Consider the following 114,107-nt stretch of genomic DNA (forward strand, 5'->3'; position numbering starts at 1 on the left):
GATTAATTTCTAGGGAAACTGAACTTATTTTATCTCTCAAAATTGGCCTTTACAATCTCACATGCCCACCTCCTCCATGATAGTCCCTGGGTCTTGAGGAGTTCAATGGCTTTAATTTCTGGCCCTGTGTCTCAGGAATGCAGTTTATTTTGACTGGCATCTTCTGTCAGGCCTGAAGATGAGGCTTTAATTGATGTCAGTGTTCAACATTTAGCAAGACTTGGTGTCCTTCTTAGATCCAGTAGTCAAAGCCCTTTAACTCAGTGTCACAAGAATTTTAAAAGCCCGTACAGAAAGACACGTGAATGTAATAACCTTAAAGTTAAAAAATTTCTTTTTTTTTTTTTTTTTTTTTTAGACAGAGTCTCGCTCTGTCACCCAGGCTGGAGTGCAGTGGCATGATCTCAGCTCACTGCAACCTCCACCTTTCCAGGTTTGAGAGATTCTCCTGTCTCAGCCTCTCAAGTAGCTGGGACTACAGGCACGTGTCACCATGCCGACTAATTTTTGTAATATTAGTAGAGACGTGTATGTACCATATTGGTCAGGCTGGTCTCAAACTCCTGACCTCAGGTGATCCGTGCGCGTCAGCCTCTGAAAACGCTGGGATTACAGGCATGAACCACCACACCCAGCAAAAAAATTCTTTTAATCTCACTTTTTTTCTAAGCAAACTCAAACTTCATAATAATGGCATAGGAATTGTTTCAGTAAACCATAAAATTTGTTAGGCTAGTTACCAAAAGGCAAAAGAAAAGACCTTCAGCACTGCAGTGAATATTATGTTGGAAGAAAACATTTCCTTTACACCTTTAAGAAAACATTGTTAGCATCAGTCCACAACAAATAGAACTCAAGGAAAAAAACTTATATGAGCTGAAAAATAAGTTGGAGAGCATTACTGTCTTGCCCTTTAAAAGAGGAGAGAAAACCAAAAATGGCAAGATGTAATAGAAGTTGAACTTTGGGTTATAATATTTAAATCTCTTATAGTTTATTAACAATAAATCAATCCCTTAAGAAAGTTCCATTGCTCATACCAATTATTTACTACATTTTTCATTTACATCAAGCCCAGTCTCTAGAAGGACCATTACAATTTCCCTTTAATTAACAGACAACTTGATCATATAAAAGTTTATTTTTTTTAATTATATCCTCTTCTTATGACTCACACAAACTGTTCATGCCATGCTTGGACTTTCTGGTTTGTCCTGAACATCCCTCCCTCCCTCCCTCGCTTCCTTCCTTCCTCCCTCCCTCCCTTCCTTCCTTCCTCCCTCCCTCCCCCCCTCTCTCTCTCTTTTTCTTTCTTTCTTGACAGAGTCTCACTGTGTCACTCAGGCTGGAGTGCAGTGGAACGATCTCAGCTCACTACAACCTCCACCTCCCGGGTTCAAGTGATTCTCGTGCCTCAGCCTCCTGAGTAGCTAGACTTTCAGGCACATGCCACCACACCCAACTCATTTTTTATAATTTTAGTAGAGACGGAGTTTCACCATGTTGGCCAGGCTGGTCTTGAACTCCTGACCTCAGGTGATCCACCCACCTCGGCCTCCCAAAGTGCTGGGATTACAGGTGTGAGCCACTGCGCCCAGCCAAACACCCCCTCTTTCTTAAACAGGTCATTTTATTCTAGGACTAAACTTACAATACAAGGTTCTTGCTCATATAAAATCGTTTCTCATGGCTGGGCACAGTGGCTTATGTCTGTATTTGGGAGGCCAAGGCAGGAGGATCACCTGAGGTCAGGAGTTCAAGACCAGCCTAGCCAACATAGTGAAACCCTGTCTCTACTAAAAATACAAAAATTAGCCAGGCGTGGTAGCAGGCGCCTGTAATCCCAGCTACTTGGGAGGCTGAAACAGGAGAATCGCTTGAACCTGGGAGGTGGACATTGCAGTGAGCTGAGATCACATCAATGCACTCCAGCCTGGGTGACAGGAGCAAAACTCCATTTCAAAAAAAAAAAAAAAATTCTCTTTAAGCCTTCTTACCAAAAAAAACCCAGCCAAACAAACAAAATAAAACTCTTTATTTTTGTAACTTTCTTTACATCTCTCTTATTTCCTGGTTTCTTTTACCTTTTTAATATATAGCCATATAACCTTTAAATAAGCTTTGAATTAGACAAAAATTGTTCTCCTTTTTAAAAAAGACATCTTTTTTTTTTTTTTTTAGAAACAATGTTTTCTGGCCAGACGCAGTGGTTCACGCCTGTAATCCCAGCACTGTGAGAGGCCGAGGTGGGCAGATCACTTGAGGTCAGGAGTTCGAGAACAGCCTGGGCAACATGGTGAAACCCGGTCTCTACTAAAAATACAAAAATTAGCTGGGCATGGTGGCTGGCGCCTGTAATCCCATTTACTTGGGAGGCTGAGACAGGAGAATTGCTTGAACCCAGGAGGCAGAGGTCGCAGTGAGCCAAGATCACGTCACTGCACTCCAGCCTGAGTGACACAGCAAGGCTGTCTCAAAAAAAAAAGAAGTACATCTTATAGATTCATAAAAATCTTTTTATTTTCCTATCTTAGACCTTCAAATTCTTGATAACCTGTTTCACTTCCCTAGGCAATTGTCAGCTAAATTGCCTTAAAGTTATGTATTAAAGGAAACAACTCAGGTTAAAATCAAATAGCAAAATTTACATCATAAGGTACGGAGAAAAAAGTATAGTGTGCTAGAGGGAAATTAAAACAGATTTAATTGCCAATTGAACATAAAATTATAGACATTATAAAGGCCTTTTAAATATATACACACACACATACACAAAGATCCTTCAGCTTTTACTTCAGAACTTTAGCCATGAGATAAATACAAATTCACCAGCTTGCGAAAAGAACCTGTTGGATCCAAACAATGGTTTTTATTTTAATAGAAAAATAACAGTAGACTTAAAGCAGGCAGCAAATAAAATAGAGAAAAAGAGGACCTTGGAACTCTATAGTTTGCAGGTTGACCTTAGGGCTCTTTTTCCTTAATGTAACTGTGCATAAAGACCATATTATTTTCATTTTACATAAATTCTGGCAAGTAGAGGTGCCATAAAACCTATGCAGTGCTCTCAAGGGGGTCACTTTCCTCGTTTTCTTCTCATTCTTAGATTATTTGTTTCCCACTTTTTTTTTTTTTCCTTAAAAGGAGGCGCTGCGCTGTGGCCTAGGGTTTTTGTGTGGTGGATGGATGCGTACTGCTTGTGAGCAGGACTCCACAGTGTGTTACCACTGAGTTGTTTCCACCCTCTGTTTCTCTCTCCAGAGGTCTATGACCTCTGAAAGGGCTCAGAAGGCTGAGTGTCAGCTCTTATATGTGTTTCTTAGACAAGCCTTTTTTTTAAATTAATTTTTGTTGGGGATTTCCCTGTGGGACCACTGCACATCACAGGGGCTGAATCCCCCCAGACACTCCCACGAGGCCCCCAGTCACCCAGGGGTCCCTTTCGGCGGGGGGGAGCAAATGCCCTTTCTCTTAGGTGCTGAGAAAACTTAGTCTCTCATTTACCTATGAAAACAACAGTTCAGTTCCTCACACAAATATGCACAGAGAAGCCAAGTTTGGATTAATTTTGAGAGCATCTCTGAACTAGAATTAGGATCCTTAAACAACTTCCTAGGAGAGCCAAAAAAAACCAACAGCCAAGACCACTTCCTGTAAACTGTGCTCAGCCACCCCTACTTTGTAGCTCTCATCCGCCATTACACACACCAAGGTCAAATCCTCTCACAGTATAAGGTAATCTCTGGTACCCACAAAGCCCAAGAGGTCAGGTCATACAATACAGGAAAACAGAGCTTTAGACCTAAGAAAAATCTGCTCATGACTCTTAAAACTCCACAGAGAAAATAGAACACCTCAAAAAGGGTGAGTGGTGCCTTTGTTTGAATTATTTAAAGAGGATTAAGTCATTGGAAGCCTTTTCTAGATTTTTTGGTAGTGCGGATGGCAAAGAGGGAAGCAGGTATAAGGTGGAAGAAAGGTAAATAAAAAAATTATTTTTGGTTGGGTGCAGTGGTTCATCCCTGTAATCCCAGCACTTTGGGAGGCCAAGGCGGATGGATCATTTGAGGTCAGGAGTTTGAGACCATCCTGGCCAACGTGGTAAAACCCCGTCTCTACTAAAAATAGAAAAATTAACCGGGTGTGGTGGCACACGCCTGTAGTCCCAGCTACTCAGGAGGTTGAGGCAGAAGAATCGCTTGAATCTGGGAGGCAGAGGTTGCAGTGAGCCGAGATCGCACCACTGCACTCCGGCCTGGGTGACAGAGTGAGACTCCATCTAAAAAATAAAAATACAAATACAAAAATTAGCCGGGCCTTAGTGGTGTGCGCCTGTAATCGCAGCTACTCGGGAGGCTGAGGCAGGAGAATCGCTTGAACCCGGGAGGCAGAGGTTGCACTGAGCCGAGATCACGCCACTGCACTCCAGTCTGGGTGACAGAATGAAAGACCCTGTCCCCCCTGCCAAAAAAAAAAAAGAGTTTTTTTTTTTAAGACAGAAAGCAAACACAGAAACCAAGCACATGATTTTTGGGGTTTTTTTGTTTTTTTGTTTTCCCTCTTTTGCAGCTGCAAGAAATTTTAGCCAAATTAGAGAGGCTTTGTTACCCATAATTTGGAATTTGCACTTGGATTCGACAAAGTCACACAGAGTTGGTCAAATCTAATGGGAGAAAGACTAGAACATACAACAATAACAACAAACCCAACACTATGGTCACTGAGCACTCTAATGGTAAAGAGAAATTAAGATCAGCTGGTTGTTAAACTTTAGCCAAGACAAAACCCCAATTCAGCTACTTACCTAGGGATGGGTCTCAGGCTGAAGACTACTCTCTACCATCCTAGAAGCAGGAAAAAACTCAAACTCATCTTCCCTGCTGGGAGCGAGCTCAAACTCCATAAAGGAATTATCTGCCTTTAAATCATCATGGAAGCAGGAAATCTTGCCTTCTTGTTGGAAGCAAGCAAAACTACAAACAAGGGAGTTGCACAGCAAAATAAACTTTAGATCTCCACCAAATTTTGGGAAATCAGGGATTCTCTGGAGGGGGTGCATCCAGACCTCAGCAAGCTGTCCTATTGGTTTGAGCCATAAAGGTAGCTCATGCTGGTCCCAAGCACTGATAGGAGATTTGCCAAAGGTCAGGGGCATCTCCACTCAGAATCCTTCCACGGTTACCAAAACGTGAACCCCGAATATCTGAGACAGGTCTTAGTTAATATAGAAAGTTTATGTTGCCAATGTTGAGGACACGCGCCCGTGACACAGCCTCAGGAGGTCCTGACGACATATGCCCAAGGTGGTCAGGGCAGAGTTTAGTTTTATACATTTTAGGGAGACATGAGACATCAATCAACACATTTACATATGAACATTGGTTCAGTTCAGAAAGGTGGGACAACTTGAAGCAAAGGTGGGACAACTCCATGGGGAGGGGGCTTCCAGGTCATAGGTAGATAAGAGACAAATGGTTGCATTCTTTTGAGTTTCTGAGTAGCCTCTTCAAAGCAGGCAATCGGATATGCGTGTATGTCAGTGAGCAGAGGGGTGACTGAATAGAATGGGAAGCAAGTTTCTCCCAAGCAATTCCCAGCTTGACCTTTTCCCTTTAGCTTAGCGATCTGGGGGCCCCAAGATTTATTTTCCTTTCACAGCCCCTGAACTATGAAACACACGTCTATGAAGATGGAGATGTTCTGAGGCTCCTGGGACCCTTGGTACATCCTAGCTGGTGCTGGATGGGGTGCAGCTGGAGAATCGCTTGAACCCGGGAGGTGGAGGTTGCAGTGAGCCAAGAGTGCACTCCAGCCTGGGCGACAGAGTGAGACTCCGTCTCAAAAAAAGAAAGAACTACAAAATGTTGTTGAGAGAAGTTAAATAAGGTCTAAGTAAATAGAGAGATATACCTTATTTATGGATTAGAAGAGTCAATATTAAGATGTAAATTCTTGGAAGGAAACTGGGGGTAAAAAAAGATGCAATAAAACTCCCAGCAGTCTTTAAAAAATAAAAGAAAGAAATTGACAAACTGATTCTAAAATTTGTTCAGAAATGTAAAGGACCTAAAATAGCCAAAACAATTTTAGAAAAGAGCAAAGCTGGATAACTAACAACCTGATTTCAAGATTTTTTTTGTGCGTGTTTTGTTTTTTGTTTTTGAGATGGAGTTTCACTCTATTGCCAGGCTGGAGTGCAGTGGCGCGATCTCAGCTCACTGCAACTCCCAACTCCCTGGTTCAAGCCATTCTCCTGCCTCAGCCTCCCGAGTAGCTGGGACTACAGGCACGCACCACCACACCCAGCTAATTTTTGTATTTTTAGTAGAGACAGGGTTTCACCATTTTGGCCAGGACAGTCTCGATCTCCTGACCTCGTGATCTACCCACCTCAGCCTCCTGAAGTGTTGGGATTACAGGCATGAGCCACTGTGCCCAATGTCAAGATGTTCTATATAGCTATGGTAATCAAGACAGAATGGTATTGGCATCAAGATAAATAGATAAATAACGAGAATAGAGTCTAGAAGTCTTACACATGTACAGACCACTGCAACAAAGTTACAAAGGCAATTCAGTGGAGAAGGGATAGTCATCATCATTATCATTATTAATATTTTAGAGACAGGGTCCCACTCTGTTGCCCAGGTTGGAGTGCAGTGGTGCGATCCTAGCTCACTGCAGCCTCCACCTCCTGGGCTCAAGTGATTCCCTCACCTCAGCCTCCTGAGTAGCTGGGACTACTGGCACACGCCACCACACCCAGCTAACAGTATACTTTTTGATGCTTAAATTTCCCAGTCTTTGGCCAGTGGAAGCCTCTTCAAACTTGTTCCAATGTCATTAACATTCTGATGTTTTGATGTTTCAGGTAACAATTTTATTGCTTTCTGGTACAGCAAGGTGTTCGTGGCTCATCCTCTACATGTTCTGCCCCAGACTGGAATTAATCATTTCTTCAAAGGGTTTTGTAACCTTTGAGTGGGAAATGATATTTAGAAAACACTAGGTGGGCACCTCAGGCATTAATTTTTTTTTTTTTTTTGAGACGGGGTCTTGCTCAGTAGCCCAGGCTGGAGTACAGTGGTGCGATGTTGGCCCATTGCAACCTCTGCCTCCCAGGTTCAGGTAATTTTCCCACCTCAGCCTCCTGAGTAGCTGGGATTATAGGCACACATCACCATGCCCTGCTAATTTTTGCATTTTTTTGAGTAGAGACGGGGTTTCACCATGTTGGCCAGGCTGGTCTCGAACTCCTGACCTCAGGTGATCCACCCTCCTTGTCCTCTCAAAGTGCTGGGATTATAGGCGTGAGCCACTGCACCTAGCCTGATTATTTCTTATAAACCTCTTTAGTCAAGAAAACTAGGAAATACAGTTTCTGTTTGAAAAACAAAACGCAGTGTAGTCTTACTGTCTTACTGATATTTCTTTTTTTTTTTTTTTTTTTTTTTGACACAGAGTCTTGCTCTGTCGCCCAGGCTGGAGTGCAGTGGTGCGATCTCAGCTCACTGCAAGCTCCGCCTCCCAGGTTCACGCCATTCTCGTGCCTTAGCCTCCCGAGTAGCTGGGACTACAGGCACCCACCACCTCGCCCGGCTAATTTTTTGTATTTTTATTAGAGATGGGGTTTCACCGTGTTAGCCAGGATGGTCTCCATCTCCTGACCTCGTGATTTGCCCACCTCAGCCTCCCAGAGTGCTGGGATTACAGGCTTGAGCCACGGCGCCTGGCCTCTTACTGAAATTTCTAATTTAAATTTAAAATAATGTTTTTACTTAATCTCTTTGATTTTAGATCTATGTATTTTTCCTTTCACCGAAAATCTTGGTTCTAATGCATAACATATTTACTCTTTTTTGCTGTCTCCATATATACACAGTAGTCCCTTATAATTCTTGGTTTCACTTTCCATGGTTACAGTTACTTGTGGTCAACCACAGTCTGAAAATATTAAATGGAAAATTCCAGAAATAAACAATTCATAAGTTTTGAATTGAGGAGCGTGATGAAATCTTGCATCCTCCCGTTCCATCCTGTATGGGATGTGAGTCGCCCCTTTGTCCAGAGTCTCCATGCTGTATACACTCCCCACCCATCAGTCACTTTGCAGTTGATCTGATAACTCTGCAGTTAACAGATCAATTGTAGCGGTTCTCAGCGCTTTTGTTCAGGTTCCCCTTATTTTACTTAATATTGGTCTCAAAGCTTAGAGTAGTGATGGTGGCAGGTCAGATACGCCAAAGAGAAGCCATACATTCCTTTCTTTAAGTGTAAAGGTGAACGTTCTTGATTTAATAAGGAAAGAAAAAAATTGTATGCCGAGGTTGCTAAGATCTATGATAGAAACAAATCTATCCATGAAACTGTAAAGAAGGAAAAAGAAATTTGTGCCAGTTTTGCTGTCACACCCCAAACTGCAAAAGTTACACCGCAGTATGTGTTAAGTGCTTAGTTCAGATGGAAAAGGCATTACATTTGTGGGTGGGAGAGATGAACAGAAACAAGCTTCAACTGACAGCATTCAGATTTGGTACTATTCGTGGTTTCAGGACCCACTGGGAGTATATATTTAAGTGCATGCCTGTGTGTGTGTGTGTGTGTGTGTGTGTGTGTGTATAGCAATATCAGGCTGGGCGCAGTGGCTCACGCCTGTAAATCCCAGCACTCTGGGAGGCTGAGGCAGGCAGATCACTTGAGGTCAGGAGTTCGAGACCAGCCTGGCCAACATGGTGAAACGCTGTCTCTACTAAAAACTAGCCGGGCATGGTGGCGTGCGCCTGTAGTCCTAGCTACCTGGGAGGCTGAGGTGGGAGAATCACTTGAACCCGGGAGGTGGAGGTTGCAGTAAGCTGAGATCACACCATTGCACTCCAGCCTGGGCAACAGAGCAAGACCCTGTCTCAAAAAAGAAACAAAAAACAAAACAAAACAAAAATAAATAAAATTGCAATATCAATATTATTACTGACACTAGGATTATTTAAAACCATTTCAGATTTCTTTGCTTTTCTTTTTGTTCTCAGGATATAACCTATAAGGAATATATAGGTCAGACGTGGTGCCTCATGCCTGTAACCCCAGCACTTTGAGAGGCCGAGGCAGGCAGATCACCTGAAGTCAAGAGTTCAAGACCAGCCTGGCCAACATGGTGAAACCCTGTCCCTACAAAAATACTAAAGTTAGCTGGGCATGATGACAGGCACCTGTAATCCCAGCTACTCGGGAGGCTGAGGTGGGAGAATCGCTTGAACCTGGGAGACAGAGGTTGCAGTGAGCCAAGATCGCACCATTGCACTCCAGCCTGGGTGACAGCACGAGACTCCGTCTCAAAAAAAAAAGGAATACATAGACATTACCGTATGGCTTTTTGTTTTTGTTTTTTATTTTTTGAGATGGAGTCTCATTCTGTTGCCCAGGCTGGAGTGCAATGGCGCAATCTTGGCTCACTGCAACCTCCGCTTCCCGGGTTCAAGTGATTCTCTTGCCTCAGCCTCCCGAGTAGCTGGGATTACAGGCATGTGCCACCACGCCTGGCTAATTTTCTCATTTTAGTAGAGACGGGGTTTCACCATGTTGGCCAGGCTGGTCTCAAACTCCTGACCTCAGGTGATTTGCCTGCCTTGGCCTCCCAAAGTGCTGGGGTTACAGCCGTGAGCCACCGCGCCCGGCCACATTACTGTGTTTTAAGTTCACTTGAATTTGTTATTTTTGGCTGGGCTCGGTGGCTCACGCTTGTAATCCCAGTACTTTGGCACTTGGAAAGGCTGAGGCAGGCAGATCACCTGAGGTCAGGAGTTCGAAACCAGCCTGGCCAACATGGTGAAACCCTGTCTCTACTAAAAATACAAAAATTAGCCAGGCATGGTGGTGGTGCGCACCTGTAATCCCAGCTACTTGGGAGGCTGAGGCAGGAGAATCTCTTGAACCCAGGAGGCAGATTGCAGTGAGCTGAGATCATGCCACTGCACTCTAGCCTGGGTGACAGAATGAGTAAGACTCCATCCAAAAAAAAAAAATTTCTTATTTTCTCTGTGGTTGGGTCACTAATTTGATATTTAAGATCATAGAGAATATAGCCTGACTGAAAGCTCACATGCTTATACTTTACTGGGGAGAGTGATTTCAGGGAATCAGGCCTGAGGGAACAGGAAAGTGAGGCAAGGAAAATGAGAGGGCTAATTCGAGGGGCTGCCTACTGCTTGGTGCTAAGTGTGTTGGTCAATCCCATGGTCTATTCCCAGAGAGCCAACATGAACGACTGCAACACGAGACAGCTCACCACACAGCAGGAGATGACAAGATGTTATCCGGTGGCTCCTGTCAACAAATCAACTCAAATAAATGAGTCAGGCATGGTGGTATTTGCTTGTGGTCTCAGCTACTTGTGAGGCTGAGGTCGGAGGATTACTTGAGCCCACGAGTTTAAGACCAACACTGGCAACTTAGGGAGACCCTGCCTGTGTACAAAATACAAATAAAAAAAATTAAGAGGGCATGGTGGCACACACCTGTGGTCCCAACTATTTGGGAGGCTGAAGTGGGAGGACTGCTTGAGTCCCTGAGGTCAGGACTACAGTAAGCCGTGATCACACCATGCACTCCAGCCTAAGAGACAGAATGAGACCCTCTCTCTTTCTCTCTTTTTTTTTTTTTTTTGTGAGACAGAGTTTTATTCCTGTCACCCAGGCTGGAGTGCAGTGGCGCAATCACGGCTCACTGCAGCCTTGACCTCTGGGGCTCAAGCGAATCCTCCTGCCTTGGCCTCCTGAGTAGCTGAGACTGTTAATGGTGGAGGAGTTCCAGGTTTTTGGCATCTTGAACAAAGAATTGGACAAAATACACAAAGAAACAAGGAAAGAATGAAGGGATTTACTGAAAATGAAAGTACACTCCACAGTGTGGGAGCGGGCCCAAGCACAGAGGCTCAAGGACCCCATTACAGAATTTTTGGGAGTTTAACTATCCCCTAGAGGATTCCATTGGTTACTTCGGGTACACCCTATGAAAATGGAGAGAATGAAGTAAAGTTACAAAGTTATTTACAGCATATGCCCTATGGAGAGGATATTTCCTGTTATAGCTGAAGTGTAAATCGGCCTTATGTTCCCTGCCTCCAGACCCTATTTTCCTGCCCCAGGACTATCAGCATGTGCCACTGTGCCCAGCTAATGTTTGTATTTTTTGTAGAGAGGAGGTTTCACCATGTTGCCCAGGCTGGTCTTGAACTCCCAGCCTCAAGGAATCCACCCTCCTCAGCCTCCCAAAGTGTTGGGATTATAGGCATGAGCCACCGTGCCCGGCTGAGATACTATCTAAAATAAATAAATAAATATATAAATTCCACTGACAAAGATTGTCTTTTTTTTTTTTTTTTTGAAACGGAATCTCTCTCTGTTGCCCAGGCTGGAGTGCAGTGGCGTGATCTTGGCTCACTGCAACCTCCACCTCCTGCATTCAAGCGATTCTCCTGCCTCAGCCTCCCGAGTATTTGGGACTACAGGCACCCACCACCACACCCGGCTGATTTTTGTGTTTTTATTAGAGATGGAGTTTCATCATGTTGGCCAGAATGGTCTCAAACTCCTGCCCGCCTCGGCCTGCCAAAGTGCTGGGATTACAGGCGTGAGCCACCACGCCCGGCCAAGGATTGTCTTTTTTAAAAAAGAGAGACTTCATTCCAGTGAACAGTTTGCAAACCAGAGAGATGCATCCTTCAGTGAAAACAAAGGTGCCTTCTGAGAGAACAAAGAGAGGGGTCGTCTTTTACAAAGAAAGCTCTGCCCACGTTCTCACTATGGTCCACTTATGCAAATGAGGGATGCAATCTTTGACTGATGCTTGTTGTATTCTGATTTGTCGATACAGGTCATAGTCTACTGATTAGGTCTGTGTCTTGGTCTGTTTGTGTTGCTCTAAAGGAATGCCTAAGACTGCATAATTTATAAAGAACAGAGGGTTATTAGGCTCACGGTTCTGCAGGCTGTACAAGAAGCATGGCACCAGCATCTGCCTCTGATGAGGGCCTCAGGAAGTTTCCACTTATGACAAAAGGTGAAGGGGAACAGGCTTGTGCAGATAACATGGAGAGAGAAGAGGCAAGAGAGAGGGGAGGAGGTGCCATGCTGTTTTCAACAATCAGTTATCTTGAGAGCTAAGAGTGAGACCTCCCTCCCTCCCACAAGAACAGCATCAGGTTATTCATGAGGGACCCACCCCCATCGCCCAAGCACCTCCTACACGGCCCCACCTCCAACATAGGGGATCAAACTTCAACATGAGGCTTGGCGGAGCCAAACAAACCATATTCCAACAATAGTAGTTCAGGAGGTGAAATGGGATTTTCCAACAGCAGTTATTTCTGGCAGGATGAACAAGAACAGACAGCTATGAAAGTCCCAACATTACATGAGCATGTGGGTTTCTGGGAATGCAGGATACGTGGGTGACCTAGAGTCAGTGAATGGCCGCTTGGCTGTATTTTGAATTCAGGCCCACTTAGCCACTCAGGATCCATCTTGAAGGACTGGCTCTTTCAGGGTTCACACTCCCATCTCTTAATGGCCAAAAATTTGCCCCACGGGCCATTACTTCCCCTGCACTTCTGGGTCACACGTGGGTAGGCGCTGCGCTGGTCCATGGTGTCTCCTGCTCCAGTAGCAATAGAAAAGCTCCAGGGCGGGAGTCAAAGCCTGTAGTGCACATGCAAGTGACATGCTGTTGCACTGGGTCTGTGCAAGCTGGTCACCACGGAGGTGGCCAGACAGAATCCATCCAAGTAGAACTGATCAGCACAGAAGTGGCTGGGGGTGCAACAAGTGACCAAGGGCCTTGGAGATAGGTAAGACTGCAAAGATCTCAAGTGAAATGTAACAGATGTTGGATGCAGTCCCTCCCTTGCACTGCTCACTCCCTCTCGTTATATCCAGTCCCATAGTTCTCCACGACTGTAGGAACAAAACGTCCTCATTCCTTCCAAGAGGGACGGTAGGAGTCCAAACATTCATAAAAATCCCTTTTCATGTAGTAGCCAGCAACAATCTCTACAAAGACTTAAGGTGAGCTAGCTGGTGAAACAAACTAAGCTCTCTGCAGCTGCAACTGGTCCCAAGGCTGTAAGTGATAATCGTCATCTCCTTCCTCCATTACTCATTCGGCATTTCCCTCACCCTTGGCTAGTACTTTGGTTGGCCTGATGCTTTTCCAGCCTGGGCAATCCAGACTTTTATTTTGGAAGGGTCTCAGCCTTTAATTACCTTCCCTTGTCAGGCTGTGGTTGTGGCAATTGCTTGTTTTCCGTTATCACTGGGTGTGGAAGTGACAAAAGATGTCCCAGTAAGTCCCCCGAGCTCCAGACACACTCCTGACTCTGTGGTGTATAACAGCAACCCTGGCCCCTCATTGTAAACAGGGGGATTACCCTGCTGGTCTGACAAGTCCTCCACTCGCAGGTTTACGGCATGAGGTGTCCAAAGTGTCCAGGTGGTCATTGCAGCAAGCAGTTCAATGGAAACTACACTGTGTCTCCTGGGAAACATGCCCTCCCAACCAGGCAGAGGCTAAGATTGTAGGGACAATTTAAATGCAAATGGGTTATTTAAACCATCTGTAAGTAGGTCTGTTGCTTTTCCTCCCTTTCCCATTCTGCCAGCTCAGGTGTTGTTTAAACTTGTTCACAGTTCACAAATCACGCAATTTTTTACAAACAGATTTTTTTTTTTTTTTAGAATCTCGCTCTGTTGCCCAGGCTGGAGTGCAGTGGCGCGATCTTGGCTCACTGCAAGCTCCACCTCTGATTTACTTTGCTTATTATTTTTTATAGACACAGAGGTCTCACTGTGTTGCCAAGGCTGGTCTTCTGGGCTTAAGCAATCCTCTTGCCCTGGTTGGAATTTTTAAATGCACTTTGGATTAAAATATAAACTGGGTTTGGTGGTGCAGGCCTGTTAGACCAAGCTACTTCAAAGGCTGAGGCACAAAGATCGCTTGAGTTCTGGAGTGTGAGACCAGCCTGGGCAACATGGTGAAACCCCATCTCTACAAAAAATATAAGAATTAGCCTGCTGTGAGCAATCCCATTACTGGGTGTATACCCAAAGGAATATATATCATTCTGCTATAAAGACATATGCACACGTATGTTCATTGCAGCACTATTTATAATAGCAAAGACATGGATGCCCATCAATGATCGAATAAAGAAAATGTGGAACATATACACCGTGGAATACTATGCAGCTATAAAAAAGGATGAGATCATGTCCTTTGCAGGGACATGGATGAAGCTGGAAGCCATCATCCTCAGCAAACTAACAGAGGAACAGAAAACCAAACACCACATGTTCTTACTCGTAAGTGGGAGTTAAACAATGAGAACATGTAAACACAGGGAGGGGAAAAACACACACGGGGCTTGTCTGGAGGTGGGGGGAAAGGGGAGTGATAGCATTAGGACAAATACCTAATGTATGCAGGGCTTAAACCTAGAGGATGGGTGGATAGGTGCAGCAAACCACCATGGCACATATATACCTATGTAACAAACCTGCACGTTCTGCACATGTATCCTGGAACATAAAGTAAAATAAAATAAAATAATAAAATAAAAGAATTAGCCTGGTGTGGTGGTGTGTGCCTGTAGTCTCAGCTACTTGGGAGGCTGAGGTGAGAGGATCGCTTGCGCCCTGGAGGTCGAGGCTGCGGTGAGCCATGATCATGCCACTATACTCTGGCCTGAGCAACAGAGGGAGGCCCTGTCTCAAAAAAAAAAAGAAAAGAGAAAAGAGAAAAGAAAATAAAAGAGAAAAAAAAAAAAAAGAAAGAAAAGAAGGCCAGGCATGGTGGCTCATGCCTGTAATACCAGCACTTTGGGAGGCCAAGGCGGGTGGATCACCTGAGGTCAGGAGTTTAAGAGCAGCCTGGCCAACCTGGAGAAGCCCATCTCTACTTAAAAATACAAAAATTAGCCGGGCTTGTTGGCATGTGCCTTTAATCCCAGCTACTTGGGAGGCTGAGGTAGGAGAATCGCTTTAACCTAGGAGGCAGAGGTTGCAGTGGGCCGAGATAGTGCCACTGCACTCCAGCCTGGGTGACAGAGCAAGAATCTGTCTCAAAAAAAAAAAAAAAAAAAAAGTAGGCTGGGTGTGGTGGCTCACGCCCGTAATCCCAGCACTTTGGGAGGCCGAGGCAGGCAGATAACGAGGTCAGGAGATGGAGACCATCCTGGCTAATATGGTGAAACCCCGTCTCTACTAAAAATACAAAAAAATTAGCCGGGCGTGGTGGCGGGCGCCTGTAGTCCCAGCTACTTGGGAGGCTGAGGCAGGAGAATGGCGTGAACCCAGGAAGCGGAGCTTGCAGTGAGCCAAGATTGCACCACAGCACTCCAGCCTGGGCTACAAGAGCAAGACTCTGTCTCAAAAAATAAAATAAAATAAAATAAAATATAAATAAAAAAAGAAAAGGCAAGCCAATAACTGGTAACACTTTTCACACTCTTCATCTTGAACTTATCAAAAAAAAGTTTGAGTTTCTTCCCAGGTCTGCTTCTTCCATGGCAAACAGAGGCTATGAGGCTTTTTCCAATTCTGGTTGACTTGCAGAGTAATTTTCTTGAAACTGACACCTTTTTTTTGAATTGAATTAGTTCACACCTTTTTCTTTTTTTCTTTTTGTGACGGAGTTTCACTCTTGTCTTCCAGGCTGGAGTGCAATGGCGTGATCTCGGCTCACTGCAACCGCCGCCTCCCGGGTTCAAGTGATTCTCCTGCCTCAGCCTCCCAAGTAGCTGGGATTACAGGTGCGGGCCACCATCCCTGGCTAATTTTTGTATTTTTCATAGAGACGGGGTTTTACCATCTTGTCCAGGCTGGTCTTGAACTCCTGACCTCAGATAATCCACCCACCTCGGCCTTCCAAAGTGCTGAGATGACAGGCATGAGCCACCGCGCCTGGCCAACACCATTTTTAAATGGCGGGATTTCACATGGAAATCCAAATGTGTAGAGTTTTTCTTTTCAAATTAGCATATTTTACTTTTTAAGGTGTACAATGTGATGTTTTTCAAATAGAATGTATCATGTATGACATGATGTTTTGAAATATGTGTACTTTGTGGAATGGCTAAATCAAGCTGATGAACATATGCATCACCTCACATTTTTTTGGGGGGGTGAGAATGTCTGTGCTCTTAAAAAAATGGGCAGTTCTGGCAATACATGGAAGCCATACTCCACAGCTAAAAGGCAGAAACCATCTGTTTTTTGTTTTGTTTTTTGTTTGTTTTTTTGAGACAGGGTCTTGCTCTGTTACCCAGGCTGGAGTGCAGTCATGACTATGGCTCACCGCAACCTCTGCCTCCCGGGTTTAAGTGATCACCCCTGCCTCAGCATCCTAACTAGCTAGAACTGCAGATGCGTACTAACACACTCAGCTAATTTTTTTTTTTTTTTTTTGAGACAGAGTCTCGCTCTGTTGCCCAGGCTGGAGTGCAGTGGCACGATCTCGGCTCACCGCAACCTCTGCCTCCCAGGTTCAAGCGATTCTCCTGCCTCAGCCTCCCGAGTAGCTGGGACTACAGGCATCTGCCACCATGCCTGGCTAATTTTTTTTTATTTTTAGTAGAGACAGGGTTTCACTGTGTTAGCCAGGATGGTCTGGATCTCCTGACCTCAAGATCTGCCCGCCTCAGCCTCCCAAAGTGCTGGGATTACAGGTGTGAGCCACCGTGCCTGGCCCACACTTGGCTAATTAAAAAAAATAAACAATTGGTAGAGACAGTCTCACTATATTGCCTAGGCTGGTCCCCAACTCCTAGGCTCAAACAATCCTCCCACCTTGGCCTCCCAGAATGCTGGGATTACAGGCATGAACCACCGCGTCTGGCCAAAAACCACCTTTGGACAGGGAATGGACACTCCAGCTTTTCATATTTTGTCCCCACATGGAGGCACATTAAAGTAGAGTTTTAAACAAATGAATTATTTCTTGTAACCTAATCTTTATTGAAAGAAGAAAACAGGGCCAGGCGCGATGGCTCACGTCTGTAATCCCAGCACTTTGGGAGGCCGAGGCGGGCAGATCCCGAGGTCAGGAGATCGTAGACCATCCTGGCTAAGACGGTGATACCCCATCTCTACTAAAAATACAAAAAAAATTAGCCGGGCATGGTGGCAGGCACCTGTAAGCCTCAGCTACTCAGGAGGCTCAGGCAGGAGAATGGCATGAACCCAGGAGGCAGAGCTTGCAGTGAGCCAAGATCGGGCCACTGCACTACAGCCTGGGCGATAGAGCAAGACTCCGTCTCAAAGAAAAGAAAGAAAGAAAGAAGAAAACAGAAAGATAGACAAAGAAAGTGTAACTTTCTTTGAGGAAGTGAAGAAATATTCAGTGGTGTTTCATGTAACTACAAATTAGGTCTGTTGAAAGAATATGTTACCCAGGCTGGAATGCAGTGGTGTGATCACAGCATACAACAGCCTTGAACTCATGGCCTCAAGTGGTCCTCTCACCTCAGCCTCCCGAGTAGCGGGGACTACAGGCATTTACCACCATGCCTGCTGGCAAGTATATATCTTAAGTGAGAATTACACAATTCCTGAGGACATCTGACTTTGCCACCCCTCATTTAGTTTATCTGAACCTAACGTTATTGGTGAGATTGAACAACACTGAGTTTCCTTTGAGCTTTGAGCTGCTGTAATAAATTCTCTAGAGTAGCAGCTATCTGCTTCCGATTTTACCTTCGGGGGTTTTTACTTAATTGACATATTATTTATTTATTTATTTATTTATTTATTTATTTTTGAGACGGAGTCTCACTCCGTCGCCCAGGCTGGAGTACAGTGGGGCAATCTCAGTTCACTGCAACCTCCGCCTCCCAGATTCAAGCGATTCTCCTGCCTCAGCCTCCCGAGTAGCTAGGACTACAGGCGTGCGCCACCAACCCTGGCTAATTTTTGTATTTTTAGTAGAGACAGGGTTTCGCCATGTTGACCAGGCCAGTTTCGAACTCCTGAGCTCAAGTGATCCGCCCGCCTCGGCCACCCAAAGCGCTGGGATTACAGGCGTGAGCCACAGAGCCCGGCCGACACCATTTTTAAACGGAAAGATTTCATATGCAGATCCAAATTTGCAGGGTTTTTGTTTTGTTTTGTTTTTCCAATTAGCACTTTTTTGGGGTTGTGTTTTAGGGCGCACCATGTGCTGTTTTTCCAGGACGTCGTGGTTTGTGCAGACCTGGTAAGACCTGATAAAGTCCTGAAAGAAGTAGCAAAAATTTCATGTACTCTTCACAGAACCAGCTCTCAAAGCCTTTTCTGTCTCACCGGATCAACCCTGCAAGGGGACGAGGGTGGGGCGCAGGCGGCCGAGAGCCTTGCTGGGAATCACACAGGTGGTCAGTGGAAAAGCGTGTACCAGACCCAGGCCTCTCTGGAAGGTGGGCAGAGGAGGCGTTCGGCGGGAGAAGTGGAAATGAAAACGGGAAATCTAAAGAGAGGTGGCGGACTAGAAGGGGCAAGGGACGTGCAGAGGAAGATAGAGATTGAGGGGTGGTGATAGGGTAGTGTAAGCAGCAGAAGGGAAGGGCAGGGGACTGCCTCGAGCAGAAGGGGCAGCGGCAGCACGTCAGGGGCTTTTGGGGAATCTCATTCAACAAATGGCAAAATGGAGCCCAAGTGGTTTGCCCAAGGATATCCAGCAGTTGGCAAGGTGGCAACTAGAACCCGCGTCTCCTAATCCCGGTCCAGGGATCTTTCCTCGCCTGTCACAGAGACAAGGGGCCAGTGCAGCGCTAGTGCGGAGAGACAAGGCTCCAGGCACGGAAAAGCAGATGCCAGGCCGGGGCTCCAGCGCCGCAGTCACGGCGGTGGACGGCAAGCTGTGCGGACGACTGGGGGCGCCATGAATCGTCGAGGATCCGGGGAGCCGAGTCCAGACCTTCCTAGCAAGTGACCCCGAAGCGGCAATGGAACGGTGGCCGAAGTCTGCCCACAGCTTCCGCTTCGAAGGCGGCGTCGGAAATGCCGCGCCAGTATCCAGAGCCCTTCGGAACCTCCCGAGAGATGGTCAGGAGCTTTTGGAAACTTTAGGTCAGGGGCCAGCGATCAAAAGGCTGGTATATCGGAACGGCTGCATCTCCCGAGAAACCTCCAAGAGTATCTGAGGTTGCCGGAAAATGGTTAGAGAGCAGCCGAAATCAGCCGAATGCCATTCGGGATGCTCCGGAGCTTCTCGAGGCACATTCGGGCCCTCTCGGCTCTGCAAGACTGCACTGGAATCTTAGGTCTCCTTTCGTCGCCTAATCTTAGCAGATCCTTTCGTCGCCTAAATGGTAAGAGCGACTTGTACCGACAGTCCCTCGGTAATTTCCGGAGGTGTTCGGGATAGGCCCGAGCGTGGCGCCCTCTGGCGGCGGCCAGAGGTTGGGGGGGGGGCGGCGGGAGGTTAGTGGGCCAGCGCGCGCAGACGCAGTTGCGCGCCGGCGGCCGTTCAGACCGGATGTGGTTGTGGCTGAGGTCAGTTCCGGCGGGTGACGGTGCGGACGGGTCAGGAGCGTAGAGGCGGCGGCAAAATGGCGGCGCCTGAGGAGCGGGATCTAACCCAGGAGCAGACAGAGAAGCTGCTGCAGTTTCAGGTAGCAGCGAGTACTCGGTGCAGCAAATGCCTCCGTGGGATGGGGAGTAGGCCCCTAGAGGAGTTCAGAACCCTCCTCAGATTGGGTTCAGATCCTTCTCAGACCAGCAGGCCGGCCCCCTCCCCCCAGACTCCAACTGCCCTGATTCCCCCGGCCCCCAAGCCTCTGTTGGACCCTAGCCTTCCAGCCATCGCTGCGGCCAGACCCGCCTCGTCTGTGCCTCTGTGCCCTCAGCGTGTCAGCTTCCCTGGTTTGCCTTAGCGGCGTCAGTCCTCAGCCATCCTTCCCAGCCCGGTTATCGGTCGGACCCTCACCGCCCAACGAGTCTATATCTGCCGGAGAAGCTTAGTCCCCACCGCGGAGTTGGCGTCATTTCGGGTCTCTGACAGGAAAACCTCCTGCCAGCATCCCATGCCATTTCCACATACACTCCCACAAACTGGGGCCTCTTGGATACCAGGTTTCGTGTTGGGGGTTCCGGTCGGGGAGGGGGCACCTACACACAGATCTGGTCCCCGCCCTAGAGGTGTGGGAGGACACCAAGTGAGGAAACAATGCAAGATGATACGTGTCATCAGTGGTCTGTCGGGATTTATTACTTTTGGCTTATTCCTGGATTCCTGTGCTTGACTATGCTTGAGGAGGGTGGTAACTTGCAGAAATGTTATGTTAATACAAGATGTTGTATTAAGAACATTTGCCACTAATCACTTACCCCTGAGCTGGAGAATGGTTGGAGGATACCACTAGGGTGGGTAACCTTGGCACTTTGTTACCAGTTTCCTTATCTCTGAAAGGACTGTCTTAAAAATGTCTACCCCCAGGCCAGGCGCGGTGGCTCACGCCTGTAATCCCAGCACTTTGGGAGGCCAAGGCCGGCAGATCACGAGGTCAGGAGTTCGAGACCAGTCTGGCCAATATGGCGAAACCCCATCTCTACTAAAAATACAAATATTAGCCGGGCGTGGTGGTGCACGCCTGTGGTCCCAGCTACACGGGAGGCTAAGGCAGGAGACTCGCTTGAACCTGGGAGGCGGAGGTTGCAGTGAGCCGAGATCGTGCCACTGCACTCCAGCCTGGGCAACAAGAGTGAAACTCCGTCTCAAAAAAAAAAAAAAAAATCTACCTCCTGAGGATGTTCTGGAGATCAAATGGACATATGGATGTTAGAAGGGCCTTGTAGACTGCAAAATGCCCCCAAATAGTATTTTCTGCTATTAATTTGACTTAGGATAGACCTAAAGTTATTGATACACTTATTTCCTTATATAAAATGTGTAAATATTCATTTATTCAACTATATTTATGAAGAACCTTAGTGCGCAGCGCTGCTAGGTAGAATCCCACTTACTATTTCAGATGTAAGTACTTTATAAACACTTAGCATACTTAACCTCATTTAATACAGCAACCCTATGAGGTTCATACTGTTACAGTCCCTGATTTACAGATGAAGGGTATCAGGACTAAGAAATAAAATGCTTAGGTTACACAGCTAGAAAATGATGGTGTCAGATTTAAAGCTATGTCCATCTTCCAGAACCCTTCCCAGGCTTCTGACTTCTGTCTTGTGCAACTTATATTTCAGTGTACAGTTGAGTGTGGAATGCAAATGCTGAGAAAATAATTATTTTTTTGGCGAGTTCTCACTCTTTTGCAATTTCCTTCAATAGACTTCACTATAATAAATTTTGAAGTGGTTATTTTTTCCCCTCTTAAATTGAGCAGTGTGTTGGAAGTGTATAAATGGAAAAATGCTGTCATAGATGTAATTGACATTTGATTGGAATTTTTGGTAGAGAAATTGAATTGATGACCCAGCAAATTACTATTAGAGAATGAGTTAAACAGACAACCAGCTTACACTTCCAGGTAGACGACCAATTTCACAGTGTTGTTTAACTTTGGCAGACCATTTTACCCCTTAGAACTCTTCAGGGGTAAGCTAACATGTGGTTTAAGTGCAATGAAATAATGTGAGTTATAAATTATGGTATATTTAGTCTCATACTGGAAGAGCATGAATATAAATCTATGATAGCATTTCTGAAGTAAAGTGCATAGGAACCTCCATTTTATCTTCTGTGGAGATTTTTTTTTTTTTTTTTTTTTTTTTTTTGAGATGGAGTTTCGCTCTTGTTGCCCAGGCTGGAGTGCAGTGGCACGATCTCGGCTCACTGCAACCTCCGCCTTCCAGTTTCAAGCGATTCTCCTGCCTCAGCCTCTCAAGTAGCTGGGACTACAGGCACGCGCCACCACATCCAGCGAATTTTTTGTATTTTTAGTAGAGACGGGGTTTCACTATGTTGGCCAGGATGGTCTCGATTTCTTGACCTCGTGATCCGCCCTCCTCGGCTGGGATTACAGGCGTGAGCCGCCGCGCCCGGCCAAAACTGTGGAGATCTTTATTAGAAGAGAGGTGGGTAGCAGGTTCGAGCTGTATTAAGATTGCCTTATGAAATTGGATTTATTGAGGGAAATGCATCTTTCATTTTTCTATTCTATAAGCAATCGCTGGAATAGATTGATTATCCAGACTGCCATTAAACAAACATTTGTTGAAACTTACTAGATGCCAAGCATTATACCAAGCAGCAGTTGATGTACATTAACTCTTTTTTTAAGAAAAATATTTTAGACCATGTGTGGTGGCTCATGCTTGTAATCCCAGCACTTTGGTAGGCCGAGGCAGGTGGATCACCTGAGATCAGGAGTTTGAGACCAGCCTGGCCAACATGGCAAAACCTCGTCTCTACTAAAAATACAAAAATTAGCCAGGCATGGTGGCATGTGCCTGTAATCCCAGCTACTGGGGGGCTGAGGCAGGAGGCTTGCTTGAACCCGGGAGGTGGAGGTTGCAGTGAGCCAAGATCGTGCCACTGCACTCCAGCCTGGGCAACAGAGCGGGACTCTGTCTCAAAAAAAAAAATTTTTTTAAAGTAGAGACGGGAGTCTTGCTATGTTGTCCAGGCTGCTCTCAAACTCCTGCCTCAGAGGCTGAGATTACAGTGTTGAGATGAGTTGCCTCAGTGTTGAGATTACAGATGTGAGCCACCACACCTGGCCCCTTAACTCTTTTAAACCTTTTAATATAACAGTGTAAAGGGTTAATCTTGTTCATTTTAATAATGAAGAAACAGGTTCTGAGAGGTCAAATAGCTTTCACAAGTAGTAAGTGGTAGAGATTTAGAAATTTATATCCACAACCATCTTCTGTGTAACTTAATGGAGAAGTCAAGTACACACATGAATAATGGGTATGCGATATATATAGATATATATATATACACGTGTATATATGTATATCGTATATATACATATATATACGTGTGTGTGTGTGTACATATATATATATATATATTTTTTTTTTTTTTTTTTTTTTTTTTTTTGAGACAACATATCTCTGTCGCCCAGGCTGAAGTGCAGTGGCGTGATCATAGTTCATTGCAACCTCAAACTCCTGGGCTCAAGTGATCCTCCCACCTCAGCCTCCTAAGTGGCTAGGACTAGAAGTGCATGGCTAATTTTTGTCTGTTTGTTTTTGAGATGGAGGCTTGCTCTATTGCCCAGGCTGGGGTGCAGTGGTGCGATCTCAGCTCACTGTAGCCTCTGCCTCCCAGGTTTAAGCTATTCTCTTGCCTCAGCCTCCTGAGTAGCTGGGATTACAACTGCCTGCCACCATGCCTGGCTAATTTTTGTATTTTTAGTACAGACAAGGTTTCCCCGTGTTGGCCAGGCTGGTCTCGAACTCCTGACCTCAGGTGATCCACCTGCCTCGGCCTCCCAAAGTGCTCGGATTACAGGCGTGAGCCACCGGACCTGGCCAGCAGGTAACATTTATTAAGTCTCTACTATGCCTTAGGCATGGTGTTAATGTATAATTATTATGTTTAATCCTTACAGCAGTTTATAAAGTACCGTAGGTGGTATGCATAAGGAAACAGATCTATTGATGTATTTACTCAAGGTGATTAAGCTACTAGGTAGTGGAATTCTAGTGGGTCTAGATCTGGACTTGATGGCTGAGTTATTACTAATATACCTTGCTACTTTGGAAGAGGAATAGAATTTCAACAGGTGTTGGGCAGAATATTCAAAGCTAAAGAAATAGCTTGCACAAGGTAGGGAGATGGGAAAGTGAAGTGTCTGTGGTGATGAACTGAAGAGTATTGAAAGTGGACAATAAGACTAGAAAGGTAAATTAAAGCCAGATTTTGGAGGCCTTTCAAAGCTGTTCACAATGTTTAAACTTTAATCTGTGGATGAGGGGAGCCATCAAAGGATTTTTCAACTAGGGAGTGACACTAGGTTTCAGGTTTGCTTCATTAGCAGTATGGAGTATGTGTTTGGAATCTCCACAGGGGTCAGGACAGAACAGGATGACACTGCTAGGAGTTGGTTCTCAATATGTTTCTTCATTTGGTATATTGAAATCAGTAAAAGTAAAATATTTTGGAAATCTCAGGTTTCCTGTATTTCAATTTTTTTATGACGTTATTTGGTTAGAACTCCCCAAGGCATTTTATTTAATATCATGTTTCTCAGCCCATTTGATGTCTTCCAGGATTTTTCTACAGTTCTCCACTTCTGTTTATTTTGGAACCAGTTGAATATGAATAACTATTGCAGACAATTGTTTTCAGCTATTTCAGATGGGAAAGAATAAGGACATAGGTTTTAAGGAGAGCTAATGCAGGTATGTGGAAGGTTACTTTTATTGGCGTTCATTTTCCCAAATTTCCAAATATAGCAGACTCTCCTAGTGTCTTGGTTTACTGCCTCTAGGTTGCTGTTTGAACAGCTGGAGAAGGATGACATGGACAGAGAGAAGGGGGAATTAAAGGAGTTATGCAGGCCAGCAGAGGAAGAAATGATCCCTTTTCTGCTTGCACAGGAGGAAGAAATTTATGACCCTCATCCTTTTAAATGATAGCCTGAACGCTGGGCTGTAGAATCAAATTTATAAGTCATTTTGAAAATCTTTCTTTTGGCTTCACCTGACTCTATTACCTAAAGGAAAAAAAAAACACATGGTGCTTTTTGTTCATGTATTTAAAACAGAACATACAGTGATCCATTTAAGGGTTTTTTGCCAGAGAATTTGGCACTGTTGAGAAAACAAGAGCTTTGAAAATCCAGGCAAACATGACTTAATTTTTCAACAGCTTCTGGTGAGTTCTATGATCTTGAACAGGTTCTCACTTCTTTGAACCTCTTTGATTTTCTATAAAATGGAGATACTGGCCGGGCGCAGTGGCTCACACCTGTAATCCAAGCACTTTGGGAGGCCGAGGCTGGCGGATCACGAGGTCAGGAGTTCGAGACCAGCCTAGACAACATGGTGAAACCCCGTCTCTACTAAAAATACAAAAAAATTAGCTGGGCGTGGTGGCAGGTGCCCATAATCCCAGCTACTTGGAAGGCTAAGGCAGGAGAATTGCTTGAACCTGGGAGGCGAAGGTTGCAGTGATCCGAGACCGCACCGCTGCACTCCAGCCTGGGCAAGAGCAAGACTCTAAAAAAAAAAAATTGGAGATACTATTATCTAGTTCACAGCATTCTTTTTATTTTTTACTTTAAAAAATCTAGTAGGCTGGGTGCCATAATCTCAGCACTTTGGGAGGCCGAGGCAGGCAGATCACTTGAGGCCAGGAGTTCGAGACCAGCCTGACAAACATGGTGAAACCCCGTATCTACTGAAAATATAAAAATTAGCCAGACATAGTGGCATGCACCTGTAATCCCAGCTACTTGGGAGGGTGAGGCAGGAGAATCACTTGAATTCTGGAGGCGGAGGTTGCAGTGAGCCGAGATCGTGCCACTGCACTCCAAGCCAGGGCAACAGAGTGCGACTCCGTCTCAAAATAAATAAATAAAAATAAAAATAGAAAAAAAGTTAGCCAAGTGTGGTGGCACAGGCCTGTAATCCCAGCTACTCAGGAGGCTGAGGCATGGGAATCACTTGAACTCGGGAGGTGGAGGTACCAGTGAGCCAAGATCGTGCCACTGCACTCTAACCTGGGCAACAGAGCCAGATTCTGTCTGAAAAAAAAAAAAAAAAAAAAAATCTAATAATACATGCTTGTTGGAAGTTAGCAGCATACAATTGTATTTTAAAAAGTAATCAAATCTTATTTCCCCATTCTAATTCCAGGTTTGTTGTTTATCTTTGTGTATTTTTGTCTTCTGCATACACAGCTTAATGTGGAAGCTCTCTTAACCTTAACCTTCACTTGACTGATTAATTGGAGCAGATATCCTCCTTTTCCTAAACTCTATTCTGTAATATGTTCAAGCATTTCTGCAAACTCTACTCTGTAATGCACTCAAGTGTCTCACCAGTCGAGTTGTATTCCTGACAAGAGGCAGTTATATTTGCTCCCAAACTAGTGTGTGCTGGTTATGTTTGTCACGTGCGTTTAATTAAACACTACATAAACCTGTAAAATACCAGTGCAAAAAGAGTTTTCATTGATACGAAAACTAAATTAAAAGCTTTAAACAGGCTCTGTCTGGGGAAATTGCTAAAAAAAAAAAAATTGTTGTTTAGTTAGGTGTGGGCAAGTTAACTGTAAATGACTTAGGGAGAAATCATTGAGATACAACATTGTACACTTACTGCTTGGCAAGTGTTTAAGGTTGCACTCCACTTAAGGAAATCAAATCAGTATGGGTTATGCTAAAAAGATCCCAGCCTGGGCAACATGGTGAAACCTCATCTCTACTAAAACTACAACAAAAAAATTAGCTGGTCGTAGTGGCGCATGCCTGTGGGCCTGTGATCCCAGCTACTTGGGAGACTGAGGTGGGAGCATCACCTTAGCCCAGGAGGTGAAGGCTGCAGCGGGCTGTGATTGCACCACTACACTCCAGCCTGGGTGACAGAGTGAGACCCTGTCTCAAAAAAAAAAAACTAAAAAATAGCCGGGCACAGTGGTGCACGCCTGTAATCCCAGCACTTTGGGAGGCTGAGGTGGGCAGATCACCTGAGGCCAGGAGTTTGAGACCAGCCTGGCCAACATGGTGAAACCCCATCTCTACTAAAATACAAAAATTAGCCAGATTTGGTGGCGGGTGCCTGTAATCCTAGCTACTCAGGAGGCTGAGGCAGGAGAATTGCTTGAACCTGGGAGGCAGAGGTTGCAGTGAGCCGAGGTTGCACCAGTGCACTCTAGCCTGGGTGACAGAGTGAGACTCCCTCTCAAAAAACTAAAAATAAAAACTAAAGAAGTTCCAAGGAGTGCTAGTGGATTCATTCCCTAAAGAAAAGGATAGGCTTTTATCAGAAACTTATGTTCATGTGAGTACTTTATGTTAAAATGAAATATTTACATAAATATTCATTTATGTAAAAATGAAAACATGTAAAATGTTAAAATGAATATTTTTATTACTTTGACTTCAGTTAATTGATTAGTTATGGGTCTCATTCTCATTGGGTAAGAGAACTTCTGTCTTTGTCTTATAGAGATATGATTATATTATACTTAACTCTGCATAGCATAGGTAAGTAGTCATGAAGACTGACTGGGTTTGTTTGATTGAGACAGAGTTTTGCTCTTGTTGCCCAGGCTGCAGTGCAGTGGTGTGATCTCAGCTCACTGCAACCTCCACCTCCTGGGTTCAAGCAATTCTCCTGCCTCAGCCTCCCGAGTAGCTGGGATTACAGGTGTGTGCCACCACACCCGGCTAATTTTTGTATTTTTAGTAGAGATGGGGCTTTGCCATGCTGGCCAGGCTGGTCTTGAATTCCTGACCTGAGGTGATCCGCCTACCTCGGCCTCTCAAAGTGCTGGGATTACAGGCGTGAGCCACTGTGCCCGGCCCAAAATATATTTTTAAAACTTAAAATGAACAACTCAATCAAAAGGTAGGGAAAAGATCAGAACAGACAACTCACCAAAAAAGATATACAGATGGCATGTAAGCATATGAAAAGATGCTCAAATCTTTAAGGATTTGAGGTCCTTAAGGAATTGCAAATTAAAACAGCAATGAAACAGGAACTCTCCTGAGCTCAAGCAGTCCGCCCACCTTGGCCTCCCAAAGTGCTGGAATTACAGGTGTGAGCCACTGCACCCAGCCTCAACTGGAATTTCTGTTCCACTGGTCTTCCCCTATATATGCCAATATTATGCTTAATTATAGAGGCTTATGATATATTTTGATCTGGAGGAACACCCCTGCCTCCACTCCGTTGCTCTTTTTCAGAGTTTTCCTGTTTATTTGCTTCTCTAAAAGAAATTTGTAATCAACTTTTTAAAGTTGAAATTTTATGAAATTTGTAAATGAACTTCAGGGGTTGTAATTGACATCTTTATGTTGCTGAATCTATTCAAGAACATAGTTATATCTTGGAAAGGTTTTGACATACTCAGTAGTGTTTGCTGGCCTCCCTTTTTTGGGGTACTTCTTTATTTGACAAGTACAGACACTTATTATCAAGTTGGTTCAAAATGCGTTATTTTTTCAGAGTGGGCTGGGCATCGATATTTATGAACTCCTCTAAGTATTTAAGAGGAATATTTCTGAACCTTGCAAAGTAGTATAGATTCTGATTACTCTGAGTAACAGATTACCTTTACAGCAGATATTCTTTTAGAAGTAGGTCTTTGAGATGGGTATTGATAAAGATTAGTATTTTTTGTTTTGTTTTTTTGAGACTGAGTTTCGCTGTTGTCCCCAGGCTGGAGTGCAATGGCTCAACCTTGGCTCACTACAACCTTTGTCTCCCAGGTTCAAGTGATTCTTCTGCCTCAGCTTCCAGAGTTGCTGGGATTATAGGCGCCCACCACCACTTCTGGCTTATTTTTTTGTATTTTTAGTAGAGACAAGGTTTCACCATGTTGGGCAGGCTGGTCTCGAACTCTTGACCTCAGGTGATCCACCTGCCACAGCCTCCCAAAGTGCTGTGATTACAGGCGTGAGCCACTGTGCCTGGCCATAAAGGTTAATTTTGTCATTTTAATTTTGGATCATCTGAGGATTATTTCACATATTCAAGGATTCTAGTTGTCATTTCTCCAACATTGTATTTTTGCTTAAAATTAGTATCAAAAATGAAATAGTATCAAAAATAAAACTGATTATTTGATTTGAACTGTTTTCAGGGGTGTGTGTGTGTGTGTGTGTTTAATACTACTGTTAGTGAGAGTGCCAGAAGTGATGAATAGCAGAAATCACCGTGAACACTTGGGGGGCCTGTGTGTGGGCCTTGGACTTTTCCACCAAGGAAATTATGAAAACTTTCTCACAGTCCTTGAATAAATTTGAAAGAGAACAATTTTTCATACTAAATACTGGGGAATATTTTTAAATGTGTGTTTGTAAATTCTTATTGGAGTTAAAGTCACAAAAAGTCACAGTCCTTAGTTAACCCTCTTGTCATATGCATTGCCACTGCCTTAGTTTATATTTCATTTCTCCTCTGGACTAAACTTATATAACTGGTAGCCCACATTTAAAGTCTTCTCAATTCAGCCTTCCTACTTTTTCCAGAATAATATTTCTATTCTCTTTCTCTTCTCTTTTCACTCCTCTTCTCTCTTCTCTTCTCTTCCTTGACAGAGTATCTGTTGCCCAGGCTGGAGTGCAATTGTACAGTCTTGGCTCACTGCAGCCTCCGCCTGCTGGGCTCAAGCCATCTTTCCAGCTCCCCTTCTTGCCTAGCTGGGACCACAGGCACGTGCCACCACGCCCAGCTAATTTTTGTATTTTTAGTAGAGATGGGGTTTCGCCATGTTGGCCAGGCTGGTATTGAACTCCTGGCCTTAAGTGATCCACTTGCCTTGGCCTTACAAAGTACTGGGATTACAGGTGTGAGCCACCACGTCTGGCCTCAGAATAATATTTTTCTTTTTCTTTCTTTTTTTTTTTTTTTTTTTTTTTTTGAGACGGAGTCTCACTCTCTCACCCACACTGGAGTGCGGTGGCTCGATCTCGGCTCACTGCAACCTCCCAAGTTCAAGCGATTGTCCTGCCTCAGCTTCCCTAGTAGCTGGGATTACAGGCATGTGCCACCACGCCCAGCTAATTTTTGTATTTTTTAAGTAGAGATGGGGTTTCACCATGTTGGCCAGGCTGGTCTCAAACTCCTGACCTCGTGATCTGCCCACCTCAGCCTTCCAAAGTGCTGGGATTACAGGCATGAGCCACCGTGCCTGGCCCAGAACAGTATTTCTAACAAAAATAATTGGAGTGGTATTGATTAGAGCAGCATAAAATTTTTCTTTGTACCTCATGGTCTGACTTCACTGTCAAACCTTATATTTTTACCCTTTCTATTTCTATTCCAGTGATACTTTTTAATTTCCCTAACATGTTATTCCTTCTCATGCCTCCCTTGCTCTTCCCTTGTCCTGAAATTTCTCCTTCCACTAGTTTTCAGCTCAGAACCTTGATTTCTTTCTTGATAAGTTCCCTGAAGGACTTAAGGATTTGTTTACTGGTGTGTAGTAATTGTCATAATAATAATTTACATGTCTTTTAACTCCACAGAGTTTTGGGGGGTTCAAACTGATTTCTTTGTTTTGTGCTTGCTGCATGATAGATGCTCAATTAATATTTGCTCAATGAATAATTCACCAGAAATCTCAATCCCAAAGAGTTTTTTGTTGGATTCTTTTTTTTCTCTTTCTCTTTGTTAAAGCAATTCCAACAGCATTAAGTATCCTATTTTTAGAAGAAAGCCAAAATTCCAGTTAACCTTTTTTTTTTTTTTTTTTTTTTTCTTTTTGAGATAGGGTCTCACTCTGTCACCCAGGCTGGAGTGCAGTGGCTCATTCATGGTTCACTGCAGCTCCAACCTCCTGGGCTCAGGCACTCCTCCCACCTCAGCCTCCCAAGTAGCTCGAACTACAGGCCCACGCCACCACACCCAGCTAATTTTTTTATTTTTATTTTTTGTAGAGACATGGTCTCATTATGTTGTCCAGGCTGGTCTCAAACTCCTGGGCTCAAGCGATCTGCCTGCCTCCGCTTCTTTTTTGTTTGTTTGTTTTTTGAGCATTGAAAGTTAACCATATTCTCATCTTTGCAGCAGTGTAGGGGAAGGAGGTCTATATTAGGAACTTGGCAATTTGAGATCTCTGACAGTTACTTAATCCTTCCAGGCCTCAGTTTCTGTATCTGCAAAATGACATAGATATTTGTGTGGGTGCGGGTGTGGTTGTTTTGTTTTTTCTTTCAACTTTCATTTTAGATGAGGGGGTACGTGTGTGGGTTTGATACATGAGTAAATTATTTGTTGCTGGGATTTGTTGTATGAATGATCCCATAGCCCAGATTGTAAGCATAGTATCCAACAGTTAGTTTAATTTTTCAACACTTGCCCCCCTCCCACTCTACCCCATCTAGTAGTCCTCAGTGTCTATTGTTCTCCTCTTTGTGTCCATGTGTACTCAGTGTTTAGCTCCTACTTACAAGTAAGAATGTGGTATTTGGTTTTTTGGTTCTGCATTAATTTGCTTAGGATGACGGCCTCCGGCTACATCCATGTTGCTGCAAAGGATGTGATTTTGTTCTTTTTTATGAGTGCGTGGTATTCTATAGTGTATATGTACCACATTTTCTTTATTCAGATCACTGTTGATGGGCATCTAGGTTGATTCCATGTCTTTGCTATCATGAATAATGCTGTGATCAACATATGAGTGTGTGTCTTTTTGGTAGAACGGGTTATTTTCCTTTGGGTGTATACCCATTAATGGGATTGTTGGGTCAATTGATAGTTCTGGTTTTTTTCTTAAGTTCTTTGAGAAATCCCCAGACTGCTTTCCACAGTGGCTAAACTAACTTACATTCCCACCAGTGTTATATAAGCATTCGTTTTTCTCTGTGGCCTTGCCAATATCTAGTTATTTTTTGACTTTTTAGTAAGCCATTCTGACTGGTACAAAATGGTAACTCATTGTGATTTTGATTTGCATTTCTCTAATGAGCGGTGATGTTGACTATTTTTGCCCGTGTGTGTGTGTGTGTGTGTGTGTGTGTGTGTGTGTGTGTATATATATATATATATTTTTTTTTTTTTTTTTTTCCTTAGGGTCTCACTTTGTTGCCCGGGCTAGAGTGTAGTGGCATGATCTCAGCTCACTGCAGCCTCTGCCTCCTGGCCCTGTAAATGTCTTCTTTTGAGAAGTGTCTGAGGTGGGTGTGATGGCTCACGCCTGTAATCCCAGCACTTTGGGAGGCTGAGGCAGTGGATCACTTGAGCTTAGGAGTTTGAGACCAGCCTGGGCAACATTGCAAGACCCCAACTGTACCAAAAATCCAAAAGATTCACCAGGCATGGCGGTGTGGGCCTGTGGTCCCAGCTACTTGGGAGGCTGAGGTGGGAGGATCACTTGAACCTGGGAGATGGAGGTTGCAATGAGCCAAGCAAGATGGTGCCACTGCACTCCAACCTGGGTGACAGAGTAAGACCCTTTGACTCAAAAAAAGAAAGAAGTGTCTGTTCATGTACTTTTGCACCCACCTCCCCTTTTTTTCTTCTCTCTTTTTTTTTTTTTCAGACAATGTTTTACTCTGTCGCCTAGGCTGGAGTGCAGTAGTGCCATCTTGGCTCACTGCAACCTCTGCCTCCCGGGTTCAAGCGATGTCTCTTGCCTCAGCTTCCTGAGTAGCTGGGATTACAGGTGCATACTAACATGCCCAGCTAATTTTTGTATTTTTAGTAGAGACAGGGTTTCACTGTGTTGTCCAGGCTGGTCTCGAACTCCTGACCTCAAGCAGTCCACCCACCTCGGCCTCCCAAGGTGCTGGGATTACAGGTGTGAGCCACTGTGCCCAGCTTTTTTTTTTTTTTTTTTGAGACAGGTTCTTGCTCTATCTCTCAAGCTAAAGTATAGTAATGTGATGATAGTTCACTGTGGCCTCAGAGTCCCAGCTCAAGTGATCCTACCACTTCAGCCTCCAGAGGGGCTGGGACTACAGGTGTACACCACCACACTGGGCTAATTTTTTAATTTTTTTTAGAGATAGGGTCTTGCTGTGTTGCCCAGCCTGGTCTTGAACTTCTGATTTCAAGTGATCCTCCCACCTTGGCCTCCCCTAGTGATGGGGTTACTGGTATAAGCCACTCTGCCTGGCTTTTGCCAGTTTTTTTAAATGGGGTTATTATTATTATTATTTGCTTGTTGAATTGTTTCTCATATATTCTGGATATTAGGCCTTTGTCAGATTCATAGTTTGCGAAGATTTTCTCCCATTTTGTCTGTTTACTCTGTTGATAGTTTCTTTTGCTGTGTAGAAGCTCTTCAGTTTAATTAGGTCCCACTTTCCAATTTTTGTTTTTGTTGCAAATGTTTTTGGGGACTTAGTCATAAATTCTTTGCCAAGACCAATGTCCAGAATGATACTACTAGGTTTTCTTGTAGGATTTTTATAGTTTTAGGTCTTACATTTAATGATTAATATTTTTAAACTTTACAGGGGTGTTATAAGAAAGCATCAGAAAAGCTAGGTGCAGTGTCTCATGCCTGTAGTCCCAACACTTTATGAGACTGAGGTGGGAGGATCACCCGAGGTCAGGAATTCGAGACCAGCCTGGCCAACATGGTGAAACCCCATCTCTACTAAAAATACAAAATCAGCCAGGCGTGGTGGCAAGCGCCTGTAGTCCCAGCTACTTGAGAGGCTGAGGCAGGAGAATCGCTTGAACCGAAGAGACAGAGGTTGCAGTGAGGCGAGATCGCACCATTGCACTCCAGCCTGGGTGACAGAGTGAGATTCTGTCTCCAAACAAAACAAGAAAAAAGAGTGGATCAGAAAACACATACTATAGTGCTTGGTTAATTGATATTTAATAGACTGCGCGGTGGCTCATGCCTGTAATCTCAGCACTTTGGGAGGCCGAGGCAGGCAGATCATGAGGTCAAGAGATCGAGACCATCCTGGCCAACATGGTGAAACCCCATCTCTACTAAAAATACAAAAATTAGCCGGGCGTGGTGGCGCATGTCTGTAGTCCCAGCTACTTGGGAGGCTGAGGCAGGAGAATCACTCAAACCTGGGAGGTGGAGATTGCCGTGAGCCGAGATCGCGCCACTGCATTCCAGCCTAACGACAGAGCAAGACTCCGTCTCAAAAAAATAAAATAAAATAGATGTTTAATAAATAGTTGAGTCTAAATCCTAGAGCATCCTCTCATGTCAAGTTTTAAGATTGAAAAGTGGTAAATTTTTAACATTTTGTGACTTGACATTAAATTTTGCTAATATATACACATCTTATGCATGTGAAATTCTAGGGGTGTGATTTCAAGCTATTTTGAAACATAATGGCAGAATTTGTCAGCCCAGAAGGGGTGAGGGATGGGCAGGGAACAGACAAGGTCAAATTATTAGATTATTTTTGGAGGACCAATAAAGTTTGCTTCCCTATAGTGTTTTTCACAAAGAGGATAACAGAAATACCTTCATTTCTCTTGAAACAAAGTTTCTGCTTGAATCTGAGCAGTAAAGTCACATTTAGGAAAGGTTGAATATAGCCAACATACTTTTTGTTTGTGTTTGTTTTAGTGGAATTAAGTCTGTTAAGTGAAAGAATCAATACTAGAATAGGAATTAATGGGGGCCGGGCCTGGTGGTTCATGCCTGTAATCCCAGCACTTTGGGAGGCTGAGGCGGGTGGATCACCTGAGGTCAGGAATTTGAGACCTGCCTGGCCAACATGGCAAAACCCCATCTCTACTAAGAATACAAAAAAAATTAGCCAGGCATGGTGGCAGACTCCTGTAATCGGGAGGGTGAAGCAGGAGAATCGCTTGGCCCGGGAGGCAGAGGTTGCAGTGAGTCAAGAGGTATCACTGCACTCCAGCCTGGGCAACAGAGTGAGACTCCATCTCAAAAAAAAAAAAAAGGAATTAATGAAAGATAATTTATTTGGTTCCCCCAAAATCTAATTGTATTACTTCAGAACCTTTTAAGCTAGTTCAGACTCATCTCACAGTGCTTTACAAATGTCTCCTTAATGTGTCCTTCATGTTTCTTTTTTTTCCTCACTCAGATTCTGGAAGACCTCATGTTTCTCAATAGTAATATTAGCTAACCTGTTTTAATCTGCACAACCCAAGGAACTAAGCACTATTTTTATTTACATTTTACCAGTGAGGAAGCTAAACCTAAGAAAGATGCCTGAGGTTACGAAGCTAGTGTGTGGTAGAATTAGAATAAAGGGATATTGCATGGTTTTTTTTTTTTTTTTCTTCCTTGAGACAGAGTCTTGCTGTGTTTCCCAGGCTGGAGTGCAGTGGCGTGATCTTGGCTCACTGCAACCTCCGCCTCCCGGGTTTGAGTGATTCTTCTGCCTCAGCCTCCTGTGTAGCTAGGATTACAGGTGCTCACCACCACACCTGGCTAATTTTTGTAGTTTTAGTAGAGACGGGGTTTCACCATGTTGGCCAGGCTGGTCTCAAACTCCTGACCTCAAGTGATCTGCCTGCCTCAGCCTCCCATAGTGCTGAGATTACAGGAGTGAGCCACTGCGCCAGGCCTTAAATTTTTCTATTGCTGCTGCACAAATTAAAAGTGCTTGTGTCTCTAACTTTCCAACAAAGCTCAGCCACTTCTTCCACTTATTCTTTTTTTTCTGTTTCTTTTTTTTGTAGAGACAGGGTCTCACCATGTTTCCCAGGCTGTCCTTAAGGCCTCCTGCCTTGGCCTCCCAAAGTGTTGGGATTACAGGTGTGAGATGCCACGCCCAGCCCCCACCTATTTTAATTGCTTGGATAAAGAATATTGTGGGGGGTTTTTTTGGAAATGTTTATTCATGTGGTATTTATGTATATTCGAATATTTATACAGTAAACATCCACACTTGTGTAATGCCATTTGGGTCTAATCAGTTATCAAATATTTGAGAATCTGTTATTTAAGATTAAGATATGGTTATATCTTGATTTGCACAGACCATTTGGTTCCACTTCTGGTGTTTCCAAGCTGATTCTTTTTTTTTTTTTTTTTTTTGAGACAGGGTCTTGCTCTGTCACCTGGGCTGGAGTACAGTGGCACTACCATAGCTAACTGTAGCCTGGACCTCCCGGACTCAAGTGACCCTCCAGCATCAGCCTCCCAAGTGGCTGGGACTACATGCATGTACCACCATGCCCAGCTAACGTTTTTATTTTCTGTAGAGATGGGTCTCACTGTGTTGCCAGGCTGCCAAACTGATTCTAAGTGAAAATTCTTCAAGGGATATTAGTATTTTTTTTTTAAAGACCTTCCCTTATGTGAAGTTGTGAGGTTAAATTTTCTTTTTTTCTAGAAGCAGAACCTTTCAAAGCCTTTACAAGATATATTGCAGATTTCTAAAAGGGGTATTTGAAAAGAGGTATTTGATAGGCACTTTCTTTTTTTTTTGAGACAGAGTCTTGCTGTATCGCCCCGGCTAGAGTGCAGTGGTATGATCTCAGCTCACTGCAACCTCCGCCTTCCAGGTTCAAGTGATTCTCTTGCCTCAGCCTCCTGAATACCTGGGATTACAGGCATGCGCCACCAGCATGCCCAGCTAATTTTTGTATGTTTAGTAGAGACAGGGTTTCACCATGTTGGCCAGGCTGGTCTTGAACTTCAGACCTCAAGTGATCTGGCCGCTTCAGCCTCCCAAAGTGCTGGGATTACAGGCGTGAGCCACGGAGCCTGGCCAGATATGTACCATTTTCTAGATAGTCTTATTTGACCCCAAACCCTTTGTACATAGAGAAAAACTGTATCAACATGTTTGTTGATCTTGTGCCTAAAGGAGAACAGTTTTATATACGTCTGTGGGCTGATATTCAGCTACTAGTATATACAATAAAGAAACTGAAATTTTCTTTTTCTTTCTTTTTTTTTTTTTTTGAGTTGGAGTTTGGCCCTTGTCATCCAGGCTGGAGTGCAATGACACAATCTTGGCTCACTGCAGCCTCCACCTCCTGGATTCAAGCAATTCTCCTGCTTCAACCTCTTGAGTAGCCGAGATTGCAGGCACCTGCCACCATGCCTGCCTAATTTTTGTATTTTAGTAGAGACAGGGTTTCACCATGTTGGCCAGGCTGGTCTCAAACTCCTGACCTCAGGTGATCTGCCCTCCTTGGCCTCCCAAAGTGCTGAAGTTACAGTTATGAGCCACCATGCCCAGCCCAGAAATTGAAATTTTCTGAATTAAGGATTTACTGAAAGCTATTTTAGCTGGGCACAGTGGCTCATGCCTGTAATGGGTACCTGGGAGGCTGAAGCAAGAGAATCACTTGAACCCAGGAGGCAGGGATTGCAGTGAACCGAGATCGTGCCACTGCACTCCAGCCTGGGCAACAGAGCGAGACTTCATCTCAAAAAAGAAAAGAAAAGAAAACGATTTCAAGTAATAATGGGAGGCATTTTGGCATGAGAGAGAATCTGGACTTTGGAAGTAATTAATCTAGATTTCAGTCTTCGCTCCACCATTTACCATTATCTAGATATTCCTAGACAAGGCATGTAACTTTTTGAATCTTTGGCTTTCTCAGTGATGAAAATAAGGGTTTCAATACTTACAGTATCTATTTTATTACACGGTAATAGATGTTTAGTAAATGGGAGCTGCTGGTACTTAATTTGGAGTATCAGTAATTAAATGTGAATAATAAAGATCTGAGTGTGTGTAAGAGTTTAAATTACTTTGGATCAGAGCCTAGCCATGATCACTTAATTTCCTGAACAGATTTCAGATTTCATTTCTCCTGCTACTATCAGAGAAGGCATACTGCCTATTACATAAAGCAAAGCAAAGCTGTCTGTGTGGTCGGAAGGAGAGAACAAAGATTCCTAGTTTTTGCCAAGTTTCTCTCTGGGAATAACTGAAAACAAGACCTAAAATATGCATTCTTAGCAAGCTAAAACCAACAAGCCAATTGGAATTTAGAGAGTACTTAAATCTCAGCTGAGATTTCACACCAACCCCGTGCAGCGTTTGTTAGTATAAACAGATGAGATATGGAAAGATAAACTCCACTTAGGAAAATGAGGAGATTACACCCTGGTTACCCAATCCCTATCCAAATAGCTGTTTGAGCCATCTGGTTAAAATACTACACACCATCTATTATTGTTTGTGATACCTTCTTTGAGTCGTGCTTTAGCAAGAGATAGATCGGGATCACAGTATTTCAAAAGCTAGTCTGCAAGTGACTGACACCTTCTTGTCTTCTGACTTGGGAGAGGAGGAAGTTTGACCAAAGCTGCAGTAGGAAAGTAGTTCACACACTTCTGCAATCTCCCGTATACATTTTACTAGATGTTTGACCAAAGCTGAAGTAGGAAAGTAGTATAGAATAGATCACACACTTCCCCAATCTCCCCTGTGCATTTTACTAGAGATTGATTGGGGTTCAGTCTCTAGTAAGATGCCCCAAAAGTAAATAATGCCTTTCTCCCACTGATACTATCAGGCAATTACATTTTTAACTTCTGTAATTAAATGCAGTGCTCTCCAAAATCCTTGGGAGGTCAGTTTATGGAAGGGGAGTCATCTCTGAAGGGAGGAGGAAGGAGGGAAAGATCACGGAGCAAGGGATTTTTCTCAGTAAGACAGACTGGGATGGGCCTGCCCAATGGCTGGTTTTTTTCCTTTTTTTTTTTTTTTTGGTCACCTGTCTGTCCCAGACCAGTGGGGGATTTATGGTAGCAATTGATGACATTAGACACTCGGCCCTGAAAGATTAGAGAGAGAAGGGGGTGCCATAGTTAACCTTTGTATCCATTGCAGCTAATTTGTACAATGCTATCTCAAGCCACCTTAGATGTCAGTAGACTTTTTTTTTGAGTCAGTGTCGCTCTTTTTGCCCAGCCTAGAGTGCAGTGGTGCCATCTCAGCTCGCAGCAACCTTCATCTCCCAAGTTTAAGCGATTCTTGTGCCTCAGCCACCTGAGTAGCTAGAGATTACAGGCATGCACAACCACACCTGGCTAACTTTTTTGTATTTATACAGAACCGGGTTTTGCCATGTTGGCCAGGCTGGTCTCAAATTCCTGGCCTCCCAAAGTTCTGGCATTATGGGCGTGAGCCACCACACCCAGCCAGATGTCAGTAGATCTTAATGTAAACCAGAGTTCTAAAGAGCATGCCAGTTTTAGCTGACCTTTATTAAGCACTTACTGTATACCCAAATTGGTTTGGGATACTTTCACATAATTCTTTTCAAAGATTCAGTATTCTCAATTGATAATGGGCAAGATAGCAATATCTGTCTTACAGGATTGTTGAGGAAAATGTGAAGATAGCTATGTTAGTTCCTGACACAGAGTAGGAATAAATGTGTAATAATGAGAAGATCAGTGTTTAAGAAACTAGAAGGCTGGGTGTGGTGGCTCACACCTGTCATCCCAGCACTTTGGGAGGCTGAGGGTGGCAGATCACCTGAGGTCAGGAGTTCAAGACTAGCCTGGCCAACATGGTGAAACCCTGTCTCTATTAAAAATACAAAAATTAATCGGGTGTGTTGGTGGGCACTTACAATCCCAGCTACTTGAGAGGCTGAGGCAGGAGAATCACTTGAACCCTGGAAGCGGAGATTGTGGTGAGCTGAAATCTTGCCACTACACTCCAGCCTGGACGACAAGAGTGAGAATCTGTCTCAAGAAGAGAAAAGAAACTAGAGAGATATAAACAAAAGTTGATTGTTAGACTGAGGAAGGATTCATTCATTTATTCAGACATTTCCTATTTTATGCCAAGGCATTGCACTGGGTCTTGGGAATATAGAAGTAAATAGAGGCTGGGCGCAGTGGCTCATGCCTATAATCCCAGCACTTTGGGAGGCCAAGGCAGGTGGATCACTAGGTCAGGAGATCAAGACCATCCTGGCTAACACGGTGAAACCCCGTCTCTACTAAAAATACAAAAAATTAGGCGGGCGTGGTGGTGGGCGCCTGCAGTCCCAGCTACTCGAGAGGCTGAGGCAGGAGAATGGCATGAACCTGGGAGGTGCAGCTTGCAGTGAGCCGAGATCATGCCACTGCACCCCAACCTGGGCGACAGAGCAAGACTCCGTCTCAAAAAGAAAAAAAAAATAGAAGTAAATAGATTCCCTCCTCAAAAGAAAGTTCCTTTTAAAAGAGAATTATGGAGCTGGGCACATTGGTTCACACCTGTAATCTCAGCACTTTGGGAGGCTGAAGTGGGAGGATCACCTGACGCAAGGAGTTCAAGACCAGGCTGAGCAACATAGTGGGACCCCACCAATCTAGCCCCCAAAAAGACAAAAAAAAAAAAAGGTGGGTATGGTGGTACGTGCCTGTAGTCCTAGCTACTTGGGAGGCTGAGGCAGAAGGAGTACTTGAGCCCAGGAGCAGATGGTTACAGTGAGCTATGATCATGCTACTGTACTCCAGAGTGAGTGACAGAGAGACCCTGTCTGTAAAAAATATAAAAAATTTTAGGCTGGGCGTGGTGCCTCATACCTATAGTCCCAGCACTTTGGGATGCCAAGGTGGATGCATCACCTGAGGTCAGGAGTTCGAGACCAGCCTGGCCAACATGGTGAAACCCTGTCGGTACTAAAAATACAAAAATTAGCTGGGCGTGGTGGCATGTGCCTGTAATCTCAGCTACTCGGGAGGCTGAGGTAGGAGAATCGCTTGAACCCAGGAGGCAGAGGTTGCAGTGGGCCGAGATCGCACCATTGTACTCCAGCCTGGGCGACAGAGCGAGACTCCATCTCTAAAAATAAAAATAAAAAATTGTAGAAAAAGAATTATAATTGGAGTTCTGAAGAAATTACTTTAGTAGGAAGTTGAAGCCTGTGACTGATGTTAAGTCTAACATTCCTCTGCTTCTCTGTTTTACCTCTCTTCCAGAAATGCTGATAGCCAAACATTATTTTATTGCTGAGCAGAGAATTGGTAGCAAAGCTAATGGAATGTCTCCAGCCAAAACTGCAATATTCTTTCTCTCTGAACAAAGCTGGCATTGCAAAACTTAGGTTGGCACTGAAATGGCAATGAATATTGGCTTGAGACATACTTAGCATTTGACTTATGTTGAATCCAGCCCTTCCAGTGTAAATTGGAATAGTCCTTTCGAAATGCATTTTGGCACTGTGGGTCAAGAACTTTAAAAATAATGTATATTCTTTGGCTCCAAGTTTTACCTAGATCCAGAAGAAATCCTAAATAGAGGCAAACTTTATAAATAGTAGTGTTCATCATAGTGCTATTTTAATAGTGAAAATTGGAAGCAGCCATAACATCTAAATGTAAATTGTTGTAGCCAGTTAGAGTATTGTATAACCATGGTTATGAAGAGTGTACTAAGTTTATGAAGAGTTAGAAGGGAGTATTTTGTAAAATAATGTGCAAAATTATAAATATCTGAAAGAGAGGAGTCTCACACAGGTAAGAGAAAATAGAGAAGGCTCCTCAAACCTTGACTTGTATGTAGTGATATGAGAGGGTGGGGTGGAAAAGTTGGTTTTCCAGCCAGGAGAGAAAACACCAGAAGATTCCTGTAAAGATCAAAGGCAGAGATGAATGGATTTTCCTCAGCATGCATACAGTCTAGAATGGAGAAGAAAAGACCATTAGACAGTTTCCCCTATAATAATTTTATTTAATTGTAAAAGAGGTTGAATCAAGCCCTAAACCTTTCCTTGGAGTGTGGGGAACTGGAAGGAAATTTGTAAATGTAAACCAGTTGTATTACTAATGGTTGGAACCACCACAGGGTAGCCTCTCACCCTACCCCATTTCTAATCTTTCTCTAATATTTAAACTTTACCAGCCGGGTGCGGTGGCTCACGCCTATAATCCCAGCACTTTGGGAGGCCAAGGCGGGCGGATCACCTGAGGTCGGGAGTTCCAGACCAGCCTGACCAACATGGAGAAACCCCATCTGCACTAAAAATACAAAATTAGCGGGGCATGGTGGCGCATGCCTGTAATCCCAGCTACTCGGGAGGCTGAGGCAGGAGAATCACTTGAACCCGGGAGGTGGAGGTTGTGGTGAGCCAAGATCGCGCCATCGCGCTCCAGCCTGGGCAACAAAGAGTGAAACTCTGTCTCCAAACATATAAATGAATAAATAAACTTTACCTAACTTATACTAGGTTTAAAAACACACTCACACACACACAAAAACTGATAGAAAACCCAGGTAACCAACCCTGTCTGAGTTATGAATGCGACTGTTTCCAGACAGTGAATGCCAAATGAGTTCAGCACACTAGCTTACTTTGGCTTTTTTAAGAGATCACTAGAAAACGATCCTCCTGACTAGCAGTGAGGTCAGGTAGTTCTCACACAACGCATTTAATGTGATGAAATAGTGTTTTTACCTTCATCTGGCAGTCTATTTCCACTTTTTCCCATTCTTTTTACTTTTTTAAAGCCACTCAAATTTAGCAATGAGGGATTATATATCTCTTGTTCTTTTTAGATAGATTTACTTTACCATACATAAAAATTTCTCACAAAGGCAAATAGCTTACCTCGTTCTTTGTAAATAACACCATAATTCCATTTGCGTAAGCCTATGAGTACACCTTAATATTTCTCTTCCACCCCCACATGTTTAATCTATCACCTGATCCTTTTGGCCCTACCTCTAAAATAAACCCCAAATATGTCCATTTTCTGTTTCACTGCTGTCATTCTATTCTATGCCATCATTCTCTTTTCCCTGGACTTCATCTATATAATCTTGCTGGTGTCTTGCTGTCTTTCATGCCTTCTACAATTACTTCATATGCAAACAGGAATGACTTATTTTAAAATGTGCATATGATCATGTCACATGTCACTGGCACTAAATTTAGAATGAAGGGTCTGGGTTAGTGATTCTCATCCCTCTCTGTACATTCTTTTTTTTTTTTTTTTTTTTTTTTTGAGACAGAGTTTTGCTCTTGTTGCCCAGGCTGGAGTGCAATGGTACGATCTCAGCTCACTGCAACCTCTGCCTCCCGGGTTCAAGCGATTCTCCTGCCTCAGCCTCCCGAGTAGCTGGGATTACAGGTGCCCACCACCACGCCTGGCTAATTTTTGTATTTTTAGTAGAGACGGGGTTTCACCATGTTGGCCAGGCTGGTCTCGAACTCCTGACCTCAGGTGATCTGCCCACCTCGGCCTCCCAAAGTGCTGGGATTACAGGCATGAGCCACCACGCCCGGCCTCTTTTTTTTTTTTTTTGAGATGGAGTCTCACTCTGTCACCCGGGCTGGAGTGCAGTGGTGCGATCTTGGCTCACCGCAACCACCTCCGCCCCCCGGGTTCAAGCAGTTCTCCTGCCTCAGCCTCCCCAGTAGCTGGGATTACAGGCACCTGCCACTATGCCCAGCTAATTTTTTGTATTTTTAGTAGAGACGGGGTTTCACCAGGCTGGTCACAAATTCCTAACCTCGTGATTCACCCCCCTCGGTCTCCCAAAGTGCTGGGATTACAGGTGTGAGCCACCATGCCCAGCCCCTATCTGTACATTCTAATCACCCGTGTTAAGTTCCCTTTCCCTATAGGAAATAAACATGACCTTTTCCTAGGCACTACCTTCAGAGAATCTGGTTAAATTGTTTGGATTGGAGGGTCCAGACATCTGTAGGGTTTTAATTTGTTTTGAGTTTTTTATTTTTTTATTTTTTTGAAACAGAGTCTCACTCCGTCTCCCAGGCTAGAGCACAGTGGTGCTTTCTCAGCTCACTGCTTTCTCAGCTCACTGCAACCTCCGTCTCCCGGGTTCAAGCGATTCTCCTGCCTCAGCCTCCTGAGTAGCTGGGATCACAGGCACACACCACCGTGCCCAGCTAATTTTTGTATTTTTAGTAGAGATGGGGTTTCACCATGTTGGTCAGGCTGGTCTCGAACTCCTGACCTCATGATCTGCCCGCCTCAGCCTCCCAAAGTGCTGGGATTACAGGCGTGATCCACCATGCCCAGCCTGTTTTTGTTTTTTTTTAAGCAGAGAACAGGGTCTTGCTATGTTGTTCAGGATGGTCTTGAACTTCTGGGCCCAAGTGATCCTCTTACCTTGGCCTCCCAGAATGCTGGGATTACAGGTAATGAGCCACTGCACCCGGCTTGTAGCATTTTTTAAAAAGTTCCTTTATACAGGCCCACCATGGTGGCTCACGCTTTGGGAGGCTGAGGTGGGAGGATTGCTTGAGGCCAGGAGTTTGAGACCAGCCTGTTCAACATAGTGAAATCTTCATCTCTACCAAAAAAAAAAAAAAAGAAAGAAAAATAGGGCTCATATGGTTCTTACACAGGTAAAATGGAAAAATATTGCCTGAAATGAATGATCTTTCCCCTGCCTACTTCTCAGACCTTATCCGTCAACTTGCCAAGCTGGTTCTGTCTCCAATGTTTCCTCCCTCCTTGTTTCCTCCCTCCTTCAAGTTTTGTTTTACTTTTTAAATAAACTTGTCATTAGGAGAGATTTAGATTAACAGGAAATTGTGAAGATAATATAGAAAATTCCTAAAAATCTCATGCTGAATGTTTCTTATTAACACCTTGCATTATTAGTATGGTACACTTGTCAAAATTGATGAACCAATATTGATACACTATTATTAACAAAAGTCCATTCTTTATTCTGATTCTCTTAGTTTTTACCTGATACTCTTTTTGTGTTCCAGGATCCCATTTAGGGTACTACATACCATTTAGTAGTCACATCTTAGGTTCCTCTGGGCTGTGACAGTTTCTTGAGCTTTTATTGTTTTTGGTGACCTTGACAGTTTTCAGGAGTACCAGTCAGGTATTTTGTAGAATATTTCTCAATTGATATTTGCCTAATGTTTCTCTCATAATTGGGGCTGGGATTATGGGTTTTTGGCAGGAAGATTACAGAGGTAAAGCGCGATTTTCACTACATCAAATCAAAGGTACTCTCAGCATGCTTTATCATTGTCGATGTTTTGGCCTTGATCACCTAGCTGCAGTAGCGTTGGTCAGGTTTCTCCACTGTTAATCCCCCCGCCCTGTTTCCGTTCTGTACTCTTTGGAAGGAAGTCATCATGCCTAGCCCATCCTGGGAAGGAATGAAAAGTTATATTCTACTTCCTTGAAGGTAAAGGTAAAATATCTACATAAGTTACTTGTAATTCTTCTGCACAGGATATTTTTCTATTCTCCCCAGTTTATTTATTCAGCCGTGTATTTATATCATGCGTATTTATTTTATTGCTAAAATTGTTCGAGCTTTAGTCACTGGGATCTTTTTCAGTTGACTTCTCTATCCTTTGTTTTTCTTGGTAGAGATGAGATCTTGCTGTGTTGCCCAGGCTAGTATTGAACTCCTGGCCTCAAGCAGTCCTCCCACCTTGGCTTCCCAAAGTGTTAGGATTACAGGCATGAGCCACCACTCCCAGCCTTCTTTATCCTTTTGACCACAAGATTCTCTAGGCACATCTTATATATTTCCGGCCCCAGTCCTAGAATCAGCCACTTCTCCAAGGAGCCCTGATTCTTTTTATTAGAGAATGGTATTAGAAACCAAGATCTAGGCATTAGGTGTGCTTGCTACTGGGATGTTGTGGCTTGTAGGACCTTTCAGCTGACTGAGCAAGGGATGTACATGTATGTATACTAAACTAAGTTTTTCTGTATGCAGTCATCTGTATCTATATTAAGCTAAACATGAGTTGATGTTTCCAATTCTATCCATTACCACTCTATCCATTCTAGCCTTCTTCCTTTGGTTATCTGTCACCTCTCACTTCTACAGTCAGAAAACTGGCTTTCATCATTCACCATCTTTTTACTTAATTGTTCAAATCTGGGATACATATGCAGATATAGTGGCTTCAGAATTAATACGTATTCCCATGGAGAAAAACCTTATCAAGTAGAGGACAGTGCTTATGTGTAGTTCCTGTTGCCTTTAGTCTTATAGACTTCATTTCCAAAGTTTCTTAGCACCCCCATCCCCCTTTGGTGAGGTTGTTTCACGTATTTTCTAGACAATTAGATTCTTTTGTCAAAGTCTGTGTTCCATCCGGAGATCCTCTGATCTCTTAAATGATTTTTTAAATTTACATACATTAAGGTTCACTCTGCTGTAAAGGTCTGTGGGTTTTTATCTGTCTCACAGTTTTTGCATATGTTGGCCTTCTGCCTGGAATACTCTTCCCAGATATTTCCCCATGACTGGCCCCTTATCTTTCATTCAGATCTCTGCTCAAATATTATCTGCTTGAGGAAGCTTTCCTTGAGCACCCAATCTAAAGGAATCTTCTAGAACAAAATGAAAATTTTGTTAGTGTATTTTCTTCAGTATGTGTGGTTTGTTTTGACCAGTCTCCATTTACTAGGATGAAAATTTAAAGAGGGCAGGGACTGTATCTGTATCCTGGATATATAGTGAATGTATGTTGATATATGAATGAATAATCCTGTCCCAGGTGTGTCCAGCATCACTTATTTCTAGGGCATAGTTTTAGTACTGATCAGTAGTAATTGAAAGCAGGCCTGTTCAGTTGGGTTTCCAGCTCACCCTGCTTCACTACTTAAAAAGTGTTTTGGTTATAAATTAGGTTAAGTGTTTCAGTATATTAAAGATGGCAGTCACTCTGTTCTCTCCTGCAATGTTTATAACCATTTATTTAAGGTTATTATTATTATTATTATTGAGATGAGGTCTCTCTGTTGCCCAAGTTGGAGTGCAGTGGCGCAGTTTACTGCAGTCTTGACCTCCTCAGGCTCAGGTGATCCTGAATAGATGATCCTTCTTGAGTAGCTGGGACTACAGGCGCACCACCACACCCGGCTAATTTTTTTTGTATTTTTTATAGAGATGGAGTTTCTCTATATTGGCCAGGCTGGTCTTAACTCCTGGGCTGAAGTGATCCACCCACCTTGGCTTCCCACAGTGCTAGGACTGCAGGTGTGAGCCACTGTGCGCAGCCTAAAAGTTACTTTAGTGAAGGATTTATAATCTCTATTCCTACTTAGAATTACATATCAATACCGGCCGGGCACGGTGGCTCACGCCTGTAATCCCAACACTTTGGGAGGCCGAGGCGGGTGGATCACCTGAGGTGAGGAGTTCGAGACCAGCCTGGTGAAACCCCGTCTCTACTAAAAATACAAAAACTAGCCAGGCGTGGTGGCAGCCACCTGTAATCCCAGCTACTTGGGGAGCCAAGGCAGGAGAATCACTTGAACCCAGGAGGCGCAGGTTGCAGTGAGCCGAGACCGCACCATTGCACGCCAGCCTGGGGGACAAGAGCGAGACTTCGTCTAAAAAAAAAAAAAAAGAATTACTATCAATACCACGGATTTCCCAGCTCGGCTGTACATTAGAATCAGCTGAGGAGCTTTAAGAACAAACACTGCTTCCTGAGCTCTTTCCTGACTTACTGATTTTCAGGAAAATTCTACAAATTTGTAATGTTTTAACAACCAGCTTGGCATCTAGTCAGAACATTTGAAGTTAAAAAACCCCAGTAGCCAGGTATGGTGGCTCACGTGTATAATCCCAACACATTGGGAGGCCAAGGCGGGAGGATCGCTTGAGCCCAGGAGTTCAAGGCCAGCCTGGGCAACATGGTGAAATCCTGTCTCTACCCAAGAAAAATAGAAAAATTAGCCAAGTGTGGTGGCGCACACCTGTGGTTCCAGCTGCTCGGAGGCTGAGATGGGAGGATCATTTGAGAGTGGGAGACAGAGGTTGCAAGTGAGCCAAGATCGTTCCACTGCACTCCAGCCTGGACAACAGAGCCAGACAGAACCTGTTTTAAAAAACAAAACAAAACAAAACAAAACAAAAAAACCAGTGTATTAATGTAAAGTGAGATTTTGTGATAATATCTAGAGGATTTCAGCATATAGCTATGATGACTGAAGCTTATACAAAAAGGTCCTTTTAACTTGGACTGATTCTTCTACGATTTAAGCCCATAGTGTGTGCCTGGTACTAGTGAATATTACAGTGAATTGTTCCCTGCTCTCAGAGAACTTACATTACACCCTCTGAGAAGGCAATAGAATGAATGTAAATAATCATAAGATAGGAAACAACAGGCACATAAGAGACGTAGAAAACAATTTTGGTATTTAGAGGAGGGAGCAGTCATTTGCACACTGGGAAGATGGTAAGATTAGAGTCCAATTCTTTTTTTTTTTTTTTTTTTTTTTGAGATGGAGTCTCGCTCTGTCACCTAGGCTGGAGGGCATTGGCATGATCTCAGCTCACCACAACCTCTGCCTCCTGGGTTCAAGCGATTCCCCCACCACAGCCTCCCGAGAGTATCTGGGACTATAGGCACGCAGCACCACCATGCCGAACTAATTTTTTTTTTTTTTTTTTTTTTTTTTTTTGAGATGGAGTCTTGCTCTGTCACCCAGGCTGGAGTGCAGTGGTGCTATCTCAGCTCACTGCAAGCTCCACCTCCCTTGTTCACGCCATTCTCCTGCCTCAGCCTCCCGAGTAGCTGGGACTACAGGCACCCGCCACCATGCCCGGCTAATTTTTTGTATTTTTAGTGAGACGGGGTTTCACCATGTTAGCCAGGATGGTCTCGATCTCCTGACTTCATGATCCGCCCGCCTCGGCCTCCCAAAGTGCTGAGATTACAGGCGTGAGCCACCGCGCCCGGCCTTTTTTTTTTTTTTTTTTTTTAAGTTGAGGCGGGGTTTCACTGTGTTAGCCAGGATGGTCTGGATCTCCTGACCTCATGATCTGCCCGCCTCGGCCTCCCAAAGTGCTGAGATTACAGGCATGAGCCACCGCGCCCGGCCTTTTTTTTTTTTTTTTTAAGTAGCGGTGGGGTTTTAACCATGTTGGCCAGGCTGGTCTCGAACTCCTGACCTCAAGTGATCCGCCCACCTCAGCCTCCCAAAGTGCTGGGATTACAGGCGTGAGCCACCATGCCTGGCCTAGAGTCCAATTCTTAAAGAGAATCCACAGCGAGAAGGAGGAACCCTGGACATCCCAGTCCTTTAGTGGGTTGTAATGTAGGACACTGAAAGTTAAGGGGGTCCTATTAGAAGCCAGAAGGGAATAGGCAAATGTGAAGAGTCCTGTAATGGTCAGGACCTAAAATCCAGACTCAGAACTGTCAAAGACAGTGGTTCTTAAAGGAACTTTTCTATTTCAGCATTTTAAACATTAACATTTTTTATTGCAAGTTTTTGTACTACATGTGTAATTATAAAAAATGAAAACTTGTATACCTAAAAATCCAAATTTCGGTTTTTGAATTTTGTTTCATTTTTTTAAGCTCTGGAAAAGAAATGCATTCCACATTAAACCCTTCACATTGCACATAAAGGAAACTAAATTCAGAGTTAAAATGTGCCTGTCCGTGGCCATGGGGTGCAGAATTAGGCAAGAACTTCAGTTTTCAGACTCATCAGTCCATACTACTACATTCTTGTCAGGTTGAGATCAGTCTCTTTGCCCTGAAGCTTACTGGTTGTTTAGAGGAGTTTCTTGAGGATAGAGACTACATCTTATTCATTTTCTGTCCCTCCAACATAGTAAGTTAGTGCTGTACAGAATAGGCATGTAGCACACATTTGTCAAATGAAAGGATGGATGGATTAGATGGATGGTTTTGGCTTTTATATTAGACTTTGAAGGAATGCTAGAGTTTAGCTCTGTGGAAATTCTGGGCATGAGATGTATACATGAACTGTTAGATTTGCTGAATATTGGACATCTGAACGGAAATAGTGAGAAAATACTGTAACTGCAGTGGCTCACACCTATAATCCCAGCACTTTGGGAGGCCAAGGCAAGAGGATTGCTTGAGCCCAGGAGTTGGAGACCAGCCTGGGGAATATAGAGAGACCCCGTCTTTACAAAAAACATCCAAAATTCAGCTGGGTGTGGTGGTGCACACCGGCAGTGCCAGCTACTCAGGAGGCTGAGGCGGGAGGATTGCTTCAGCCTGGGAAGTTGAGACTGCAGTGAGCAGTCATTGCGCTATTGCACTCCAAACTGGATGACAGAGCAAGACCCTGTCTCGAAAAAAAAGTGGCGGGGGGTAGGGGGGTCAGTATGTTAGGTTTTACACAGTTCATATTATAAACTAGGTTAATACCAGTATATAAAATGAAATAAGTTAATGAAAGGCATGACGTTTTACAGGAAAGGTGCATTACATCATTATGTAGAGGTTGAGTATTCCTTATCTAAAATGCTTGGAACCACAAGTGTTTCAGATTTGGATTGTTTTGAGAATTTGGAATATTTACGTTTTACTGAATGAGCATCTCAAATCTGAAATGTTCCACTATGCATTTCCTTTGAGACATGTCAGCACTCAAAATGTTTCAAAAAATGTTGGAGCATTTTAGGTTTCAGATTTGGGATGCTCAACCTGTACTATCAACAGAATAGCTGTTTAGCATTAAATAATATTTTGCTTAGCCCACAGGTTGAAAAATCTTTAATTTTTTAAACTTGAATTTGAGAGGAGAATGTTGATCTTAGTCAGTACTCCTCTTAATTGAAAGCCTTGAAGTTTTAAAAGGAATTATCATTTTTTCAGTTCTTTACGCATCTAGAACAGTCAGCTGACTGTATAAATTCTGAATCAGTGAAGTTTTACCATACTTTAACACTCACTTTTAACATTTTTTAGTGTATTTTCCTAGCAGTATATGGTGTAATAATACTCACATGTATACTGTTGGTTTTTCTCTAAGTAACTTGTTTTCATCCTTCTTTTCAGGATCTCACTGGCATCGAATCTATGGATCAGTGTCGCCATACCTTGGAACAGCATAACTGGAACATAGAGGTATAATAGGATGTGTTCTGAGCTTATTTCTTTTTCTCTGGTCTGATTAAGAGTCAAAACCATATGTTTTTCCATAGCAGGAATCTTTTCAGTAGATTTTTTTCAGAATTATGACTCTAAAAATAAAAGTGCAGGAAGGTAAAGAATGTGAGAAAGTTTATAAAATCATAGAAAAATTTGTGACTAAATCCCTCAATATAGTGCCCCACCCCCTACTGTTTGTTAGTATCTTGTTGGGAAAACAATTGGTTTTTGTATATTTAGTTTTTAACCAGATGTCTTGATGTGAACCTTCTTCTTACATATTTTATAGTTTATTCTTTGGGATTGTCTAGGTAGTCATGTTCTCTGCAACTCTTCTCCTTGACCATTGAATTAGCAAGAACTTTAAAACACTGTCAGTTGATAATGGTAATAGCATTTTGTCCTCACTATAATGCCTCTGATTTTTTTTTTTTTTTGAGACAGAGTCAGTCTCGCTCCGTCTCCCAGGCTAGAGTGCAGTGGCGTGCTCTCAGCTCACTGCAACCTCTGCCTCCCAAGTTCAAGCGATTCTCCTACCTCAGCCCCCTGAGTAGCTGGGATTACAGGCACACACCACTGCACCCGGCTAATTTGTATTTTTAGTAGAGACGGGGTTTCACCACGTTGCCTAGGCTGGTCTTGAACTCCTGACCTCAGATGACCCGCCCCGCTCAGCCTTCCAAAGTGCTGGGATTACAGGCGTGAGCCACCGCGCCCGGCCATGCCTCTGATTTTTTATTAGCAAGTGTGATGTTAGTTGTTACTTTGAGATAGATCTCCAAGGATGTAAGCTCCCTAAGAGCAGAGATTTTTTTGTTTTGTTTTAACTGCTGTATTCCCAGCATATAACATGGAAATAAATATCTGTTGGTTTTTCCCTTCCATTCTTAGTATATTAATAGTTTATACTGAGTGGATGTTGAATTTTGTCAAAACACCCTCTTGATCCCAAATTACTGTTTTAATTATTATATGCTATTTTAAAAGGGTGCTGGATTCCTAAAAACGTGTTCCCTTTTTTTTTCCAGTTTTTTTTTTAATAAAATGTATTCCTAATATGATTTCGTTATTCAACACATTTTTGAGCAATTAAACTCTAGGCTCTGGCATTATATTAGTGAACAAAAGTAAGTCCTTACTCTTTTTTAATTTTTTTAAGACAGGGTCTTGCTCTGTCACCTGGGCTGGAATGCATTGGCACAAGCATACCTCACTACAGCCTTTGACTTCTGGGCTCAAGCAATTTTCCTGCCCTAGCCTCCCAAATAGCTGGGACTACAAACATGTAACACCATGCCCAGCTGATTTTTAATTTTTTTGTGGAGACGAGGTCTTGCTGTGTTGCCCAAGCTGGTCTTGAATTCCTGGGCTCAAGCAATCCTCCTGCCTCAGCTTCCCAAAGTACTGGGATTACATGTGTGAGCCACCACATCCAGCCAAGTCCCTACTCTTATGGAACTTAATTCTAGAGAATTTCAGTTTGTAATAAATGACCGGAGGGGAACATCACACATGGGGCCTCTCGGGGGGTGGGGGGCTGGGGAGCTAGGGGAGGGATAGCATTAGGAGAAATACCTAATGTAGATGACGGGTTGATGGGTGCAGCAAACCACCATGGCATGTGTATACCTATGTAACAAACCTGCACATTCCGTACATGTATCCCAGAACTTAAAGTATAATTAAAAAAAATAAATAAATGACAAATGAGATGAGCATAGGAAATGGAACAGAGGATCTGGAGAGTTTTGCTTTTTGTTTTTTTATCTTTATTTATTTTTATTTTTTTGAGATGGAATTTTGCTCTTGTTGCCCAGGCTGGAGTGCAGTGGTGTGATCTTGGCTCACTGCAACCTCCGGCTCCCGGGTTCAAGCAATTCTCCTGCCTCAGTCTCCTGAGTAGCTGGGATTATAGGTGTGCACCACCATGCCCGGCTAATTTTTTGTATTTTTAGTAGAGACGAGGTTTCACCATATTGGCCAGGCTGGTCTTGATCTCCTGACCTTGTGATCCACCCACCTCCGCCTCCCAAGGTGCTAGGATTACAGGCATGAGCCACCACACCTGGCCTTGTTTTTTTCTTTCTAAGAGACAGGGTTGGGCCGGGCGCGGTGGCTCACGCCTGTAATCCCAGCACTTTGGGAGGCCGAGGTGGGCAGATCAGGAGGTCAGGAGATCGAGATCATCCTGGCTAACACAATGAAACCCTGTCTCTACTAAAAATATAAAAAATTAGCCAGGTGTGGTCGTGGGCGCCTGTAGTCCCAGCTACTCGGGAGGCTGAGGCAGGAGAATGACGTGAACTCGGGAGGCAGAGCTTGCAGTGAGCTGAGAGCATGCCACTGCACTCCAGCCTGGGGGACAGAGTGAGACTCTGTCTCAAAAAAAAAAAAGGGAGAGAGAGAGACAGGGTCTTACTGTGTTACCCAAGCTGGAGTGCAGGTTTGATCATAGCTCACTGCAGTTGAACTCCTGGGCTCAAGCATTCCTCTGACCTCAGCTTCAAGTAAATGGGACTACAGGCCCACGCTACCACACCGGGCCCTAGTGTTCAAGTTCTTGTGTGAATATGTGTTTTCATTTCCTTTGGGTCTATACCTAGGAATGGACTTTGCTGAGTCATATGGTGACACTATGTTTAACCTTTTGAAGAGCTCCCAGACTGTTTTCAAAGTGGTTATACCATTTTAAATTCCCAACAGCGTTGTAGGAAGGTCTGAATTTCTCCACACCCTCACCAACACTTGTTAATATTTGTCTTCTAGATCATACTCACCCTAGTGATCTAGGGTGGTTTTGATTTGCATTTCCCTAGTGGCTAAAATGATGTTGAATATTTTTTCATATTCTTATTGAACATTTGCATATCTTCTTTGCAAAAATGTCTATTCAAGTCCTTTGCCAGTTCTTAAATTTGGTTATCTTTTTCATGTTGAGCTGTGAAAGTTGTTTTTTTTTTCTTGAGATGAAGTTTCACTCTGTGGCACAGGCTAGAGTGCAGAGGCGTGATCACGGCTCACTGCAACCTCCATGTCCCAGGTTCAAATAATTTTCCTGCCTCAGCCTCCTGAGTAGCTGGGACTACAGGTGCCCCATGCCCGGCTAATTTTTGTATTTTTAGTAGAGGCGAGGTTTCTCCATGTTGGCCAGGCTGGTGTTGAACTCCTGGCCTCAAGTGATCCACCCGCCTCGGCCTCCCAAATTCCTGGAATTACAGGCGTAAGCACTGCATCTGGCCAGTTTATGTTTTTTTGAGACAGAAATTTCTCTCTGTTGCCCAAACTGGAGTACAGTGGTACTATTACGGCTAACTGCAGCCTTGACCTCCCAGACTCAAGTGATCCTTTCACTTCAGCCTCCTGAGTAGCTAGGACTACAAGCACACACCACCACATCCAGCTAATATTTTATTTTTTTATTTTTTGTACAGATGGGGTCTCGCTGTATTGACCAGGCTGGTCTTAAACTCTTGGGCTCCAGTGATTCTCCCACCTTGTCTTCCCAAAGTGTTGGGATTACAGACGTGAGCCACCATGCCTGGTGCTTATCTGATATTTAATTTGCAAATGTTTTCTCCCTTTCTGCGAGTTATCTTTTTACTCTCTTGATAGTGGTTTGTGGTTTTGTTGTTGTTGTTGTTGTTTGTATTTTTAGTAGTGTTGGCCAGGATGGTCTTGGTCTCTTGACCTTGTGATCCGCCCGCCTCGGCCTCCCAAAGTGCTGGGATTACAGGTGTGAGCCACTGTGCCCGGCCTGTTTTTTTTATTATTATTATTTTTTATTATTTTTTTATTTTTGAGAGATGGAGTCTTGGTTTGTTGCCCAGGCTGGAGTGCAGTGGCCTGATCATAGCTCACTGTAACCTTGAAGTCCTGGGCTCAAGAAGCCTGCCTGCCTCAGCCTCCCTGACACCTCGGACTACAGGTACATGCTATCTTCCCGCATTCATGATAGTGTAATTTGATGCAGAAAAGTTTTTCGTTTTGATGAAGTCCAATTTATCTACTTTTTTCTTTTGTCGCGTGTGCTTTTGTTGTCGTATCTAAGATACTTTTGCTTAATCTGAGGTTGGGAAGATTTATACCCTTGTTTTAAGAGTTTTATAATTTCAGCTTTTACATTTAGGTTTTTGATGTATTTGATGTATTTGTAGTTAATTTTTATGTATAGTGTGATCTAGGGGTTAATCCACTTTCTTTTGCATGTGGATATCCAATTATCCCAGCATCATTTGTTGAAAGATTATTCTTTCCTCGTTGAATTGTAAAACTAGGGGACTACCTGATATTAGCCAAATTTCAAAGTTTGAAGCCAGTAATTGAGTTCAGAGGGCACACTGCCCTCCTAAAGACCACCTTCACTTCTGAAACCACCTGCAGTTTCAGAGTGTCGCAAAACCGTCTTCAGATTTGCTAATTCACTAGAACTCACTGAAAGTTGTTATAGTCATGGTTATAGTTTATTATAGGGAACATATAGATTAAAAGCAGCTAAAGGAAGAGACAAATAGGGCAGAGTTGGCCGGGCGTGGTGGCTCACGCCTGTAATCCCAGCCCTTTCGGAGGCCAAGGTGGGTGGATCACGAGGTCGGGAATTTAAGACCATTCTGGCCAACATGGTGAAACCCCATTGCTACTAAAAATACAAAAATTAGCTGTGTGTGGCGGCGCGTGCCTGTAATCCCAGTTACTTGGAGGATGAGGTGGGAGAATTGCTTGAACCTGGGAGGGGGAAGTTGCAGTGAGCCGAGATTGTACCACTGCACTCCAGCCTGGTGACAGAGCTAGACTCCGTCTCAAAAAAAGAAAAAAAAAAGAAAAAAAGGGGGCAGAGTCTAAAAGGATTTTGGACATGAAGCTTGCATACTACGCTCCTGCAGAGTCGGGACACATTACCTTCTTGGCATAGATGTATAACAATATGCATGAAGTATAGTAGCCCCCTCCACCCACAGTTTCACATTCTGTGGTTTCAGTTACTAGTAGGCAACTGTGGTTTGAAAATATTAAGTGGAAGATTCCAGAAATAAACAATTCATAAGTTTTAAAATGCATGCTGTTCTGAGAAACATGATGAAATCTCACTCTGTCCCATTCTGCCTTACCTGGAACGTGAATTATCCATTTGTCCAGCGTCTCCATGCTGTATACAAGACCCACCTGTTAGTCAGTTAGTAGCCATTATCAGATCAACTGTTGTGCCATTACAGTACTTTTGTTCAGGTCCCCCTATTTTACTGAATATTGGCCCCAAAGCACAAGAGTAGTGATGCTGGCAACTCAGCTATGCTAGAGAGAAGCCAGGAAATGTGTCCTTTAAGTGAAAAGGTTAAAGTTCCTGGCCAGCAGTGGCTCATGTCTGTAATCCCAGCACTTTGGGAGGCCGAGGCGGGTAGATCATGAGGTGAGGAGTTCAAGACCAGCCTGGCCAAGATGGTGAAACCCCGTCTCTACTAAAAATACAAAAATTAGCTGGGCACAGTGGCAGGAGCCTGTAATCCCAGCTACTCGGGAGGCTGAGGCAGGAGAATCGCTTGAACCTGTGGGGCGGAGGTTGCAGTGAGCTGAGATCATGCCACTGCACTCCAGCCTGGGCAGCAGAGTAAGACTCCATCTCAAGAACAACAACAAAAAAAGGTTAAAGTTCCTGACTTAATGAGGAAATAAAAAAATTATATGCTGAGGTTGCTAAGATCTAGCTTGTGTTTGTGAAATTGTGAAGAAAGAAAAAGAAATTCATAGTAGTTTTATTGTCACACTTCTGCAAAAATTGTAGCCACAGTGCATGATAAGTGCATAGTTAAGATGGAAAAGGCATTTTTTGAGTGGAAGACATGAAGAGAAATAGCTTCCAATGACAGCATTCAAGTTCGGTACTATACATGGTTTCAGGAATCTACTAGAGGTCTTGGAACATATCCCTGTGGATAAGAAGGGACTACTGTATTGCCAACCAGGGAAGCTTCAGTGCTTCCAGAGAATTTATTAGGGCATCATTACATAGGCACGATTGATTTGCTTGGCTGCCCACATGGTTGAACTCAGTCTTCAAGTCAACTGATACCAAGTTGTCCAAAGTTCCCCACCCTAAACCACATGGTTGGTCTTTCTGGCATGGCCGGCTTTCACCCTAAGACTACTGGGTGTTGCAGCTGCAACCTAAAATCTAGTAACAAAGACATGCTTATCAGGTCTGACATAGATTACCTCCCAAAAGGGAAAGATCAGACATCTCTTTGGGTAAGGTCAACTTTTTTTTACTACATTGAGACAAATATCTATTTCAAGGACAGAGTTAAGGAGGGAATGAATTTTTTAAACTGAATATCAGTAGTCTGACAGGAGTTGTATTAGGATCTTTATGTGTGGCCAACTCATTAAATTTTCAGATTAACTCAGAAATATTGTTCCTTTATTTTGCACATGAGGAAACTGAGGCTCATATGTTTTTTTCTTCTTTATTTTTTATTTTTAGAGACAGGGTCTCGTTTCATTGCCCTGGCTGGTCTCGAATTTCTGGTCTCTGGGCTCAAGCAATCCTCTCACCTCAGCCTCCCAAAGTGTTAGGATTACAGGTTTGAGCCACTGCGCCTGACCTGAGGCTCATACATTGAGCAACTTTTCCGAGAGATGGAGCTAGGATCAGACCGAAGTTTCTCTGCTGCAAGCCCCTTCATCAGATGCCACTCATCAGGACTGCTTCACTGCATAACTCCAGGGGTACTGCCTACATTGTATTCTCTGAGGATGGCTTTTCTTGGGATTGTACAGTGAAGCACTTTATATCCCAGCCACCCTAAATAATACATACCATCTGAATCCAGGCAGTACGCTTGCTGCATAAATGTAGCTTCCAGACAAGTTTCCTCGTCTCCTCTACCGTGGATGCATTCTGGAGTGACAACTCCAGTTGCCTCCAAGTACAGCCGGTTAACAGGCCCATGAAGGTGCACTCCTCAGTGACCTTTTGGTGTATTCATGACCATCCTGTTTTGGAATACCACGCAATAGTTGCCTCACCTCTTGTTGTTGGTTGATTTGAGCATCGCTGAAACTCTTGCCACTCTGTTTTCCTTCTCAGGCTGCTGTACAGGACAGATTGAATGAGCAAGAGGGCGTACCTAGTGTTTTCAACCCACCTCCATCACGACCCCTGCAGGTTAATACAGCTGACCACAGGATCTACAGCTATGTTGTCTCAAGACCTCAACCAAGGGCAAGTTATTTCATAGCTGGGATTTCCCCCTTTTTTATTTATAAGTTTATCCACTTGGTTATATTGATCTCCCTGTGACAGGAGCAAAACAAATATTTAGAATGTAAACCTGTTAGTTAGACTTGGCCCGTTGGGTATATTATTTTGCCTTGATTCCTCAAGGAATTGTTACAGAAACTACTCATTTTTTTTTCTTTTCTTTGCCAGTTATTTGGAGAGTGATTTCTGCCTCTTAAGTTACAATTTGTTTACTCAAGTTCTTTGTTGCTTCAGTTTACTTAATCTTAAACCAGTTTTGAAGAAGTATATGGAATCTTTGTAGGAGCTTTGGCCACGTCTTTGAAATTAGCCTTGAAGGGCTAGTAGCAAGGAGGTGGTTCACTTAAATTTGACAGACATTTAAGAGTACTCCAATAACCTGGTATCTTGCTACTGGGGATCCAGACATGAATAAAGAGCCAGTCTTCCCATTTCAAATTCAATTTCTCACAGTCTATTGAAGGAAGTCAGATGTGTACACTGATAATTAATTCTAAAGAACTGCTTGGACTTTCTTTTTCGTACCCTTGGGGTTATACTCACCTCTTATACTTTTATACTTGCATTTAGAATCCTAAGAAAACACTCCCTTTAACATTGCAGCAGTTAGAATTTACTCCATCATCAAGCCTTTTTGTGGAGTACTTGATTTTTGTTGTGTTTTGTTCTGTTTGAGACAGGGTCTCACTCTGTCGCCCAGCCTGGAGTGCAGTGGCATGATCTTGGCTCGCTGCAGCCTAGACCTCCCGGGCTCAAGCAGTCCTCCACCTCAGCCTCCTAAGTAGCTGGGACTACAGGTGTGCACCACCATCCTGGTTAATTTTTGTATTTTTTGTAGAGATGGGGTCTTGCTATGTTGCCCAGGCTGGTCTTGAACTCCTGAGCTCAAGTTATCTGCCCACCTCAGCCTCCCAAAGTGCTGGAATTACAGGCTTGAGGCACTGTGCCTGGCCTACTTGATGTTTTAAAACATGTTTCTAAGTAGTGCTCTGTGGTTTTCTGAAGTACAGTAGCAGATTCCCATGTCAGCCATGGGGCTCCAGAGCTTCCTGGCCACAGACACAGAAAGTGTCTCAGGTTAACACAATGTGACAACTATGAAATGCTTTATAAACTATAGAGCCCTGGATGTATGCTAGTTTTAATAATTAAAAACAGCAATAATAATTAGCATTATTACTAAGATAAGCAGCTATATGGGGATTTGTCATTGTGGTTAATATAATTATTTAACGTTTATATACCAATGTCCAAGGTTAGTAATAGTGATTATCTTTCTTGCTATTTCTATATACATTATTTTAGGTTTTTATGTTTGTTTTGTTTTGGGACAGAATCTCCCTCTGTTGCCCAGGCTGGAGTGCAGTGGTGTGATCTCAGCTCACTGCAACCTCAGCTTCCCAGGTTCAAGCGATTCTCCTGCCTCAGCCTCCCAAGTAGCTGGGATTACAGGCGCCCACCACCGCGTCTGGCTAATTTTTGTATTTTTAGTAGAGACGGGGTTTCACCATGTTGGCCAGGCTGGTCTCAAACTCCTGACCTCAAGTGATCTGCCTGCCTTGGCTTCCCAAATTGCTGGGAGTACAAGTGTGAGCCACCACACCCAGCTAATTTTTGTATTTTTAGTAGAGACAGGGTTTTACCATGTTGACCAGGCTGGTCTCGAACTCCTGACCCCAGGTGATCCATCTGCCTCAGCCTCCCAAAGTGTTGGGATTACAGGCGTGAGCCACCAAGCCTGGCTTATTTCTGTATACCATATTTTGATGTGTAAATCTAAAAAGGAAAGAATGAGTGTGTATCATTTGGGGAACATTAATTTGCAATTGAATTTGACAAGTCTATAAGTAGCTGCCAAAAATAAGTATTAAGGCAGTTTTGGTTTTTATTTGTTTGTTTGTTTTTTTGAGACAGAATCTTGCTCTGCCCCCAGGCTGGAGTTCAGTGGCGCGATCTCGGCTCACTGCAACCTCCGCCTCCTGGGTTTAAGCAATTTTCCTGCCTCAGCCTCCCTGAGTAGCTGGGACTACAGGTGCATGCCACCATGCCTGGCTAATTTTTGTATTTTTAGTAGAGATGGGATTTCACCGTGTTGGCCAGGCTGGTCTCAAACTCCTGACCTCAGGTGATCTGCCCCACTCAGCCTGCCAAAGTGCTGGGATTACAGGCAGGAGATACAGCTCTGGACCTTAAAGCAGATTTAATACAAAAATTCTGCAAAAAAAAAAAATGATAGTAAGATGAAATAAGACCAAAGATGGTGGCACTTAGAAGGATGAGGTGGCCCGGAAGAAGGAACTGTATTTTAGAGGAACAAATCACATGGAAGGACCAAAAAGAGTGAGAAAATCTGACCTAGCCACTTGATAAAATATTAGGGATTGAGAGAATTGTCTCTAACTTTGTTTTTGGACTTTCAGGGGCTGCTTGGATGGGGTTATTACTTGATAATGCTTCCATTCCGGTTTACCTATTACACGATACTTGATATATTTAGGTATGTACCTTTGGATTTATGTATTAGTAGAATAGTAAGACTTTGGAGCTGAAATTTAGGCCAAAATAAGCTTTATGCTCTATCAATGTTGACTTACCAATTTGTCATGAGATGGAATACACTTCCCAAACTGTCTTTTAATACAACATACAAGTATTTTAAATTGTTGAAGCATTGGCAGGCATTGTGAAATGGAATTGTTTTTAGATTAGTCTTACCTCTTGTTTGCAAAAACCAGTCTGACTATATTTATTTGTCTCCCTCTCCTCCCCCCACCATATTTGTCACCTCTACACTTCCTAGTTGATGTCCACACCCTTTCCTTTCTAACCACTATCATCTCCTAGCTTCACACTCCTTAGAACTTTCTTCCTCAACTACTTCTCCTCCACCTGACTACTCACAATCCCAACAAATTCTCTTGCTCTGAGATTACCCAGTTTGCCCTTGATTCCTCCCACAATAGTTGGACCTCTCTAGACACTCCTGTTACACCTTTTCTTTCTTTTTCTTTCTTTTTTTGAAACAGAGTCTTGCTCTGTCGCTGTCACCCAGGCTAGAGTGCAGTGCCACCATCTCGACTCACTGCAACCTTCACCTCCTGGGTTCAAGCGATTCTCATACCTCAGCCTCCCAGATAGCTGGGATTACAAGCATGCGCCACCACGCCTGGCTAATTTTTGTATTTTTAGTAGAGACAGTAGAGATGGAGTCTCATTTTGTTAGCCAGGCTGATCTTGAGCTCCCGGCCTCAAGTGATCCACCTGCCTTGGCCTCCCGAAGTGCTGGGATTGCTGCCATGAGCCACCATGCCTGGCAGCTTCGGTACCTTTTCACTTTGCCCTGGCAGCCCCTAGGTTGCAAACACTGGAACCCTTTTATGTATATACCCACTTGCTTCATACCTTCACCTTTCTTCTAGCTTCCTTCATGTACCATTAAAAGAGCTCATCATTGGAAGCTACAGAGGGTCCAAGGCCAGAAAATGAGTGGGGCTCAACCGGCCGGGCTCTGTGGCTCACGCCTGTAATCCCAGCACTTTGGGAGGCCGAGGTGGGCGGATCACAACGTCAGGAGATCAAGACCATCCTGGCTAATACGGTGAAACCCTGTCTCTACTAAAAATACAAAAAATTAGCCAGGTGCGGTGGCGGGTGCCTGTAGTCCCAACTACTCAGGAGGCTGAGGCAGGAGAATGGCGTGAACCCGGGAGGCGGAGCTTGCAGTGAGCCTAGATCGCACCACTGCACTCCAGCCTGGGTGAGAGAGTGGGACTCCGTCTCAAAAAAAAAAAAAAAAGAAAAAGAAAAGAAAATGAGTGGGGCACAACTTCTTAGCACGTCAGGCTTGGGTTATCTGGTCCAGAGCCATGTCTAGGCTTTATGGGGAACTAAAATGTTCAAGGGCATCCAGGCCAGCAGATGGAGCTGGGATATGTAGTCTGGGCCTTACTTCCCTTCAAATATGGGACAGCCTTTACCCTGCTCTAGGGAGCAGAGGCTGAAGTTGTGGGTCCAGCAGCTGCATAAGTACAAGGGTCAGATAGTACCTTTTATATTGGACCCTTGGTATTTTATAAGGCTGTCTACTTAATGGCTTTCTTGCTTTAGCAACATTCTTCATGATCACTAATTAATTGCTTAGTACTCTTTCCATCCCCATTTTATTTAAGAATGAACATGTAAAAATCTTTAAAATCATAATGAAAACTAAGTTGACATCTCTGTTTTTTTCTAAAAAATAAAAAAAGCTGATTGTCCTAAATTGTGTAGATCGTGGGAATATTGTGTAATGAGGAAAAAAAAATAAAGCCTTTAAGAGAGAATTCTAAAATGCTTAATTTCAAAGAAAGTAGTTAAAACATCAGTCTTCTGACGAATTTCTAACCATTCCCCCACGTATACAACTTACTACATTTTGTGCTTTTAATTTGCTCTGGAACGTTGGTGTCAATGAATTTGGTTTGATTACTCGGGAGAAATTCCAAGTAGAATTGTATACACAGGGGGAATTTGTTGGGATAATGAATTGACTCACTTTTTGTTAAGGAAAAGTATCATAGTTTAATCACCTTGTCTGTGCTGAAAACGTTTCAAGTAAATGAATATTGTTTGCTTTTCTAGGGAAAATATGCATGGCATGTATTACTAATTTTAATGCAGCTGTATCATCCAACCAACTTGTTTAATGTTAGGTAACACATTAGCCTCTGTCCTGTTGCCTTCTCTGGAAACCCAAAGGATAAATAAATGGTACTATACAAATAGGGTAGGCCCTTTAGAAACAGATGTGTGGTACCATTAGGTATGTATTCTTCACTTTACAAGAGCTGCCAGTACGCCACATCTGCCAGGGTACTGTGGAGCAGTTTTATAACTTCCTCCATGGTTGCCATCAACCATAAATCATCAAGCAAAAGGTACTTGCCCCTTTGAAGAGCAAGTAAGTCATAACCGCAACTTCAGATTTGAAGTTCCTATCCATAATTTGAATAGTTTAGGGTTGTGAACTCAATATTTAAAATCCCAGGAAAACAGAAAGGAGAAGGAGGGGCAAGTAGGACAACCAGAAAGTGACCTCTGTTCTAGAGCACTGTCCAGTAGAACTCTCTGTGATGATAGAAATGTTCTGTATCTCCGCTGTTCAATGTGAAAGCCATTAAACACGTGGCTGTTGAGCACTTGAAATGTGGCTAGCATTACTAAGGAACTGGATTTTAATCGTATGTAATAGATTTAAATTCAGAATAGCCACATTTGACTAGTGGCTACAGTACTTAGACGGTGCCATTCTAGAGAGTCTGGGTGCATAGCCTGACACATGATCTTTTTGGATACTGTGTCTTCCCTTCCAAACCCTTCTAGCCCTAAATTGTTCTACAAAAAATACTCAGGATTTATGTAGGCCAGTGTTGGAATTTATAATCCCAGTAGTTTGCATTCTTCCTGAACAGGCAATAGAATAACACTTGCTGCTTTATGGCTTTTGAACCAGACTCTACTCTCGGATTTGATGGTCCACTCACAGACCGTTCACCTCCCTTTGTTGCCGTGCCTCTGGCTCTGTTACAGGAATCTGTACCAATTGGCCCACTCCATATGCACTATAGTAAGCTGGATTCATGTGATATTTATTCCTTCCTCCCCAGGTTTGCTCTTCGTTTTATACGGCCTGACCCTCGCAGCCGGGTCACTGACCCCGTTGGGGACATTGTTTCATTTATGCATTCTTTTGAAGAGAAATATGGGAGGGCACACCCTGTCTTCTACCAGGGAACGTACAGCCAGGTCAGTGCCACAAACCATATAGATGCCAACTTACCGAAATGATTCTATCCTCAAAGGAAAGCATAGCCCAGCACTGATCATGTCCTTCTTGTACTCAAAAACCTTAATTAGCTCTTCACTGCTTACAGGGGGTGGTAATAAAAAAGACCAAACCTTTTAGCTGGCCCCTCTTTGATCTAATGCTGCCCTTCTTTTGAGGTCTTTTCTGCATAACTTATTTTACCATACCCTCAGTTCCAGCTGACTCATTCCCTGAACATAGTCTGTACTTGCCTACCTCTGTGCCTTTGCTTTTGCCGGTCCATCCACGTGGAATGCCTTCCTCACATTTTTGCTAATTGGAATCTTGCCAGTCCTTCAACTAGATTATGTCACTCCCCACTTACAGCTATCCCTGATTGTTGTGCCCTGTCCTGCCCTATCTCATCATCTAGAATACTAATCTTTCCCTTTGTTCTTCCATAGCTTTTAAAAATTGATAGCAATTTTATATTCTTTCCTATATCATTTGTGTTCGTGTCTAATCTCTGCTACCAGACTGAAAGCCCCTTGAAGGCAAAGCCTACATCTTCTTTGATCTCTCACAGAATTGAATAAGGACATAGACCATAGACTCAGGGTAGCACATCTCATTCAACCTCAGCCATGTAGACCTTTGACTCAAGACCTCACCATTCAGGGGAGGAAAAATTAGAGTTCTGTGGGTGTTTGGTATATCTCTAGTTTGCCAGAGAAATACATAGAATTAACACTACAGGAATAGGGAAAACTATGGGAATGCTGTGGGAATAGGCAAAAGGGGGTTCTATTATGCAGCCTCCAGAATTCCTGAATCTATCTGGAGAAAGAAAAATGCTCACCCTTGCTTCCTGCTTTCATTTTCCCACATCTGCTTTTTATCATAGTCAGTCTCCTCGCCGGCTGTTCCCACCACACTCAACAAAAACTGAGCACCTACTGTATGCCAGGCAATGTCCTCAGTGCTAGAGATACAGAGATGAGTGAGATGAGCACCTCCCGTGTACCCTCTCTGCTATGATCCTGAGGGTAGACCACCCTTGACCATGTCAGCAGTCGTACAGTGTAATGTGCTCAGGAGCACGCACATGCAGGAGCACGCACAGGAGTCTTGGGCACTAGCCTTGTCTTTGAAAGTCTTTTACACCCTATGCTCTTTAGAATGCCTTTGGATCATACAGTCCATCATTCCTACTCGATATGTGGCCTGGGATCAGGGTTGTCTTCGCAGTTATTTTTTACTTACAAGGATGTTGTAGCTGTGAAGTAGAAAAATTCTCACCTCCCTTTCATATGGTCAGATTCTCCTGTTTTTATCTTCCTTAGACTGTGGGTGCAGCTGACTTTTCTGTGGTTTGTTGGGAACCTGTGTTTGTAAGCCTGTCTACTCTCATGTGTCTGTTAAGTTTGAATCCTAACAACACTAAAACCTTTTCATTAAAGCTTGTTAGCGTGGAGTTTCTATAGGGAGAACAATGCCAGGGGTGTGAAGGTAGGAGCTCAGGAATTTTCTGATTTCTTGCTCACCTTTTTTCCTTATTTTTCCTTTTGTTCCTAAATACATAACTGTATCCATTAGGACCCTTAGCTTAAATATAAGCTCAAGGCACAGTCTTCTTAATAGTGAGTGACCTTCTCTTTCTCACAGGCACTTAACGATGCCAAAAGGGAGCTTCGCTTTCTTTTGGTTTATCTTCATGGAGATGATCACCAGGACTCTGATGAGTTTTGTCGGTAAGTGGATTGATTATTTTCCTTCTCTTTTCTGACTCTTTCTGATGACAGTTTGTAGTCAGCAAGTTGTTCTCATGTCCTTTTCATACCTTTCCACAGCAACACACTCTGTGCACCTGAAGTTATTTCACTAATAAACACTAGGATGCTCTTCTGGGCATGCTCTACAAACAAACCTGAGGGATACAGGGGTAAGTTATGTTTCTTCTGCCTCATTGAGATTGTTGGAGTATCTTTGGAATAGTCTGGAAAGACATGCCATGCCATTTATTACAAGTGTGTGTGTTCTGTGGTAGATACGATGCTACTTGCTGTTTTATATTGTCTCATTTAATCCTCTCAGCAGTCCTGAGAGATGGGGGGTCATATTACCTTCACTTTATGGTTTAGGAAATAGGCTCAGAGAGTTCAAGCCACTGGCTGAAGATCACACAATTAGCAAGTTTTATTTTTTTGTGTTTTTATTTAATTAATTAAAAAATTTTTTTTGAGATGGAGTCTTGCTCTGTTGCCCAGGCTGGAGTGCAGTGGTGCGATCTTGGCTCACTGCAACCTCCGCCTCCTGGGTTCAAGTGATTGTCCTGCCTCAGCCTCCTGAGTAGCTGGAACTACAGGCATGCACCACCACGCCCAGCTAATTTTTTTGTATTTTTAGTAGAGATGGGGTTTCACCATGTAGCCTCAAACTCCTGGACTCAAGTGAGCAGCCCACCTCAGCCTCCCAAAGTGCTGGGATTACAGGTGTGAGCCACTGCGCCCCGCCATAATTAGCAAGTTGTAGCATACGATCAGGTCTGCCAGATTCTAAAGCCCGTTCTTCACATTCAGCATTGCCAAAGCCTGCCACATTCATAGAAATACCCAGTCTTGGCTCGCAGCTTGCTTTTAATCTTAATGGGCTTTTTACTGAAGAGTTTATTCTTTTCATCAACGATTTTACCAGAGCCCTTGCATAGTGAGTCAGTTGTTTGAGTACCTTGAGTGCTGATATGGATTTGGAAAGTTCAGATCTTTGCTGACAATAACTCTTCTTTGGAGATAAGTATTTTTAGACAGTTGGTAAAAGATACGAAGGCATCCAGTGAGGAAAAATGTAGTCATTTTTGTGGCTACTTCTATCCAGCAACTTTTGAGTTTATATTAGCATGCCACATACTGTGCCATGTCTTGAGAACCAAAGATGTGGCAGATGTTGTCCCTGCATCCCAGAGTCTGAATCTTAAGCCTAATTGTTTTTAAACATCCAAATTCCTGCGTGCGTTTTGCCATTCTAATATGGCTTTGCAGGGGGCAGAAGGGAGGTTGTGAATAGAAGGAAGGTAAGGATTTTTTTTTTAATAGAAGTTTATAAAATCTCTTATTTCACACCATAAGGAAAACATAGGTAAAACTCTGTTATGGTAAAAATCTTGGTCATTTGGAAACCAATTTTTTTTTTTTTTTTTTTTTGAGACCAAGTCTTACTCTGTCACCCAGGCTGGAGTGCAGTGGTGCGATCTCAGTTCACTGCAGCCTCCACCTCCCGGGTTCAAGCGATTCTCCTGCCTCAGCCTCTTGACTATCTGGAATTACAGGCGCGTACCACCACACCCTGCTAATTTTTGTATTTTTTGTAGAGATGGGGTTTCATTATGTTGGCCAGGCTGGTCTCGAACCCCTGACCTCAAGTGATCCAACCACCTCGGCCTCCCAAAAGTGCTAGGATTAAAGGTGTGAGCTACCAGCCCAGCCTCAACTTTCTATTAATAAGCTTCTTTGGAACAGAAAAACTAACCTTTTTAAGGGTAGAGAAAAGTTATGTGGGGAGAAAGGATAAGGAAAGGATTAGGCAAGAGAAAAAAAAATGATGATGGAGATTATTATCAGTATCATCAGGCTGAGACTTGCAGCCTTGTGCCCTTTTAGGTTTGAGCCCTTGTACAGGGAAAAACTGTGCCAGATTCTTTATAGATCCTTTTCCTACCTTCAAGTAGACATTATCCTTAAACTCTGCAGCCTTCCCTGGCATCATCATAACAACCACACCGCCACCAGGAAAGCCTGTCCTATTCTAGTCAAGCACCTAGGGATAGGCATGCAAATTGATAACAAAAACAAAAGATTACAAAACTGGGAGGAACTGGGCATGGTGGCACACTCCTGTAATCCCTGCTTCTCAGGAGGCTGAGGTGGGAGGGTCACTTGAGCCCAGGAGTTGGAGACCAGCCTGAGCAACATAGTGAGACCCTGGCTCAAAAAAAGAAAAGAAAGAAACTAGGAGGCGGGGAAAAAGCAGAGACTAAATGATACCTCCCGTCTTCCCCAACCAGGATTAAAACAGTTCTCTCTCACTCATTGTGGAAAGTCTAAGGGTTGATCTTTTTCACCGTCAAGTCCTGCCCTTGATCTGTTGGGTCTTTTTGTCAGTCTCACAGGCTTTACGAGAGAACACCTATCCATTCCTGGCCATGATTATGCTGAAGGATCGAAGGATGACTGTGGTGGGACGGCTAGAAGGCCTCATTCAACCTGATGACCTCATTAACCAACTGACATTTATCATGGATGCTAACCAGACTTACCTGGTGTCAGAACGCCTAGAAAGGTACAAGAGAGTTCCCTTCTGGAACAGAGAGAGACCAGTTGTAAATTTGGAGGGCTGACCTCTGGGGCTCTACCAATCCTGACTTCTTCTGTGCATCAGGCCGCTATTAGCTTTTAGCTTTGCCCATTTATTGTCAAAATATTTACATACTTTGACCTAAATTACTCTATATCAGGTAATCTGTTCTTAGAGATGTTCAAAATAAAGACAAGGGCTGGGTGCAGTGGCTAACACCTGAAATCCTAGCACGTTAGGAGGCTGAGGCAGGAGGATTACTTGAATCCAGACTGGGCAGCAAAGCGAGACCCCATCTCTACAAAAAATAAGAAAAAATTAGCCAGGCATGGTGGTACATGCCTGTAGTCCTAGCTGCTTGGGAGCCTGAGGCAGGAGGATTGCTTGAGGCCAGGAGTTTGAGGCAGCAGTGAGCTCTGATTGTGCCTCTGCACTCCAGCCTGGATGACAGAGCAGGACCCTGTCTTTAAAAAATAATAAATGAACGAATAAACAAAGACAGGCCTCTGTGCTCAAGAATGTATATTGTGGCATTTAGAATAGCTGAATATAATATAAAGAACTTCGATGTAAAAAAAAAAGTGGAATGGTTATAATTCCTCTCCATTACATAAGTTATGTACATTAATTATAGGAAATCCTAAAACCACAAAAAAGCACAAGGAAGAAATTTAAGATCACTGATAATCCTACCACCACTTGAACATTGTTATAAATTTTTTTAATTTTATACACAACACACACCCCTATATACGTACACATTTATTTGTAGAATTGGGATAATACTTTTTTACAACCCTTCTTTATGTAAGAATATATCACGGCCTTTTCCCTCATCATTAAATATTCTGCCACATTTTAAAAATTACTGCATAACATTCCATTATCTAAATACATCATAATTTAACCAGGCCACTCTCGTTGGATTTTTAGATTATTTTCGGTTTGTTACTATTATAATTAGCATATAGGGAGATAATTTTTTGCAATTTGTGATGGTTTCCTTAGATTAAAATTTAAATTCCTGGAAGTGCAGTTTCTGGGTGAGACAGTCAATATAAGTATATGTTAAGGCTCTTGATTTGTAATGCCAACTTGCCCTCAAGAAAGTTAAACAAACTTAAATTTTATGGAAAGTTTTTAATAACATGGGGACATGCTTGTTACATATTAGAAAAATGCAGAATCAGGCCGAGCATGTTGGCTCATACCTGTAATCCGAGCATTTCGGGAGGCTGAGGTAAGAAGATTGCTTGAACTCAGGAGTTTGAGGTCAGCCCGGGCAACATGGTGAAACCCTATCTCTACAAAAAATACAAAAATTAGCTAGGCGTGGTGGCACACGCCTGTAAGCTGAGGTGGCAGGATTGCTTTAGCCTAGGAGGTTGAGGCTGCAGTGAGTCATGATCGCACCACTGCACTCTAGCCTGGGTGACAGGCTAGCCCTGTCTCCAAAAAAAAAGAAAAATGCAAGATCAAAATCCTGTAAATATAGCGTTATTTTAACTGTGTAAAAAAATGTATAGAACAGGAAACTTTCCGAGGTAACTGAAATGTTCTGTCTTGATTGGAGTGGTGATTACATGGTTACATTTATCAAAATTCATTGAATTGTACATTTAAGATCTGTGCATTTCACTGCATGTAAATTTTATCTTAATTTTTAAAGATAAAATCTGTTCAACTATTTTGATTGGCTAAATATTTTGGCTAAGAGAAAACAAATTTGTTGGAGAGAAAATAGGAGATATGCCAAATGTTATAATGTTTTATCTTTGATTAGTGATTCTCTGAATAACTCTGAAAACTACATTTTCAGATCTGCTACAATGTGTGTATGGATATATATGTGTGTGTTTTGGTTTTAAGAGATCAGTACAAAAATGCAGTCACCCAAAATGGTATTTACTTGTAAAATATGATATTGATGATCCCTTCATAATAACAGTACTGTGTCACATTTGTTAGAATTAGGGGAAAAGTTTTATTTTAAAAGAGGAGAGGAAAGCTTGCTGTTTCCTTTTCTGCCAAATTAAACTGAGAAAAAAGGTGGCTTATTCAGATTCTGCCACGCTCTGCTTTTGGAATCCCTTATGGCAGTGTGAAATCGTCATCTGCTAAGAATATCAACATTTTTACACACACACACACAGAGAAGATTTCAATATAAGAAAACACAGAACTTTGTGAGAGTGCTGTTTTTCTTCTCTTGCTTTTGATCTATTCACAGGGAAGAAAGAAACCAGACCCAAGTGCTGAGACAACAGCAGGATGAGGCCTACCTGGCCTCTCTCAGGGCTGACCAGGAGAAAGAAAGAAAGAAACGGGAGGAGCGGGAGCGTAAGCGGCGGAAGGAGGAGGAGGTGCAACAGCAAAAGTTGGCAGAGGAGAGACGGCGGCGGGTAATGGACGTGTGGCTTTGCTCCCTGTGGTTCCCAAACTGCCGAGACTTTGCCATCTTGGCCTTAAGTGTGAAAGGAAAAAATGATAGCCACCTTAAACAGACTAAGAGGGAAAAAAAAAAGGAAAAAGGAAAGAAAAAATTACAACATGTTGGGATTAGGGGTGGTTTAAATTTTTCATACCATTTAAATATTCATTCTTTTTTAAATAAAAATTTAAAAAAAGAGACGGGCTTTGCCATATTGGCCAGGCTGCTCTGGAACTCCTGACCTCACATGATCTGCCTGTCTTGGCCTTCCAAAGTGTTGGGATTACAGGCGTGAGCCACCATGCCTGGCCCTAAATATTCATTCTTAATACCAGTATTAGCTGATTTGGCATTTTACTCGTTATCTTTTTGTTTTTGTTTTGTTTTGTTGTTGTTGTTTTTGTTCCCTAGCAATCAGACTGAGATATACATTATCTTATTTGATTATGTATTACCGCTTACCTATAACCAGTGTCTTTTAGCCATTTCCTTTTATTTCTTTTTTTTTTAAGAGACAGGGTCTCACTGTGTTGCCCAGGCTGGAGTGCAGTGGCTATTCACCAGTGCAATCATGGCACACTACACCCTGAAACTCTTGGGCTTAAGAAGTCCTGCTGTGGCCTCTCAAGTAGCTGGAACTACAGGCACATACCATGGCACCCTGCTCCCTTTCCCCTTTTTCTCAAATAAATACCTAGACATAATAAAGAATACATGAGATGCAATTGTACTTTAAATTTAGGTTGTTTTTGACTATTCCTGAGAGGTTTTTCTTAGAATACTTAGTCATTAATTTTTCTTCTGACGACTGCGTAATAAAGCTACATGGTCATTGTATTTATTTCTTGAGCTATAGCCTCACCTTTGCTTTGTGTCTCTGCAGAATTTACAGGAGGAAAAGGAAAGGAAGTTGGAATGCCTGCCCCCTGAACCTTCCCCTGATGACCCTGAAAGTGTCAAGATCATCTTCAAATTACCTAATGATTCTCGAGTAGAGAGACGATTCCACTTTTCACAGTCTCTAACAGTAAGGACCACCTAAGTTCTGTGAAGTGTATGTAGCATCTGGGCTATAGATTTGGAGCTTTTACTGACTCTTGAGAGTGGTGTTGGTGTATCTGCTGCTCTGATGAACAGGGAACAGAGAGAGAGAGAGAGAGAGATGGGTATGCCATCTGTGGACACCAGGAAGAGTACCGTGGACTGCTGTAGGCTCCTTCAGTTCTAGCTTCCAACTCAAAGCAATTTTTAAGTTTTTGTTTAATTATGTTTCGGCTCTGCTAAGAAAAAAAGGTACCTTACATAAGTCCCTCAAAAGACTTGTGTGTTTGAAGATGGGAGGCTCTTCCATGCTGTCTTCCTGCATTGGCTTCAGAATCCCACCAGAACCCCTGCTCTGTAGGAAAAGCTCTGTCTCCAGTGACCTAAAAGCACTGAAGTGACATATCTGAATATAAGTGCACTTGCAGTTTGGATGCAGTTGTCTCTCTCTTTCTACTCAGCCCAAAGGAAGCCCCATTTTCTGAGGCTACTTTATGTATATGATAGCCATGTGATAGTGTTTGTCATTTCCACATGGAAGTCATTAAAAGCAGAAACTCAAGAGCCTCACAGCATGAGGATCAAATTTTCATTCTTCCAGGGTTACTAGATGTGTTTCCTTGGTCAGTTTATTTAATTTCTAAGCCTCAATTTCTTCATCTGTAAAATGGGTTTAATAATAGGTATGGCTGGGCCCCGTGCTCATGCCTGTAATCCCAGCACTTTGAGAGGTCGAGGTAGGTGGATCATTTGAGGTCAGGTGTTTGAGACCAGCCTGGCCAACATGGTGAAACCTCGTCTCTACTAAAAATACAAAAATTAGCTGGGCGTGGTGGCACGTGCCTGTAATCCCAGCTACTCGGGAGGCTGAGGCAGGAGAATCACTTGAACCCGGGAGGCGGAGGTTGCAATGAGCCAAGATTGCAGCACTGCACTCCAGCCCAGGCAACAGAGAGAGACCCTGTAAAAAAATAAAAATAAAAATAAAAATAAAAATAATAATAATAGGCACTCCCTAGTAGGATTGTTGTTAGAATTAAATTCTTAACATTGTGCCTGGCTCCTAGTAAGTGCTTAAATACTAACTACTATTTTTGGTATTTGTAACCAAAAGAAAATTTATTTAAACTGAGAGTCAGTATGTTGCCTTTCCAAATTTATAGCTATAGTGGATTCTGCAGTTTCCCTGATCACTCAGAATAATCAAGGGTAAACCTCATAATTAAAAGAGGATGCACTGTAGTCAGGTGAGGCTGGGTAGTACATTCATTGCTTCTGCTTGTTTAACTGGACAACATTGGGCAAGTTGCAAAATTCTACAGGGCCTCAGATTTCCCATTAGTGAACTAGAACTGTAATCTGCCCTCTGATAAGTTTAAACTGAACATAGGTATGTCACGCAGTGAGCTAGATACTCTAGGGATCATTTAGATGAGTGAGACATGGTTTTGGAATTCATGGAGCTTATTGGCCAGTACAGAATGTAAGACTCAGAGAACTAATACAGAATTAAAGTTATGAAACATTTTGTTAAGAGAGAAGCAAATAGTTTCCTTGTTTTATTTCTCTCTCGTTTATGCATTTATTTATATTGGGGGAAGTGCTTATGTCTCTAACTTTGTTTGTTTTGAGACAGAGTTTCGCCTTGTCACCCTAGCTGGATTGCAGTGGCACTGTCCCAGCTCACTGCAACCTCTGCCTCCTGGGTTCAAGCAATTCTCCTGCCTCAGCCTCCCGAGTAGCTGAGATTACAGGAAGCCGCCACCATGCCTGGCTTATTTTTGTATTTTTTTTTAGTAGAGATGGGGTTTCACCATGTTGGTCAGGCTGGTCTCGAACTCCTAACCTCAAGTGATCCACCCACCTCGGCCTCCCAAAGTGTTGGGATTATAGGCGTGAGCCACTGCACCTGGCCCCATGTCTCTAACTTTGGATTTTTAAATTGAGATAACGTGGATGTGCCTCACACAGTATCCACCATGTAGTAGGTGGTTATTAGCGTTAATTTCCTTCCCCTGCTGTCCCATTTCTTAACTATGGGTTTGTGTATGTATTTTAGCTTTCATGTTCACTAGCAATTTTGCTATTGTACACACGAATTACATGGAATTTCTACCCTAAAAATTCTGATAGATAAAACTATATATGAAAAACCTAGGCCAGGCGTTGTGGCTCACGCCTATAATCCCAGCACTTTGGGAGGCCGAGGCAGGCGGATCACCTGAGGTCAGGAGTTCAAGACCAGCCTGACCAACATGGAGAAACCCTGTCTCTACTAAAAATACAAAATTAGCCGGGTGTGGTGGCGTGTGCCTGTAATCTCAGCTACTTGGGAGGCTGAGGCAGGAGAAATGCTTGAACGCAGGAGGCAGAGGTTGCGGTGAGCCGAGATCATGCCATTGCACTCCAGCCTGGGCAACAAGTGTGAAACTCTGGCTCAAAAAAAAAAAAAAAAGAATGAAAAACCTAACAAAAATTTACTCTCCTGAGAGTTTTGGAGGAAAAATCTGTTAGAACTGTGGAACAGAATAGGCTTGTGGCCAAAAGGGAACCAACCATTCATTAACTATTTGATCCTTGAAGACTTTTAAATGGGTTCCTCACTAAAAGCTGTTTTTTAAAAAAGAGTATCGGCTGGGCGTGGTGGCTCATGCCTGTAATCCCAGCACTTTTGGGGGCTGAGGCAGGCGGATCACAAGGTCAGGAGTTCCAAACCAGCCTGGCCAATATGGTGAAACGCCGTCTTTACTAAAAGTACAAAAATTAGCTGGGTGTGGTGGCGGGTGCCAGTAGTCCCAGCTACTCGGGAGGCTGAGGCAGGAGAATTGCTTGAACCCGGGAGGCAGTGGTTGCAGTGGACCGAGACTGCACCATTGCACTCCAGCCTGGGCGACAGAGTGAGGCTGTGTCTCAAAAAAAAATGAATAAAATAAATAAAAATAAAAAAGAGTATCATGGCCACATGAGATTAGTCTAAGAGAAATGCTTGGTCATAAATGGGTCTTAGAGATGGAAAGAAGTGTGTAATGTAGCAGTGCCCTGGTGGTGCTGGCCTGGAATTTAACATTCACAGAGATAATTACATAAGACCAAATAATGCTATAGTGTTTTTTTAGTACCCTTAAAGACCTTGTGTTGGCTGGGTGCAGTGGCTCATGCCTGTAATCCCAGCACTTTGGGAGGCTGAGGTGGGCAGATCACCAGGGGTCAGGAGTTTGAGAGCCGCCTGGCCAACATGGTGAAACCCCATCTCTACTAAAAATACAAAAATTAGCCAGGCATGATGGCGTGGGCCTGTAATCCCAGCTACTCAGGAGGCTGAGGCTGCAGAATCGCTTGAACCTGGGAGGCGGAGGTTGCAGTGAATGGAGATCGTGCTATTGCACTCCAGCCTGAGTGAAAAGAGCAAAATGCTGTCTCAAAAAAAAAAAAGACCTTGTATCACCTTCCTGTGAACTTGGTCCTTTATAAGTAATCTCCAGGAGTGACAGATTTGTAGGTAATGCTCAGCTCTGGAAAGTAGTGCAATGCTAAGATAAAAGGGGTATGCTGCAGAAAAATCTCCAGGTCCCATGAGTGGTCATAAAAGAGGCAGCTGACTTTGTTTTAAACAAATGTATAAGAGATAAAGCCCAGAACTAATTTTTCTGTCCATTGCAAATCAAAAGGGACCTCTAGTAGTAATGTAATCTGTTTCCTGATGGTTATCAACCCTTTGCCATTAGTAATAAAAAATGCCGGCTGAGTGCGGTGGCTCATGCCTGTAATACCAGCACTTTGGGATGCCAAGGCAGGTGGATCACTTAAGGCCAGGAGTTCAAGACCAGCCTGGCCAACATGGTGAAATCCAGTCTCTACTGAAAATACAAAAATTAGCCAGGCGTGGTGACATGCACCCGTAATCCCAGCTACTCCAGAGGCGGAGACAGAAGAATGGCTTGAACCTGGGAGGCAGAGGTTACAGTAAGCCGAGATCGTGCCACTGTACTCCAGCCTGGGCGACAGAGTGAGACTGCATCTCAAAAAAAAAAAAAGAAAAACAAAAGCCAAGTTTGTACAAGTGTTAGGTATTCTCAAGCAGAGATTAAAAAGAAATCAGAAAGTATTTTTTTGGCCAGGCATGGTGGTTCACGCCTCTAATCCCAGCACTTTGGGAGGCCGAGAGGGGTGGGTCACCTGAGGTCAGGAGTTCGAGACCAGCCTAATGAAACCCTGTCTCTGGCTGGGCTTGGTGGCTCACGCCCATAGTCCCAGCCTACTTTGGGAGGCCAAGGTGGGTAGATCACGAGGTCAGGAGTTCGAGACCAGCCTGGCCAACATGGTGAAACCCCATCTCTACAAAAAACACAAAAATTAGCTGGGCATGGTGGTGCGTGCCTGTAGTCACTGCTGCTCGGGAGGCTGAGGCAGGAAAATCGCTTGAGCCCAGGAGGCAGAAGTTGCAGTGAGCCGAGATCCTGCCACTGCACTCCAACCTGGGCAACAGAGCAAGACTCCATCTCAAAAAAAAAAGGTATTTTTTTCACTCATATTGGTTTCATACCAAGAATACTTGGTGTAAGTCTAATTGATGCATGTTAAGAAAGAGTGAACATTAATGGGAATTGCAAAGAGAGAAGGAAACTGAAAACGAGTTAGGTTGATAGACTAAAATATGAGAAGTTTATACAATCATGAATGGATTAGATAAGAGGAACATGGATTTACTATTTAAATTCTGGATTATAGCCCTTTAAAAATCCCTGAAGAGGGCAACATGGCAAGACTCTGTCTCTACAAAAAATTTTAAAAGTTAACCAGGCGGTGTTGGACATGTGTTATCCCACTTACTTGGGAGGCTGAAGCAGGAGGATTGCTTGAACCTGGGAGGTCGAGGCTGCAGTGAGTCGTGTTTGCACCACTGCACTCCAGCCTGGGTGACAGAGCGAGACCTGTCTGGGAAACAACAACAACAAAAAGTTCCCTAGAGCAGTAAGTTTAAGAAATGAAGGACTGCTTTACACAGAGGGGTATAAAACCCAGAGAATTCATCATTTTGAGAGGTGTATCAAAAAGAAAATGGAATAGATTCCTCCCAAAAAGGAAAAATAACTTGAATGGCATGTTCATCATCTTTGGGGTTGATCTGAATGAGGTTGGCAGAATTGTTGTTAGAAGTAGAATGCTAGATGGAGAGGCCACAGAGCAGGGACAGGGAGAGATGACAGTGGCCTGTTCCACAGGCATCTCACACACAGTTTAAGTTTTAGCATCATGGACTCTCCTAATACTGCCTCCCTTCTCACTAAGGATTTTAACTGTGCCTTGTCAGAGCCAGAGCAGGGTAAGGAGGGCATTCCCACAGACAGGAGATTCATATGAGGTACAACACATTTATTGTATTGTATTTTTTTGTCCATAGGTTATTGGGGAACAGGTGGTGTTTGGTTACATGAGTCAGTTCTTTAGTGGTGATTTGTGAGATTTTGGTGCACCCATCACCTAAGCAGTATACACTATACCCTATTTGTAGTCTTTTATCCCTCACCCCTTCCCACTCTTCCACACAAGTCCCCAAAGTCCATTGTATCATTCTTTTGCCTTTGCGTCCTCATAGCTTAGCTCCCACATATCAGTGAGGACATATAATGTTTGATTTTCCATTTCTACTTACTTCGCTTAGAATAATAGTCTCCACTCTCATCAAGGTCGCTGTGAATGCCATTAATTCATCCTTTTTATGGCTGAGAAGTATTCCATCATATATATATATCACAGTTTCTTTATCCACACGTTGATTGATGGGCTTAAAACTGGATCCTTGGCTGGGCACGGTGGCTCACGCCTGTAATCCCAGCACTTTGGGAGGCCGAGATGGGAGGATCACAAGGTCAGAAGATCGAGACCATCCTGGCTAACACGGTGAAACCCCATCTCTACTAAAAATACGAAAAAATTAGCCAGGCGTGGTGGCGGGTGCTTGCACTCCCAGCTACTCAGGAGGCTGAGGCAGGAGAATAGCGTGAACCTGGGAGGCGGAGCTTGCGGTGAGCTGAGATGGCGCCATTGCACTCCATTCAGCCTGGGCAACAGAGCGAGACTCTGTCTCAAAAAAAAAAAAAATGGATCCTTTTGCTATTATGTAAAAGATAATTGGCAAAACTTGAATAGGGCCTGAATAATAATATATTATAGAAATAATGTGTCAGTTACATTTCCTGATTTTGAGAGCCAAGTTGTGGTTATATAGAAGATTGTCCTATTAGTCCGTGATCACCTCAGAATACTTGAGGCCATGTGTCTTACAGTTAGCACTTCACTCTCAACTGAGTTAAAGAAAAAAATTAAGTGTCCTATACTTCCAACTTTTCTGTAACTTTGTGATTATTTCTAAGTTAGCATTTTATCAGACACCTCAAAGAAGAGACAGATTAATTCAGAGTAGGACTAGTGTTGGGCTTGTGTAATTTCTTTTAAAAGGGCTGCCCCATGTATATGCCATGGGAAATGAAAAGATCTAGAATTCCAGTGTAATGTGATTCTTTCCTATAGAGTCATCCTGGGGAGAGTTGGGGGATATTTGACTTCAGAGTTGTGTGTGTGTGTGTGTGTGTGTGTATTTCTCTTTTTCTCACCACCCTTCTTTTTCTATATGACCTCTGCAGGTAATCCACGACTTCTTATTCTCCTTGAAGGAAAGCCCAGAAAAGTTTCAGATTGAAGCCAATTTTCCCAGGCGAGTGCTGCCCTGCATCCCTTCAGAGGAGTGGCCCAATCCCCCTACGCTGCAGGAGGCCGGACTCAGCCACACAGAAGTTCTTTTTGTTCAGGACCTAACTGACGAATGACATTTTCTTCTTCCTGTCCCCTCCTACCCCAGTCCCTAAAAGAAATGGGGAAAAAAGAAAACAACAACAACAAGTCAGAAAAAAAAAAAAGAGAGAGAGAAATTCATATTATTATTATTATTATAATACAATATTTTTTTTAAAAGACTGCTGCATCCTTAGGAAGGATCAGAAACCATGCTGCCCGTAAGAGTCACAACCTGTGTGTGCGCGCAAGGTTAGCAACAAACGTACCCGCTCGGCAAGCCCACCCTTCCTGTGGCCTCTGTGCACGCACCTTCCAGTGAACAGAGACTCTTCACCTTCGACCCATCCATTGTCCCAGCTGGGAAGGGGACATTCCCACTAGTTCTCATTCATTCTTGCTTTTATGAAAAATAAAAGTGAAAAACCTCCATCAACCAGCTACTTGCAGCATCTCCTGAGGACTTGCTTCTCCTGCCTCTGGGGAAGAGAGGGAAGAGAAAGCACAGAGCAGAGAAGCAGAGATGTTCCTTGAACTGCCCACCAGTTTTCAATAACTTTTATTTCTGTTTTGTAATGACCAAAGGAATGAGGCTGACATAGGTATATATATATATTTTTCCTTTATTTGATAAAGAGCCAATTCTTTAAACCCATGAGTTTATGCCCTGGGCTCCTTAGCCCACAATAGTGTAATAAAAGTGCCCCGGGCTGGTTTGTGCTTATTTCTGCCATTGTCCCTCTCACGTTCCCAGAGAGGTCATTCTTTTTGGTCCAACTCTTGCTGTCCTTTCTTACCACCTGTGCACCCCACTTGGAGCAGTGGGAGGAAATCTGGGTTTGTGGCCCCACAAAGGCTGTATATGTAAAGATACACCTATGTATGTGGTGGAACTCACCTTTACACACAACTGCAGCTTTTCCTTGGAGTCTGTACCAGGTGGTGGTTATGGGGTCTGAACCAAAGGATAGCAGCTCTTCATTCCTCTTCTGACATGTGCATGCTGCTCCTCCCAGCCCTGGGCTTTCCTGAATTGCCAAGCCTGGTGCCTTTCCAAAGGACTAGCAGGGCCTGTGGTGGAGCCAGCAGAACCACAGGAGAGTGCCCTGCCTGTCTCAGTGGAAGTGTATTATTGTTTTAAGGATAGAACCAGAGGCCTTGAAGGGAGCCAAGACAGAACTCCCAGCCTGTGTAATCTATTGGAAGGCACATTTTCATTTCTGATGCAGCCACCTTCTGGAGGCAGCTTTTATCCTTTCTCTCTATTGCTATGTTGAAGTAATAGGGTTTTTTTTAACCTCTGGATGTCTCGTCTGTGGTTGAGTTTATGGTAATGGGTACATGGGTCAGGCCATGTATTAACAGATGCCAGTGCGCTCTGACAAGTATTCCAAAGTGTTCTGTAGCTAGACTGGTGCAGGCTCGTTGTACCACTGCAACCGACTGACGTTACTGTAGTTCCTAGAATGCTGTGAGGGCAGGGGGGTTCAGATCAACATAAAGCCTAACTTGCTGGAGTTGTAGTCTCAAGGCTTTCTCTCTTGCTTAACTAAAACCTAAGGACCACTGTTTTTGGTAGCAATTATATGGTTACTATCCACTGCAGTCCTCAGTTGTTGGGGTAAATCCCACATGGCAGAGTAAGGCACCCCACAGAAATTAACTTGGAGAGCCTGAGAAATTCCCAGTGGCCTTGGCATAGCTGTCTAGAACACCATCTCTAGGAAAATTTAATTCTGTCCCTGGCCAGCTATTGTTCTTCCACTTCGTTTTCTGCTGTCCCAAGGCCAGATGAGTGGAATCACCATCTGACTGTTGTCAATAAAATGTATCTGGCGTGAACAGCAGGATAACCCATGTTCTCCACGTAAGGATAACCTTACGTGAAACCTTTCTGCTGACAACCATGCAGAGGAATTTTTCCACTTAAGTCAGAGCCTTCCTCCCCATCTGGAATTCACAGCTGTTCCCTGGCAGCACACAGGAGGGTATTAAGGACCTTTGTGAGGCTAGGTACACTATCCACACCTCTTTGGGGAAGTTACGATTTTTTGTTTCCATCATAATTCAGTCTCTTCTTACTCTACAGTGTGCACTTTATGCCTCTCGCCTTTTGATAATAGTTGTTCAGTGAAGGAAGTCAGCTGCCAGAATATTAAGAAGGGTCTCCCTTTATGTCAGTACAACTGTTAGGGCGGCCTTCCCATTTACTTTAGGTTTCAAGAGGATTCACCGGAAGCACATGCCCCGGTCTAGTCCCATTTGAAACAGTTCTGCTTTACTGAGACCCTAGGCCGGTCTCCTTGCTGACCCTAGCGCTGCTGCCTAGGTGCCATTTCCTTTCCTCCTCAGTCAAATACAGGCTGCACATTTTGTCACTTAATGCCAGTACAATCTGTGTTACTCCTAAGGACTTTTGGGATTTCGATGAGACCTGCGAGGGAGAAGACACTGAGAAGCCGGTGATCTGTAAGCATTTGCTCTTGTTTCCACATCACCTCTGGGATATTTCAGCTGTTGTTTCCAAATGGCAAGTCATCAACTAAAAGCACTTGTTTCAAGTTTTGTTCTGCACTCCCACGACTGAAGTTGTAGATTGAGCTGAATAACCATGGGAAGTGACCAAGCAAAGACACTCGATTGGAGTCAGTTGAATATTTGTACCCTCAGTGGAGCCCTTCTGGTCTTTTCTTCCACTTCTGCAGAATTTCCTCTAGCAAATACTTCTTTCTCCTTGCTTGCCTCCACCATGATTTTGAATAAGAGATGGCCAGAGGATAACACTTGTCTCTTAAAAACTAAGCTAAAAAGAACCTAGAACCTTCAACTGAGCAGTTGTGAAAATTGCTAATGGTGCCAAGGCCAAGCAAAGAGTTTCAGAAAATGACTGAGAAGGAGCGATAACCCCCAGAACGCAAAATCAGGGGCATCATTATCCGGTGCTTGAACAAGGAGCTCCGCTCTACAACTGGTTTTTTAGGACTTGTGAGGAACGCAGCAACGGAAATCCATCCACAAAGGATGCAGTGCCCCAACTTGTACTGCGCCTGAATAGTCATGTGATAATTTACTGAAGAAATCTAGTGTACTTTAAATTTTTTTCATAAAAGTTTACATTGTATTGTAGGTTAACATTAAATGTTTTATAACAAAAACTTCATAACAGGCTGTGGATCTTTCTGTGTGGGACCGATGTGGTAGATAATTTTCTATGTGTGAAGGAGAGGTTGAAAAACACCGGGAGGGAACAGCATGGCATGGCATTGCCAAGAAGGAAGGGAGAGTCAAAGAGGAGGATGGAGTTAGGTCTTCTCTCTTGTATCCCTGTGGAAAAATAGCAACTTAGTATGATGGAGAGAGAGAGCAGACAGGCCTGGCTTCAAATTTGGGCTCTCTGGTTTGTCAGGTTTGCAACCTCGGGCAAATTCTCTAGCTTCCCTGAACTTGAATTTCCCCAACTATAAATGAAGATAATGCCATCCACCTCAGGATAGGTTTATAGATTCAATCAAGTAAATGTATATGAGGCTCCTGATATGTAGATGTCATTAAGTGTTTGTTCCCCTTCTATGGGAGTGTATTTTGTAAGAATATTTTCTTGCAATAACATTTTCTTAAGGAATTTGTCACTTTTGTTGGAACCAACTTGTGTCCTTGCAAAGGAGTGTCTAGAAAAAGCCTCTTCTGATTTACAGATTCTGGATGGTTGGCATTCTCCTAGGTATTTTTGCTCATGTTTTTATTCTTTTTTTAAATTTATTTTTATTTATTTATTTTTTGAGACAGAGTCTCCCTCTGTTGCCCCAGGCTGGAGTGCAGTGGCGGGACCTCGGCTCACTGCAAGCTCCGCCTCCCAGGTTCACGCCATTCTCCTGCCTCAGCCTCCCGAGTAGCTGGGACTACAGGCGCCCACCACCACGCCCAGCTAATTTTTTGTATTTTTAGTAGAGACGGGGTTTCACCGTGTTAGCCAGAATGGTCTCAATCTCCTGACCTCGTGATCCGCACGCCTCGGCCTCCCAAAGTGCTGGGATTACAGGTGTAAGCCACCGCGCCCGGCCTTTTTTTTTTTTTTTTTTGATACAGTCTTGCTCTGTTGCCCAGGCTGGAGTGCAGTGGTGTGGTCTCAGCTCACTGCAACCTCTGCCTCCCAGTTTCAAGCGATTCTACCATGCCTAGCTAATTTTGGTATTTTTAGTAGAGATGGGGTTTCACGATGTTGGCCAGGCTGACCTCGTGATCCGCCCGCCTCAGCCTCCCAAAGTGCTGGGATTACAGGCATGAGCCACCGCACCCGGCCTCATGTTTTCATTTCTGAGAGGAAATATAAGCCTCAGTTTTCTGCCTTTGTCCTGTGCAGATACTCAGTTTTGTGGGTACAGATTCTTGGTACCTTCAGAGTTGTCCCCGTGTTACTAGCCAAAGATTTGGGGCCTGATTTTTTTAATGTGCATTAAGTGTAAACTAGAACTCTATTGCTCAGTTTAATAAAGTGTGCAAGAGTTTAAGCTGAGAAGCCACTAAAAACATTTCACAATTGATTTTGAAACTTAAATATAAGCTGGGCATGGTGGTTAATGCCTGTAATCCTAGCACTTTGGGAGGCTGAGGTGGGCAGATCACCTGAGGTCAGGAGTTAGAGACCAGCCTAGCCAACATGGTGAAACCCCGTCTCTACTAAAAAATAAAAAAATTACCCGGGCGTGGTGGCACATGCCTGTAGTCCCAGCTACTCAGGAGGCAATTGCTTGAACCCAGGAGACGGAGGTTGCAGTGAGCTGAGATCTCGCACTGCACTCCAGCCTGGGCGACAGAGTGAGACTCTGTCTCAAAAAAAGAAAAGAAACTTGAGTATAAAAGTTTTAGCCGGGCATGGTGGCATGCGCCTGTAATCCCAGCTACTTGGGAGGCTGAGGCAGGAGAATCGCTTGAACCCAGGAGGCAGAGGTTGCAGTGAGCCAAGATTGCGCCATTGCACTCCAGCCTGAGCAACAAGAGTGAAACTCTATCTCAAAAAAAACCCACAAAGTTTTGCTATCAATGAACAGAATCAGAGGACTCAAAACTCCAAGGCCAGATTACACTTTTTTTTTTTTTTTTTTTTTTTTTTTTTTGAGATGGAGTCTTTGCTCTGCTGCCCAGGCTGGAGTGCAGTGGTGCGATCTCGGCTTACTGCAACCTTTGCCTCCCGGGTTCAAGCAATTCTCCTGCCTTATCCTCCCAAGTAGCTGGGATTACAGGCATGTACCACCATGCCCAGCCAATTTTTGTATTTTTAGTAGAGATGGAGTTTCACCATGTTGGCTAAGCTGGTTTCGAACCTCTGACCTCAAGTGATCTGCCTGCCTCGGCCTCCCAAAATGCTGGGATTACAGGTGTGAGCCACCGCGCCCGGCCAACATTTGGGTTTAAATCCTGGCTCTGGCCATGACTGTGGCCAAGTGACTGGCTTCAACTCCCTAGACCTACATCTCATCTGTAAAATAGGGTTGATCGTGGCATTGCTGTGAAGTTGAAATGAATTGCTGTTGCAGAACGCCTGGCACGTAGTAGGTGTTTGGAATACCTCCTGTTGCTGCTTACAAAACAGTTGTAGCTTACTACTGAAGATTTACCCTAGACGTGACTGAGTGCCTGGCATTTTTTTCTTCACACCTCTCTCTGGCGTGGCAGGCAGAGCTCCATGTGCACTTTTATCCTGAGGGAGCCTCGGGCCCCCAGGGTCCCTCATGCCTGTGAGCTCGGCCACTGCACTGCTGAGCCCCTCCCAGTCTTCCTTCTGCCCTCCCCTGCCTGTCTGTCCTCACTAACAGAATGATGCCCCAAAACTCCCAGGTTTCTTCCCCTTTAACTGAAACCTGGTTTTCCCTTGAAGATGCCATTTCAAAAAACCCTTAAGCAAAGGCCACTCATTTTCCCATGAATCTTGACACCAGGAGGCAGGATCTGTATTTCTTTCCTTTTTTTTTTTTTTTTTTTTTTTTGAGATGGTGTCTCACTTAGTTGCCCAGGCCTGAGGGCAGTGGCATGATCTCGCCTCACTGCAAGCTCCGCCTCCCGGGTTCAAGCGATTCTCCTGCCTCAGCCTCCCGAGTAGCTGGGACTATAGGCGCGTACCACCACGCTCAGCTAATTTTTGTATTTTTAGCAGAGATGGGGTTTCATCATGTTGGCCAGGATGGTCTCAATCTCTTGACCTCGTGATCCACCCGCCTCGGCCTCCCAAAGTGCTAGGATTACAGGCGTGAGCCACCGTGCCCAGCCAGGATCTGTATTTCTTTTCTGCCACTTTGGTGCGTGGTCTTGAAGGACGGTGCTGAAGAGCATGCCATCTGCTTGGACTACTTTGTCCCGTTCTGCTTGCTACTAGCCATTCTCTAGAAGTTGGCAACTGATTTTTTTTCCTTTTTTATTTTTATGTTTATTGAAAGTCTTACTCAAAACAACAGGTATTTTTACCTCCACTGGCAGCCTAGATGACTCCCACATCTCATACATGGATTCCCTGAAATTCCGGCTCTACTGTTTCTGATTTAAGTTGTGTTAAAGTGTGGTGCAGACTTCAGAGTCAAATCTAGATTTGAAATTGTTCCGCTGCTTGCTGACAATGATATTTGTTGACCTCGGAACCTGTTTGCTCACCCATAAATATTACAGTAGCACATCCTTGTAAAGTTGGGGTGCTGTTTAAGTGAGCTGATGACTGGAGTGCCTGGCTTCAGGCACTGGGCTGCTTAGTCAGTGTTAGCTTGCTTTCCTCGCAGCCCTCTCCCAGCGGGGCCATGCCTCACTTGGAACTGCTTCGTCCTCAAGACCTCAGCACCAATCCCTCCGAACACAGCCTTTCTCTCTCCAGCCCCCACTGTCCCTGCTCCGTCCGCAAAGCCATTCTGTCCCTCTGCAGTTGCCTCATTTCTTCCAACTAGAAACTCCTTGCCTTCCTTCCCGTCTCCCTCATGAGCCAGTACTGACTGCCACAATTCCTCAAGTAAACTCAACTGTTTGATTTCTCTCCCCCTACTCCTCAGGCTGGGGAACCCCAGCATACATCACAGCAAACTTGGGAGCCCTGAATGTGGGTGGCCATTCCTTGAATCCGGCTCTAGGACACTTCCTGTACCGCTGCCGCATAGGAACGGCTCCGGCATGTCCGCCTTTCTCAAATCCAAGCCCGCCTGCATCCTCACTCTAAGCTCATTACTGTGAGAGCCCGCCTCCTGAGAAAAATTGACATCACAGAACTTTATCTTCCTTTTTCACCTCAAAATTGTTTTGTGGGCTGTGTGCAGTGGCTCACGTCTGTAATCCCAGCACTTTGGGAAGCCAAGGTGGGAAGACTGCTTGAGCTCAGGAGTTTGACCAGCCTGGCCAACATGGCAAAACCCTGTCTCCATAAAAAATGGAAAAATTAGCTGACCATGGTGGCGTGTGCCTGTGGTACCAGCTACTCAGGAGGCTGAGGTGGGAGGATGGCTTGAGCCTGGGAGGTGGAGGTTGCAATGGGTCATGACTGCGCCATTGCACTCCAGCCTGGGCGACAGAGCAAGACCTTGTCTCAAAAGAAGAAAAAATTGTTTAGTGATGTTAGTTACTTCCTCTTTCCCTTTTGTCTTGTGGCTATATCTTTTTAATGAAACATACTTTACAAACAGTAAAATGCCCAAATTTTAAATCCACAGTTTGATAATTTTTTAACTATGTATACACCAAAATCAAGATGCAGAATACCTCCATCGCCCCAGGCAAGTTCCTTTGGGAGCCTGCTCAGTCATTAGTGCCTTCAGAGATTCTTCTAACTTCTGTTCACCATAGTTTTGCCTGTTCCTCCTTTTTATTTTTATTTTATTTATTTATTTATTTTTTGAGACAGAGTCTTGCTCTGTCACCCAGGCTGGAGTGCAGTGGCGTGATCTAGGCTCACTGCAAGCTGCGCCTCCCGGGTTCATGCCATTCTCCTGCCTCAGCCCCCCGCGTAACTGGGACTACAGGCACCCGCCACCACGCCTGGCTAATTTTTTGTATTTTTAGTAGAGACGGGGTTTCACCATGTTAGCCAGGATGGTCTCGATCTCCTGACCTCGTGATCCACCCACCTCAGCCTCCCAAAGTGCTGGGATTACAGGTGTGAGCCACTGTGCCCGGCCTGCTTTTTTTTTTTTTTTTTTTTTGAGACAGGGTCTCACTCTTTCACCCAGGCTGGAGTGCAGTGGCATTATCGTGGCTCACTGCAGCCTCGAACTCCCAGGCTCAAGTCATGCTCCTGCCTCAGCCTCCTATGTAGCTAGGCACCACCATGCCCAGCTAATTTTTAAAATTGTAGAGATAAGATCTCACTGTTGCCCAGGTTACCTGTTCTTACTAAAGTGTGTGTGTGTGTGTATGTGTGTGTGTGTGTGTATGTGTATGTGTGTGTGTGTGTGTGTGTGTGTTGCAGGGGTTGGGGGGGTGGTTTATCAATTGTTTTCCTGGTTGAGTTTAATTCCTTTTCATGTAGGAAAACTTAGAAAATGCAAAGAAACGAAAAAGACAAGGAAAAATTCATAATGCCACACTGGCCAGGAATGTCCATTGTTAAAATTCTTTTTTTTTTTTTTTTTTTAAGACAAAGCCTCACTCTGTTACCCAGGCTGGAGTGTAGTGGCACGACCTCGGCTCACTGTGACCTCTGCCTCCTGGGTTCAAGTGATTCTCCTGCCTCAGCCTCCCGAGTAGCTGGGATTGCAGGCGCCCACCACCACACCTAACTAATTTTTTTGTATTTTTAGTAGAGACAGGGTTTCACTATGTTGATCAGGCTGGTCTTGAACTCCTGATCTCAAGTGATCCACCGGCCTCGGCCTCCCAAAGCGCTGGGATTACAGGCGTGAGCCACCATGCCTGGTCTCCACTGTTAATATTCTGATGTTTATGTTCCTAGACTTTTCATTGCATATAAAAACTTTTCAAGCAGGACACACTGGCTCATGCCTGTAATCCCAATACTTTGGGAGGCTAAGGTGGGTGGATCACTTGAGGCCAGGAGTTTGAGACCGGTGTGGCCAACATGGCAAAACCCAGTCTCTACTAAAAAATACAAAAATGAGTGGGGCATGGTAGCACAGGCCTGTGATCCCAGCTACTCAAGAGGGTGAGGTGGGAGGATCACTTTAGCCCAGCAGCCAGAGGTTGCAATCAGCCAAGATTACACTCTAGCCTGGGCGACAGAATGAGACAGAAATGGGATATAATATAAATACTGTATTATTTCAAGTTCACACATTCTTCTGTATCTTATTTATTTATTTATTTATTTATTTCGAGTCTCGCTCTGTCGCCCAGGCTGGAGTGCAGTGGCGCGATCTTGGCTCACTGCAACCTCCGCCTCCCGGGTTCAAGCGATTCTCCTGCCTCAGCCTCCCAAGTAGCTGAGATTACAGGCGCCCACCACCACGCCCAGCTAATTTTTGTATTTTTAGTAGAGATGAGGTTTCACCATGTTGGTCAGGCTGGTTTCAAACTCCTGACCTCAGGTGATCCGTCCGCCTTGGCCTCCCAAAGTGCTGGGATTACAGGCGTGAGCCACCATGCCTGGCCTCTTCTGTATCTTTTTAAATGGCTGTACAGCATTTCACTAAATGGATGTACCATATATTGATGAAAATTATCTTGTGACATGCTAAACTTTTTTTCTCTTTTCTAAAATAGCACATTGATAAACATCCCCCCACCTGAATGTGAACATCCATGCTAGTTTCCTCAGGAGAAAAAAATAACAATCCTAGAATTGCTTAGTCAAAAAGGGATACAATTTTTTCTTCTTTTTAATGTTTGTGTTATCTCCAAATTGTAGTCCAGAAAGGTCATTTCTCTTCCTGCCAGCAGTGTACGAGTGTGTGCTCAGCCTCCCACCTGTCACCATGTTCAGAACCTTCACCAGCAATCATCCCCTTCTAAACCACTTGGATCTCTTTATCTTCTCCCTCAAACTGTTTGGAGTCCCCTCCCTTACAAAACCGCAATCCCAGTTTACCCACAAGTTGCTGCCAGGATCGTTTACACAACCAGCCTCCACTTCCTCCTTAGCCTCCTGTAATTGAACTTTCACCTTCACTGACCATCTCTTATGGTCACCTGTGACCTCCTAATTACCATCTTCATTGGCTTCTTACGAAACTTTCTTGAATGTAAAAGTTCCCCAGCTGGTACCTGACACAGAGTAAGTCCCCTTGTCTCTGTTCCCACAAGTTTGAGGTCAGATTGTGTGAACTAGGTTAAGGAAATCACACTTTGCCCCAAGGGCCATTGAAGGGCTTTATCAGACATGGGTTATAGGTAATTCTGTCACCATGGGGATTAGAAGGGAGGTGTGTAAGTCTGTTTTCATTCCTATAAAGAAATACCTGGCCGGGCGCAGTGGCTTATGCCTGTAATCCCAGCACTTTGGGAAGCCGAGGTGAGTGGATCACGAGGTCAAGAGTTCAAGACCAGCCTGGCCAAGATGGTGAAACCCAGTCTCTACTAAAAATACAAAAATTAGCCAGGTATGGTGGTGGGCGCCTGTAATCCCAGCTATTCAGGAGGCTGAGGCAGAGAATCGCTTGAACCTGGGAGGCGGAGGTTGCAGTGAGCCAAGATTGTGCCACTGCACTCCAGCCTGGGCGACAGAGTGAGACTCCATCTCAAAAAAAAAAAGACAAGGGCAGAGCTTTATTAAAAAGTTGTAGACAAGCCAGATGTGGTGGCTCACACCTGTAATCCTAGTGCTTTGGTAGGCTGAGGTGGGAGGATCACTTGAGCCCAGGCGTTCGAGACAAGCCTGGGCAACATGGTGATACTCCATCTCTACAGATTTTTTTTTTTTTTTTAATTAGCCAAGTAAGGCCAGGCACGGTGGCTCATGCCTGTAATCCCAGCACTTTGGGAGGCTGAGGCGGGCAGATCACCTGAGGTCGGGAGATCGAGACCAGCCTGATCAACATGGAGAAACCCCATCTCTACTAAAATACAAAGTTAGCCTGGCATGGTGGTGCATGCCTGTAATTCCAGCTACTCGGGAGGCTGAATCAGGAAGTAGAATCGCTTGAACCCAGGAGGCGGAGGTTGCGGTGAGTCAAGATCACGCCATTGCACTCCAGCCTGGGCAACAAGATTGTAACTCCACCTCAAAAAATAATAATAATAATAATAATAAAATCAGCCAAGTATGGTGGCTTGTTCCTATACTACCAGCTACTTGGAGGGCTGAAGAGGAGAACTGATTTTTTTTTTCTTTTTTCTGAGATGGAGTCTCACTCTGTCACCCAGGCTGGAGTGTAGTGGTGTGATCTCCACTCGCTGCAACCTCTGCCTCCCAGGTTCAAGTCATTCTCCTGCCTCAGCCTCCCGAGTAGCTGGGACTACAGGCGCCTGCCACCATACCCAGCTAATTTTTGTATTTTTAGTAGAGACAGAGTTTCACCATGTTGGCCAGGCTGGTCTTGAACTCCTGACCTCAAGTAATCCGCCTGCTTTGGCCTCCCAAAGTGCTGAGATTACAGGCATGAGCCACTGCACCTGGCCAGGAGGATTGCCTGAGCTTGAGAGTTTGAAGCTGCAGTGAGCACCACTGCACTCCAGCCTGGTCAACAGAGCAAGATCCTGTCTCTGAAAAGAAAAAAGAGGGCTAGGCGCGGTGGTACACGCCTGTAATCTCAGCATTTTGGAAGGCTGAGGCAGGTGGATCACTTGAGCTCAGAAGTTCGAGACCAGCCTGACCAACATGATGAAACGCTGTCACTACTAAAAATACAAAAAATTAGATGGGTGTGGTGGCACATGCCTGTAATCCTAGCTACTCAAGAGGCTGAGGCAGGAGAATCGCTTGAACCAGAAGGCGGAGGTTGCAGTGTGCCGAGATTGTGCCACTGCACTCCAGCCTGGGTGACAGAGTGAGACTCTGTCTCAAAAAAAAAAAAAAAAAAGAGAAAAGAAAGAGAATTGCAGAAAAATATAAAGAAAAAAATAACCATTATTCCCACCATCCAAAATGATTAACATTAATATTTTGGCATATTTGCATCCAGCTTTTTAAAATTTTTTTATTTTTTGAGACAGAGTCTCACTCTGTCACCCAGGCTGGAGTGCAGCGGTGCTATCTCGGCTCACCTGCAACCTCTGCCTCCCGGGTTCAAGCGATTCTCCTGCCTCAGCCTCCCGAGTAGCTAGGATTACAGGTGCCCGCACCACGCCTGGCTAATTTTTGTATTTTTAGTAGAGATGAGGTTTCACCATGTTGGCCAGGCTCACCTTGAACTTCTGACATCAGGTGATTCGCCTGCCTCGGCCTCCCAAAGTGCTGGGATCACAGGAGTGAGCCACCATGCCCAGCCAGCTTCCAGCTTTTTTCATAGATATACTTTGGTTAAAATAACAGAAAATGTGGGCTGGACTCGGTTGCTCACGCCTGTAATCCCAGCACTTTGGGAGGCCGAGGCAGGTGGATCACCTGAGGTCAGAAGTGCAAGACTAGCCTGGCCAACATGGTGAAACTCCGTCTCTACTAAAAATATAAAAATTAGCGGGCTGTGGTGCAAGCGCCTGTAATCCTAGGTACTCGAGAGGCTGAGGCAGGAGAATTGTTTGAACCCAGGAGGTGGAGTTTGCAGTGAGCCAAGATTGTGCCACTGCACTCGAGCCTGGGTGACAGAGTGATACTGTCTCAAAAAAAAAAAATCACAGAAAATGTTTATAGATATGCTAAAATAAATCCATGCTCAGCAGATGTGGCTAACATCTAGCCAAGCTGGACTTTGGCACTTGCCCCTGGGCAGGCCTGCCAGCATGCTGGGCACTGATCAGCCACGAGTCTTCAATATGAGGGTCTCTCCAGAGCCTTCATCTCAGGTAGAAACAGCAGCAGAGGCCCATGGATATGAACCAGCTTGTCTGATCTGCAGTGAGGAGGGGTGTAAGGAGTCATCATTATGCAAAAAAGAATAATCGGAAACGGGAAAGGTAACAGGTCATTTCACTATGCTGGGGCACTGGAAAGAGAGGGCAGGGCCTGTATAAGGGCACCTGGGCCCAGGGGTGGAGTCAGCTCCGCACAGACTTTCTCTCCCAGCGGCGCACTCACTTGCTCGCTTACTCAGTCACCTATTCAGGAGATACTCTCTGATGCCCGTCGTGTCCATTCCCTCTTGCTAGGTCTGGGAACATGGCAAACATGATGGACTGCTTGTTCTCTCTCTCTCTCTCTCTCTCCCTCTCTCTCTCTCTCCCTCCCTTCCTTTCTCTCTCTCTCTCTCTCTCTCTCTCTCTCTCTCTGATGGCCTTTGGTCTAGTGAGTGCAGGCAGTCAGCGGGATCCATCCTGACAGGTGAGATGCACAGAGAAGAGCCACCTGCAGGTGTGCACTGGAGCCCAGGGTGGAAGCGGGGCTGCTCGGGATTGAGGGAGGGGTCAGGGCAATTCGCTTGAGGAGAGGACATTTGCGCTGGGCTCTGGGAAAGGAGCATGCTTGCCAGGAGGAGGAGACACGTGAAGGCATTTGAGGCAAAGCAGGTGATAAAAGGGCAAAAGGGTGCAGGGGCAGATGACCTGGGTCTCAATCCCAGCTCTGCTGTTTGTTGGTTCTGTGACCTTGGGGAAGTCATCTTCCTTCTCTGAGCCTCTGTTTCTTCAATGGGAACTAGAAGGAAGGTAATAACAGTTTTACTGTCAAGAAAACAGAAGAGCCCAGGCATGGTGGCGCACACCTGTAAGCCCAGCACTTTGGGAGACTGAGGCGGGAGGATGGCTTGAGCCTGGGAGGTCAAGGCTGCAGTGAGCTATGATTGCGCCACTGCACGCCAGCCTGGGTGACAGAGCGAGACCCTGCCTCTAAAAAGGAAAGAAGGAAAAAGAAAGAAAGAGAAAGAAAGCAGAAGGGTCCCGCAGGGGTGAGGTGGCAGCATGGCAGGACAAAGAGTGTGAGTGGCCCTGGGCAGAGGGAGCACACGCCCTGCATGCTGGAACGGGCACTGGGGCACCACAAGGGTTGGAGCATGGCTGGAAGGGAGGAGAGAGGTGGGAACTGACAAAGTGTGACTAGATTAGGATACTGGTTCTTCCATCACCTCCATCCCTCCCGCGGGGAGGCTGGAGAAGACGGGAGAGGAGGGAGAGCCCAGCTTGCAAACTTACCGCTTTGAGAGCCTGCACCTTCCTCTGAAATGGCAAAGGAGATTTAAATTCAGGGCTGGATTCAGTCTGACTTCAGTCTCCTCATTCAATAAAGGAAAAACGTATTCTGTTGCTGATGGCCCCCCAAAGATCCCTCCTGGGCCAGAGGCCTTCCGCTTCCTATTGTGGCAGGGCAGTGGCAGTGGCGATGGTGGTGGCGGGAAGGGAGGGCACACCTGGAGCTTGCAGGAGGCAGGAGGGATAGGCTGAAGAGGGGGCCTCCGAGGTGCAGAGGCCAACCAAGCCAGGGGACCTCCAAGCAGGCTTTCCAAAAGTGGGTTCTCTGACTTGGGAAATGCAGGAATGGGGACTACAGAACTACCTGATACTCCCATTTTCTAGCTGGGCCTAGACCCGCCTCGTTTTCTCCAAATAGAAACAGAATATAATAAACACCTCAACTCTGGATGCCGAGATGCAAATGAAATGCCAGGGTTTGTGAGGCCCTGGGACCTGGCCCTGCTCCTGTCCCCTCTGCCACCTCGCCGGCTCCCAGCTCCCGCTCAAGCACCGCCCTTCCTCTGCCTTGCTCATTCTGTATCCTGTGTGGAATGCTCGTCTCCTGACCGGCTCCTTCCCACCACTCAGGCCTCACTCATCTCGAGGTTGCTTCCTCTGAAAGGCCACTCCTGTGTCAGGGTCCACAGACCCTCTGTGGCTTGTTACTTTTCCTTCACGGCCCTCGTTATGCTCTGAAATAATTGCTGACTTCCATATTGTCCTGCCGTCCTTTGGGAGGGCCAGTTTCCTGGAGACAGCAGCTCCATCTTGTCCACTGGGGTAGTCCTGATACCCAGGACAGTGCCCGGCTTGGGCAGAAGCACTTGGCCAGTTCTGCTGAATGAATGGTTTGGCACAAATGACCTTTTTAAAATTTTGAAATAATTTAAGATTCATAGGACATTGCAAAAACATTACAGAAAGGACCTGTGTGCCCTTAGTTTCCCTCAAATGGCAGCATCTTGTTTAAAACCAGAAAATTGGCATTGCTACAATTTACAGATTTTACTAGTTTTACATGCACCCATTTGTGTGTGTGTGTGTGGTGTGTATGTAGTTCTGTAAATTTCATCACATGTGGATGTGTGTAGCCCACACTATGATCAAGATACAGATCTGTTCCATCAGTGCAAAGATCTTCCTCGTGTTGCCTCTTTAAAAGTCATGCCACCCTCTTCCCATCCCCTATTTTTTTTGAAACGGAGTCTTGCTCTGTACCCCAGGCTGGAGTGCAGTGGCGTAATCTTGGCTCACTGCAATCTCCATCTCCTGGGTACAAGTGATTCTCCTGCCTCAGCCTCCTGAGTAGCTGGGATTACAGTCGGGCGCCACCATGCCCGACTAATTTTTTTTTTTTTTTTTTTTTTTGAGAGAGTTTTGCTCTTGTTGCCCAGGCTGGAGTGCAGTGGTGCGATCTCGGCTCACCACAACCTCCGCCTCCTGGGTTCAAGCAATTCTCCTGCCTCAGCCTCCTGAGTAGCTGGGATTACAGGCATGTGCCACCACGCCCGGCCTTCATTTGTGTATTTTTAGTAGAGACGGGGTTTCATCATGTTGGCCAGGCTGGTCTTGGACCCCTGACTCAAATGATCCCCCTGCCTCGGCCTCCCGAAGTGCTGGGATTACAGGCGTGAGTCACCATGCCCGGCCAATAGTCACTATTTTTTATTTTAGTTCCTTTTAATAGGTGTGTAAAAAAATACCTCATTGTGGCTTAATTTACATTTCTCTAATGGCTAAAGGTGTGGAACATATTTTTGTGAGTACATGAAATATCTCTCTAGTAAAATGCATGTTGCTCTTTTGGGTTTTTGAGAGTTTCTTTTTTCAGCTTTCTCAGGTTGAAATTGAGAGTTTTGAGAGTTTTTTACATATCTGAGATGTGAGTTGTTTGTCAGATATGTGGCTTGCAAATTAAAAGTTTTAATCTTGATAAAGTCCAATTATAGATTTTTCTTTTATGGATTGTTTTTGGTGTCATGTCTAAGACCTTTTCACCTAGCCCTAGATTTTCACCTGTTTTCTTCTGAAAGTCTTCTAGCTTTATGTTTTACCTTTACATCTATGACCCATTTTAAGTTAATTTTTGTGTAAGTTGTGGGGTTTATTTGTTGAAAAGAATATCCTTCATTGAATGTTTAAAAATCAGTTGGCTATACTTGTGTGGGTGTATTCCTGGGTTCTTAATTCTGTTCCATTGATGTATTTCTCTATCCTCTGCAAATACCACATTGTCTTGACTAATACAGCGATGACAGTAAGTCTTAAAATCAGGTACAGTTGATCTTCCCACTTTTCTCCCCTCCTCCTCCTCCTTCTTCTTCCTCCTCCTCCTCCCCCTCCCTCCCCCCCCTCCCCTCCTCCTCTTCTTTTCTTCTTCTTCTTTTTTTTTTTTTGAGACAGGGTCTGCCTCTGTCACCAAGGCTGGAGTGCAGCGGCATGATCTTGGCTCACTGCAACCTCCACCACCTGGGCTCAAGTGATTCTCCTGCCTCAGCCTTCCAAGTAGCTGGGAGTACAGACATGTGCCACCACGCCCGGCTAATTTTTGTTTTGTTTGTAGAGATGGGATTTTGCCACATATGTTGCCCAGGCTGATCTCAAACTCCTGAGCTCAAGCAATCGGTCTCCCTTGGCCTCCCAAAGATTACAGGCAAAAGCCACCATGCTCAGCCTATTCTTGTTTCTTTTTTTGAGACGGAGTTTTGCTTTTGTCGCCCAGGCTGGAGTGCAATGGCGCGATCTCGGCTCACTGCAACCTCCACCTCCTGGGTTCAAGCAATTCTCCAGCCTCAGCCTTCTGAGTAGCTGGGATTACAGGCATCCACTACCATGCCTGGCTAATTTTTGTATTTTTAGTAGAGATGTGGTTTCACCATGTTGGCCAGGCTGGTCTGGAACTCCTGACCTCAGGTGATCTGCCTGCCTCGGCCTCCCAAAGTGCTGGGATTACAGGCGTGAGCCACCACGCCCAACCTATTCTTGTTTTTCAAAGTTGTTTTAGCTTCTCTCATTCCTTTGCCTTTTCATATACATTTTAGAATAAGCATAAGCATGTCTGTATCTTTTTTTTCTTGTAGAGACAGTGTCTTGTTTGAGACCAGCCAGGCTGGCCTTAAGTGATTCTCCCACCTCTGCCTCCCAAAGTGTTGGCGTTAGGCCAGGCGTGGTGGCTCACACCCATAGTCCCAGCACTTTGGGAGGCCAAGGCGGGCGGATCACTTGAGGCCAGGAGTTCATGCCCAACCTGGACAACATAGAGAAACCCTGTCTCTACTAAAAATATAAAAAGCTTGGCGTAGTGGCCCACACTTGTAGTCCCAACCATTTGGGAGGCTGAGGCACGAGAATCTCTTGAACCCAGAAGGCAGAGGTTGCAGTGAGCCAAGATCGCCGCCACTGCACTCCAGCCTGGGTGACAATCTGTCTCAGAAAAAAAAAAAAAAAAACCCCACAAAAACAGGGCCAGGCATGGTGGCTCACGCCTGTAATCCCAGCACTTTGGGAGGCCAAGGCAGGTGGATCACTTGAGGTTAGGAGTTCGAGAGCAGCCTGACCAACATGGTGAAACCCTCTCTCTACTAAAAATACAAAAAATTGGCTGGGTGCGGTGGCTCACTCCTGTAATCCCAGCACTTTGGGAGGCCAAGGTGGGCGGATCACCTGAGGTCAGGAGATCAAGACCATCCTGGCCAACGTGGTGAAAACCCGCCTCTACTAAAAGTACAAAAATTAGCTGGGCGTGGTGGCGTGTGCCTGTAATCCCAGCTACTTGGGAGGCTGAGGCACAAGAATCACTTGAACCCAGGAGGCGGAGGTTGCAGTGAGCTGAGATCACGCCACCGCACTCCAGCCTGGCGACAGAGCCAGACTCCGTCTCAAAAAAAACAAAAACAAAAACAACAAACAAACAAAAAAATTAGCTGGGCGTAGTGGCGTGTGCCTGTAGTCCCAGCTACTCAGGAGGCTGAGGCAGGAGACTCACTTGAACCCAGGAGGCGGAGGTTGCAGTGAGCTGAGATCGCGCCATTGCCCTACAGCCTGGGCGACAGAGCGAGAGTCCATCTCAAACAAACAAGAACAACAACAACAACAAACCAAAGGGTTGGCATTACAGGCTCGAGCCACGGTGCCCAGCCTAGGCATGTCTGCATCTTAAAAAATAAACAACCACCCTTGCTGAGATTTTGATAGAAATTGCATTAAACCTACAGATTGATCTGAGAAGAAATGCCACCTTTACTATGTTGAATATTCCAATCCAAGTACATGGTTTGTTTCCATTTATGTAAGTCTGATTTCTTTCATTACAGTTTTGTAGTTTTCAGCATGCAAGTCTTGCACGTTTTGTTAGATTTAGTCCTAAGTAAAGTATTTCATTTTTCTTTGAGCGATTAGAAATAGTATCATTTGTTTTAAGCTGGGTGCGGTGGCTCACGCAGGTAATCCCAGCACTTTGGAAGGCTGAGGCAGGCAGATCACTTAAGTTCAGGAGTTCAAGACTAGCCTGGGAAACAACATGAGACCCCATCTCTACAAAAAAATATAAAAACTTAGCAGGCCGTGGTGGCACACGCCTCAGGTGACGCTAAATTAGAGGAGACTGAGCAAGGGCTACCAAGTGCTACCGCGCAGAGAGAAGCAAGGTTGCAGGCTGGACGCGGTGGCTCACACCTGTAATCCCAGCACTTTGGGAGGCCAAGGTGGGAGGACTGCTTGAGCCCAAGAGTTCGAGACCAGCCTGGGCAGCATAGTGAGACTTGTTCCTATTGAAAAAACAAAACAAGTTGTGAAATGAGAGAGACCTTATTTCCTCATGACAGGCCTGAGCCCCCTGATCCAGTCAGGACAGAAGAACCTACCTTGAGATTCATTTTTATTTTTTGAGACACAGTCCGCTGTCACCTAGGCTGGAATGCAGTGGTGCAATCTTGGCTCACTGCAACCTCCACCTCCTGGATTCAAGCAATTCTCCTACCTTAGCCTCCCGAGTAGCTGGGACTACAGGCTTGTGCCACCATACCTGGCTAATTTTTTTTTTTTTTAAGACGGAGTCTTGCTCTGTCACCCAGGCTGGAGTGCAGCGGCACGATCTTGGCTCACTGCAAGCTCCGCCTCCCAGGTTCACGCCATTCTCCTGCCTCAGCCTCCCGAGTAGCTGGGACTAAAGGTGCCCGCCACCACGCCCGGCTAATTTTTTTTTGTATTTTTAGTAGAGACAAGGTTTCACTGTGTTGGCCAGGATGGTCTCAAATCTCCTGACCTCGTGATCCGCCCACCTCAGCCTCCCAAAGTGCTGGGATTACAGGCATGAGCCACCACGCCCGGCTTAATTTTTTTGTATTTTTAGTAGAGAAGGGGTTTCGCCATGTTGGGCAGGCTGGTATCGAACACCTCACCTTAAGTGATCCACCAGCCTCAGCCTCCCAAAGTGCTGGGATTACAGGTGTTAAGCCTCATCCCCATCCCACCTCCCACCAAAAAGACACGGGCAGCCAAAGGCAGCGTGGGCGGTCATTGGTATACATCATACATTTATTAGTGAATATCCCTCTGAAATCAGCAACAATATTAAAAAAAATAATGATTGCACTACTTGGTCAAGCAGAACTAGCAACTTTCATTTTAAAAAAAGTACAAATCTGTTAAAAATTTCAATCAGTATACACATATATATAATACAACATACTAGTTATGTTAAATGCTACAAACCAATGTGAATCCCATGGAATGGAAAAAACCACACATTTAAGCTTTAAGAACCATTTTTTTCTCTATATATTAGCATTTTCTCAAATACATACATGGGAAAAATGAGGTAACTGTAAAATGTGCAAGGAACAGGGCCCCCAAAATTACATATATTTCTACATATATATGTAATTTTATATATATATAAAACCTTTCTAACACAGAACACAGGCGCTGGGCCCAGCCGGGGCTGGGGGAAGGTGCCCACTGTCATGCCTAGGCCAGAAGTTGGTAAATAAAAGAGTAAACAATGGCAAGCCCCCACCACAGGAAATCATTGGTAACATGGCATCTATAGCAAGGTCGGCAGATCACAAACATCCTAAGTAATTGTTGTATAAATCTTGTTTTTTAATGATGATTTTTTAAAATGCTGTGTTTCCCCCCCAATAGCTGCTTGTTGGAATCACTGCTGCAGCCGACACACAATCTGTGAGCCTGTTTCCGCCTGCCCCAGGAACTATAAGGGGTTTGAAAACGTTTTGTTGGGGTCGGGAAGGGAGGGGTTGGAGAGGGTGGTTCTGTGTGTGGGTTTTCAACACTGCTATAAATATAGAAACGTCACCTGGAGTTATATACAGTAAGACTTTGGGTTCTCCATGGGGGTGGGACCAGGCTGACGGGCCCCACGGCAGGCTGGGGCGGGAGGTGGGAGCCAGGGCCGCTGCGGGGAGAACGAGGGTGGTTGGAGCATCCCTGAGGCAGCAGGCGCCAGGGGCTGCCTGCTAGGATGTGCCGGCCCCACACGCAGTTCGTTCAGGGCAGCAACCCCAGCTGGGTATAGGACAAGAAAGGATTGGGACCAGGGAAAGTGGGTGGGAAGCTCAGCCAGACCCTACAGCGGCCTCCTCCAGAACTTGGAGGACAGGGATCAGGCTGGGAAGGCCCCCTGGAGATGGGGGTCCACAGCCTTCCTGGTCCCCATCCTCCTGGGACTTCCTTGGAGGAGATTCGCCCAGGCAGGTGGGAGACGGGCCCTGGCTGGAGGGAGAAATGCCCTGAAAAGCGTCGGGTCCCGGTAGGCTCTAGGGACGTGTGCAGTACAGTGCATGGCAGTTATCAGCTGAGCACAGACCTCCAACCCTGCCCCATGACTGCCGGCCGCCCAGCCCAGCCCGGCACACGCATGCATGCAGGCCGGCCAGCATGACCGTGCTCGGCCCCCTGGGCACTCGGTCCCAGTTGGTCCCTATACCCGCCCCTATTAAACCAAAAGAAAAAAGAAATTGTCTTAAATATCCACATCCCCAAATCCTACACGCGATTTTGGGCCAAATGAATGAACAAAAACTGCTGCTCCTCACGTTCATGCAAAACGACAGAGGGAGAGGAGATTGGGCACGGGTCTGGCTGCATCCCTGGGAGGGACAACCACCGGGAACACAGGGCTCCCTCTCCCCGTATGGCCCAAGCCCCTCAGGATACGTGTGCCCCAGCTCGGGATTAGGCTGGGACGCCCTCCAGCCTGAGGGTGGGGCTGGAATGTTGTTCCTGGGATGAGGGTCCCCTGGGGAACCAGACTCAGCCCTCACAGCAGCCAACACAGAGCCAGCTGCCTGAGTTCACTGTTCGGGGTCAAGGAGGGGGGATTCAGCCCTGGGGCTCAGGAAATGGCTCGTGACACCGTCTGTCTACGCACCTGGCAGTGCCACCTGGGCAGAGGGCACACCATTTCAGAGAACGAGACCTTCTGACCCAGGATGGTGCTCTGTCTGCCCATCCTGGGGCCAAGGATCTCCACCGGCCCCACTGAGGGAGCAGACCCCTGGCACTCAGTGCCAGCAGGAAAAGGAGGGACCTGAGGGTGTACAGGAGGGAGACCCGATCAGGGACACTCAGGCAGCTCCGTGGCGGGCGGGCGGGCAGGCAGACTAGGGAGGGAGTCTTTGGAGCTTGGCAAATGCAGGGGCTTATTGCAGGGACTCCTCACTGGGCTGACCCTGGCACCAGCTCTGGAGATGCAGGCGGGAGCGAAGGGGCAGGCCTGGGCCACTCCCTCCCCATCCTCCCTGGGCCCCCACCCACAAGTTTCCAGAGCTTCAGGCAGGGTTCTCCCGGGCAGGCGGCTGCGTGGCCTCACTCAGCCTCCCTGGGCACCTCGGAGGCGTCGGCCCGGCAGATGGGACACGTCCGGTTGGCCTGTGGGAACATGCACGTCAGGCGTTGCTCTCACCAGCCCCAATCCACCACATCTGTGCAGCCGCCTGGGGGGACTTGGTCCCCTGGAGCCAGAACTTCCGAGATGATGACAAGGACAAGGAGGGAAACAGCCCAGGCCAGCCCATCCCCCCGTCACTGCATGAGGAATACCCAGGAGCCGGCCTGGGCAGTGTTACCTTCAACCACTTGTCAACACACTTCGTGTGGAACTCATGGTTGCAGGGGAGGACTCGGAGCAGCTGCCGCGCCTCGAAGTCACTGAAGCAGACCACACACCTGTGGAGGGGCGCGGAGCGTCACCTCCACGCTGAGGGCCATGGGAAGGCTCAGTGGAGTGTGACTCCCCTGAGAGGGGCGTCCCATGGCAGCCAGCTGTGTTCAGAGGGGTGGGAGGTGGGGCAGGGTACTCACAGCGTCTGCTCCGACTGATGGCTGTCCGGGTTAAAGCGGTACGACGGGAGCTGCTCTATGTCTGCTTTGGTGAGACCCCGGGGCTTGGCATCTCCCAGCCGCTCGGCCAGGTTCAGGAGGGCCTGCATGCGGGCAGGAGACGGGGTCAGCGGCGCCCAGGGCTGCAGGTCTCCCAAACCCCACCCACCTCCCAGCATGGGGCTCCATGGGACCTCATAGTTCTCCATCTCCACATCATCCACGTCCAGGTCCAGGCTGATGGTGGGCCCCATTGCTGTTGGTGACATTGGCAGCATCGAGCTAGAGAGAGACAAGTGTGGGGGCCCAGGGTCAAGGTCAGGAGTGGGGCACACAGAGCCACTCTCCTGACTCCCTCCTTGCAAACAGAGCCCAGAACGTTGCAGCGGGGAAGGGAGCCCAGCTGGCGTGCCTGTCAGGTTAAGTGGGGAACGCCAGATGGCTTCAGAGGCCCTGGGGCCCCTGGAGCTGTGTTTAGGTCTAACCACTGGAGGTTCCAGGAGAACAGGGCATCAGGGACCTGGGGCGCGGATGTGCGGATACTTACAGGAAGTAGGGCAGGAAGCTGGGGTAGTAGGGTGGTGGGGGTGGGGGTGGGGGCGGCGGGGGCAGTGGCTGCTGCAGGCGGTATCTCTGGGTGCTCAGTCTCCGTGGCATCATGTGAGAATATGGCTGCAAGAGGGGCCAGGTGCAGGTCAGCCCAGCGGGCCTGCCTCCCAGCCGCCCCGGAGCCCAGATGGGCGTCAGCCCAGCAGGCCTGCCTCCCAGGCGCCCTGGAACCCAGCTGCAAGTCAGCCCGGTGGGCCTGCCTCCCAGCTGCCCGGGAGCCCAGGTGGGGGTCGGGGTGGCACTCACACCAAAGGACAGCTCCTGGTGCAGCGGATCGTGGGGCAGGTAGTGCAGGGGCACCGACGGGGAAAGGGCTGGGCCAGGCGCAGAGGTGGAGTAGGTGAAGCTGCCCAGGGAGGGCTGGTCCCCACGCAGGTCCACGTCGTTGTCGAGCCGCTGTAGGGGCTGGAAGAACCAGCGCCGGGTCAGCAAGTCAGTGACACGAGGCTGTCCTCACCCCGCCTCCCCCCACGCCATCTCCCTCCAGCATCGGACCCATGCCGACTCACCATCCGAGGGTGCTGGGTCTGCAGAGACACAAACTGCCCCAGGGGCGCCATGTGGGTGGGCTGGGGGGGTGGGGCCGGTGGTGGGGGGTGCAGGATGTAGTGGTCACTGGAGATGAGGTGGGGGTAGGCCTGATAGGGCACAGGCAGCTGCTGCATGGTGCACGCCTGGATAAGCTGCCAAGAGAGGGGGCAGGGGGCTGAGAACGTTCTCCTGGGCTCTGGGCCAGGTCTACGCCATGCCACCCAGCAAAAGGCCCCCACTGGGCACACACCCAGCAGCTCCAGGGTCTGCACAAGAAACCCTGTGGAAGGCCCATCCCTGTCCTAGGCCACCCAGGCAGGACACTCCACTGTTAAGGCCCACAGCCTCAACTCCTGGGCCTCTGCCAAGCTGTGAGGCAGGTACAGGGGTACTGGAAGGTCCCTGAACCTTGAAACACTCTATTACCAAATGTGAACACACGTATGCTTTCCTGGGGAGGCCAGGCAGGCGCTCTGACAGCCTGGATGGCTGGATAGCTCAGCCCAGTTCAGGGCTGCCCTGGGCCCGCTGAGCCGCTGGCCTGTGCCTGGGGCTTGCAGCTGGTGGAGGAGGAGCTGGAAACACTCACTCACCGGGGGCGGGAGGCAGCAGAGGGGGTAATGCTGCCCACTGAACATCACGGAGCATGCTGGGAGCTGCTGGGCACTGCAGCCAGGGATGTGCTGGCCTGTAGGCAAGGGGAAGCCTTGGGTCGTCACTGTGGTGACCGTGTAGGACAGAGGGACAGGTCCCTGGTGCACCTGTGGGTGGAGAGAACGCCGGGAAAGTGTGAGAAGGAAGCTGGCCGCGAGAGCTACTCTCAGGAGAAATCATCCTGCCACATCCAGCTGCCGGCTCCCTTTCCTTCTCCACGGTGGCCTACCTCAGTGCAGACCAGACTGTGCCTCTACTCCCAGGCCCCCGGGGCAGAGAAAGCCCCGTGGGAATCTAGCTCTGCTAGTCACCCAGTGTGGCCCTTTCCCCGGGCCTCAGTTTACCTACCTGTAAAGCAGAGCCAATAATGCCTCCGTGGAACGTGAAATGAAGCAAGCTAGGTAAAATCTAGGCCTTGCTGCCTCTGCCTTTCAGACTGGCTCACAGGGCCAGGGGCACAGGGGATGGGGTTCTGCCTACCTGCTCGTGGAGATCAACCATGAACGGGCTCTGCTGGGTGGCTGGGTGCAGCATTCGGGGGCTCCCGCCGGCAGGAGCCGAGGCTCGGCGCTCCTCTACGGGGAGGTGTGGAGGTCGGGACGGCGGCTGCTGGGAGGGTAAGCGCTCATCCCGGGCAGGCGGGCTGGCCAGGGGGCCCTCGAGGCCAGGGCTGCACCACAGAGAGGAGGCCCCGATAGGACTGAGGGGGGCCACTCGTGCACAGAGCAGGGAGAGAAGCCAGGGTGACTCCCCCCACGGGGAGGGAAGGCAGCTCAGGGCCCTGCGCCCCACCCCTGCTGGCCCCCATGCCCCAGCACCAGGACTGGGAGGCTCCTTCCTACCTTCCCCAGAGCTGGCCCGGGGTGCTGCCAGGTCCCGCAGAGAATCGCCGCTGGCCCACGGGGGCGGAGGGTGGCCACCTAGTCACCAGAGCCCATGGTCGCATCGGGGGGGCAGGGGGGTGGAGGGGCTGGGCCGGGACTCACAACCCTAGGAGGCAAGGAGACAAGAAAACTGAGGCACCTGGCCAACACGGTGAAACCTCGTCTCTGCTAAAAATACAAAAACTAGCCAGGCATGGTGGTGGACACCTGTAATCCCAGCTACTTGGGAGGCTGAGGCATGAGAATCGCTTGAACCCGGGAGGCGGAGGTTGCAGTGAGCTGAGCTGAGATCGCACCACTGCACTCTAGTCTGGTGACAGAGGGAGACTCCCGTCTCAAAAAAAAAAGAAAGAAAGAAACTGAGGCACAGAGAAGTCCAGACGCTTGTGCCATGAGGGGTCAGGAGACAAAGCCCAACCTCTGCAGTGTGACCCCAGGGACCAATGGTGTTCAGCCGTGCCCCTCCTCTGAGCCCTGGGGTCCAGTGCTGACACGCCAGGACAGCTCAGCCTGCCAGCACCCAGGCCTCACCCTCCTGCTGTGTGAAATGGGACCCAGTCCCCCTCAGTTGCGGAGCTCAGCGAGCTGGCCAGCGTGCTTCCAAGCCAGTGGGTTCCTGGTAGGCTCCTCCTGGACGGGGTCTCAGGGCACCCTGTCTTGGAAAGGGGCTTAGGGCCAGACCTTTCTCTGCCTTACACCAGGGGCTACAACTTGGCCTCCAGGCGGCAGCTGGGGGTTCCTGAGGAGGGTCCACATCCTCCCTTCCCTCTGGCTGGTTCCAGCAGGGATTCCAAACAGGCCTGGGACCCAGTTCTCCTCTTACTGGTACCAGGCAAGAGGTTCTAACCGGCTCCTGCCCTCGGGGGCTTCCAGTCCAAAGCAAGACACTATTCTTTCTTTCCTTAACCTGCTCCCACTGTGCCTATCCACGAGTGACTTCATCTACCTTTCAAGGAATGTATAGCTGGCCCATTTTACGGAGGAGGAAACTGAGGCTCAGCAAGAAGAAACTTGCCCAAAGCCCCACCGTAAAGTGTTAAAGCTGGGAGGTGGGCCAAAGAAAGCCTCTCCCTGTGCTCTGCTGCTGATGGAGAGGACCAGCCCCAGGCTTCATGGGAGGTGATGAAGGAAGCCAGCCTGGGGAGACTGTGGAGTCTGGCATGCAGCCAGGCCCTTGCTCTGGGGCCCCCAACCCAGCCCTCAAAGTGGGAGGTGGTGCCTGCTGAGAAAAAAAGGAAGGAAGAACCCGAGAGAGGAAGTTGAATAGGAATGGGTTGGGGCAGGGTCTCCTGCCTCCGGTCAGAGATGAGGGTCCAGGTGGAGGATGTCGAGGGACCTGGCTCAACCTCAGGGTTCCGCTCAACTCAAAGTTGGGACGAGGCCCTGGCAGGAAAAGCTCTAGAACCTGCCAGGCCCTGCAAAGCTGAAGGGTGCGTCCAACAGGACCAGCTCTTTGTTGTTCCTGCCACAGGGAGGCTCGTTCCATCCCTTCCCCATCTAACAAAACTCCTATGCATCCTTGATACCCAGCTTTAAATGTCACCTCCCTGTTGACACAGCCAGGGAGCCAGTGTAACTGTCAGCTCAACACCTAGTTCCTTCCTGCCAACAGCGGCAAGAACCATTTCCTCTGTGCTGCACTTCACAAGCCTGGGCCGTACTTCTCAAAAGGAGCCCGCATGGGAGACCGAGGCCCGACCAGCAGAGGGTGTGGGCAGGGCCAGGGACCACCTTGTGTCCAGCTCAGGGCAGGCCTGATGTGAGAAATGTGCACGAAACAGAGCCAATCACACAGGTCCAAGGTCACCCAGTCTGGCAGCAATGCCAACAACTGACAGTTGGGAGATTACAAAACACCTGGCTTCTCATGGCAAGCCTGGTCCCACTTGTTTCTGCCTGGCCCCCTCACTGGGAGCGAGAGCTTTCCCTCCAGGTCACCCAGGCCCAACCTCTGCCTGCCCACCATCGGGGACTGGGTTTGTGACCCCTGGCCTGGGCCAAGTGCACACCCTGACAGGCATGTCTACACACACAGCCTCCCGAACTCCTGCCGACAAACCAGCCAAGCAAACAACGGCCAAGGGAGACTCAGGAAATCCCCAAATAACTGAAACAGCAGATGCCTGGCCCATCCCAGTCCTCCTGGACCAGACACTTTGGAGGGATGGGGAACAAGGGCACCTAGATTTTTAACAAATTCCCCAGAAGTTGTCACAGCACAGCTAGGTTTGGGAATCTCTACCCTAGCTAACCTCAGAAAGCTTGGGAGCCCACAGTTCTGCTGGTGCAGAACAGTCGCCATAATAACCATGCTGTTTCCCCGGCGCCAACTTGGTGAGTCCTCCCAGCAACACTGGCAGGTCAGGACACCAAGGCTCAGAGAGGTGAGGTCCAAGGCCAGTCAGCTGGAATCGTGAGTGCGCAGGGGCATGACCTAAGCAGTCTGGCCATAAAGCACCCATGACTAGCCACCAAGCCAGCAGCCTTGACTGCTCCTCTTATATCAGGATGTCTTGCAGATGGCTGAGTAGTGCCAGGCCCAAGGCACTCCTGCAGAGGCCCAGGCCTGTGGGTGTCTGCTCTGTGGCCAGTCCCCACTCCCCAGGGCAGGGAAGGTGGTAAGGAGCTGTGAAAGCAAGCCAGGAGACAGAAGGGCCTCCAGCCGTGGGTTAGAGTGTCAGCCCTCACAGACTCACACATGACAGTGACTTCTAGCGAGATTCTTGCCTACAGACCGTGGGCAAGGGCTTACCCTCCCGAGCCTCAGTATCTTCATCTGTAAAATGGGAACAGCCCAATAACTACCTCCCAGTTTCCCATCAAGGACTGCTCCAAGGCAACAGCAGAAGCAACTTGTAAAGTTTGAACTTAGCTTGGGTGTGAATGAGCATTATTAGAGAATACGACACGCTGACCTCCACTTCCAACCTCAAGCAGAGCTTGAAGGGTGCCACTTCCGGGGGAGCAGGCAGATATGCCACTCTAGGGGAATACCTCAGCTGGTAAGAGTGGATCCTGGTTCTTTAAGCCCTGCCAGGAACAGGGGTGGCGTAGAAGGGTTACACCCACTTCATGGCTGAGAAAACTGGAGCCGAGAGAAAGGAAGTAAGTTACTCTAGGCCACAAGACCAGAGAGAACGGAATTGGTACTAGTTGGCCTCCTAGGCCCAAACTCCCCCAACCCATAACTCCTGTGGCATCAGTAGCTGGAGGAAATCACCTAATCCCGAGTCTCCAAGCCATACAGGAGGCTGGGAGAGCACTCTTTCAGGCACCCATCTTTAGCTCTGTAGTACAGAGAAGCAAGCAAGGCCCAGAGTTGGAGCTAGCAACTTGCTCAAGGTCAAATAGCAAGGGTGGCCAGGTGGCCTCCCCTAACAACTGCTCTGCCCATCCACATCTCCGTGCTGTCCTATCACGGAGCTCTGTGTGAACGGGTCTTGAGAGTCCCGTCGCTGAGCCCCGTCCGCCACAGGCATGCAATGCATTTTGCAATTAACATCACCCCCCCACCCACCCACCCATGAGAGCCGGCCAACCCCTTAAGTCCAGTGCCCCAAGCACCTACCCTGACCTTGGTCTAAGAGCCCCAGGGATCTGTTTGCAGGAAGAGACACTCCCTTTTGCAGATAAAAACAAAGTCAGACCCTGGGGGCATGAGCAGACTCAGCCAGGAAGAGAAGCCCCCCTTCCTACTTCCCCACACCCCACCCGAAACAAGCAGGCTCTGCCCAGCGCAAGCAGAGCTTCCCAACGCGTGGTGCCTGGAGGCCGCTGAGGGCCGGACCACCAGACTAGGAGAGAAGACTCCCTGGGTGACCTTGGTCAAGGAAATCCCTTTGCTTCTGAGAGCCTCAGTTGGCACAGCTGTAAAATGGGGGTGGAAATCTTTCCTTCCCACAGCGCCCAAATAAAACCAGAAGAGTCCAGAAGAAACCAGGTGGTCACACTAGTGGGGGAGGAAACCAGTGTCCTGGGGAAGGGGGGGCTCCCCAACGCGGGCCAAGTGCACGCTGTGGGGCTCTGGGAAGCTTCCCCAGCCACCCCTCCCCAGGCATAGTGCTGGGGGGCCGAGGCGCGGACATCTGCCCCGAGAGGGGCCTCCCTCGTCCGCTTCCTACTCTTTTGCGCCGCTCTCGGAGGGACACCGGGGGCGGGAGACGAGACTGCAGCGCAGGGGCCGGAACGCTGCGACTTTAAGAGCCGAGGATCCCGGACCATGTGCTCGGCGTGAGACAAAAGCAACAACAAAGGAAGTGGCGGCCGCAGGGGGAGGGGGGCGGCTCCTTCCTCTCCAACCGCAGCGCTCAGCTGCAGGAGAGGGGAGATACGGCCCGGCCACGGGGGGCCTTGGGGGGGGTTCCTGATCCCTGGGGTCTCGCTGCCCGCAGTCTGGACCGCCCGTGATTAACCCCTACGGAGCCAGCTAGATCACGGCCCCCCTTCCCAGGGGAGGGGAACAGAAGGTCCATGGGTGGGGGAATAGGAAGTTGGGGGCCCTGGCACCGACTCACCTTTGGCCGCCCGGCCACACGTTGACTCCTTTGTTCCCGATCTAGGACGGCCAAACTGGGCAGGGGGCGGGGGAGGGGGGGGGGTGCCTGTCTGGATCCTTTAAGAGCTCCCGCCCTGCCGAACAATGTGCTCCCCTCCCCACCCCCGGGTCCGGGGGCAGCCCGACTCCTTCCGGGGCCTCTCTCTTTGTTGTCCGCCCGACGGCGTCTGCCTCGCGAGGCCCACGCGCGATCAGTCTCTCTCGGCCCAGGCCCTCAGGGAGCGGGAGGCGGCGCAGGACGCAGCTGGGTCTGCGCGGCAGCCGGCGGCTGGCCCTTTAAGAACTGTCCGCGGCGGCAGCGGAATGTAACAAACCTCACATTTGATTCACAACATTCGAAGCGGCGGGGTCGCGCGCCGGACGGGAGGGGGCTCGCGGGGGCGCGCCGGGAGGCTCCGGCAAACAGTAACCCGCTGCAAGCCCGCGGGGGCCCCGCCCCGCGCCGGGAGCTCCGCCCTGAGAGCCAATCACTCGCCGCGACCACGCACGTGACTAGTGGGCCACCATCTTGAATTTTTTAACCTCCTCCTTGCCCCCACCTTCGCACTTAAAGTGACCGCAGCCATAGTCAAAAGCAAGGGGCGGGGCCACATATCCTGACATAAAGATGGGGAGACCCCAGGGTGGGCAAAACCGATCGGCTGCAACTCGAACTTAATATGCAAATTCGCTAACTACTCGCGCCTCTGAGGCTCAGTTTCCCTGCCGAAGAAATGGGTCCCGCCAGGAGAACCGGCAGTACGGACTTACTGTGTCATGGTCCCCTCCTCGGGGACAGGGTGCCGCCTGAGATACTGAAGTGAAATGGGTCTGACCTCTGACGGGGCGAGAGCGGCCTCAAACCGGCCCAAGTGGTTAGGCTGGCTCTAACAACCCTGGGCCGGCCACCTTCCCGGAGATGACGTCACCCCCAAGAGGTGCAGCACCGCGCTGACATCATGGCCCGGCCGCCCCACTTCTCCTTGTTTATACTACACGGCGTCTTTAAAAAGCTGGTACCGCCCAGATTGCCCAACAGACCAATGGCGGACCACCCATGCAAACGAGCTAACGTCTGCCGGGCAAGGAGATTGGCCCTGCTCGCGCTGACGTCACAGAGGCATTTAACCGCCCCGCCCCCAGCGTGGCGGCGGAGGAAGAGAGGCGGGGAACAGGTTGTAGTTTAAAGCAAAAGTGCAGGCGCCGGGCGCTCTAGCTGCTAGGCTGGGCTTGAGAGTTTGGTGTCCCTGCGGAGACCTCCCTAGCCAGGGAAACTGGGAACTAAGCCCCGTGAAGCGTCTATACTTTAGTTTTCTATTCCTCTCAGCAGCTATGAGACGGAGGGATTACTGTAGCCAGTTCATTTTACAGATGGGGAAAGTGAAGGCCCTCCCTTACTCCAGATCACACAACTAGAAGTGTGGCGGAGCAGGAATGTGAACCTAATCCAAAGCCGAGCCTCGTTCACCTTTGCCTCGAAGCCCACCCACCCGGGCCAAATTTATACAAAATGGGGTATTACCTCCACCACAATTATATAAGCAGAAAATCAGTAATTTGCTAAATATCCAAGAGCTGGAACAGGTCGAATAATGAATATTGGGTGCATGCATATAATCAATAACGACTCTTGGGCAGTTACCACAAAGAGGCAGCTGGAGGCGACACGGGGCTACCTCCAAGACAGCCATAAACAAGGCGCCAATGCAAAATGTTAACATCTGTTAACCTGTGTGGTGGGCCATGGGGCAGGGGGATGGGGAGCTCATTTTCTATGCTGCTTTGGTATATTTCATAATCCTAAATTTTATATAAAAATTGAAACCAAGATGCTGAACAGGTCTAACAGTATGTATCAGGTTTCTTTAATTGGACATATGCCACATCTGCATATATTTCTGGAAGGGTATACAGGAAACTGATTAACAATTGTTGTCCTTAGGGAGAACTGGAAGGGAGAAGTTGGGTCAGGAGGAGAGACTATTGTATATATTGCACATTAGCTCTTTTTAAAAAACCCTATGCATTATAACCCACTGAAATTTTTAAAGAAAGCTATTATAAAGACTAAGTCTTAAGTCTTTTAAGCCAGAAACCCCCTTTCAGCTTGGGGAACAGACATGTTTATGGCAATGTTTAGACCAGCAACGATCGTATCACTGTGCAACACAATGACTGAAGATGGAACTGAGCCGGCTGTTGGCAGATCTCTAAGCAACACAAGAGCAAGGTCATGATGCAGTGCTATCGATGCTCCCCGGAACGCCAAACTCTATCCATCACAGTTAAAAATTACATATGCATGAGAATAAGTGTGGCCATACAAGGTTATGTCTTTACCCAGTTCCTTATCATCAACTGTTCCTTTACCTCCAATGTCTCCTTCAACCTTTTGTTTTCCCCACCACATAAAAGCAATTTGAAAACCCTCCCCATGGCCGGGCACGGTGGCTCACGCCTGTAATCCCAGCACTTTGGGAGATCCAGGCGGGCAGATCACAAGGTCAGGAGTTTGAGACCAGCCTGACCAACACGGTGAAACCCTGTCTCCACAAAAAATACAAAAATTAGCCGGGCATGGTGGCATGCATTTGTAATCCCAGCTACTCAGGAGGCTGAGGCAGGAGAATCGCTTGAACCTGGGAAGTGGAGGTTGCAGTGAGCCGAGATTGCGCCACTGCACTCCAGCCTGGGTGACAGAGCAAGACTCCGTCTAAAAAAAAAAAAACACCCTCCCCACATTCGAAGGTACCTACATATTTGTTAGATTACTGCCTGCCTGTCCTTATGGATAGGGCCTACAGTGGCTCCCTACTGCCAACTGCATGGAAGCCTGGTTTTGGGGCTGCACTTAACAAGCTCTTCCTGCCCAAACTTTTCAGGCTCGCCTCTCCCCAGTCCCTCCTCTCACACCATGGTGGTGCTTCGTCTGGCTTTCTCTCCCTGCCACCTTCCTGCCTTTGCTCAGGCTAGACTGCCTGCCTGGGATGCCCTCTCTTTTCCTTTCTGCCAATCCATTTCACTTTTCGGCCGTTTGAAGCTCTGTTCCTATCTCACCTTTTACAGGAAGCTGCTTGTGACATCTCCAGCTGTGCTGAATCCCCCATTTTTGAACGCAGAGCTAGATGCACCCCAGCCTTTACCTCATGCCATTTAATTTGCACACAGTCCTGTCACAATCGCTGTGTGTCTCACTCAGTAATTCCCCTCCTGGCTGAAGGGGTTTGGCTTTTTTAAGTGCGCAGACGTCCAGCCTTCACTGGCATATACGGGTACCCCAGCCTCATTTTACAGATGAGGACCTGAGGCTCAAAGAGGTGAAGTGACTTGTCTGAGGCCACACAGTGAGACCACCTTTACCATCCCCACCCCAGGAAAACGACCCTCCAGCCACAATCTAATCCTGTACTTTTAAGCCACCAAGCCTCTGACTGTGGCATTCTCCCTGCTTAATATGTCCTCAATATCCCCTACTTACTGGGCAAAATCCTGCTCATGCTTTGGGACTAGCTCAAAGACCACTCCCTTGGATGGTGCCTTCCCTGCCCTGCCGGCTTGCGCTGGCTTCCTCAGTGTTAGGATTACCATCACACTGCATCATGAGAGCAGAAAGCCATCTCCATGTGACTGCTGCCCCTGCTCCCAGCAGGGCCCACAACACCCAGTCCAGGACCTGGCTCACGCTGGGTGGTGGATGCCCAGGAATGGGGCTCTGGATCTGCCTCTTCTCCTGCAGGACCAGGAAACCCCTGCCGTGTCCTTGCCCCAGGAAACCCTCAGTAAATCCCCAGTCATTTGAGTTTCCCCTCAGCGCCAGAGGCCAATAACACCTCTCCACCAACCTAAAAAACCTTCACGCGTGGATGTGAAATCACTCTGGAGCAAGTGGGAAGGGAGGCACAATTTTCCCAGAATTTTCCAGTTTTTCAAATGAAGCCAGAAATCTGAACTTTTCTTCGAATCCCTCCTCAGGGTCACTGATGGATCTTAGGCTTTGGAACCCTGCTGTGGGGACATGGCCTGCATACCTACTGTGCGAGCCTTGTTCTCCCCACACCCCAAGCCCTCAAAGGGAGACGTTTACTTTCATCGCACAGAGGAAAGCGGTTCAGAGCCATGGAGGGGCAGACCCTCGCCACAGAGCCCAGAAGTGTGAAACCTCAGATGGGAGTGGCCCACCTCTGCTCTGGCATCTGCTGTGAGGTTCTATGGGGGAAATGGGGGTCCTAGAGTCTTCTACAAGCTCTGGGCAAGTCCTATCCTGATCCTCTCCTCATCATGTTCTAAGAGCTGGCCACCAGCATTGGCCCCATTTTACAGATGAGGTGAGAGGTGACAGGACTCACCCAGTGTCATGCAGCCATCAAGGGGCAAACCTGGGATCCCATTCTCATCTCACATTGTGTGGTTTGTGAACCATGAATGCCAACACAGGGGCCCCGTGGTTGCTGAACAACCAAATGCAGATGTCCCCAGGGAAAGGGGAGAACACAGAGGCTCAGGGACTAGTGGATGGCTCCAGATCAGAGTGGACAGGAGCCTGAGAGGGATCCAAAGCTTGATCCTTCCAGCACAAAGCACTTGATGCCACATTCCGGCTTCCTCCCCCAGGCCTCCTCTGCAGTGGGGAGGGGCTTGGGCAAGCAGAGGCAGGAAGAGGAGGGCGTGGCCATGTTTCCTGCTGGGGCCCTGCCCGACTAGGCTTCTCACCTACCCCAGAGCCTGGACAACTGGCTGCCTCTCTCCCTCGGAGTCAGAAAGTACCCCATTTCTTTCTTCCAAGGCCCCTCAAACCTCCCTCCAAAGAGGCAGGGCCCAGTCACCTTCCCAGGATGGAGCTGGCGGGACACAGAGGCTGGGGTACCAGCCAGGGACACAGCACAGCCTGGCAGAGCCAGCTCAGGGTTCACACCTCCCAGACACCAGAGCATCAGAGCAGGGCCCAGAGCCTCACACACCAGGGAGGGAGTAGACAAAGCCCTGCTAAGTCCTTTCCACTCAGGGCTGGCCTCAACAGCCCTGAGCCCCGAGTTCTGGCTCCCTTAAGTGGCTGTGCGTGCAGATGGCGGCGAGGGCAGGGCGTCTGGAGAGGTGCTCCCCGTCTGGGGCTCTGGCCCTCAGCACTCGGGCTCCAGTTTTGAGACCTTGGGTGAGTTCTATGGCTCCTCTCCTTCTCAATCTCTCGTCTGTAAAATCGGGTGATCGATAGTAACTAGGCCACTGGGGCGAAAGGACTACACTGAGGGGTGAGACAGAGCCCCTGAGGCCAGCCTGCCCTGCCTCTGGTTAGCCTGTGACCTTGGGGAAGTCAGTAAGGTCTGTGAGGCTGTTTGTCCAGGTGTGAGGCTGGGTGAAAGCATCCTTCTCGGTGGGTCAACAGTGGTTCTCTGCGTGTGTGCCGGCCAACTTTTCGGGTCTGGGTCCGCATTTGGAGGTGTGCGCTGTGTGGGTGTGGCGTGGGGGCGTTCCCCTTTCTGACTCCTCCTCCCCACCCCGCAGTTCTCACTGCTGGAACCCCCAGGTTCTGCAAAGGGGGCAGGAACCGTCACATTGTTCAGTGATGAAAACCGAGGGCTGCAGGAGTGCGGTCCCTGGAAGATCGAGGAAGACAAGTCTACCCGAATCCCCCACTGTCCCTCCATCTTACTCGTCCTCCTTCCCCCACTTCCCAGCCCCCGGCACCAGCTCGACTCGAGCTTAGTGGCTTTCAGGCAACGGAAGCTGTGTGACCTTGGGCAAGACACGGACCCTCTCCGGACCCCGCGGCGTTCCGACATCCAGAATGCAGTAAGGACGGCGCTGAAGTGCAGCGGTCTGTTCCCCGGACCTGCAGCCGCTCCAGGGCAGGGCTTAGGCCGCTCTGGCTCCCCGGCGGCTGGCACAGGGGGCGTCGGGGAAATGTTTAGGACGGACGTGGCGAGGCCAAAGAACTGCAGCGCGTCTCCGGCTCGCGGTGCCGGACGCCTGGGTCCCAGCCGCAGCCGGGACCCGCCGGGGGTGGCGGTCGGGACGTGCGCGGGGCGCAGGGCACGCGGGGGCTCGGAGTTCCCCGGGGCTCCCCGAGTTGGGGCGTTTGGACCTAGCGGACGGGGAGAGAGCGGCGCAGCTCCCGCTGCCGGGCCCGGGACTGCGAGCTCCCGCCGTGCGGGCGCCGGCAGAGGCCTGGCGGGAAGACCCCGCGTGCGTTCCTCCGCCGGCCCGCGGCCGCCCCCTACCGCCGCGTGCTCGCCGGCCCTGCGCCCGGGGCGCTCGGCGCAGGGTCCGGGCCCGGCGTTACCTGGGGCCGCGGCGGGGCTCCACCCCCACCCGGCGGCCGGCGCGTCGCTCCCGCTGCAGCCCAGGCTCGCGGTGCGGCTGCGGCCCGCG

At 46.3% G+C, this 114,107-nt stretch overlaps 2 protein-coding genes across 33 annotated transcripts in view; one reads left to right on the forward strand and one right to left on the reverse strand.

The window, feature by feature from the left end:
- The first annotated feature begins 18,933 nt into the window (after window positions 1-18,933).
- FAF2 (Fas associated factor family member 2) lies at window positions 18,934-81,171 on the forward strand. Of its 4 annotated transcripts, XM_016954290.3 has the most exons (12): window positions 19,518-19,636; window positions 24,201-24,332; window positions 50,262-50,330; window positions 57,436-57,570; window positions 60,030-60,106; window positions 63,255-63,393; window positions 65,060-65,145; window positions 65,245-65,336; window positions 67,552-67,729; window positions 69,975-70,146; window positions 71,059-71,202; window positions 77,861-81,171. In XM_016954290.3, the coding sequence occupies exons 2-12, from the start codon at window positions 24,327-24,329 to the stop codon at window positions 78,041-78,043; spliced, it is 1,281 nt and encodes a 426-aa protein (XP_016809779.1). In that variant the 5' UTR covers window positions 19,518-19,636; window positions 24,201-24,326; the 3' UTR covers window positions 78,044-81,171. The 4 variants fall into 4 exon arrangements, with proteins under 4 accessions (XP_016809780.1, XP_518117.3, XP_009448474.1 ...); XM_016954291.3 differs by lacking the exons at window positions 19,518-19,636; window positions 24,201-24,332 and adding an exon at window positions 18,934-19,333; XM_518117.9 differs by lacking the exon at window positions 24,201-24,332 and having other exon boundaries at window positions 19,434-19,636.
- A 16,535-nt stretch (window positions 81,172-97,706) lies between these two features.
- Window positions 97,707-114,107, reverse strand: part of RNF44 (ring finger protein 44) — a 16,413-nt gene continuing 12 nt past the window's right edge. Inside the window, exons 1-12 of one of the 29 annotated variants that reach the window (XM_063811680.1) lie at window positions 107,028-107,335; window positions 106,776-106,827; window positions 103,166-103,313; window positions 102,804-102,993; window positions 102,263-102,430; window positions 101,648-101,821; window positions 101,385-101,543; window positions 101,077-101,201; window positions 100,724-100,811; window positions 100,512-100,633; window positions 100,277-100,376; window positions 97,707-100,079 (exon numbers count right to left, since the gene is read on the reverse strand). In XM_063811680.1, coding sequence (XP_063667750.1) covers window positions 100,017-100,079; window positions 100,277-100,376; window positions 100,512-100,633; window positions 100,724-100,811; window positions 101,077-101,201; window positions 101,385-101,543; window positions 101,648-101,821; window positions 102,263-102,430; window positions 102,804-102,993; window positions 103,166-103,269 — 1,293 coding nt within the window. In that variant the 5' untranslated portion in view covers window positions 103,270-103,313; window positions 106,776-106,827; window positions 107,028-107,335 and the 3' untranslated portion in view covers window positions 97,707-100,016. Of the gene's footprint in view, window positions 100,080-100,276; window positions 100,377-100,511; window positions 100,634-100,723; window positions 100,812-101,076; window positions 101,202-101,384; window positions 101,544-101,647; window positions 101,822-102,262; window positions 102,431-102,803; window positions 102,994-103,165; window positions 103,314-103,738; window positions 106,302-106,775; window positions 107,457-107,721; window positions 108,286-108,512; window positions 108,845-114,018 lie in introns of those variants that run through there. The other 28 variants (XM_063811679.1, XM_063811683.1, XM_009450200.5 and 25 more) reach the window with 28 other exon arrangements.

This window comes from Pan troglodytes, chromosome 4 (assembly GCF_028858775.2).
Source record: "Pan troglodytes isolate AG18354 chromosome 4, NHGRI_mPanTro3-v2.0_pri, whole genome shotgun sequence".
NCBI classification, from domain to species: Eukaryota; Metazoa; Chordata; class Mammalia; order Primates; family Hominidae; genus Pan; species Pan troglodytes.

Coding starts and splice junctions, on each gene's coding strand:
- FAF2 (XM_518117.9), top strand. CDS start 19,574: ATGGCGGCGCCTGAGGAGCGGGATCTAACCCAGGAGCAGACAGAGAAG. Junction 65,146..65,244: donor GACTCTGATGAGTTTTGTCG/GTAAGTGGATTG, acceptor ACCTTTCCACAG/CAACACACTCTGTGCACCTG. Junction 65,337..67,551: donor CAAACCTGAGGGATACAGGG/GTAAGTTATGTT, acceptor TCTTTTTGTCAG/TCTCACAGGCTTTACGAGAG.